This window comes from Balaenoptera borealis (assembly GCF_965194805.1).
Source record: "Balaenoptera borealis genome assembly, chromosome: 1".
In the NCBI taxonomy this organism is placed as follows: domain Eukaryota; kingdom Metazoa; phylum Chordata; class Mammalia; order Artiodactyla; family Balaenopteridae; genus Balaenoptera; species Balaenoptera borealis.
The window spans coordinates 34,881,883-34,993,319 of record NC_138860.1 but is presented as its reverse complement, the minus strand read 5'-3'; the positions used below and the strand labels follow the sequence as shown (position 1 = coordinate 34,993,319).

The window sequence follows — 111,437 nt, the reverse complement described above, 5'->3', positions numbered from 1 at the left end:
TAATTTTGGTGATTCCACTGATGAGTTAGTTAAATGCTGATATGTTTACATTTAAAACTGGCATTTGTACAATATAAAGTTGAATGGTAAAATTATGTTAACAATTTAAAGTTCAAGCTTTACTTAGAATGACATTAAGTAGTAAGTGAAAAAAAACAAGTCAAGGGACTAGAAGAAAGGAAAAAGTTTTCTATTTTAGCACCTCTGACAACACTTTTTTTTCCTGATTTTTGAATAAGGGGTCCCACTTTTTCATTTTGCATTGGGCCTCACGAGTTATCTATGTGGCCCTGTTCCCAGGGGCCTTCTTTCCCTGTCCTCCAGTTTATGTGCTTGCCCCAGTGTTGTGTATTGGTTTGATATGATTTCAAATCCAGGTGTTTATGACCTAAGTGAAGTTGTTTTAATCTACTTGTTTATGACTAAGACAAAAAATGTTGTTTTTAGAAGTAAAGTTGTTTTGATATGAGAATGAAGTAAGCTGTGTCAGGATGTCATCATCTCATCTGTTGTTGATAAGCAGTCAGTAGCTTAATGGCTGAAGGATCCGGAAGGGGGCTTTTCCATAGAACATGTGGAGAAGGAACTATGGCCAGGGAACATTTAGACTATGAGTAACGAGATTTTTGTCTGGGCAGAGCTACTCTTTATTAACCTAGTTCTCCAAAGACCTTGGGGCATTGGCCCCTGCTTTGGTAAAGGCAACTTCTTTATTGGCAGTGGTGACCAACTGCTGGGAGACCAGCCAGCCTGCCAACACAACCACCATCGTTCCCTAGCAACGTGCTTTAGCAACCAGGGACTTTTATTTTTGCGCTGGCGTCGGATGTCAACTCTTCCAAGAAATCAAAACTCATAGAAAACGTATTCCCTCAACTAAATTTGGACTTTATTTTTTTCATCTCCCCTTGCCTGGAGCAATCTATCATTGGTTTGGAGTATGTTGTTTCTTTCTTTCTTTTTTTTTTAATTAATTAATTTATTTATTTTTGGCTGTGTTGGGTCTTTGTTTCTGTGTGAGGGCTTTCTCTAGTTGCGGCAAGCGGCAAGCGGGGGCCACTCTTCATCGCGGTGCGCAGGCCTCTCACCATCGCGGCCTCTCTTGTTGCGGAGCACAGGCTCCAGACGCGCAGGCTCAGTAGTTGTGGCTCACGGGCCTAGTTGCTCTGCGGCATGTGGGATCTTCCCAGACCAGGGCTTGAACCCGTGTCCCCTGCATTGGCAGGCAGACTCTCAACCACTGCGCCACCAGGGAAGCCCAGTATGTTGTTTCTTTACTGGCTTATTAAGAGACACTCTCCTGTATGCTATTGGCTTGTGAAATCATTGTAATTCCCACAGTGAACCTGTATTAAATAAAATATTTAACAAGAACAATCTCTGAGCATAATTTGCCACGCCCAAAGTACTGAGTCTCTTTACCTCAAGAAACACATCCTTTACCTCCTTTACCTCAAGAAACACATCCTTTACATCCTTTACCTCTTTACCTTAAGAAACACATCCTTTCTCACAAAGAGAGCTCTGGCTCCCTCAGTCCTTCACTCTCCCCAGCACTCTATGCCCCAAGCCTAGGTTTTGCAGGCTTCAGTGTCAGCTGGACAGACAATAAATGACCATCCCTACCTATGCTAGTAGATTCCTATAGAGAAAGACAGGCCCAGTCCAAAGGTCAAACAGATAAAGACTCTTCCATCTATGTTTCCTTTTTCTATTATATCAGTACAAGATACAGACCTCTGGCTGGTTCCTTTAATTAGTCAATCTATTAAAGTAATAAAATCTAAAACCATGTAAGTTTCAAATGAGACATGGGGAAAAGGTTTATAATCTCAGAGTGGCAAAGGTCTTTCTAAACATGAACCCAAACTTAGAAAGCTATAAAGAGAAAGATTGATAAATTTGACTACTGTATTAGTTTTCTGAGGCCATAAACTTAGTGGCTTAAAACAACATAAATTTATTATCTTACAGTTCTGGAAGTCAGATGTCTGAAATGAGTCTCACAGGACTAAAATCAAGGTATCAGCAGAACTATATTCCTTCAGGAGGCTCCTTGCCTTTTTCAGCTTCTAGAGACTGACTGCATTCCGTGGCTCATGGCCTTTTTCCTTCATCTTCAGAGCACACACTCCAACCCTGTTTCTGTTGTTGTATCTCCTTTTTTTTGGCGGTGCCACGCAGCTTGTGGGATCTTAGTTCCCCGACCAGACATTGAATCCAGGCCCAGGCAGTGAAAGTGCCTAACCACTGGACCACTGGGAAATTCCCTACACCTCCTTTTCTGATTCTCACCTCTCTTGTCTCTTGTCTCCCTCTTATAAGGACCCTTGTGATTACATTGGGCCCACTCAGATAATCCAGGATAATTTCCCCATCTGAAAATTATTAACTTAGTCACATCACATAGTCCTTTTTACCACGTGGGGTAACATATTCACAAATGCCAAGGATTGATACATGACCATCTTTGGGAGGGACATTATTTTGTCTACCACAACTACATAACAGATTAACATATCTGATGATAGATGAAGCTGATAGCATCTGAAACTCTGTTATAAGATTCAGAAAAGTAAAATGATATATGCACACATAGGCATACACACACATCTGGGTTTTAAAAGAAAAACTGAGAGTAGGAAGATGGCTGCTAGGCCTGGCACATTTGCTGGTTTCTTGATAAACTGATTTAGATTATGTACCAGATAGGGTATTAATTTAGTGGAGGTGCTTCCTTTCCTGGAAGTCACAGCAAACATCAAAGCAGAAAGCAACCACGTAGAGCCACCAATGCCCTGGGAGATACCAGGCAGACACATCAGGGGAGGTCTCCAGTTGGCTAAATTTATTTAAAAATCCCTGAGTAGCTTACACTTAGATGCTTAGAATCTCTGACAAAAAGCTTGGGTTTGTCACAGGTGTGCTGGCTAACCCTGATTCCCTATAAGAGGTATGTGTTCTTGATAATCTCAGATCAAGACATAAGTCTCTAAGTGTGTTCTAATTTTGCAGAATCTCTCACACAAAAAATACGTATTCATCTGCTGCTGAGTGGAGTGCTCTGAAAATGCCAGTTATGTCAAATTGGTTGATAGTGTTGTTCAGGTCATACATATCCTTATTGATTTTCCTTCTACTGGTTCTATCAACTACTCAGAGAAGAGTGTTGAAATCTTCAAATGTAATTGTGGATTTCTCTATCTATCCTTTCAGTTCTACCCATTTTGTCTTCATGTATTTTGAAGCTCTATTGTTAGTTGCATGCATGTTTAGGATTGTTATGTCTTCTTTTTTTTAAATTTATTTTTATTTATTTATTTTTGGCTGCTGTGGGTCTTCATTACTGCGCACAGGCTTTCTCTAGTTGCAGCGAGTGGGGGCTACTCTTCGTTGTGGTGCACAGGCTTCTCATTGCAGTGGCTTCTCTTGTTGCAGAGCACAGGCTCTAGGTGTGAGGGCTTCAGTAGTTGTGGTGCGTGTGCTTAGTAGTTGTGGCTCGAGGGTTCTAGAGTGCAGGCTCAGTAGTTGTGGTGCACAGGCTTAGTTGCTCCGCGGCATGTGGGATCTTCCTGGAGCAGGGCTCGAACCCATGTCCCCTGCATTGGCAGGTGGATTCTTAACCACCGCGCCACCAGGGAAGCCCCTGTTATGTCTTCTTAGTGAATTGACTCTTGTCATTATTTAATGTCCCTCTTTATTGCTGGTAATATTCCTTGTTCTGAAGTCTACTTTATCTGACATTAATATAGCCACTACCTACCCCCCTTCCTTCCTTCCTTCCTTCTACCCTTCCTTCGTTCTTTCTTTCCTTTCTTTCACTTAAAAAATGTTTAACCCTTTTTATTTTGAAGTAATTTTAGACTTACAGGAAAATTCCAAAAATAATACAGAGATTTCCCACATATCCTTCATCCAACATTCCCTAATATTAACATCTTGCATAACTGTGATATGACGATAAAAACTGAGAAGTTAACCTTGATACAATATTACTGACTAAGCTGTACACTTTATTTGACTTTTATTAGCTTTTGGCCAATGTCCTTTTTCTGTTCCAAGATCCATTCCAGGATCCCACAGAACATTTAATTGTATATCTTCTTAGGCTTCTCCAGTCTGTGGAAGTTCATCATTCTTGCCTTGTCTTTCATGATTTTGACACTTTAAATGAACAGTACCTGTCAGTTATTTTGCAAAATATTCCTTGATTTGTGTTTGATGTTTTCTCATCATTAGATTGAGGTTTTACATCTTTCAGCATGATGTGCCCTTCTCAGTACATTATATCTGCAGGTACATGATGTCAATATGTCTTATTACTGGTGATGTCTAACTTGATCACTTGATTTAGGTGGTGTCTGCAAGATTTCTCCACTGAAAATTGACTGTTTTCGGCTTTGTAATAAATAAATATCTGGGGGAAGATACACTGAAACTATTCTCATACCTAATTTCTCCTCAATTTTTCTCCCATTAATTTTAGCATCTATTGGTGAATCTTGTCAGTGACAATTAATACAGTCATCTCATAATGATAATTTTCTATTTCCTTCATTCCCTCTACAATTATTAACTGGCATTTATCTGTAAGGGAGAGCCATTCCTTTTCTCCTACCAGCTTTCTTTTCGATTAGTGTTTGCAGATTATATCCCTTTCTGTACTTTTACTTTCAACCTAACTGTGTCTTTATATTTAAAGTGGGTTACAGTTGACCCTTGAACAATGTGTGTTTGAACTGCATGAGTCCACTTATATGCAGATAATTTTCAATAGTAAATACATGGTCTGTGGTTGGTTGAATCCATGGATACTCAGGGCCAACTCTAAGTTATATAAGGATCAACCTCCTCATTGTTCAAAAGTCAACTGTATTTGTATGTAGCCTATGTTGTGGTAATTTTAAGAAATCACTTATTGAAATGAAATATAATAATATAAAATTAACACTTTTAAAGTGAACAATTCAGTGATATTTAGTACAATTTACAATTTACAATGTTGTGCAACTGTGATGTGGTCTTTTTAAAATACAGTCTGACAATCTCTGCCTTTTAATTGTTATATTTAGACAATTTACATGTAATATAATTATTAATATGATTGGATTTAGGGTTACCATTTTATTATTTGTTTTCTGCTTTTCCTTTCTATTTCTTTTTCTGTTTTTGTCCCCCACTGCTCTGCTTTCTTTTTGATTATTTGAATATTTTTTATTATTTTACTTTATCTATTGGCCTTTTGGCTATATTGTTTTGGATTTTTATTCTAGGGGTTGCTCTAGAAAATTCAGTATATATATCTAACTTTTCACAGTTACTCAGAGTAAATATTTTACTACCTCAAATAATATGTAGAAGCTTTTAACCATATAGGCCTCTTTACCCTTTCTCCTTTATACTATAGCTGTCATATGTATTATAGGAACATTTGAAAACTCCAACAGACAATGATATAGTTTTTGCTTTCACTCAGTCATATATATTAAAGAAACATGAGAGACAAAAAATAGACTTTTTTATTTACCTAGCTATTAACCACTCCTGTTGGTCTTTCTGTCTTCTTAAATTTCCAAGTTTCCCTCTAGCATTGTTTCCCTTAAGCTTCAAGAACTTCCTTTCTTCCTGTTCTTTTAGAATAAGTCCGTTGATGACAAATTTTCTTAGTTTTCTTTCATTTGAAAATGTCTTTTTTTTTTTTTGGCTGTGCCGCACAGCTTGAAGGATCTTAGTTCCCTGATCAGGGGTTGAACCTGGGCCATGGCAGTGAAACCACCAAGTCCTAACCACTGGACCATCAGGGAATTCCCAAAAATGTGTTTATTTAGCCTTCATTACTGAAGAATATTTTTGTTGAATGTAGGACTCTGGGTTGACAGATATTTTAGTACTTTAAAGATTTTGTTCCACTGTTTTCTAGCCTCCACAGTTTCTGTAACAGAGATGAACAAACCTGACTCCATATTGTATCTATTCAATATGCTCTAACCTTTGTGCTCTGTTGCCTGTGCTTAGTCATGCTGGCTTTGCACCTTTTGCAAAAGAATGTTGCCTCTAGTCTGAAATATACAGGATAGTCCATTCTCAAGGCTCTGACCTTTAAAGGTGTAACACTTTTCCTTTAAAAAGTTGCAGAACAGGGCTTCCCTGGTGGCGCAGTGGTTGGGAGTCTGCCTGCCGATGCAGGGGACACGGGTTCGAGCCCTGGTCTGGGAGGATCCCACATGCCGCGGAGCAACTAAGCCCGTGAGCCACAGCTACTGAGCCTGCGCGTCTGGAGCTTGTGCTCCTCAACAAGAGAGGCCGCGACAGTGAGAGGCCCGCGCACCGCGATGAGGAGTGGCCCCCACTTGCCGCAACTAGAGAGAGCCCTTGCACAGAAACGAAGACCCAACACAGCCATAAATAAATAAATAAAATTTAAAAATAATAATAATAATAATTTAAAAAAAAAAAAAAAGTTGCAGAACAGAGAATAACATTTGTCTTGTTGGAGGTTTATAGGAACATTTTGACCAGACCTACGTGGACAGCTGCAAGAACAAGGGTTCCAGCACCAAGAAGTTTGCAGCAACCAACTTCACTCCCTCCCCTTTTAGTATAAAAGAAGCCTGAATTCTAACTCAGGTAAGATGGTTCTTTGGGACACTAGTCCACCATATTCTTTGTCTGCTGGCTTACTGAATTAAATTGTTATTCTTTGCCCCAACACATCATCTCTTGATTTACTGGCGTGTTGTGCAACAAGCAGTACAAGGTTGGACTCAGTAACATTTCTGATGAGATATCTGCTGTAATTCAAATAGTTGTTCATCTCTGTGTCCGCTATATTTCATTTTTCTCTAGCTGCTTTGAAGAATTTTCTTTATATTTTGTTTTTAGCAGTTTAATTATGATGTGTCTTCATGTGTGCGGTTAGGGGTTTTGGGGTTTTGTTTTTTTTGTTGTTGTTGTTGTTTTAGTTTTTCCTGTTTGGGGTTCACCGAGCTTCTTGAATCTGCAAATTTATATCTTTCATTAAATTTGGGAAGTTTTAACCTATTATTTCTTCTAACATATTTCTGCATCAATCTGTCTTTCCTCTTCTTTGGAACTCCAATGTCATAAATGTTACAATTTTTTTTATTTTTTTTATTCCACAGAAACCTGAGATACTGTTCATTTTTCATCCCAACTGTTTTTCTCTTTGTTCTCCAGATTGAATACATTCTATTGATCTATTTTCAGGTTCCTTGATTCTCTCTTTTATAATCTCCATTCTGCTGTTAGCCCATCAAATGAATTTTAAATTTCATGTGCTATATTTTTTCAGTTTAAAAAATTTTCTGTTTGGTTCTTTTTTACAGTTTTTATTTCTCTTCCAAGAACTTCTATTTTTCTATTCACTTCAGGTATGTTTACCTTTAGCTCATGAAGCATGGTTACCATAGCTGCTTTAAAGTCTGTGTGATAATTCCAACATCTGGGTCATCTTGTGGTTGACATTTGTTAATTGTCCCTTGAGAACTGGTCACACTTACCTTTTCTTTTTATGTAAAGTAATTTTAGATTATATGCTAGACATTTTTAATATTATGCTGTATAAGGTCTGGGTCCAGTTAAAATCCTCTTAAGAATGTTGATTTTTTTTCATTATAGCAGACAGTCAACCTAGTTAGGGTCAGACTGCTAGTTCTGCTTCACCTTCTGTGGGCAGTAGTTTCAATCTCAGTTCAGTTCTCAAAGCCTTTGCTGTACTGATTTCAGTCTGTCCCATGCAAGCACAGTTCAACATCAGCCCATGACATGTATAGGTTCATACACAGAATTAAGTGATCCCTTCTCCAGTTCTCTCCTCCTCATGAGTCCTCTCACACTCTCAGGCCCTCAGGGCCACCTTTTCCAGTTCCTCTGAACAGATAGGATTTTAACTGGAATTTTAATTGCCTACATTACCATCAAAGTACAGCTTTGGGCCCCATTTCCACAACTAGGGCCCCATTTCAAAGAAAAGGTAAGAGAGGAAAAAAATGAGGATCACATACACATACTCTCTTCAGTCCTCTTTTCCTGTTTCTTCTTTTTAGAAAGATGGGGTTTCTACTACAAGTTTAGCCTCTTCTGCCACCACCACACAGTTTTATAACTGGTACCTGCCCTCCGGTCAAAGCTATGAGAAAAAGGAGGAAATTTTTTAAAAAACAAAAAATTCACATCTGTATGCCTCATTTCTCTAAGTTTTGACTTCTCTTGACAATTTATCTTCTTTTGTTTACTTTCCAGATTCTCATGTAGTTGCTTTTCATGTTGTGTCCAGAGTTATTAGCTGAATCCATAGGAGACGGAGGATGTAGTGGTCTTATTCCATCTTGGAAAGAACCAGAAGCTTCACCTTTATTATTTTTTATGTTTGAGTTATTTGATAAAAAAAAAATGTTCTGGCTTATTCAGCCTGATACAGAGTTCATTCTGCAGTCTCTTGTATCTTCTGTCAGATATAGTTTCTCCCAGGATTAAAGCAGGTTTGATAATATTCGTTGAAATGTGATGGTTGGGATGTTACATAAAAAGGTTGAGAACCACTGAGCTGACAAGCTATAGTTCATCTTCAGTTAGTTACAGCCACTCTGTTAGCCAAAGGTCAGCATAAACACATTCAGCTGGCCACCTCACTAGAGTTTGGGCCAGTGTTGATTTTTTTTAATGCTATTCTCAACAGGCTTAGCCTCTTAATTAATTAGAGAATTAAAATTTTTTGTTTGGTTCTTTTTTATATATCTTAAGCCCTATTAGGTTGTATTGTCTGTGTGCCCAGGGATACCAAGCAGTTCTTAAAACAAATAAACAAAAATAATTAATTAATTAACCCTTAATCGACTCCCAGAAGCCCATGTAAGGAAGAGAGCCTGTTTTATGCCTTTGCACAGTTACTCTTTGCACAGTTAGCCTGTGTTCAGGTCTGGATGATGGGGGAAGAGAAGACTCTTCATGTATCAGTCAGTCCATCAAATTCAATCAGCAGGCCCTATCAACACTGAATAAGTCATCTGATGCTCACTGTCTCACATGACACTTTGGCAATACATGGATGGGTCTGAGGGCTTAGAAAACCAACTGCTGGTAGATCTGTCCTGCAGTCTTGGGGTATGTCTGAGCAGTCCCAAGCCCTCTTCACCATCACACTTCCTGAAGCACTGTAGTAGGCACTTTCACAAATATTATCTTGTTTCATAGGCAAAGACTTATCTGGATGCCAATTTGTGGGGCTTTGGATGGCCCTGGGCTACCTCACAGTTGAAAAATCTGCTTGAGCTAATATGCAAGTTGACAGCCAACACTTGGGGCAAATTTTTTACCATTCTTTTTACCAAAAATCCTTGATCTCTTAATTGTGGGAAAAGGCTCCACCTTCGATGCAAAGTTCTTCAGGAAACCTTTGCCTTTGGCAGAGTCTATATTCTCAACAGTTATACTAGTCTTAGAGGATATCAGGGATGACTCCTGGGTTTGGGGCCTAAGCAAATAGATGATGAGTAGATGGTATGTCATTTGCTGTGGTGGGGAAGACTGAGGAGAAACAAGTTTTGGAGTGGGGAATTAAGAGCTCTGCTTTGAATATATTATGTTTGTTTGATATATTTTAGAGAGCTGAGTAGAGATGTGAAGTAGGTAATTAGATGAAAGTTTGGAGTTTAGGGAGGCACAAGCCCGTAGACAGTATTTAAAGCCATGGAAGGGGAAGTGGTCCCCTAGGGAGAGAATCAAGATAGAGGAAAGAAGGAGATGCAAGTCCCAGTTTTGGAGCTCCATCATTTGAAAGTTGGAGAAAAGAGCCAGGAAAAGAGACTGATTGCCTGATGCTATAGGAGGAAGACTATGAGAGTATGTTGTCATAGAAGCCATGTGAAGAGAGTGTTCCCAAGAAGGAGTGGTCATCCATGGCCAACGATGCTGAGAGGTTAAGTGAGAAGGGGCATGGAGATGTTCTTTGGATTTGCCAACATAGAGCTCATAGTGACTTCAGTTTCTCTGTCAGTAAAATGGGTTGTTCTGAGGATTATAGATTATAGAAAGTCTATATCTAAGATGTCATTAGCCTGAGTTCAAATGATTTTACTTTTTTTTAATTGAGGTATAGTTGATGTACAATATTATATAAGTTTCAGGTGTACAACATAGTGATTCACAATTTTTAAATGTTATATTCCATTTATAGTTATTATAAAGTATTGGCTATATTCCCTGTGTTGTACTATTTATCCTTGTAGCTTATTTATTTTATACATAGTAGTTGGTACCTCTTAGTCCCCTTCCCCTATCTTGCTCCTCCCCCTTTCCCTCTCCCCACTAGTTTGTTCTCAACATCTGTGAGTCTGTTTCTTTTTTGTTATAATCACTAGTTTCTTTTATTTTTTTGATTCCACATATAAGTGATATCACACACCATGGACAAAGAATGTCGCCTGCCATTTCAGTAAACAAAGGATGTTGCAGCCATAAAGCCATCGGCTACTGCAGCAGCCCCTGATGGTGCAACCTGAGGGGAATTCAGGATGGAGAAAAACAGGATACTGGCCCTAGATAGTTAAAATGCATATCAAAAGAATAATTTCAATGAGCCCAGACTCTTGCATCTTCCTATACATAGAAAGGTACTAAAATCATTGCTTGAGATGTCAGTAATCTTTTGATGTTTGAATACATGGGGGTTTTTTTTCCAGCAAAAACTCCTATATATACTGGCTCCTCTCTTTCCTCCTTGGAACAGTCCCTCAGAGCTATCTGAGAGGCTGTATTCCAGGTTTAAGTCCTCAGTAGGTCTGCCAAATAAAACATAATTCTCAACTTTTAGGTTGTGCAATTTTTTTTTCAGTTAACACAGTGTTTGTCTTTCTCAGTCTAAATGATTTTACTTTTGCAGTGATGTTCTATCAGTGATTCTCAAACTTTAATATTTATTTGAATCACCTGGAGGGCTTGTTAAAATACAGTTTTTCTGATTCAGTAGGTCTGAGAATTGTACTCCTAACAACACTCCAGGTATTGCTGAGTCTCTACCTGTTTGACAAATAAGAAGCTACAGCCTTTTCCAGGGGTTACTTTCTGCTCCTGCTTTTGAGAATGCCCATGACGCCTATATGTCCATAAATAGGCCTGGTTACTGCTTGTTACTGCAGCCCATTGGTGAAAAGGAGACTAAAATACACTTTGAGCTGGGCCCAATTTCTGGTCCCTAACCACCCCTCATAGACACCACTCTGACCAAGTCATTCATGCCCTCTGGCCTCTGCCCCAGCGTGGGCAGCCAGGCACCTGCTGCCACTGCTAATAATGGAACCACAGATCCACCACTCAGTAGAGCTAGAAATCCATCAACGGCACTGCTATCAGTTTCTTGGCTTAAACCCCAGAAATCCTGAAGGAATAAAACCCTAGTCTACTGACTCCTAAAGGCCTTAGTTTAGACCTCTCTAGGTTTCCACAGACAGCACAACTTTAGTGAAATGGGAGGGAACATACTCCATTTCAACTAAACCCAAGGCAAAACTGCCTGGCTCTGCAAGTGGTAAGCTCATTCAATTCACATTCATACACTCCTCCAGAGTCACCACCACTCAGTACACTGTCAAAGGGACTCCCCTTTAGACCTTTGAATTGAATTTAGGTCACTGGCCCAAGTCCATTTTACCCTGTAGGGATTTTCCTGTTAGGAATCTGATTGTCCTTTCCTGAAAACTTACTTTGCCTGGGCCTTCCCCATTAATCAGTCATGCTGTTTTTGTTAGTTTGTTTGTTTAAGTTTATTTATTTATTTATTTTTTGGCTGCCTTGGGTCTTTGTTGCTGCACACGGGCTTTCTCTAGTTGCGGCGAGCGGCGGCTACTCTTCGTTGCAGTGCGCGGGCTTCTCATTGCAGTGGCTTCACTTGTTGTGGAGCACGGGCTCTAGGCATGCGGGCTTCAGTAGCTGCAGCACATGGGCTCAGTAGTTGTGGTGCATGGGCATAGTTTCTCCGCGGCACGTGGGATCTTCCCGAACCAGGGATCGAACCTGTGTCACCTGCATTGGCAGGCAGGTTCTTAACCACTGCACCACAAGGGAAGCCCCATCAGTCATGGTTTTGTAACCTTAAATCTCAGTGGGGTCAGAGTTCCTGTTCCCTCTGTTTCGTGGGATGGATTAGTTTCTAAATAAATTCATGGCTGCAGAAAGATACAAGGGATTCCACCAGAATGCACCAACCACAGCAATCAAACCCCAAAAGCAAATAGATGCACTGGGGGAGGGGCATTGTTAAACTCTCAGCAAAAGCTCAAGGTCCACCCAGGCCTGTAAAACACTTAGCATGTACATGGTACAGATGTTCAACAAATGGTAGCTATTACTATTATTGCCTGTTTCTGCCTATAAACTCTCCTTCTCCCCAAACCAGTTTCCTCTTAGGCTTTCCCTACCCATCCCAGGATCACAGCTCTAATCTTAGTCCTCATCTCTTTATACCCAAATTGCTCCCAACATCTGACTATCTAATCTCTCCCCCTCCAGCCTCTCTCTCTCCCAGTCCATTTTGTCATGTCATTCCCTTGCACAAGCAACAGTGGTTCCTTATTTGTAATTATCCAAATTCCTCTCCCTGGCCATTAAACCCTATTCCCCTATGTATGCAATCTTAGCATTTACTCCCCCAAATTCATTCAAACACATATTGAATGCCTTGAGGCACTGGGGCTATGAAGATGAGCAAGATGTTGCTGTTCTCAATGAGTTTACAGTGTGTGGGAAGAAACAAATTAGCAATAAGCCAATTCCTAAACCATGTGACAAAGCACAGGCTGCTGGAACTCAGAGGTAACCAGTTAGTAGGTTGACTGAGGGTGGAAAAAAGGAATTTGGGGGCAGAATAAACTACATGTGTAAAAGTACGGGGGCTTGAGAAGTAGGACACATTCAGGTTACTGCAGGTTATTCAACAAGACAAAGCAAAGAACTGGAGGAGAGTGGACTAGCAAGTTTTCGGGATGAATAGGTAGGCAGGAGTAAGATTTTTAATAATAATAGATATTAATAGAAGCTTAGAATTTATGCTAAAGGCAATGAACAGGATTGGAAGGATTTTCAATAGGGGAGTAATGTTTAATTTTAACATACAGGTTTGGAATTGTTCTGATTCAAAAATAAGTCCAAATTAAGGGGCATATTATGTGTTTTGAAGAGCTTATCAGTACAATACAGAGAGATCACGTGTTTGTGAACATGGAAGAGAGGGTAAGAGGAGTGACCACTATATCTTCAGTAACACCATGTATACCAATGTAGAAAACCATATTTAGCCAGCCTATCAGGGAATACAAAACTAAAACCATTACTAGTATAACCTTCCTTCATTTTGCATAAAACTGTGTATCTGCAAAGAATGAGTGATAAAGAAGCTTGGAGAAGCAAGATAGCTTCCAGTCAGTATAGGACAATCCAAGTGAATTGTGCCTCTTTTCATGAAATGGATTATATTACCTATTAAAATTATATGCATTTAAAAAATTTTGCGTAGAGTAATACATAAACATGGTATAAAATTCAAACACTATAAGCCAGTGAAAGTAAGCTTCCTCCCATGCTACATAGGAGATTTCCCCTGTCTCCTTGTCCCTCCCTAGAAGCAACTACTGTTTAAGTCTATTAAAAAATCTTTCAGAGATGTTCTGTGATATACAAGTGGTATATCATAGAATATGCTCTTTTGCATGTTCATGCACATTAATACACAGAGGTACGTAGTACAAAGCACATCATTCTTCTTCATGACAGCATAGAAATTCATTGTATGTCTGTACTATTTTTGTACTTAGCCATTATACTATTTATAGGCATTTAGGTTATATCATATCCATGTACATATGTTCACTTTTGCTCACGTGTATGTACAAGAATAGGATAAACTTTTAGATGTAGAATTTCTGGGTCAAAGTATAGAGAAGTCATTTTTTAAAAACTAGTTTTTATATAATAAAAGTAACACATATATAGTAAAATAATATTTGAATCAGTACAAAAAAATATAATAAAAGTCTCCATTCCACCTCAGACATCCAGCTCCTCTCTCTTCAATTAACCACCATTAATAGATTCTTCCAGAAACTTTTCTGTGCATAAGTAAGTGTGTGTGTGTGTGTGTGTGTGTGGTGTGTGTGTGTGTGTGTGTTGTTTACATTATACTTGTATTTTAGAAAGAGAAATTCTGTGGTAGGGAGAAATTCTGTTTGGAAGGGAGACTAAAGAGAGGGCTAGATGGACAGGCAGCAAAAGCAGAGAGGAGGCTGGGGCAGCAATCTGGAAAGTGAGCAACAAGTGATAAAGGCCTAAACTAAGCAGAAGAAATGGGAATGGAAAAGAAAAAGGAATATTCAAGAGATATTTAGGAGGTAAAGTCAATAGGATTTCCTAAGTATTTGGATATGGAAGGTGAGAAAAGAGAGAAGTACTCATTGATTCCCAGATTTCCTTTTTTTTTTTTTTTTTGAATATTTATTTATCTGGCTGCACTGGATCTTAGTTGTGGCACGTGGGATCTTCGTTGCCGCATGCGGGATCTTTTTTTTTTAGTTGCGGCATGTGAACACTTACTTGAGGCATGTGGGATCTTGTTCCCTGACCAGGGATTGAACCCGGCCCCCCTGCATTGGGAGCGCAGAGCCTTAGCCACTGGACCACCAGGGAAGTCCCCATTCCCAGATTTCTGACCTCAGTAACTGGGTGGGTGGTGAGTGGCACCATCCACTAAGACAAAGGCTTCAGGAGGAAGTATAGATGTTGGGGACAAGATGATGATTTCAGTTTTTGTTTGGAGTTTAAAGTGCCTCTGAAACATCCGATCAAAGATTCCTAAAGCCAGTTGGAGAGAGATCTGGGTCAGAGATACAGATCTGAGAGTCACCACATATAATTAATTCATAGTCGAAACCAAGGAAATGGATGAAATAACCCACGGAGAGAATGCAGAGTGAGAAAAGATGAGGGCTGAGGACTGAATCACAGCTAAGTGAGAGATGATAGAGAAGGGGAAACCTACAAAGGAACTAGAGAACAGGCAGCCAGAGAATTTGGAAGGAGACCGAGATAGAATTTTGTCCTTTAAACCATGGGAGGAGGAGTTTAAAGAAAGAAAATGGTGAGTGAGGCCAAATGATTGCATAATGATTTGGAGTTGGACAGACCTGGGTGTAAATCCTAGTTTTGCCACTTACCGACAATGACACCTTGGACGCATCACCAGAACTTTATAAGCATTTGCAAAAAGAGATTAATAATATTACTTATCTAATAGAGTTATTGTCAGGATTAAATTGGATAATGTATATAAAGCTATTAGCACAATGTCTGGCACATAATAAACTATCAATAAATGCTGATTAATAAGAAAAATAAGCACAGAAAAGGATCCATTCAATTTAAAACTAATGACCCTACTACAGTAATTTCAGAGAAGCCACACAGATATAAATCCAAATGAAATATATGGAAGAGTGTATGAGAGGTGAAGAAAGAGCCAAGGAATTAGGCAATGAAGATAAAATGAGAAAGTAGATGTGCCAGAGGGAAACAAGGAATTGAGCATAATGTTCGCTTACACCCCCACCCCAGCCTTTTTAACAAATGGAATGGGGAGTCATGTATGTTACTAGCCTTTGGGGAACAACTTAGAGAGGGACAAGTTAAAATACAAGAGATAACTTGGATTGGGAGAATTCATGTTGTTAGAATGGCCATACTACCCAAAGCAATCTACAGATTGAATGTGATCCCTATCAAATTACCCATGACATTTTTCACAGAACTAAAACAAATAATCCTAAAATTTATATGAAACCATAAAAGACCCAGAATTGCCATAGCAATCCTGAAGAAGAAGAAAGAAGCTGGAGGCATACCCCTCCCAGACTTCAGACAAAGAAGTCATCAAAAGTCATCAAAACAGCATGAAGGCACAAAAACAGACACTGGATCAATGGAACAGAATAGAGAGCCCAGAAAGAAACCCACATACTCACATTCAATTAATCTTTAACAAAGGAGGCAAGAATATACAATAGAGAAAAGACAGTCTCTTCAGCAAGTGGTGTTGGGAGAGTTGGACAGCCGCATGCAAATCAATGAAGTAAGAACACACCCTCATACCATACACAAAAATAAACCCAAATGGCTTAAATTTTTTTTTTTTTTTTTTTAGCTTAAATATAAGACATGCTACCATAAAACTCCTAGAAGAGAACATAGGCAAAACATTCTCTGACATAAATCATACCAAAGTTTTCATAGGCCAATCTCCCAAGGCAACACAAATAAAAGCAAAAATAAACAAATGGTACCTAATCAAACTTACAAGCTTTTGCACAGCAAGGGAAACCATAAACAAAATGAAAAGACAACCTATGGACTGGGAGAAAATACTTGCAAATGGTGCAACCAACAAGGGCTTTATTTCCCAAATATACAAACAGCTCATACAACTCAATAACAAAAAAACAAACAACTCAATCGAAAAATGGGCAGAAGACCTAAACAGACATTTCTCCAAAGAAGACATACAGATGAACAACAGGCATATTGGAAGATGCTCAACATCTCTAATTATTGGAGAAATGCAAATCAAAACTGCAGTGAGTACCACCTCACACTGGTCAGAATGGCCATCATTAAAAAGTCCACAAAAACAAATGCTGGAGAGGGTGTGGAGAAAAGGGAATTCTTCTACACTGTTGGTGGGAATTACGTTGCAGCCACTATGGAAAATAGTATGGAGGTTCCTTAAAAAACTAAATATAGAGTTGCCATATCATCCAGCAATCCCACTCCTGGGCATATATCTGGGGAAAACTATAATTTGAAAAGATACATGGACCCCAATGGTCATAGCAGCACTATTTACAATAGCCAAAACATGGAAGCAACCTAAATGTTCATTGATGGATGGATAAAAAAGATGTAGTGTACATATACACAATGGAATACTACCCAACCATAAAAAAGAATGAAATAATGCCATTTGCAACAACATGGATGGAACTAGAGATTATCATACTGAGTGAAGTAAGTCAGAAAGAGAAAAACAAATACCGTATGATATCACTTATATGTGGAATCTAAAATATGACACAAATGAACTTACTTATGAAACCGAAACAGACTCACAGACATAGAAAACAAACTTATGGCTACCAAAGGGGAAAGGCAGGGGGAGGGATAAATTAGGAGTTTGGGATTAGAAGACACACACTACTATGTATAAAAATAAACAAGGTCCTAGTGTATAGCACAGGGAACTATATTCAGTATGCTATAATAAACCGTAATGGAAAAGAATATGAAAAAGAATATGTATATATATATGTATAACTGAATCACTTTGCTGTACACCAGAAAGTAACACAACATTGTAAATCAACTATACTTCAATAAAAAAAAATTTTTTTTTAAATACAAGAACCCTCTTAAGTGCTCATAGTGTCCCCCTCATACCCTAAAAGCAAAGACTCAAATGGGTCAAGATCACTCTTAGTGGAGCTGTCAGTAGAGAAGCTGCTGCATGTCTCTGGATGTACCCTACTCTGCAAGTGGGAGATTCAAAACTCTTCATGCAGAGCTCTTTGCAGCTGAACCAGGGTTGAGGTGACACACACGTGCCAGCTTAGAAAGAACTCCAGATAGTTTTAAGTGAGAAGAACAAGTCTCAGAATGGTATGTACAGTGTAGTGCCATTTTTTAGAAAACAATGACAATGGGGACTTCCCTGATGGTCCAGTGGGTAGGACTCCACGCTCCCAATGCAGGGGGCCCGAGTTTGATCCCCGGTGGGGGAACTAGATCCCGCACACGTGCTGCAACTAAGATTCTGCATGCTGCAGCTAAGGAGTCCACTAAGACCCGGCACAGCCTAAATAAATAAATAAATAAATAAATAAATAAATAAATATTTGAAAATAAAACAATGACAATAAAAGCTATGTCTTACCTTAAAAAAAAAATAATACAAGAGACAAGAGGGGATCATGGGTAGGATCAATAAGGGACCACTCCTCGATTCTCCCATTGACTCTTTACTGTCATCACTCCTGCTGAACATCACCACTAGTTTAGCCTTTATGAAACACAAGTTTGCAAATATCACATCCTCTACCTTTCTGTCCCTGTTCCAAAGTCTTCAAAGGAATTCCTAATGTCCAAGGAATATTTTTCAAATGCCTTTCCAACATTCAAGGGCCTCCATCATCTTTCTCCAACCTACTTTTACAATGTTCTCTCTTCCTATAATCTGTAGATTCTTACCCAGCTGAACTTCTCTCCTAGCTCCTCAGGGATCTCCCTAACATAGTCTTCACTTACCTCTCACTCTGTACTGCTTTAAGGTCAGCTTAGGTCTCACTCCCTCCAGGAAGTATTTCCTGGAACACTGCACTTTTCAATGACCACCTCTTCCTTTCTAGAACTAAAGTAGGGTTGCAGGCCAGGCCATGAAGTGATTTTTTTGTTTGTTTCATTTGAATCAGCTTAATCATAAATTTTCACATAAAAATCTGAATTTCTGGCTTCCATTGAAAAATCAGGCATTCCCTCCTGGCAAGTCTGGGCTGGAGTTGAATGTAACAGTGGGACCTTTAGCTAGGGCATGCATTCTCAAGTTTTATTCTTTTTTTAAAAAATAATTTTAAAAATATTTATTTATTTATTTACTTACTTGGCTGCGTCAGGTCTTATTTGTGGCATGCAGGATCTTCATTGCTGCATGCGGGATCTTTTCATTACAGTGCACGGGCTCTTCGTTGCAGCACACGTGCTTCTCTAGTTGTGGCGCATAGGCTTCTCTCTAGTTGTGGCGCACAGGCTCCAGAGTTCACGAGCTCAGTAGTTGTAGCACGTGGGCTTAGTTGCCCCACGGCGTGTGGGATCTTAGGTCCCTGACCAGGGATCGAACCCACATGCCTTGCATTGGAAGGTGGATTCTTAACCACTGGACCACCAGGGAAGTCCCTCGAGTTTTATTCTTACACCTGGCTCATCATTCTCATATACACACGTGCCTGGCTCTCATAAGCATTTGAGTTTGTAATCCCAGGTCTAAACTGTAGCTGGACACTTGATGTACAATACATGGCAGTTATTTATCTTTACGTTTATCATGTCTTCTGGAAAAGTTCCACATGGGCAATTCCACATATTATGCCTATTTGGGATTCCTCACAATGCCTAGCACAGCAACCTAAACATAGAAGAATACTTAGTATAAGATAAATGGGAATGAGAACCTAATCTGCTTTTTCTTAACTAACCCATCACCCAACAGAACTACAGTTACCCCACTCCAAAATTAAATACCAAGGAAAAAATTCTATATAAGGAAATAAGAAAAGCACTGGGAGTGAAGAGGGGAAGGCAGTCCTAGGAAGGTTGATTTCAGTGACACCAGCTCTGGTCTTGCAGCTAGAGCAAGAAGTTTTAAATTTATCCATTGCAGTTAAAAGGTATTTGTGACTCCTGTGCAAGGCTCCTTGCTAGGAGACTCTGTTGGTTCCTATTTCCTTACTCATGTCAGACATTTGAGACCCAAAGGCAGGAAGAAAAAGAGGAAGGTTGATGGATAGTGGTGATGGACACTGGGTCAGAGAAGGGACTAGCTACTCATGTGGTAGTTCCCCTCCCATTCTGTTCTCTAATGTGGGAAGTACAAAAAGAGGGCTACTGCCAACTTGGAGCCCACAGAGTTGGCTAGAGCTTCAGAGGAGGGACAGGCCAGGATTTGAATCCAGATCATATGGCTCCACAGTCCACATACTATACCAAGAGAGGAGGATTTAGCATAAAGCTTAAGAAGTTTAACCTTCAGGCCCCTTACTTGCACAAGCCCCCTTCAAGGCTCTGGGCAAGGCCTTAGCAATATGCTCATGTGGTTATTATAACATTCCATAAGTAAGATATTTTCATAGCAATGACTAAGATCCTTGTTTCTTTTCACTCAGACTCTCTCTCCAATACCTTCCCCTTGTTGGACATTTTTGGGATCCTGCTAAGAGGAAGTTGAGTTGGGATACAAATATTTTGGGTTTTATTTATGTGTACAGTTACTTTCACTTAGAGTTAAGTTATTGCCAGACATCTAGGTGTAGAAATGGCTTTCAACAATACCCCTATTACCTGCTATGTAGACTCATCCGGCATTATGACCCAAAGTTGTAGGGCCAGAGGTCATATCTTGATATAAGTGGCATGTACATTGTGGAGGAGAGACAAGGTTTGAAATTTATGTAACCAGAAACTAATGTTTGGAAAAATCCTGAGCAGCCCCGTGGAGAGGTCCACATGGTAAGAAACTGAGGTCTATATGAGAGAGCTTGGAAATGGATCCTCTAGCCCCAGTCAAGCCTTCAGATGACTTGTAGAGATGGCCAACAACTTGATTGCCATCTCATGAGAGAACCTGAGCGAGAACCACCCACCTAAACTGCTCCTGAATTCCTGACCCACAGAAACTGTGAGGTGATAAATGTTCATTGTTTTAAGCTAGTAAATTTAGGGATAATTTATTATGTAGCAATAGATAACTAATATATCTAGCAAAAATGATTGCTCTCTCCTGGTCAAGAATATATTAAATAATTCAATATTAATTCTACGAAGTCTTAGTGCTTACATATGTAAGAAACTTGATGGAAGTTTCCCTAAATTTGACAACAAATCTATAATTTTCACCAATTTTGCCAATAAGCTGTGAAATAAGAGACTTTTCTAAATTATCATTGATAAAACTATTTTTTATTAAAAATTCCAGAGGGAAGACTGATGTATTTTTTATTCTCTTTATAGAAATATTACAAGATTGTCATATGAAGAGGCAATCAAAAACTATGCAGCTAAATATATAGAAAAGTCTTGTAGAGGATTATAGAGTTTATTGGTAAAAAAAGTATGACTTTTTTGAGTTTGTAATATATATAGTACAAGATTTTTTTTTATGTGTAATTTATTGTGATTTCCTTTCCTAGTCTAAATAAATATTCACTTTTGAATCAATTTTTTCTCAATAATTTTGCATTATATTTCTAGAGGGCTCTACAAAACCTTTGCTCTCACATTGCACATCGTAAAATGTTTTGTCAATTATTTACTGAAGAGGTCTAAAGATTGTTTGAAATTCATTTAGAATCAAGGTGGGGTGTGAGTAGGGAAAACCTGGCATTGTGCCCTTGGTCTAGATAATTTATCCCCTTTTAACAAACAAGGGGCAACCCCACATCCACCCCTGAGAATTCTGTTTGTATATATGGGGTGAGGTGGGGGAATCCCCATGTGGGTTCTCACCTGGACTTCAGAGGATTTCCTAACTAGTTCTCCCTCTTTTTAATAGTCAGAGGCTTTTAACTTCTGCACTCTTCAGTGTCCCTATTATTCCATTATTTTTCTTTTCCCCCTTGGGAGAGACTAATGGAGACGGAAACTGGATTATTTCCATCAAAAAGGAACTGGTGAAATTTACTGCAAAACAGCCTTACCATGGTATGAGAGCTGTTAAAAAGAATATGGTAGGCCTCTAAGCACTGATGACCATTAAAAGATATTCAAGATAAACGGTATAGTGGAAGAAAAAAAGCAAGTTGCAAAACAATATGCATAGTTTTAGCCTGTTCTTATCCTGAAATTACTGTATTTCATTCATTCTGAGATGAACATCCTATCAAATTTTAATATCTCTGATCAATGGCCTGTCAGAGTTTAAGTGGCAGTTTTTTCTCTTAGAGGCCTATAAAATAAGATGCACGTTATAATCCATGATACCTTAGATTTGATGAAATATAACTATTGCTAAAGAACAAATCTTGAACCGAGTAAATTTAAAGATGAAATTGGCTTTATTCAACGTTTCATGAACCAGGCAGCATCCATCCCATCTAACAAATAGAAGGAGGGAGTTGTATAAAATGCAAGGTTTTTACAGGCAGAAAGTGGGTGGGACAAGGAAGTTAAAAGTGGATTATTTGGGGGAAATTTACCTTTTCTTAGAGGAAGGTAGGGGGGAATCTTAATCAGACAGATTGCCTCACTAGTGCTGACCAGGCTGATTGGTTTAAAATTTCACTCCTGGGAGAGGCCGAAACTAGTTTGGTTACGTCTTAGGTCTTGGATGGGGCTTGAAAGTCCTAGGCTCGAAAACATTTCAGCTGTTTGGAAAGCCTTCTGTTAAACTGAAAAACCCTAGGTGTTGTGGCACAGACAGAAACTGGTTACCAAGAACCTGCTTGTAGGGCTGGTTGACATGGCAATCAGAGTATTGTCATGTAATGCAGGGATTGGTGCTAGGATTCTAATGCTGTGGCTTCTCACTTTGAAAGGAGATAACAGCTCAAGTGTGAAGAGACTCACCCGTCTGACCTGATTCATATCCAGTCCTGGATTGGCTGGGACTCTCTCACTAAGCTGGTAGCTGGAGAAACAAGCCCAAGAGGAAATAAAAGGTGCCTGGAATCCCATCAGCTTTACCATCAAGTGTATCCTTTCTTAGTAGCAGAAATGTATCCTTTATCCAAGTTCAGTAAAATGTTGCCACCTAAGCAAGTTCTGTTGAGCCTATAACCCAGGGGGGATCTTGGGCTCCTGCTGTATCAGTGCAATATATTTAAGTATATTTGCATACAAAAAAGTTATAAAGAATACATGCTAAATTAATGAGAGATTATTTCTCAGGAATGAGGTTAACGCAGATTTAAACTTTCTACCTTTACATTTCTCTATTATTACCTTTAAAAAACTCATATGCATTACTTTATAATCGGGGGGAAAAAGGAAAGACATTCAAATGGGAAGATACAGGCCAATATCAATAATGAAGTGGGTAGGCAAGTGATCTTTTTCCTTTTCACGTCTCAATCCTCGTCAACTTTTTAATGAGCATGAATTGTTTTTCCAAAACGAAAATTTGTTTTAAGAAATAAAAGAAACTCCCCTCAAACCCATTTCACGTCTTCAAATAAAAATAAATGCACAAATCCTTCAACATTGCAAGAAAAAAGTAGTTTATTTCTAAATCAAATTAACACAGGATTTGGACGATTTATTCATTAAGCAAACACTCTGGTAAGAATAAACTGAGCGCCTACTGCCTGGTAGAGACAATTCTCGCGATTTCCTCGCTTATTACGTCAATTTGATTAAAAAAATTTTTTTAAATCAAAGACGGTTTCAAAACACTCGTTACTTTCTAAAACGCGTGCCTTAAAACGGAAGGGACGCCACCGGTTTATCGCCTCCCCTCTCACGTGACCCTCTCTCACCCGGGGAAGCCATCTTAAGCAGCGCGTCATAAAGGAAACTACGTCTCCCAGAATCCTTGCGCTTTGCGTCGTGCTGGCACTTTTAGTGGCCGGGTCTTAGAGCTGAGCCTGTAGCCGGGCGCCATCTTTGACTCTGGCAGTTTTGGATTTCTGCTGGTGTTGCTGCTGAGAGGACGGCGGGCGGTAGCGGCTAAGAAAGAAGAAAGACGTGGCAGCAAGCGGGAGTCGGGGATAGTGTCGACGGTTCGGTAAAGTTTCTGTTTTCTGGTAACTAGACCCGTTTTTTGCTTCCCGGGTGGCTTGGGGCCGGGGAGGTGGGGGAGAGGGCGAGGGGAGTGGCCACGGCCTCCCCTCGCCCCTGGGTCGCGGCCTAGCCCGGGAAGTCAGAGCGGGTCCTTCGGCACCGCTGTAACGACCCCCTCCCCCACCTCCCGGCCGCTGCCGTCGCCGGGGCGGGCTGGAAGCCCCAGGCTCCCGCTCTTATCCACCCCACCCCGACCCCACTTCACCCCCACGGCGCCTGCTCCTTTTCCCAACGAACCTTCTTCCCCTCCCCCACATCCGGTGTTGGTGAAACTGTAGGAGCCCGGAGCAGCCCCAGGAAGCCGACTTGTTTCCCTACTCCCAGAGGAGAACTGACACTAGATTGCTTTCTTCGGGGGCAACAGTTTCCGTAGTTTAGCGGACCCCCGCTGCCTAAGTCAAATTGAGTGCCAGGAGCTGATTTTACCTACTCTCATTCCTCTCCAGGGTCCCACTACTTGGGAGATTTTCTCAAACTCCACACACAGAAAGCCACCGACCTTATTCCGGTATCCTACACCCCTTCCTTACCTTAATTACACTTCCCACTCCCAGCCCTCAGCATCGGAGTCAAGAGCAACAGGGACACTTCCGTTCTCCTTGTAGGACTGATGAAACCGTAATGAAGAACACCCCCTAAACTCCCATAATCGGTGCGGATTCCTATGGGGAAGGCCCATATTCTTGACATCTTCCAGGCCTTGGTTCTGGACCTTGAGGAGGCTGAACTAGTGATAGCGATGCTTTTTAGGGTCAATGTATGTAGGTATTGGGAGAAGGGGAGGGATCAACCGAGAAGGCATGGAAGTGGTTTAAAGCTAATATTTCAGTTTTTGCTGCTCATATAGAGTCCAACCTAGGAGTTACTCATTTACAGGCTGTAAAGCTTCTCCAGACTAAAAATGTCTGAAAACCAAGCATGGATTAACTCTCCATACGAACAGTAAATTGAAAATTCAGCTTGTGAGTAAAATTTTAAAATTTTACTCCCAAAGCATTTTTTTAGGTACCCACATTTTTTAAAAATTGTGTTACTTTTACTTAGAGTTGAAAGGCCTCAACTAGCATTTGCTGTTAATGACCAGTATGTGGAGTCTGATTTAGCTTTCCAGAATTGACATTTTGGGTTGTATTGCCAAATCACAGTTCTAAACGATGAATGTTGAATGATGCACTATGTTTTTGTTTAAGTGAAATTTACTGAGAATAATTAACCTCAGAATTAAGGGAAATTGATGTTGCTATCATGAGGCAGCATAAAAAATACATATTTTAAAAACTGAAGACATTTCAAGCAGGTATAGTTCTTGAAGCAGAAAGAACATGAACCTGGGATTTGGAAGACCTGGTTTCTAGCTGCTACTGATCAACTCTATTACTCCGGGAAAGTAGACCTCAGTTCTTTTTTCTATAACATGAGTAAATTGGACTGTTTGAATTCAGAACTCAGAAAGTTGGAAGGGATCTTAAAGCCCTCTGTGAAAGAGTTTGGGAATGTTCTCCATTGCTGTCATTTTTCCTCCAAAAATAACCTGGTTTGGAAGTCATTGGTCCAATGGGAATTTGACTCCCCATAGAAATTGGAGAAAAAGTAATGCAAGTAGAGAGGAACACCTGTATATCTGTTTGAGGAGTAAACCCACTAACAGATTCTGGTACGAATTTCAGAGACATAAAAAGAATGAGTGTATGTACCTTAAGTGTACCAGTTTCCTCACTCTCTCCTGGCAGAAGATGTAGCACTTTTAGTGGTGCTGGGATTCTGGGATGTGTTCCTATTACGTCTAATACAGATGAAGAAGATGTGGTAGAGGGAAAGATGGTGGCAGAAGGACTGGATAAAGAGGCAAAATTGCCCGCGAAAAAGAAAAGAAAGAAGGGTTTGCGAATTAAGGGGAAAAGGCGACGAAAGAAACTGATCCTTGCGAAAAAGTTTAGTAAGGATTTGGTATCTGGGAGGCCAGTTGCAGATGCCCCTGCTTTGTTAGCTTCCAATGCCCCTGAGCAGGATGAAGAAAGTCTTTTTGAGAGCAATATAGAAAAACAGATCTATTTACCTAGTACTAGAGCCAAGACCTCCATTGTGTGGCACTTCTTTCATGTTGACCCCCAGTACACCTGGCGGGCTATTTGTAACCTCTGTGAAAAAAGTGTTAGCAGGGGTAAACCAGGTAGCCATCTCGGGACATCTACTCTTCAGCGACATCTGCAGGCAAGGCATTCACCTCACTGGACCAGGGCCAACAAATTTGGAGTTACTAGTGGGGAGGAGGATTTTACTTTGGATGTACCTTTATCTCCCTCTTCCGCTGGAAGCAGTGGAAGCTTTGAATATATCCCTGCTGATCCATTGGATAATAATGGAATGGGAAAGAAACGTGATAAATCAGTATCTGATGCCCTAAGGGCAGAAAGAGGGAGATTTCTCATCAAAAGTAACATTGTCAAGCATGCCTTAATTCCTGGAACAAGAGCCAAGACATCTGCAGTTTGGAATTTTTTCTATACTGATCCTCAGCACATCTCAAGAGCTGTCTGTAATATATGTAAAAGAAGTGTGAGCCGGGGTAGGCCGGGTTCTCACTTAGGAACTTCGACACTTCAACGACACCTGCAGGCCACACATCCCATCCATTGGGCAGTTGCCAACAAAGACAGTGGTGCAGTTGGAAATGGATTAGATGAAGCTGAGACTGAGAGAAATGATCTCTTGAGTGATACTTTGCCTGGAGAGAAGTCTACAGGCAGCCAGGATGTAACAGCTGAGGACCTTAGTGACTCTGATTCAGATGAACCTCCTGTATTAGAGGTTGAAAATAGAAGATCTGAGAGTCCTATTCCTGTTGCAGAGCAAGACACTCTAATGCATGCACAGGAACAAGAAACAACATATTGTGAAAATTCAACCTCAAGTCAAATAAGTCAGGCAATTATTCAAATGATTGTGGAAGATATGCATCCTTACAACTATTTCTCAACTCCAGCCTTTCAGAGGTTCATGCAGATTGTGGCCCCTGACTACAGGTTACCATCTGAAACTTACTTTTTCACTAAGGCTGTGCCTCAATTATATGATTGGGTCAGAGAAAAAATTTTCTTAACTTTGGAGAATGTTCAAAGCCAAAAGATCCACCTGACTGTGGACATATGGACCCATGACCCATCCACTGACTATTTCATTGTGACTGTACACTGGGTCTCTTTGCAGACTACAACTTCTTCCAGTAATGGCAGGATCCCCAATTTTAGAAAGTGGGCAGTTCTCTGTGTAACAGGTTTGGCCAAAGACTGTTTGATAACCAACATTTTACAAGAATTAAATGACCAGATTGGTCTGTGGCTTTCTCCTAATTTCCTCATCCCTAGCTTCATCGTTTCTGACAATTCTTCTAATGTAGTACATGCAATCAAAGATGGTGGTTTTACCCACGTGCCATGCTTCCTGCATTGTTTAAATACAGTCATTCAAGACTTTTTCTGTGAGCACAAAAGCATTGAGAACATGTTAGTGGCTGCTAGGAAAACTTGTCATCATTTTAGTCATTCAGTCAAGGCCCGTCAGATACTACAAGAGTTCCAAAATGATCACCAACTTCCATGGAAAAATTTGAAGCAGGATGAAGCTGGCCATTGGATTTCTACCTTTTATATGTTAAAATGGCTCTTGGAGCATTGTTACTCAGTTCACCATAGTCTTGGTAGAGCCAGTGGAGTTGTGCTCACCTCCCTTCAGTGGACTCTAATGACGTATGTTTGTGATATTCTTAAACCATTTGAGGAGGCCACCCAGAAAGTGAGTGTGAAGACTACAGGATTGAATCAGGTGCTACCCCTAATCCATCATCTACTCCTTTCCCTGCAGAAGCTCAGAGAAGATTTTCAAGTTAGAGGTATTACTCAGGCCCTCAATCTGGTAGACAGTTTATCTCTGAAACTTGAAACTGATACCCTATTAAGTGCCATGCTCAAATCCAAGCCCTGTATCTTGGCTGCTTTGTTAGACCCTTGCTTTAAAAAGAGTTTGGAAGACTTTTTCCCTCAAGGTGCTGATTTGGAAACTTACAAGCAGATCCTTGCAGAAGAAGTTTGTAACTATATGGAATCTTCATCAGAGGTCTGCCGTATTGCAACTTCAGAAGCTTCTGGTTCCTCAACCATAGTAGGAGCTGATTCATTTACCTCATCTATAAGAGAAGGCACCTCCAGTTCAGGGTCTGTTGATAGTTCAGTTGCAGATAATGTTGCCATTGGAGGCAAAAGCTTCATGTTTCCTTCTGCTATGGCAGTAGTGGATGAATACTTCAATGAGAAGTATTCAGAGACCTCAGGAGTTGATGACCCTTTGATTTACTGGCAGAAGAAGGTGAGCATATGGCCAGCTTTGACCCAAGTTGCCATTCAGTATCTGAGCTGCCCCATGTGTAGTTGGCAATCTGAATGTATCTTTACTGCAAATAGCCACTTTCATCCAAAGCAGATCATGAGCCTGGACTTTGACAATATAGAACAGCTGATGTTTCTGAAAATGAACTTGAAAAATGTTAACTATGATTATTCTTCATTGGTTCTGAGCTGGGATCCTGAGAATGAAGTTATTCAAAGCAGTGAAAAAGAAATATTATCTTAATTTCTTTTTCTTTTCTCCATTTAAAATGGGCAACTTATTGCTATGTTACTGTGTCCTAATTGCTATAATTGTTACATACAGTTATACTAATTATTCTTTATGCACAATCTGGGGAAACCTGAAAACACAGAAAGGGCTGAAAATTCCTCAGAGGTAATATAATGTTGACAAAGTGAAGATTAACTTTAAAGATTTCATAGTAGTAACTCAGTGTAGCTGTCACTTGAAATTTTGTTTATACCAATTGAGAGAAAAAAAGACTTTTTTAGTTAAAAAAATATAGTGCAGCATTGAAAGGCCTTAGGCTATTTCTGGCTGGCAGATTGAGCTAGTAATTGGTTTTAAGTAAAAATTTCTCTCAACTTGGGAAGTTTGATTGCTCTGAAACCAATGAAATAGAGAAAAAGCATACTAAACTGGCATCTCTCCTCATCACCACCATTTTTCTATTTCTTTAAAAACCGTGATTCATACTTACAGCTTGGCAAAAACAAAGTTCACAAAATTGTTTTATATTTGGGAATTTCTAATTGCCTCCTCATACTGGTCAGCGTTATAATTTCAACTTACTAAGTGTGATAGAGTTGCCCTTTATAGGTAAGATTGGGTCTTTATAGAAAGGAAACATTAGAAAACAATTAGGAAGAAATTACTTTTAGTCTTTGAATTGCCCTTTTTAACTTTTATTGTAAAAACAAAGATTAGCTACTTTTATATAATTTATGGGTAAATGACAATAAAAAGTTTACAGAATTGAAAAAGATTGAATGGAAATTGGAATGAAAGCCCCATGAGTATACTGTGACAAACCAGTATCCCTTTCCCACAGAATGTTTCTCTGAATTTAAGTGATCTTAAATGTCTTTTAAAAATTATACTGAATGATCCATAATAGTGTATTCTTAACTTTGAGATTATTTTGGCCTTAATTCTTATTTAAAAATAAGCAGTCAATATTTTCATGTGTTAGGAATCATTGCCTCACTGGTAAAATGAGAGAATTGATCTCAGTTGATCTTGTCCCTTTCCACTCTGGAAGTATGTTTTTGTGATTGAGTGGGAGGCCATAAATGATGACTTTTAGTAAAAGTCTATTAAAAGTTTCAGACTGAATAACTAATGTAAGATCCCAATTTTTCCTTTTTTTCATTTTAGATTTGGGGATATTCCCTGCCCAAAAATTTCCTGGAAAATTGACTAGTATTAAGTGTGAGTAAAAGGTGTCCACTTTTTTTTAAGTTTTGATTTTAGTTTTGTCTTGGGTAGTATTTGGCAAGATTTAGCCTAGAAATTATGTAGTATTTATTACGTGAGAATCAAAATTGCTTTGTTACTGGGCTGGTTCAAAATTTAGAACTCATTTCTATGTATCAAAATTGTTTTTTGTTTTTGTTTTTTGTTTTTTTGAAATTCTTAAATGGTAAATGTACCATTGTGAAATGAAATTTCAACTCCAAAAGTTTACCCTTTTACTAACTGGAGTAAATGGATAATTACAAAGTCTTTAGTTGAAGTCATCTAGTAAAGAATTTGGAACTAGGCTGCATAAGCAAGCCTTTGCAGGGCCACCATTGAATGTCATGCCAGTGACACTGGTGTTGCCATAACAGAAGGAAAACATCTTCCCTTATTAGATAGAAACTTTCTGTAATTTTGACAGTGCCAGTTCAGGATGACTATAATGCTGCTCTGCCTTCTACAGCTTGCTGCACCACTCTGTAGTTACTCTATAACTATACATTTCTATCTTTTTTGGTTAAACACTCCCTGAAGGTGATAAAAGATGATGTGATGATATACATACATCCACATTGTACACATCGATATATGTGTAAGGATTTCCCTTCATCTTTATTTTGTGGGCTGGGCAAAATTTAGTGTAACATATTAATATACGTCATGATACTTTGGTAGAAGAGGAAGTTCACTATTTTTATAATGAACCCAAATTTAAAGCCTTTTGTAGTGTATTTTAAAAGGGAAAACTTACCCAAATGTTTTATTTCTACACATTTGTGTGTGTGTGTGTGTGTGTGTGTGTGTGTATAAGCCAGTTAGTATATATGTATATGTATGTTATACATAAAACACTTTATATTTTTACATACAAGTATGTTTTTATTATACAGATAATAAAGATGGGGGAAGGTTTCTGTTTTTTTCTTAATAGGTGAAGAAATCTTGAAGACCAGAAATTGGATCTTATTGAATTTTGGTGTTCTTTTTCTTTTTTTTTTTTCTTTTTTCTTTTTAAATTAATTGTTCGGCTATGGAAGATGGATTTTTTTTTTTTTTTTAATCTTTGAATCTCAAGTTCATCTTTATATGAACTCTTTTTTGTTGTTTTTTTGTTGAGGAGATAACTAACCTTAGCTGTCTCCAGTTTGACAAAGGTTATTTGAATGGACTTAAATCTCTCAGTAGTTGGGAGATGTTTTAAAAACACACCCTGTGTTTGAATTGTGGCTGAGAGGTTTCCTTGGCAATGTGAGGAGGAAAATTCTTTCTGCCTCATTATTATTAATTCATGGATTGAGTGTTGGTTCGACCTACAGGCGTAATAGATTGGAACTCAGTGAAGACACAGACATTCCTGCTGAGAGCAACCAGCTAATGTAAGTGTGGAAATGTGTTCTTTTTTTCCCCTGATTAAAGGAGTGAACATTTTTGTAATTTAAGGCATAATTTTCCTGGATCAGTAAGAAAATCAAAGATATTGTCGGGGCTTCCCTGGTGGCGCAGTGGTTGAGAATCTGCCTGCCAATGCAGGGGACACGGGTTCGAGCCCTGGTCTGGGAAGATCCCACATGCCGCGGAGCAACTGGGCCCGTGAGCCACAACTACTGAGCCTGAGCGTCTGGAGCCTGCTCCGCAACAAGAGAGGCCGCCATAGTGAGACGCCCACGCACCGCAATGAAGAGTGGCCCCCGCTCGCCACAACTAGAGAAGGCGCTCGCACAGAAACGAAGACCCAACACAGCGAAAAATAAATAAATTTATAAAAAAAAAAAAAAAAAGATATTGTCAACACGTTTTTTTCTTGTAATTGTTTACAAGTTTTTAGTTTTTTTGATGGAAATATCCCTACCCCCTCTTTTTTTGATAATATATGCACATTATAAAAAAGGTAAAAACAATATAAACAAGGTGGGCTCTTCCTGTAATTCCACCTCAGAGAAAAGCACTGTTAATAGTTTATTGTGGCATAGTTCAGTGTCCATACACATAGCTTTGCCTCACCTTTTTTTAATGACTACATAGTGTTCCTTTATATGGATGGATGTGCCATAATATAATGTATCCCTGATTGATAGACATTTGGGTTTTTGCCATTAAAAACAGAAAAGCCCTGCATCCAAAAACAGCTCTGTACACACATACATGTGAGCTATTTCTTTGAACCACTTCTTAGATGCAAATTTGTAGAATTGTTAAAATTCCCTAAAGAGATTATACCAATTTACTGAATTAATGAAGTCTTTTTGATTTTTAAAAGTTCTTAACACATCCCTTTGAGTGAAGATATTAATCTTTGGTCGTGTTGCTGATAGACCTTTTGCTATATGAATGTTTTTCATTTTATGTAGTGAAACCCATCAGTTTTATTATGGTTTGTAACTGGTATCATGTTAAGGGCAGGTGTTTTTCATCCTGAGCTTATAAAATAAAATAGAATGCATTTTTTTTTCCAGTACTTGGGTGGTTATATATTTTATATTAAAAATGTAATCTAAGGATTGTAATTATATGACATTGTCTCTCTTCCTCCCATTAAGCATTGTCAAATATTGCTTGCTTTTTTGTTCAGCTTAGTTACGAATTTAGAATCTTTCTTATGTAGTGCTTTTAGTGAGCTAAAGCCTCTTTGCCATGCTTGCATTTATTCCCTTGGAACCTTTTCGTATGAAGTAGTAATTGTTTTTTTCAAATGGGTAGCTAATTTTTTTGGTTAATTTCAAATGCCACCTTTTCCAGAAACTGCTTAGATTCTGTTAATCTTGTACTCATTCATTTGCCAATACTACATTCAAATGTTATTTTTCACATCTATGATAATATCAGGAAGCACAAGACCTCTCATTCTTTTTAAGATTTTCTTTATTTTTCTCAGTTACTCTAGGGTATTATGATTGTTGCTGGCACATAGGAAATCTATTGATCTTTTAAATATCTTATTTTAAATTTCTTTAGTTGATTGTTAGATTTTATAGTTTGCAAGCATATAATGTGCAGATACTAAACTTTTTGCCTCATCCTTTCTAATCCTTATACCTTTTTTTCCTTGTTGCATGTACTGGACTCTGGAACAGTGTTGAATGATGGTGCAGACAGCGAGACTTTTTTTTTTTTGCCTTTTTTTTTTTTGCCTTGAGTGATTTACCTCTAGTGTTTTACCATGTCTGGTGTGTTGATAGTTTCTGATGAATTAGTACATTCATGCTAAGGAGGTTCCTTGTAATTTACAAAGAGTTTTTATTGGGAGTAGATGTTGTGTTGTAGCTTTCTTTTTTTTAAGCCATTTTAACTTTAAAAAATTTATAATTTTCAATCTTTTTTTTCACTGTTTTTCTGTTTTTGAAATCTTAAGATACCATAGAGTTTCTGTTTTTAGCCCCCCTTTATCCTATTAATGTAATGAATTTCCCAGTATTAAACCATTCTTTGTCCTGGAATAAACCTTCTTTGATCATGTTCTTTTTTTTTTTAATTTATTTATTTTTGGCTGCATTGGGTCTTTGTTGCCATGTGTGGGCTTCTCATTGCGGTGGCTTCTCTTGCTGTGGAGCATAGGCTCTAGGCGAGCGGGCTTCAGTAGTTGTGGCTCATGGGCTCTAGAGCGCAGGCTCAGTAGTTGTAGCGCATGGGCTTAGTTGCTCCGCGGCATGTGGGATCTTCCCGGACCAGGGCTTGAACCTGTGTCCCCTGCATTGGCAGGTGGATTCTTAACCACTGCGCCACCAGGGAAGCCCCTTTGATCATGTTTTGTTACTCTTTCTATATACTGTGGTTCACTTTGCTTTATTTAGGATTTATCAGCTATGTCATAAATCAGATACCCCAAGTAGTTGTTTTAAAAAGCAATGAACTAGTGCCTTTTCATTGTTTTGTTCTTTTTCTACTATTATTTAGTTATTTTTTCTAAGTTTTTTTTTTTCTGAAGTTAGACTACTTCCTTCAGTAATTTTTAAAAGAATTACAGTGGCCGTAACTACTGCTAACATTTTGGTCTATGTTCTTCTAGACTTCTTCCTGCTACTCATCTTCACCAGCATTTGGTGGTATGTTTTTGGATTTTAGCTGAAGGAATTTGCAATTCCCTGTGATGTTGAGTATCTTTTCATATGCTTGTTTGTCATCTGTATGTTTTCTTTGGTGAGGTATCTGTTTCGATCTTTTGTCCACTTCTTCCAGGAGTGTTCATTGAAAAGACTATCCTTTCTCCACTGAAATTGCCTTGCTCCTTTGTCAAAGTTTAGTTGGCTATATTTGTAATCTGTGTTAGTTTCCTAGGACTTCCATAACAAAGTACCACAAACTGGGTGTCTTAAAGCAACAGAAATTTATTATCTCACAGTTATGGAGTCCAGAAGTCTGAAAAGGTGTTGGCAGGGTCATGCTGTCTCTGAAACCTGTAGGGAAATGATCCTTCCTTGCTTCTAGCTTCTGGTGTTTGCTGGCAGTCCGTGTCATTCCTTGGCTTATAGATGCATCGGTTTTTGAACATTTAGGTTTCTAGGTGGTTTTTCATTGTTAGAAGAAGATGGTGATGAACTTTCTTATGCACTATTATTTTGCATATTTGTTGAATATTAATCTCAGGATAAATTCTAGAAGTGGAATCGGAAGTCATAGGGTATGTACATTTTGAAGGTATGTTTAGTAACATAACTCTTCTAACCTTGGTTGCTGACTTAAAGGCTGGTTTTTGTCATGGCCTGCTGTTCTTGGATTAGGAATTGTTAGTGGGAAATATGAAGGAATTTGATTCAGCTGATTTCAAATTGTAGATCAATGTTTCTGTTGTTGTTGTTGTTGTTTCTGGCCGCATCTCTCAGCATGTGGAACTTCCCTGACCAGGGATCGACTGCACGCCCCGTGCAGTGGAAGCACAGAGTCTTAACCGCTGGACCACCAGGGAAGTCCCTAGATCAGTGTTTCTGAAACCCGATCTTCTGATGTAGGAGTTTGTAGAAACCCCTTCCAAATTCTGGCCTGTGCTCTTGTCATGTATTTTTACTTCTCTAGAAGCTTTCTTTCTTGAACCCTTTAGTGCGGGGGGCCAGGGTATGGCAGGGACTGAGGCGGGAGGGAATATTGGTCATTTTGCATAAGCACTATTTTATGGGTCAAGCCCTGAGAACTTCTTTTGCTCCTTGTTTGCAATTGGTGTGCAGCTCTTTGTCCATCTTAATTATTAGCTAGCTCTACAGATTTTTCAGGGGTAATTGTTTCCCCAATTTTTCTAGTGAGTTTTTCCACATACTTATAAACTTTTGAAATAACAAAAATGCTTGTGAAAATATTGGAACTTCTGTTAGATGAAAAAAAATCTGGTTTGTCAGAAATGTAGATTTAGCAAATTATCTTGTGTAAAATAATCCAAGTCCTATTAATAATCTAAACTACAGGTCATTTATTGAGTGTGCAGTGCTTACCTAATTTATGCTGAAGCACCATAGAGTGTGCAAAAGAAAGAAGCATGGCTATTCTTAACAAAACTTTTACATTGTAGATGAGAATGTACAGCATTCACATCAGAATAAAATGTGAATCAGTTTTCATAAAGCTTTGTTATAGGCAATACAGACATATTAATACAATTAAAAGTTGGTTTTAACAATGTGTGATCTCGTTGGTCAAGGTGATTTGGAGGAGAAAGTTGGAAAAATTTACCTGAAATACTTTTGTTCATTGTCTTCTCATTTTAGGATTACATTTAAAAGACAATTTCTGTGATTGAGTTGTCTTTTGGAAGATTAAACCCATTTCAAGAGGACTTGGAGCTGGTCCTCGCCTTGAGGAAGCAGTGGCTTGTTTTCAAGAAGCCACTTCTCATCTGAGGATCTACTCAGCATGCCTAATCAAGGAGAAGACTGCTATTTTTTTTTCTATTCTACATGTACTAAAGTAAGAATTGGCATCTCTAAATCATTTCTTTCTATGATTTCCCTAATAAAATTGGATAAGATTTTCCCAATATACCAAGTCGTCTTTATGTTTTGCTCAGCTATTTATTATCTGCTGTCAGTTTTTTAGTAAAGGGTAGCATGCCTAAGGGAATTCATTCTTCATCATTTTTTTCTCTTCATTTTATGTTCTCCATATTCTCCAAAAATAAAAAGGTTCATAGCATTTAAACATCATTCAGTGTTCTTCTAGCTGTAATTAATCTGTTCAGGGTGCTTTTGGAATTAGGAGCACTTTTACTGTGGCTGGCCAACTTTGCTTTTATTTACTTTGTGTTAAATGAATGGGTAGGTTGTATTGTACTTGTAGAAATTGTCATGGGTTGAATTTGACTTCTTGATTCAGATTTCCTGCTGAATACTAAAGCCACTCTTCTGAATAAGCTTTTGCAGCTTTATTGCTTTTTCTTTGTCAGAGATTCCTGTTTTTCAGCTTGATTCTTCTATAGCTCCATTTAGATCTGTCTGCTATTTTCTGTTGTTCCTTTATGACTAATTCTATACTTGTATATTTTTTTCAAATATTTTTCTTCAATCACATTGGTGCTATGTTTAAAATTGTCAGTTTTGAGCAAAGCTTTGATTTTATATAGCAAGTTGCACAATAGCATTTTGTTTCAGATATTTTTTTTCAAAAATTTTTCTTAAATCATATTGGTGCTATGTTTAAAATTGTCAGTTTTGAGCAAAGCTTTGATTTTATATAGCAAGTTGCACAACAGTAGCATTTTGTTTCAGATATTAACATTGTATGAAATACATAGTGAAGTATGGAGTTATACTTAAATTCTAATCTATTAACTTACTTTATAATTTTCCATTAAAAGCTAGTTACACAAGTCAGGATGTATGAAATGGTTTTGAAGATTAACAGTAAAATATATTTTTAAAGAGTACCTAATACTCCCACTTGTCTTTTTCAGCCCCATCTCTCAGCTTGTGTCATTCATGTTGTCAGATCAGATATAGGATGCTGTCAAGAAATAGGTTTTAGGAAATTAAAAATTTGTTGACCTCAGATTGTTCGTCATCTCATCTCAGTTGTTTTCTACTTTACCTGTCTCTCCTTACTCATTTGTGTTTGTCTAGATACCAAGAAATGTACAGTGAACATTTTGCCTGGTGTCTAGTTTGGTACCACAGTTCTTTTCTGTATTATTCTCTTTGTTTACAGGGTGACAGCTGTCCTTTCCGTCACTGTGAAGCTGCATTAGGCAATGAAACTGTTTGCACATTATGGCAGGAAGGGCGCTGTTTTCGACAGGTGTGCAGGTTTCGGCACATGGAGATTGATGTAAGTTTTCAGTTTGTATTATAGTAAGTAGTCTTGTGTCCTGATGGGCCAATAAAAAAATATGGGGGTAAAAAACAGCATTTCATATAACATGTGGGTTAAATTTTTTTAATGACCTAGTGAAATTGCTCTCATTAAAATGTTCACTTAATATCTAGATGTTATATGGTATGAATTGGTATCGTATTTCTTAAAGGTAGTTTGGTAATCTGTCCAAAGTGTAAAAGTTATATATGTATATTTGGGGAATATTTGTATGTTTATTTTAAAGCAATCTGAACTTAGAGAAAAGTTGCAAGTACAGTATTATAAAACTTTCTTCTAAGCCATTTAGGGGTAAATTACTGACATTTCCTATCACTTCCAAATACTTTCATGACTGTTTCCTACAAACAAGAAAGATACTCTCTTACATAACTGTGATACAACCATCAAAATTAGAAAATTAACATATATGTATTATTTTCATTGAATCCTCAGATCCCATTCAAGTTTTGCCATTGTACTAGTGATGTCCTTTATTGCAGTAGGAGTGAGTCCAGAATCAAGTGTTGCATATAGTTGCCATAACTCTTCAGTCTCCTTCTGTCTAGAACAGTTAGTCTTTTCTTGCCTTTCATTGGCCTTGACATTTTTGGTAGTTTTAGGACAGTTATTCTGTAGAGTGTTCCTCAATTTGGGTTTATCTGATATTTTCTCATTACTAAATTCAGATCATGTATATTTGGCAGGAATATCACAGAGGTGTTATTCTTCTCATTGCTTACCATTGGGTGGCATACAATTTTAATTATCCCATTACTGGTGTTGTTAACTTTGATCACTTCATTAAGGTGGTATCCACCAGATTGCTTCACTATAAAGTTTTCCTTTTTGTATTTAGTAAGTATTTTGTGGAGAGGAACTTGGAGACCTTGTAATTATCCCATTCCTCATCAAATTCTCAAGGTTTTTTTTCTAGCTTTTTATGTGTGAACTCATGGTTTCCTGTTTTATTCAGTGTGTTATATGTCACTACTATCATTTTTTATCCTCAGGTTGACTCAGTCTGGGCCAGTAAGAGACCTTAAAGCTGGTTTTTGTGTCTTTTTGATGTTTCCATCATTCCTTGAACACGTCTTCACTTTGTGGCCTAACAAGATTATCCAGGTTCATCTGGTACTTTTCCTCCTCCAGTTGTGGAATCAGCCATTTCTGCAAGGAGCCTTGGTTCCTTCTAGTGTAACTGCTCCTGGAGTGTCACTGCTTCCAGGCATGCAGTGGACAGAACAGAGGAATATATAAATGGATATACATACATTTATATCGTTGTTTATTACTTTATGTATTGAAAATCATGAGTTCACATAGATGCTTCCAATTTACCAACACTACAGGGCTTTGTCTAGTCTTCTTATTCATACTTGTAACTCTCTTCTCCAAAACTTGATTTCCATTGTTCTTAATCTTATTGATCAGTCCCCTAGTTATGTAAACTAGACAGTGTATCACAGCCTATTTCTTCCTCTCAGGCTCTGATGTCACATGAGGCTGCTCCTGCACAGGACGTCTTTCTCACCTTGTTTCGATTCTGACATCCTGTACCAGGGCAGGCCTCCCACCTTGCTCCACTGTGAGGACTCCTTCCTCACCCTGCTCCGGACCTCTCTTCCCCACCATGGATACCTTTTTCACATCCTTGGGCTTTGATACTCTGTGTTGGGCAGCCCTCCCATGTGAGATGCTTGTTTTCCTCACCCTGCTCATTCTCTGACTGTACCAGGACCCACTCAGAAGAGCCTGCCTTCCTCACCCCACTTGATCTTTGATGCCCATTCTAGGCTGACACTCCATGAGTATACCCTCCTCACCCTACATTAGGATCCCTTCTGCATAAAAGCCTTGCTCACCCTTCTCAGGCGCCAACCTTGTGCCAGGCCATCCTCCTACACAAGTGCCTTACTAACCCTGACACCCTATGCCGGTTCCACCTTGTCACGTGGATACCTTCCTCATCTCAGTCAACCTCCAACACCTTGCTCTGGGCCACTTGCCCTTCCCTCTCCCAACATGAATGCCTTCCTCTCTCAGCTTCACCTAATGACTTTGGACTGAATTGTTTGAGAGGGGGTGGGGAAAGAAGAAAGAGACTAAATATGCAATTTGTATGCCTGTGGTTATATAAATAACTACTCCATTCTGGTTTCAGATTTATGGTCTCTCAACTACATGCTATGCTGTCTTCCAAATAGGGAATTCACTAAATACATTCAGAAAAAGGAATACTCTGGAACTTTCGAAAAATCATGTTGTACCATTGTGAGCAGAGTGTAAACTGGCACAACTCCTAGGAAAGGTGTGTCAGTCTCTAAGAACATCTGCATTTGGAGATTTTCTAAAAAACTCATGGGACTTGGCATATGGTTTATTCATGGCTAAGATTTATTACAGTGATATAGTAAGGATACACTGATCATAAAAGAAAAAAACACAGAGTCTGGAGGAATCCATGTGTGGGTTTCTTTTATTATCTTTCCCTCCCATAAGGGGTCACAAAGAACATACACTTCCCCCAGTGGTAAAAATGCAGCAACATGTGTGGGGTGTTTTTGCCCAGGGAAGCCCATTAGATCAGCATCCAAATTTTTTTATTGGGGCTGGTCACATAGGCACCCTCTACCTAACACATACCAAAACTCTATTCTCCTAGAAGGATGTCAGGTGTTCAGCATAAGCCATATTGTTTGCATGAACAGTCTAGGCACAGTGACCAGTTAACTGACCAGGAGCATTCTAAGAGCCAATTTCCCACATGCCAGAAAAGGGCCAGCCTTACAAGCAGGCTATCTGAGGACTTCAGGCTTAGGGCTGCTCTGTTAACTCTTTTTTGCACAGAGGCTTGTTTGGCTGCATCTTTCAAAACTACTAACTGCCTGTACCTTTGTCTCATCTGTACTTATGTGCAAAATGAGATCTATGCCGAATTACTCATTGTAACATAATTTGTAATATGTAAAGTGTATGAAGCAACCGAACCTTCATTTAAAATAAATTTTATTACATTCATACAGTGGAGTGCTGGGCAGCTGTTACCAGAAAATTTTAAAGGGATACTACTTATTTATTTATATGAAAAGATCAGGCTATAGTGTCACTGAAAAAGCAAAGGACAGAATAAAGTGTGTAATATACTACCATTTGTGTTAAAAAAAGATAAGGAAAAGAATTTATATTTATTTTTCACTCGTATATGCATTTTAAATATCTCTGGAAGTATAAAGGAGAAACCTAACAACAATGACTATAGGAGAGGGGAGACAGGATTGGTAAGGAGTCGTTTTACTGTATACCCCCCTTTCTAGATGCATCGACTTTCATTATTCATGGGTTCCATATTTGCAAATTTGTATATATGCTAAAATTTATTTATAACCCCAAAATCAGTACAGATGTCCTCTTCATGATCTATTTAGTGCCATGTTTGTTTGCATTTTTGTGCTTTTTGTTTGTGATTTTGCTGTTTTAAATGGCCCCCAAGTGTAGTGCTGAAGTGCTGTATGTAATGTCCCTAAGTGCAAGAAAGCTCTTACGTGCCTTGTGTAGAAAACACGAGTGTTCGATAAGCTTCATTCAGGTGTGAGTTACAGCGCTATTGACCTTGAGTTCAGTGTTAATGAATCAATGATATTTATTTATTTATTAAAATTTTATTTATTTTTGGCTGCATTGGGTCTTCGTTGCTGTGCACAGGCTTTCTCTAGTTGCAGCGAGTGGGGGCTACTCTTCATTGCGGAGTGTGGGCTTCTCATTGTGGTGGCTTCTCGTTGTGGAGCACTGGCTCTAGGCACACAGGCTTCAGTAGTTGCGGCACACAGGCCCTGGAGTGTGCGGGCTTCAGTAGTTGTGGTGTGCGGGCTCTAGGGCATGCGGGCTTCAGTAGTTGTGGCACATGGGCTTAGTTGCTCCGCAGCATGTGGGATCTTCCCAGACCAGGGATTGAACCTGTGTCCCCTACATTGGCAGGTGGATTCTTAACCATTGCGCCACCAGGGAAGTCCCCAATGATATTTATTAAATAAGGTGTCTTTAAACACAGACACACATAAAACAAGATTATGTATTGATCACTTGATGAAAATGTGACCAGGAGCTTTCAGGAACCCAACTCTGTTTCCTTGAGCAAACTGGTTCAGTATTTGCTAATTAAATAATGTGAGCATTAACTGTATATCTTTGGACCATGTGCTATGTTACTATTAAAAAGTTAAAGGAGTAATCATATAGGAGAATGTTACTATGGAGGATGTGTTGCTAAGTGAAAATGTACAGAATTATATGGAACAACTTTCTTTTAAGTGTGAATCAATACATTCTACAGGTTTTTGTTTTTGTTTTTTAAGAAAAAGAATTCTGTACCAAAATAAGTGACTCTCACTGGGTAATGGCCTAACAGGCATTCATTTTATTTTCCAAGTCATCTTCATTGCTTATGTATTACTTTTTATTTTGAAACAAAATTCAGTAAAAGTATTAAACAGATCAAATACATGTCATGTGACTCCTGTATAAAGAGGATGCTCTCACAGTAGTCATCCAGTAATTTGAAGATTGCTTTCAGGAAAGAAGTAAAAACTTAAGCAAACACAAATCCAGGAGCAAGGAAGATTGGCATTAGATTCTGCCTCAAGGAGTAATAGAATAATTGTTGTTAATTCTAAAAAACAATGGTATCTATTATACCTACCTTTTAAGTGTAACGGGAGACTAATAAATACTATCCAGTGTTTTCAGAGGCAAAGTTATTTGCTATACTTTTTTAAAATATGCGGCAGTAAGTGCAGGACATAAATTTTTTACATAGTTTTTACCCAGTCACCTTTCAGAGATGTTGAGCTAATTTATATTTTCATTATCAGTATGTGGGACTCCATGATTCTTCCATATCCCTACCAACACAGTGTATTATCAAATTATCAATCTCCCAATATAGTAGATATTGGGATCTTCACCCTTTTTGATACATTTAAGGATCTTTTTGTAATGGTCATTGTTCCTCTGTTTCTTTCCTCCATATTTAAACATTTCTGAAGTAGTGCTTCTGTTCTTTCCCGGAAATTTAATCCTTAGGCTGCTTATTATGAGAGATCCAACATAATCAGGTTATTAATCAGAATTTAGTTGCTTTTCAGAAGCGCTTATCACATCTTTTTTTTTCTTTTTCTTTATTGAACTATTTGTTAAAGTATATATAGAAATGTGTACATATCATAATCTTACAAGTTGAAGAATTTTCACAAAGTGAATATACTTACTAGACCAGCACCCTGATCAAGAAATAGAACATTTCTAACACTCTGTCTTCCCCCTTTATCTCTTCATTGTCACTCACCACACCCCCAAAACTAATCACCGTCTTGACTACTCTGCAGTAGAGGAGTTTGCCTGTTTTGGTCTTTACATAAATGGAATCATACAGTATGTGCTCTTTTGTGTCTGGCTTCTTTCGTTCTACACCTATGGTGTTAAGTTTATTCCCTCTCATTACTGGATAGCATTGTATTTTATTAATATACTACAATGTATTTATCCATTCTAGTGTTGATGTACATTTGGTTTGTTTCCATTTTGGAGCTGTTACAAATAGTGTTCTTTGAATATTCTTTATATACATCTAATGTGTATATTAGAACTTATGTATGTATTTCTCTTGGACATATATCCTGTTATCCAGCAAATCATTCTAGATTTACCGGTATTCTTGTTTTTCTTGTTCCCCTTTATAAGAGCGAGGTAGCTTGGGAAGGAAAAATACCATCGTAGTGTGTTACATGAACCTTTAGAAGTCACGAATGGGAAGAATTTTTCCAAGTCTTGAACTCTCAGCTTCAAATAATAACTGCAGTTTATTGAGTCTTTTCTGTGTGCTAAGTGCTTCATGTGCATTATTTCATTTAATTCTCATGAGAAACTAATTAATAGCTACTGTTACTCCCATTTTATAGCTGAGGAAAGTGAGACTAAGAGGTATTAAATTATTTGACATCACACGGTCAATAAGTAACATAATAGAGATTCTGACTTTTTGATTCCATAATCTTACCTACTATATTACCGTGCTTTTCTAAATTAAATGTAGACATTTAGGAGTTCAAGGATGAGGGCAAGGAGGAAAGAATAGCAGACTACTTCCCTGCTCCTTTCATCTCTCTGTCATGCTAGAATATGTTACTTTCAGCAACCCTTCTTCCTCATACTCAAAATCATTTCACATGCCTCAGATTTTTTAACCTTGTATGAACTTTGTCCAGAAAACATGACCAAATTAATACAGGTCACACTGTTTTTTATTTGAAAACAATGTGTTTTTCCTCTTACAGAAAAAACGCAGTGAGATTCCTTGTTATTGGGAAAATCAGCCAGTGGGATGTCAGAAACTAAACTGTGCTTTTCATCACAACAGAGGACGTTTTGTTGATGGCCTTTTCCTACCTCCAAGCAAAAGTGAGATTCGTTTCAATTTTAAAAGAATAGTTACTATATAATGAATACCTACATGCACAATGTACAGAGTACTTTATAAACATTGCCTTCTTTTAGTCTTGTGAGAGAGCAGTATTATTTTCACTTCACAGGTGAGGGAACTGAACTTTATTAAGGTTAAATGACTTGTACACAGTCATAAGCCAATAAAATAGCAGTCACAATTAAAACTTTGTTGCCAAAATCCATGCTGCTTCACAAGTGTTTCTTGCCAAGATAGTTTAGATTACTATAGCTTATTACCTCATTTCCCATTTTCTTACCATATCTATAGAGATTTTCAAAAGAAACTTGATTCTCCAGGCCAGAGGTGTTGGCAAGTCTGGTCTTCCACCTGTTTTATAAAATAAAGATTTATTGAAATGAAGCCCTGCCCATTTGTTTATATATTTTCTGTGGCCAGATTTTGTGCTACTGCTTCAGAGTTGAGTAGTTGAGACAAGATCTACAAGGCCTAAAATATTTACTATATACCTCTTTACAGAAAAACATTTGCTAACCCTGCCCCTGCTCTAGGGTGTAATCTAAAATGAAACTTACACTCTGCCAAAAGCTAGTATTTATTTCTAAAGTCCTTTTAAAGTGATTTCCTAGTGGAGTGATCAGCCATTTAAAAGCCACATCTGCTATGTGATTAAAATTTAATGGATATATATTTTTATCTCTATTTAAGGGGAAAAAAGGCTCACTCCTTTCTGGTTTAATTCAGAAGTATTGCCCGCTATCTCTTTAAAAAGCTGCTTGATCAAAAAGCCTAGGATTTCAGTATTAAAATTTAATGTCTAGAATTTGTAAATAGTTACTGTGCATCTAGCTTCCTCTTTATTCTCTGTTTTGAGCACCCACTTTGAGTGTGTTTACGTGCAGTGAATAGTTATTAGCTGAAAGCCACATTTTCCCTCCCTGGGAGTTTAAAACCTAATTGGGAAAATGGGGAAATTAAAAATTAGATTAAAATTTTAATTAAAAGACATAAATTAAAAGGACATAATGCTCAAAGAAAATCACCAAACTTAGGTGGTTGGAGATTTTTTTTTTTTTTTAAACATCTTTATTGGAGTATAATTGCTTTACAACAGTGTGTTAGTTTCTGCTTTATAACAAAGTGAATCAGCTATACATATGCATATATACCCATATCTCCTCCCTCTTTCGTCTCCCTCCCACCCTCCATATCCCACCCCTCTAGGTGGTCACAAAGCACCAAGCTGATCTCCCTGTGCTATGCAGCTGCTTCCCACTAGCTATCTGTTTTACATTTGGTAGTGTATATATGTCAGTGTTACTCTCTCACTTCGTCCCAGCTTACCCTTCCCCCTCCCCATGTCCTCAAGTCCATTCTTTACGTCTATGTGTTTATTCCTGTCCTGCCCCTAGGTTCATCAGAACCATTTTTTTTTTTAGATTCCATATATATGTGTTAGCATACGGTATTTGTTTTTCTCTTTCTGACTTACTTCACTCTGTATGACAGACTCTAGGTCCATCCACCTCACTACCAATAACTCAATTTCGTTCCTTTTTATGGTTGAGTAATATTCCATTGTATATATGTACCACATCTTCTTTATCCATTCATCTGTCGATGGACACTTAGATTGCTTCCATGTCCTGGCTATTGTAAATAGAGCTGCAATGACCATTGTGGTACATGACTCTTTTTGAATTATGGTTTTCTCAGGGTATTTGCCCAGTAGTGGGATTGCTGGGATATATGGTAGCTACATTTTTAGTTTTTTAAAGAACCTCCATACTGTTCTGTTGGAGATTTTTGATGAATTGGGACTGTATCTTCTATTTTTAATTTATGACTAACTTTGTATGTCTAGCTGTGTTGCCCACTGTGCCTGAGTCACCAGAAGAGGAAGTGAAGGCTGGCCAGCTCACAGTTCAGCAGAACAAATTATCTGTCCAGTCTAATCCCTCTCCTCAACTGCGAAGTGTTATGAAAGTGGAAAGTTCAGAAAATGTTCCTAGCCCTACACATCCACCAGTGGTAATCAATGCTGCAGATGATGATGAAGATGATGATGGTAAGCTTTAGCTCTTTCTTTAAGGCAAGTAAATGATCAGGGTAACTTAGTGAATTAGAATCAGACTTGAAGCTCTAGACCTGTTTTTAATTGGAAATTTGCCTTAAATTTTGATAATATAGATCAGTTTTCTGAGGAAGGTGATGAAACCAAAACACCTACCCTGCAACCGACTCCTGAAGTTCATAATGGATTACGAGTGGCTTCTGCCCGGAAACCTGGGGTCAATTTAAAACAAGGTAAGAAGAGGCTATATTGATGCTGGTTCCTGCTCATAAATCTTACAGCACTGTTGAGTGAGCCCAGACTATTTTAAATACCTTTGAAATTTAGTTCATGATTACCACCACCTCCACCTTCCTTGCGCCCATTATACACACACACACACAATTTTTCTTATTCATTGAACAAACATTTGAATGCCAGCTGTGTACAAATAAAATGCAAAGGTGAAATGGTGCTGGTTCCTCATGTGGTTGCTATTTGCATTCCTAGGTGAATGTTTGAATTTTGGGATAAAAACTCTTGAAGAAATTAAATCAAAGAAAATGAAGGAAAAATCAAAGAAGCAAGGTGGTGAGTTATCAGGAGTTTTGACATGGAGGATTTTTTTTTTTTTTTAATAAATAAATTAGGGGCTTCCCTGGTGGCGCAATGGTTAAGAGTCCGCCTGCCAATGCAGGGGACACGGGTTCGTGCCCCGGTCCAGGAAGATCCCACATGCCACGGAGCGGCTAGGCCCGTGAGCCACAACTGCTGAGCCTGCGCGTCTGGAGCCTGTGCTCCGCGACAGGAGAGGCCCGCACACCGCGATGAAGAGTGGCCCCCGCTCGCCGCAACTGGAGAAAGCCCTCGCACAGAAACGAAGACCCACCACAGCCTAAATAAATAAATAAATTTAAATTAATTAATTTATTTATTTATTGATTGATTGATTGATTTGGTTCCCCCGGGTGTCAGTTGCAGCAGGCAGGTTCCTTAGTTGCGGCATGCATGTGGGATCTAGTTCCCTGACCAGGGATGGAACCCAGGCCCCCTGCGTTGGGAGCATGGAGTCTTAACCACTGGACCACCAGGGAAATCCTGACACGGAGTATTGAATGTTGCTAGAGACGAATAGAAAGGACACTTCTGCAGCAATGAAGACCCAACACAGCCAAAAAAAAAAGATACTTCTGATAATAAGGACACTTGACACCAACCAAAATGAGCAAATAGATTTTGATTTTTGTGGCTTCTTTGAAGTAAAACACAGTCTTATTTAAATCACAGTTGCTTTTTTAACCCATTGCAGCTGTTTCAGTCTCTAACTGTTCAGAGTTAGGCATGTACAATGAAGAACCTGAAAGAACTTGTTTATTTTGAGAAATATAACTCTAAAGAATAGCATATAAGCTTTTTTTTTTTGAACGCATTGCATGGCTTGTGGGATCTTAATTCCCCAACCAGGTATTGAACCCGTGCCCCCTGGAGTGGAAGCATGGAGTCCTGACCACTGGACCGCCAGGGAATTCCCTAAACTATTATTTAAAAGAGGAAAAAGTTTATTTTGTAGTAGGTGAATTCTTCCTCAAGAGCTGCTAGGATTTTCTTCTGGTGCTTGCCTTAGCCTGGTCAATCTGTATTTCCAACCCTAAAAATTATATAGTGTGAAATGTATTTAGAGAGAATCAAATGGTTGGTTCTAAGTGCCTTCTTGCTAAAGATTGTTCCGTAGCAACTTTGGAGTTGTGTTTTGCAGATGATTGAATATAGATGGAAAATATTGAATTGACACACTTAATAGCTGATGTGCTTCTGAGGTTAAGTTTAGAATAATGTTAGCCTTCCTAGTAAATAAAAGTACATTGAGTGCCTGAGTCACTCAAAACAGTTTTATATTTTACTTTCACATTGTGCCAAAGGCAGATAAAAAATAAGATTATCTCCCCTTTCCCTACTCCATTTCACTGTAGGCAAACAGGAACAGAAAAACTGATTGACTTGTAGTCCAGTGGTCTGTGTTGGATTTACCTGGTCTCAAAAACATAATTTCTTGACTTCTGATAGCTTTATTTTCCATAAATTATTTACTGTTCTTTGACTCTCTATATTTAGAAGGTTCTTCGGGAGTTTCCAGTCTTTTACTTCAACCACAGCCCATTCCAGGTCCTGAAAAAGAGAATGTCCGGACTGTGGTGAGGACAGTAACTCTGTCCAACAAACAAGGTGAGGTATAGGTAGGTCTTAAGAGGTGTCAGCCTACTACTTTTAAATGACTGGGAGAGCAAAATGCTTGGGTTGGGTATACTGGTGGATTTGCAGGGAGACTTCAGTATGTTGATTGGATAGAACGATGAAACATTAGTGCATTTGACCCTACTGTTTAAAAAGATGAAATTCTTAATCATGCAGCTCTCACATTATGTATTGTATTTGATTTTTACATATACTGTTTATTTTATCCAACAAATTTATTGACTGTCCATTGTAAGTAAAGAACTGTAATAAACCTTTTAAGTTAAAGAAAAATGTAAAAGTCTTTTCCCTTAATAGTTTTAAATCTGGTAAGGAATATGACACAAGTAATTGTAGTATGCAGATACATTAAAATGTGCCATTCAGACAACAAAGAATCAGAGGAAAGAGATCTCACTTCTTGCTGGGGTGATCAAGGAACGTTATATAGGAGTAAAGTATGATTTCATTTAACATATGGAAGTGCACAAGCAAAGGTATAGTTGGGTTTTATAATCCATTGGTTAGACACAGCTTGTCTTTGTGTACTTGGCTACTATTAATTAGGACTGTGCTATTGCTTCTCTTTGGGCTGTGCATTTGGTTATTTAAATTATTATTTAATAGGTTGATTTTTTTTTTCTTTTAATGTGGGTAGTTTTCCTTAAGACTGAGATCTGATTTCCAAGAGACTGTAATATCAGAGCATACTTTGTACCCATTAGTATTACTGAATATGGAAAAATTGGCTAATGGTAGAGAAATTCTGTTTTTGCCATTTTAGGAGAAGAACCTTTGGTAAGATTGAGTCTAACCGAGAGACTGGGGAGACGAAAATTTTCAGGAGGTGAGATAAGTTTTGAGCATATCCTTTGTTTTCTGCTTGTTTGTGCATTACATATCTCCTCCAAAATTCTCTTTATACAAATGCTCTGTCAATATTGATATTAACTCCCTTGTATTTCTGGCTGAAAGCATGTATAAAATCTCTTCATGTTTTTGACATGTGCGAAGTTATACAAATTTATAGTGTTTTAATTAGATTATGGCCAACTTTTTGGAAGGTACTTGGTTTAAAAAAGAGTAAAGAATATCTCTGTTTCTATGGATAAATTGAAATTTGAGTTTTTAGAGGGAAAACAAAGTGTCCAGGGAATATAAATTCAGTCCTTGAATTTATTAGTGCTATTTTATACTTAGGGAAGTATTTTACCATGTAACTGAATTATTGTATACTGACCCTAGTGTATCTGTCTCAAAATAATTATTTTGAAAATCTTATCTGACTTCAGAGGTTCCTTCATACTCCTTTAAAATGTGCTTATGAATATGAAATCTTATCTGTTTTGTGTTTTGTTTTATACCATTCTCGCTGCCTGAGAAATTTAGGTAAAAAATTACGGAAATAATCTATTTTAATATCAGCATATGTGTAATAAACTTTGTGATTTGGGGTTGTATATTTAAATTACAAATAAGAGGAGAGAGAAAAGTACATTCTGTGTAGGGTCTTTAAAGTTCTTATGGGACCCTGCTAAAGTTCTACCTTCAGTCAAGTGATCCAAAGAATAGTTTTTAAAAACTTGTGACATTTAAACAGCTTGTATTGACCAATGTAATGCAGTAAACCAGGAGTCAGGAAACGTGGTTCAGGTCCTGGCTCTGTCACTAATTGGTGACTTGGGTAAGATACAGCATCTTTCATAACCTTAGATTTCTTATCTGGAATTGAAGAAAGGGGCTCTTTGGCCTTTGGAGTTTTCATGTCCCTGGAAAATTTTAAATTTTATGGTTCTTTTGCTGTCCTCCTAATCATCCCAGTTGTATTTAATCACAGATCAACCTAGAATTCAACAGTTGACCAGTTAAAGATTTTTTTTGTGCATGAAGATTTTTTTTTCACATATTCCTAATCCTGAATTTCAGCTTTAATCAGGGTTTATAATCCTCCATTTATAGTTTTAGTTATTTGGTAAATGTTAATTTGTGCATTCTAATTTTTTTGTCTCCTTCCTTACCTCTTTTTTCTGGGACATTTTTATTCCTTCTCTAACATTGAGTTATAAGGAAACTAGTGAATGAACACATCATATAAATGCAGAAAACTTACAGAATTATTCCACATTGTCTGTTTTTGCTTGTATTTCTTGACCTTGCTAAAGATTGACTTGAAATCTTAAACTGAGTTCCCTGTCTCTGTTTGTAGTTGGTGACAGTGATCCTCCATTAAAGCGTAGCCTTGCACAAAGGCTAGGGAAGAAAGTTGAAGCTCCAGAGACTAACACTGACAGAACACCAAAGAAAGGTACTTTTGTTCTAATATACTCTGTGTGTGTAATCCTGACGCTTGTCTCTTGTAATGTTAACAGGTATGGTTTGTCATTCTTTTTGTTTAGGTTAATAAGATTATTATCTTCTTGTGTCTGTTTTATTATTCGTTCAACAAACATTTGAATGTTTACTCTGCTGGATTCTAGGTAGACACCATTGAATAAAAATAAACACCATCACAGACCTCAGGAGCTTGTAGTATAATGGCAGATAGGAATCCTTCCACATATTATAAATTCTGTGACAGAAAGTACACAGTGTTATGGGAGCACATAGGAAGGGCACCTAATCTCACCATCTGTCAGGGAAAGGTTCCCAGAGGAAATGATATTGAAGCTTAGACCTGAAACATGATTTAGCCAGGTAAAGTTGAAGGCCCAGAGGCAGAGAGTATAATACACAGAAGGCACAGAGCTCAAGGGACTCACTGTGTCTGAATCAGAATTGGAATGAAGAGCATGGTAACTGGAGAGGAAGAAGGGATTGGTCATATAGAGCAGGAGTCCCCAACCCCCGGGCCACGGACAGGTAGCGGTCCGTGGCCTGTTAGGAACCGGGCCGCACAGCAGGAGGTGAGCAGCAGGTGAGCAAGCGAAGCTTCATCTGTATTTACAGCCACTCCCCATAGCTTGCATTACCCCCTGAGCTCTGCCTCCTGTCAGCATTATGGTGAGTTGTATAATTATTTAATTATATGTTACAATGTAATAATAATAGAAATAAATGCACAATAAATGTAATGTGCTTGAATCATCCCAAAACCACCCCCTCCCCACCCTGGGTCCGTGGAAAAATTGTCTTCCATGAAACCGGTCCCTGGTGCCAAAAAGTTTGGGGACCGCTGATAATAGAACCTTTTAAGCCATATTAGAGAGTTTGGGCTTATCCTAAGATAGTAGCAAACAATGGGAAGATTATAAACAAGGATCAGAGATCCTCATATTGGCATTTTGGAACCATCATCTAAAATATGGAGAAAGGGTATAAGAGTGCTGTCCAGGAATGAGTTAGCAGGCTGTTAAAATAATCCAGGCAAGAGGAGTTAATGGCATAGATTTAGTGTTCTAGAAGTTGGTATGAAGAGATGCAGACTAATTTGAGAGCTATTTGGAAGTTAGAATGATTTTATAGTTGAAGTTTTATTTATAGAAGGAAGTAAAGGGTTGGATTTTTTTCCCCTTGTCTCACTTGCAGTGAAACAGTGGTATTAATTACTTTTTTAAAAAAAAAAAAAGGTGTTTTTTCCTTGTGTTTAGTTTTAACTTCTGCCGAAGATAAGATACTTCTTTCCACTTCTCCCCTAGCCCAAGAGGCTTTGATGAGTAGACGTTCTTGTTTGGGGGCTTTCTTATATTCTGAAAGCTGTGAACAGAAATTACTTTTTTTCTTTGCAGTCAAATTTCCTTCCCTTTTGCCTATCAATCGTATTGAAGACTCTCATAACTGAAGAGCATATTTCAGATGGATCTAGGGGGAAAAAAACCTTTTGATGCCAATAAGATTTTAGAATGATAAGATTTTAGAATGTTGCACAGTAACAAAATTATTTCCTTCAATTCAGTAATTTTTGCTTTTCAGATGTAAAAGAGAGGACTTTTTCTTTGTGCTTTCCAAAGTGCTCTAGAGAATCCATTACTGGTATAGATCTATCTGTACTGTGAAGAAGAAAAGTTTTAAGACCTGAATAGATTTTTGAAAAGCATTTTCATTAGAAAACAAGTATAAGCCTAATTTGTGACCTTTGAAAAAGATTTTTGACCTATAAAAAGTCTCTGTTCAACTTTTTTTTTTAAAGACAGTGTTCGTTTATTGATTGATTGATTGCTGTGGGCTCTAGGCGCGTGGGCTTCAGTAGTTGTAGCTCATGGGCTCTAGAGCGCAGGCTCAGTAGTTGTGGTGCACAGGCTTAGTTGCTCTGCAGCATGTGGGATCTTCCCGGAGCAGGGCTTGAACCCGTGTCTCCTGCATTGGCAGGCGGATTCTTTTTTTTTTTAATTTTTTTTTTTTTATTAAACATCTTTATTGAAGTATAATTGCTTTACAATGGTGTGTTAGTTTCTGCTTTATAACAAAGTGAATCAGTTATACATATGTTCCCATATCTCTTCCCTCTTGCATCTCCCTCCCTCCCACCCTCCCTATCCCACCCCTCTAGGTGGTCACAAAGCACCGAGCTGATCTCCCTGTGCTATGCGGCTGCTTCCCACTAGCTATCTATTTTACATTTGGTAGTGTATATATGTCCATGACACTCTCTCACCCTGTCACATCTCACCCCACCCCCTCCCCATATCCTCAAGTCCATTCTCTAGTAGGTCTGTGTCTTTATTCCCGTCTTGCCACTAGGTTCTTCATGACCTTTTTTTTTTTTTTCCTTAGATTCCATATATATGTGTTAGCATACTGTATTTGTTTTTCTCTTTCTGACTTACTTCACTCTGTATGACAGACTCTAACTCCATCCACCTCATTACAAATGCCTCCATTTCATTTCTTTTCTATGGCTGAGTAATACTCCATTGTATATATGTGCCACGTCTTCTTTATCCATTCATCCGATGATGGACACTTAGGTTGCTTCCATGTCCTGGCTATTGTAAATAGAGCTGCAATGAACTTAACCACTGCACCACCAGGGAAGTCCCCAACTTTTTTTTTTTTTTTTTTTCCAAACAGTTCAAGTTTCCAAGTCTCTGAAGGAGCGATTAGGCATGTCAGCTGGTCTAAACAATGAGGAGGCAGCAGGTAGGTAAACTCTAATGCCAGCTCCTGATATTTTTTTCCTTGCTGTTAGAATCTTTGCTTTTTCTCCAGTTTACCTTTTGAGTTATGTTGGGGCTTATGTTTTCTGTTTTTGGTGGGTTTGCTTTTTAAGTAATAGTTTTCTCACTGGAATGAGTTCTCTTTTTGTAGTTAAAGGTGGCAAAATGATTGTTTATGATAGCATTAATAACCAGAAATTAGAAATAATCTAAAAATCTAACAAAAAGGAATTAAGATAGTTATGTACTAAAATAATTGCTGTCATGAAAAGTCATGTTCTGAACAATAATGATATGGGAAACTTATCCCCTTGTATTGAACGAAGAAAGGTTATGAAAGTATACACAGTGCTTTTGTCTTAGGGCAACATACGAATCTTTTTTGGGGGGGGTGGGGAATGAAGTTTATTTTCTTATTATAGAAACATATTCCTTAGGCAAAATGTCCACATATGAGATGATTTCCAGTTTTATAAAAATATATGCCTAGAAAAAAAGATACACCGAAATATTAACATTGGTTTTATCTGGGTGTTGAACTTTTAAGTAATTTTAATTTTCTTCATCATATTCCTCCTGTACTCTAATTTTTAGACTTTTAAAATTGTGAGATATAACTACCTAAGTGTATATACCTATGTACAATTTTAAAGAATAATAAAATGAACATTTTGTGTATTCAACCATCCAGCTTTTTTATTAAAATATTGCTGGATTCAGTAATGCATTTAAATTTTTATATCTATATGTATGAACGGTGTTAGCCTGTGCTTTTCCTTTTTCATCCTATCCTTATCTTTAGATAAGGATAAGTATCATAAAAAGGGAATCTGATGTCAAACATTCTTTTGTAAACAACCTGAATTTACTCTTCAGAAACTTTGAGGATTTCCTCTTATTTCTTCCTGCTAGGCTGGGACTTCACTATGATAGATCTAAACATGGATCTTTTTGTTCATTATGCTCAGTGTTTAGTGGGCCGTTTGAATCTAAGGACTTAACTTTTTTAGTTGTAGAAAATATTCCTCTAATTTCTTTGAGTATGTCCTCCCCACCCTTCTTTTTGTTTTCTCTTTATGGAATTGTTATTAGATGTTGGAACTTTTGGACATATGCTCCATGTGTCTTAACCTTGCCTTCATACTTTCCATTCCTTTGTTTTTTTGCCTCACTTTCTATGACTTTTGCTTGGTTATATTTTCTAGATTAGGAATTGACAAACTTTTTCTATGAAGGATCGGATGGTAAATATTTTAGGCTTTGAGGTTCACAATCTCTTGTTGCAACTACTCAACTCTGCCACTGTAGTGTGAAAGCAGCCATTTGCAATATGTAAATGAATGAGTGTGGCTGTGTTCCAGTAAAGCTTTATTTATAAAATTTAGACCATGGCCAGATTTGGCCCATGGACTATAGTTTGCTGACCCTGTTCTAGATGGCTGATATTCTACTAGCCTTGTCTTTTTTTTTTTTTTTTTTTAATTAGGTTGGATTTATTTTGTCACTTGGCTTTTTGTTTTCCAAGAACTTTTTTTAGTTCTCTGATTTCTCCTTTTGTACAGCCTGATTTCAGGCAGTTCTGGGGCTTCTTTCTTTTTTTAAAAGTAATTTATTTTTTATTTTTAAAAATGTATTTTGTTGAAGTATATAGTTGGTTTACAGTGTTGCATTAGTTTCTACTGTATAGCAGAGTGATTCATTTATACATATATACACATTCTTTTTTGTATTTTTTCCATTATGGTTTATCACAGGATAGTGAATATAGTTCCCTGTGCTATAAGTAGGACTTTGTTGTTTATCCATCCTATATGTAATAGTTTGCATCTCCTAATCCCAAACTCCTAATCCATCCCTCCTCCACCCCACCCGCCCTTGGCAACCACAAGTCTACTCTCTATGTCTGTGAGTCTATTTCAGTTTCATAGATAAGTTCATTTGTGTCATATTTTAGATTCCACATGTAAGTGATAGTATATGGTATTTGTCTTTCTCTTTCTGCTTACTTCACTTAGTATGATAATCTCTAGTTCTATCCATGTTGCTGGAAATGGCATTATTTCATTTTTTATGGCTGAGTAGTATTCCATTGTATATATGTACCACATCTTCTTTATCCATTCATCTGTCAGTGGACATTTAGGTTGCTTCCATGTCTTGGCTATTGTAAGTAGTGCTGCAGTGAATATCAGGGTGCATGTATCTTTTTGAATTATATTTTTCTCTGGATATACGCCCAGGAGTGGGATTGCACGATCATATGGAAATTCTATTTTTAGTTTTTTGAGGAACCTCCATACTGTTTTCCATAGTGCTACACCAGTTTACATTCCCACCAGCAGTGTAGGAGAGTCCCTTTTTCTCCACACCCTCTCCAGCATTTGTTGTTTGTAGGCTTTTTGATGATGGCCATTCTGACCAGTGTGCCTCATTGTAGTTTTGATTTGCATTTCTCTAATAACTAGTGATGTTGAGCATCTTTTCATGTGCCTGTTGGCCATCTGTATGTCTTTGGGAAAATGTCTATGTAGGTTTTCTGCCCATTTTTTGATTGCGTTTTTTTTTTTTAATTGTTGAGTTGTATGAGCTGTCTCTGTATTTTGGAAATTAAGCCCTTGTTGGGCTCATCATTGGCAGATATTTTTCTCCCTGTCTCTGTAGGTTGTCTTTTCTTTTTGTTTATGGTTTCCTTTGCTGTATGAAAGCTTGTAAGTTTGATTAGGTCCCATTTGGTTGTTTTGTTTTTGTTTTTGTTTGCTTTAATTTCTATTGCCTTGGGAGACTGACTTAAGAAAACATTGGTACGATTTATGTCAGAGAATGTTTTGCCTATGTTCTCTTCTACGTTTTATGGTGTCATGTCTTATATTTAAGTCTTTAAGCCATTTTGAGTTTATTTTTGTACATGGTGGTGTGACGGTGTGTTCTAACTTCATTGATTTTACATGCTGCTGTCCAGCTTTTCCAACACCACTTGCTGAAGAGACTGTGTTTTCTCCATTGTATATTCTTGCTTCCTTTGTCTGAGATTAATTGACCGTAGGCATGTGGGTTTATTTCTGGGCTCTCTATTCTGTTTCATTGATTGGGGTTTCTAATTTGAATCTTTTTTTTTTAATGGGTTTGTATGTTATTTTGTCTTCCTCATTGCTTCTCTTCATTTTGGTTCATTTTTAATGTTGCTTTTTCATAGTTGTAAGTACTGGGCCTAGGTTTCTTACAACCTAGAATCACTGGGCCTGTGATCCTAAAGGTCTTTTTCCCAAGTGGTCCTCTCTCCTGGCTGGGAGATCTGTTTGCCTAAGTAGAGAGGGTGCACTAAATGGTAGCTTGTGTCAGTTGTAGGCTGCAAGGCTGAGGGCTCATATGATTACTACAGTAAGAAAGCCTTTCTTTACTTTCAGAGTGCAACTAGTTTCATTTTCTAGCTTTGCTTTTTACTTTTCTCCCTCACCTCTCCTTTTTCTTCTTGGCATTTGTGAAAGCCTGAAATTTTCATGCTCTACTTCTTTTCAGCCCCGACATCCTCGTAATGTGCTCCCTTCCCTGACAGATTCTCCTCTTTTTAGGGAGCAGTTCTCAGGAGAAGGTCTTGATTGATCCAGCTGTTCTGTTGTAAACCATCCTTAATTTCTACCACTGTTAATTTTCATACTAGTTTGGCAGTTTTCTTTGCCTGTTTTTTGAAGAACAGATCTCACTCCTATGGTTTTATCTATTCTTTTTCTGTTTCTCTAATTTCAGACATCTTTCTGTCTCAAATTCCTCAAATTTATGTTCTGCCAGTAGCATCCTTGTTTTCCATTGCTATTGTGGATTTATTCTTTTAATGTCTTCTCTATTGTTTTGATGAAATTTTGTAGTGTAGGGAAACAGGGTCTCTGTGTCACCATTCACATTCTTTTTTTTTTTTTAATACATGTATTATTTATTTATTTTTGGCTGCGTTGGGTCTCTGTTGCTGCACGCAGGCTTTCTCTACTTTGCGACAAGTGGGAGCTACTCTTCGTTATGTGGGCTTCTCGTTGTGGTGGCTTCTCTTGTTGTGGAGCGTGGGCTCTAGGCACGCAGGCTTCAGTAGTTGTGGCACGAGGGCTCAGTAGTTGTGGTGCACCGGCTTAGTTGCTCCGTGGCATGTGGGATCTTCCTGGACTAGGGATTGATCTCGTGTCTCCTGCATTGGCAGGCGGATTCTTAACCACTGACCATTCACATACTTTCTTAAAGTGGTGGTTTTGAGATCAGACTACCATCTTGAAATGGAAGAATTTTTATTTAAAAAACCTAAGAAAATCAGTGAGTGCTTCCTCTGTAACAGGTACTGTACTAAAATAATTAAACATAGTCACTGTTCTCATGAAGTATCTAGTATGGTTGGAATTACAAGGAGTTACCATACTGTGTAATCAGTGCTGTGATCAGAGAAACAAACTAGACTGGAGGGCGTCAGGTTCCAACCTGAACTCACTTTAAACTAACTAAGCAGCAGGAGAAATGAGACCAGTAGGGAATATTCCATATAGACGGGACGGCATAGTCAAAGATTCAGAAGGTGAGACAGAAGTGATACGTTTAAGGTTGTAAAAGGGTATTTTTTGTTTTGATCTTTCTTTAAAAGGTGTTGGTGATTAAATATGTGTGTGTATATAATCTCCAAATTGTTCTTATTTTTCTCACATCGCTTCATTGTTTCTTTCTTTAGGCCCTTCAGTAATGAGGACAGGCATATGTGCCAAGTGTGAAGTTTTCTCTTTAGTTTAAACAAATATAGAATGATTAATGTATCATTAAATGTAGCTCTTCAGTGGCATGCCAGTGTCTGGGCCTTTCTCATTTTTCTTCTGTCTTGTCATGTGTTTTACTTCCTTTTCCTCCTTTCAGTGTCACTTAAATATTACTCTGAAAAGCTTCCCTTAACCAATCTGTATAAAAAGGTTGGTGTTCTTGCTGTATGCTCCTACATAGCATTATACAATTGACCCTTGAACAACATGGGTTTGAGCTGCGTGGGTCCATTTATACGTGGATTTGTTTTCAATAAGTATGTACTACAGTACTACACGTTCCATGGTTGGTTGGTTGAATCTGCAGATGCAGAACCATGGATACTGTAAAGTTACATATGCGGGTTTTCAACTGCATAGGGGTTGGTGCCCCAATACCCCATCCCAAACCCTGTATTGTTTAAGGGTCAACTTTACCTCCTTTATGAAAGCTGTTATCATTACCATACTTTGTCGTTGTTTAATTATTGGTCCGTTAGACTGCGAACTATCAATACATGTGGGCAGAGTTTGCATTTTGCTTGCCATTATATTTCTAGCATAGTGTCTAGCATGTGTTTATATCTGTGCATGAATGGAAGAATTTATTTTTATTGGTAAGATTTATAATGACAAGCTTCTCTAACTAGTAAATGGCTTTCAGGATCCTCAAGAATAAGCTTCTGAATAGCAATCCAAATCACTAATTTTTGCCTCCTAAGAGTTTTCCTTGAGGGCCACTATCTAAAATTGAGGTTGAAACTAATGTGCTTTTGACCATTTTAATTGCTTGCGTAAGTGATACCACTCTATTGGACTCTATCCTGATCCAAGAATAGAGAGATCATAAGTCATTAAGAGATGAAACCCAAGTACAGTGATTTGTTTTTCCCCCATGAAAGCAGAGAGAGTTACTAAAGTTGGTGAGATCCACGTGAAGACATTAGAAGAAATTCTTCTCGAGAGAGCCAGTCAAAAACGTGGAGAATTGCAAACTAAACTCAAGACAGAAGGACCTTCAAAAGTTGATGATTCTACAACAGGAACAAGAACCTCCTCCACTATCCGAATCAAAACGTTCTCTGAGGTCTTGGCCGAAAAGAAACACCGGCAGCAGGAAGCAGAGAGACAAAAAAGCAGAAAGGATGTAACCTGCATCAAGCTAAAGACCGATAATGAAATTAAAAAAACAGTGGTTTTGCCACCTGTAGTAGTCAGCAGAGGACAATCAGAGGAACCTGCAGGTAGAGCGAAGTCTATGCAGGAAGTGCATATCAAGACGCTGGAGGAAATTAAACTGGAGAAGGCTCTGAGGATGCAGCAGAGTTCTGAGAGCAGCACCAGCTCCCAGCCTCAGCCTGAGGCCACCCCAGGGGCAAGACGGCTTCTCCAGATCACTAAAAAAACAGGTAACAAAAGAACTTGGTCTGTAGTACCACTTCCCCAGATAATATTTCAAAGGGCAGTATTCCACAGGATATTCATAGGAATTCTGTGAGAACTTTTCTTTACTCAGATAACTTTGAAAACCACTGGATTAAAAGAAGTTAAGCTGGGCACTGAAAGAAGTTAAGCTGGCAATCCAGTGGTTAGGACTCTGTGCTTCCACTGCAGGGGGTATGGGTTCGATCCCTGGTTGGGGAACTAAGATCCCACAGGCTGTGAGGCGTGCCAACACCCACCTCCACCCCACCTCCCAAAAAAGTGGTTAAGCTCTTTCTTTACAGCAACTGTATATAGACCTTGATATTTTAATGTGCATTTTGAATCTGTTTGAGGACTAAATAGATTTTGTCCACAATTTTTATTTGTCCTATCTTATCATTACTTTTATTAAGAAAAGTTTTGTTTAACTTCATCTGTTATGAGGTTGCAGCATGAATAAAATTACTAACGATGTGTTTAATGTGAATCTAGGTATAAAAGAAGAGAGGAAACTTAAAGAAGAAAGTGTTGTTGCTTCTCAGAGCAGTGTTACTAGAACAGAGGCTAAAGAGGTGAGTTTATTTATCATTTTATAATTTTGTCCATGGCAAGCAAAGGCTAGATGAATGGTATATGTGCTTTTTAGTTTTAGTTTATAAGTTTTCTATTTAACACTTCACTGATACATCCAGGTAAACAGTCTTTCACTATGCTTATAATTTTCTATAAGAGTTTTCTGTACTTCTGTGTATATCGGTGTTTTCTGCCCTTTTAAAGGTGTTTTTAATTGGCCATTCATATTTTTTAAACTAAGTTCTTCCCTTGCCTTTGAGAGTAATGCTACTCATTTATAAAACTCGGGAATTTTTATTTTTTAAAAAGAATGAGGAACCCTATAATTCCACAGTCCAGATGTAACCAGCCTTAGTTTTTTTCATGCATTTCTTTCAGGCCTTTTCTTTGTATATGTATGTACGTGAACTTGTTTAATGTTTAACTCATATTTAGAACATAGGCGAGAACTCTACAGTGTATCATTTTGCAGCCTGCTTTAACTTTACCATATTAATAATTCTTTAAGACGATTGCTTTTACCGGCCACGTAGTGTTCTATTACACAAATATAGTCTGTTTCTGGACTGGATTTTGTTTTACCCAGTTAAGATAATGAACGTCTTTGTACATACATCTTTGTGCAAGTGTCTGATTAGGAACCATTTGTGTTAGACTTACGGTCATGATAGTCTAGCTTATAGAATTTGGGTTTTTATTGTTCCACACATCTTTAATCTTTTTATCTTGATCCTTCTATTTAATATCATACAAAAGGCAAAAGCTCTTGTGTTCTAGATCATGTGAAACTTTGCTTGACTTAGATGTTAGCTTGGTAACTTATAAACAATAATTATCAGGCAGGTTGTTGGAGGTACTAGATTTTAATTCTGTCGTTTAAATTTATCCATAGACTTCAGATGAGACCACAGCAGTTGACATCACTAAAATTCAAGTCAAGAGATGTGAGGCAGTGAGAGAAAAGCATGTGCAGAAACTGTCGGATAAGGGAACCTCACAGAAGGAAAAATCAGTTTTGACACTCCTTCGGGGAGATTTAGACACTTGCAATACCCAGTTAGCAGAGAAACCAGTGCTCACTACCGTGCCAGACATCACACGGCTCCTGACTAAACGGCCTCCTTCAAAATTACCCCAGAAGACAGAGGTAGAAACCTCAGGGATTGGGGACTTGAAACTGAATGTGAAAGGTGCAACACAGACCTTGGAAAAAAGGGGTAAAGGTGAATGTTTTTTCTAGTGTATTTTGCTTTAGAATTTCAAAATTACCAAGTTTCAGTGACTGCCTGGCAATAATTGGGTTGAATTTCATTTGCCTTTGTATACTGGTCACACAGGTGGGTAGTAATATTTCTGAAAATTCTATTTAAGAAGACAGAAAGACTAGATGAGTTCCTTTTTCGCAACTTAAAATTGCTGTTTATAAAGCTTCGTCTAAAACTTTCCATGGTGCCTTTTCCCTCTGGTTTTGAAGGAGAAAAACACCAGGGAAGCAAAGAGCAGTAGCAAGTTCAAGAGGCACTGAAAGGAATTGTTTGAGAGAGAGAGAGAGAGAGAGTGTGTGTGTGTATACATATATATACACACACACACGTAGATACATGTATGTATATATACACGTGTGTGTGTATATATTACGGCCAAGTGTAGTGCAGATTGCTGGTGGATCATTTTCAGTCTGGTTTTCTTTTTTGGTTGGTTGGTTCGTTTTTTACTTATTTGTGCTGTTTCTATTGCTGAGAAGGAATTTTGATATTCTGAATTATTCTCCATGTAAAAAGGGGATTATTCTAGCTTTTAATCAGATATTTTCTGTCTTGTAGCTAAACCTAAACCTAAAGTGAATGTGAAACCATCTGTGGTTAAGGCTGTCTCATCACCCAGACGGGCCCCAAAACGCAAGGCAGTGGAGGTCCACTCTGCTGTCATTGCAGCTGTGAAACCACTCACCTCCAGCAGTGTCCTGCAGAAAAGCCCAGCGAAAAAAGCAGCTGTGGTAAGAAGTAAATCCAACTCAGTGGTGCTTTAGTCTGTGTGGTAGGAAAGTGGGCAAGATTAAATTCTCTGTTAGCTCTCTCTGTATTATGTGTAATTGTTTCTGTCAGTTCCTAAGCATTTTAGTTGTTTAGGTTGTTACTGCATATTATGTTTACAGCTTAAACATTTGCAGTGACAGGGTAAGGGTTTTTTTTTAACCTAATTAAGATATTTTGCTTAGTTATACCCTCAATCTTTGGATTTATTCTTGGATTCCCAGGCTTAAAGAATGGTTCTAAGAAGGCAGCAAAGAAAATGAATCTGCTCAAATTTAAAAGCCTGACTCTCCTACTGAATTACCTTACTCTCACTTTTGTAGGCTGTTGTCCCACTTCTCTCTGAAGACAAATCAGTCACTGTGCCTGAGACAGAAAAACCTAGAGACAGGTAATACCTTGCAATTCTTTTTAACCAAAATTTAGGCCGCTATTATTGTTTATGCTCTCTAGAGAATAACACTGCTAAATAATTTGAAAAAGTTACAGATTAGCCACATCTAAATAAATCTGCTAAACTTCAAATTAATTGCAGGAAAACATGATATTCAGGGTTGCTGTTCTTTTTGGTGCTGTTGTTTATATTTTGCCTGTATTATTGAAAACAGTTTTTAAACACCTGTCTGGATTCTCCTTTAAAGGATGAAAATGCTTTATCCCAAATCAGTAAAACAATTCTTTGTTTATGTGTGTCTTCAGAAACCACTCTTTGCTAAATAAAATTCTTTGTGTACCTGAGACTGGGTGGTCCAGCCAACCATTGATGAAGGGCAATTATCTAATAATCCTTTGGGGTTTTTTTTCTTACAGTTTTGTGCTGCCTCCAACCCAGTCCTCTTCAGATCCTTCCCCACCAGAAGTATCTGGCCCTTCCTCATCCCAGGTGGCCGCAAAAACTCGCCGACTCAGCTCTGCCTCAACAGGAAAGCCCCTACTCTCTATGGAGGATGATTTTGAGAAATTAATATGGGAGATTTCAGGAGGCAAATTAGAAGCTGAGATTGACCTAGATCCTGGGAAGGATGAAGATGACCTTCTGCTTGAGCTATCAGAAATGATTGATAGCTGAAGGTGGTAGTAGAACATTTAAAACAAAAAGACTCACCAAAAACTGGACTTAGTTTAATCTATTATAACATTTATCCAAAATGATCATTTCTTTAGTCTAGAATTTTCCCCAAATAAGAAGTATACCTCTGAATTATCCATGTGTGTTCTGGATTCCTTGGAGTCAGATTTTTAAAGTCCCTTGATAGTCATTTTGTCCATTTGATGCCATTGTTTAGCATCTTTGAGAAAAAAGTTCTGTCTTACCCCTCTCTCCACAAAAAGACTGAGTGGAAGACCTAAGTGAAAGGGTACAAGAAACCTTAGTGACTCCTTGAGGTGTTTGTCAGTTTTGGCTTTTTTCCCCTTTGTTGTATTATTTCTTTTATGTATTGTCCTAATGTACCTATTGTTACCTGCATTTGAAAAGGATGAAGACAGCTGCTACCATTAAGGACCAAATTTCATGCCACCACTAAACAAAAAAATCCACTCAGTCTGTGTTAAATTGTACATCTTTTTAAAGGTATTTGGAGAATTCAACTAAGCTTTTAGAGACAGCTGAGCAGCTCAGGAAACCTGTAATCTGGACATAACTTTTTGGATGTGATTTTCATGCTTCTACTGCTCTGTAAGCCTCTGAAGAGCAATAGCTGATTTATTATTACTGTAATTTTTAAGGCTTTAAAGTGCCTCAGGGGTCCTCTGAAACTAATTTTCTATTTCTGGGATTCCTTGGACTCTTAATAAGAGATGGTGACATAATGATTACAGGAATTTATTTTTTAGTAAGAAAGTTGTCCCTTCTCTTCTTCAGTACTTGCCACCTTACTAGCATTGAATTATCACAGGGATAAAAATTGGTTAACTTTTAATTTCTAATTCTCCTAGCAAACTCCTCTTGCCCAGTATTTATTTGGTGCCCTTTAAACACCTGAGGGGGGCGGAAATGAACTCATTCAAGCTGCCATTATTTATCTATGGACTGTAGCAGTATGCTGAACTGTACTGTAGCAGGGATTATCGAGATGCTCTGGGGGTGTATTGTATACCTTCCAGTTTTCTTCATTTCCGAATTGAATTTTCTTTTCTTGATGTTGGTCTCCTTCATATCACCTCAAGGTTTAGACTGTGAAGGAACAAGTATGATGGGGATAATAGTCCTGAAAGGAGACATACTGTACATAATCAGAAGGAAGAGGAAAGGACCTGCCCATTTTGATATTTTGCTATAGGTGGCCAGTTTTGTTTCTCATAGGGAAATCTGACCCACCTGTCATGTTGGCTCCTAAGGAACTGCTGTTGTAAGCGGCTCATCAAGAGTTGAAGTTCATGTAGCGTTTTTGGGAATGTGGAAAAGGAAGAAAGCCACAGGACTGCCCATTCAGTCTTGGGAATATCTGGATGATTCTACACAAGCAAAACTGACTTGAAATTTATATATAGACACTTCTCTACCAATCCATCTTCAGCTGACTGAATGTTATCTAATAGCCCTTCTCCAAAGCAAGGGTGGAATGTTCTGGTTTCACCACAGATTTTCTACTCATTTCATTTTTGGAATCGGCTTGTAGATTCCAGGTCCCTTTTGTATATAACCTTTATTCTTTTGCTTTTATAAAAATAATTTTGTTTCATATTTAAAGCCCTGTATTAGTCAATGATTCATGTTCAGCATTATTTGAACCATGTGCCATTACAGAAAGAGAAATACTTTATTTGTGTTTTAAATAAAACTGGTGTAGGAAAGTCTTGATGTTATGAGTTAAGTAGTCGTACATCACTTCAGCCTGGGATCTGCCTCAATAGAGGGCCAGTTTCACAGATACTATTTGTCTTTAGAAACCTTTTACAAAGACATACTGCCAGACTTCTCACAAGTATGCTCAGTTTTAGTTGCATTTGCTTTAGGTAAGAATAAATACTATTATATGTGAGGATTTTTTTCTGACACTGATACTTAGCCATTAGCGTTGTAACTCAAGTAATGTCAGTAAGTTTTTTAAAGGAGAGAGGGTTTAGAAGTGATCTGAAATGGTTCCAACAATTTAGAATTTTCAAGCATGAAGGCATATAAAATTTTTACTTCAGGAAAGTCCAGTTTTTTGTTATGGGAATACATATAAATTTTTAACTTACCAGAGAATATAGATTTTCCCAAATAGTCTAAAAGTAGTCCCCAAAAAGTTGAGTCAACTTTTCACAGAAAGCAGAACAGATTGTGTATTCAATTTTGAGTGATGATGGTTTTCAATTTTAACAGGAAAAGGGCCCAAATGTTGTAGAATTTGGTCATAGCATAGCCAGAACTTTCAAGATAATTTGCAGCTCATGTATTTGTCTCAATAAATGATCCTTAAAGTTCTGGCCTTAACCTCAAGTTCCAGTGGATCCTCTCACATACGACCAGAACATAGTTTGTTTTCATCTCAACCAATCTTTGGTCGATGTTTAATTATTACAGTTTCAGAAATAAAGCTTGTTCTCTATATTGATCAAAGTTCTATGATCCTTTTCTAAAATTGTGGCTTCATTTTGCCAGAATATTTCTGCAGTTTTTTAAAATAATTTGCTTTGAATTTGTCAGGAACCAACAGGAACTGTGTAGTCTCCAGTTGCTATGTAGCACCACTTTAAAGTAGCTAACATACATTGAGTACTTATTATGTGCCTCTTAATTCACATACCCGTTTTGACACTAAATCCTACACTGCCTTGGAAGATTACTGCTTTTTATCTCCACTGTAGTGTCACAATCAGTGTGTTCAGATGTAACAGTAAGAAAGTATATTTTTATGTGCAGTTGGGTTTGATTCGTTGAACCTTTCAAGAACTCTTTTTTTCTTAAATCTGGTCTTTGAAAGCTGCTCAGTAAGTCTGTGGAAGTTTCCACAACCTACACATCTAACTGCATTAATAATTCATCCTCCAAACTCTAATTTATATGAATTGCAAAATGTTAGAGGAATCAACACAAAATACTTGACCATTTTGTTAACATTGTACAGTAAAATTGACAGTATAAACAATGGCCATAAATAAGAATAGCAATTAAAATTTTATATTTTAAAAAATAGGAGTCATAAAATTTACTGAGTGGGCCTATTAGTAAAGTGTGGTTGGATTTAATTGGGTAAGTGTTGCAGAGTCTGAGTCAATCGTGACGAGCAACAGTGGATTATAACTTGGTAATGCCTGTTCCTGGGTTTTTTGGTCTTTAGGATTCTGTGACTGATTTGTGTTCAGATAGGAGTAAAGCAATAGCCTACTGAGTTAAGGGTGTAAACACCCAATATTCAGACTGAAGAATGCAGAGGAGGAAAAATGATTAAGTAAAAGACTACTGTGGGACTTCCCTGGCGATTCAGTGGTTAAGATTCCGCGCTTCCACTGTATGGGGCGTGGGTTCGATCCCTGGCTGGGGAACTAAGATCCTGCATGGCGTGGCCAAAAGAAAAAAAAAAAAGACTACTGTTTGTTGAATAGACAAATGACTGAAATAGGACATTGGATGGATCAAGAACACTCAAAGGAGGAGGGGAAATTTCAAGGGGAAGGAGAAGCTAAATAAGAAGGAACCCTTCCCTGGTTAGGTGTACTTGATTAGTGAGATCACTTATTTAGGTTGAGAGGTCAAGGAAGGTAGTCAAGTTTAGAAAAGCTGTGAGGAAATGTGAAATACGTTGGCATAACTGCCGCAAAGTGTTTTGGACTGCCTTCCCTTGAAGAGGCTCAAATTAGAACATTGTGAATTCTAACCATCATTAAACACTGCTGGCCACTAGGGATAGATTAAGTATAAGGTAAACCCCTGCCTTTGAAATACTTTTAAGGAAAAAGTAACAGGAGTGAAATGGGTACAAGTAATAAATGGATGATGCTGTCTATAGAGGGGGTGAGTGAGAAATCAATGAGTTCAAGACTGTTCAGGGAAGTTTTCCTTGAGGTGTTAGATCTGGAGTTTTGTGTAGCTTAGCAAAGGAGATGATTTGAGCTGCAAACAAAGCCAAATTGAGCAGGTAAGGTTTGTTTTTAGTGACCTCTGACAATCCCGTTGGCATTCTCAGAGTCTGTCTTGTCTCATTCTTGCTCAGTTTGCTGTCAGCTGTTCTTGGTTAAGGAATAAACTGGTCTTTTACAAAGAAAGAAGGATCTATTTTAAATGTGAATCTGAGTCACTCTGTTTCATGAAATCCTCCTGTGCCTTCCCCTTCCCTCCAAAATTAAATTCAAGTCCCTTAGCGTAGCATGTAAGGCCCTGTTGTACCAGCCTCTTCCATCACTCACCCTTCATGCTCTACACTAGCAAAATTACTGACAGTCGACTTCCCTTATACACCAATCTGTCTCTAGCTGTTTGCCTTTGTTAATGCTGTCCTCTATTTAAAGGTCTCTTTTCTCCTCTTTTCATTGGCTAATTCCTACACACTCCATGACTTCCAGGTTACCTCTCCCACTACCCTGTTCTCCCTCTCCCCAAACTGGGCTCTGGTGCCTGTCTACTAGACATATACTCTTTGTTTACCCTCATTGTTTTGAAATTGTTTACCTCTCCATCAGCAGAGTATAAACTCCTTGAGATAGAGATTCTTACTAACCTATGTATTCTCAGCACCTAGTACAAGTCTGGCACGTAGAAGGTATATTTGTTAGGGCAGAAACAACATACCACAGCCTGGGTGGCTTAAACAACATAAACGTATTTTCTCACAGTTGTGGGTGCTAGAATTCCAAGATCATGGTGTTGGCTAGTTTGGGTTCTCCTGAGGCCTTTCTCTTTGGTTTGCAGATGTTCCCCTTCTCACTGTGTCCTCACATGACGCATGGCCTTCCCTCTGCATGTACATGTCTGCATTTTAATCTCTCGGTAGAAGGACACTAGTCACCTTGGATTAGGGCCCACCCATATGACCTCATTCAACCTTAATTTCCTCTTTAAGGGCCTATTTCCAAATAGTCACATTCTAGAGGTACTGGGGGTTTAGAGCTTCAACACATGAATTTTGGGGGGCACACTTCGGAAAATAACAAAGCATTCAATAAATACTTGCTGCCCATTTCAAGGGCTGTTGATCTTTGTTAGGCTGCCCCTGTCTCTTCCCAACCCCATTCTTTGTCATGCTTCATTCAGCAAGTTTTGAGGCTCCTGGTTGATACGCAAGAAACTTTAAGCTGAGAGGAAGGATGTTCTTCAATATTCAGAAGGCCTGGAGGTGACTCTTCTCAGGATATGTCCCTTTGGACCAATGATTCTCAGGGTATGTCTCTGTGTACCAGTGATTTGCAGATACCTTGGGAATGTCATGAAAATCTCAAATTTTACAAGAACATTATGATTAGTTAGAACAAAAAAAGGGAAACAAATGTCATAGTACTTTCCACTATCTAATAAATTCATTGAATTGGTGATATTCATTCACAAGTTTCAAAATTCAAAATGTGTATAAGGGCATACAGTAAAAATCCTCCCTCCTACTCCTGCCCCAGCTACCCACTTCTCCTCCAAAACCAATGTTCTCAGTTTCTCAGGTTTTCTACAGATATTTTAGGCACATATAAGCAAATATACTTCTATATAATATTATATATAAAACATGATATCCTGCACCTTGCTTTTATTATATTTTTTATGAACAGTTTTAAATTATGAATTACAAATTCATGACAAATCCTGTTTCACCTATACCCATACCAGCTATCCATCCCCTGTTCTGGCCCCCAGGACTGGGGCTAGGGTGAGGCAAGCAAGGTACCTGGGCATAATTTAAGGAAGTGCTCACTCTCAGGGTTGTACTTGTACATGCAAGTGTGACTCCTTAAATTTTACTCCTTAGGCTTGCTCCATCTGAGATCCAGCTCTGCCGGCTCCACTAAATTATTGTGAAGTTAATCTCAAATGTATTCATAGCTTACTTTTTCTATTACTGTATATTGGATATCTTTTCATAACAGGACACAAAGAACTGCAATTTTTATTATAGTTGCATAGTGTTACACTATATGAACATGCAATAATTGAGCTAGTTCCTATTGATTGACATTTAGGTTGTTTCCCATCTTGGTATTTTAAACAATGCTGCAATGATTATATTATTTCACACTTGTAAGTTTGTAGGATTAAGTGTCTAGAATTGGAGCTTAATAAGGTATATTACCACCAGTTTTTGATCTTTGCCAACCTAGTGAGGGAAAATGATTTCTCAGTGTAGTTTAGTTTGCATTTCTTTTATAATGAGTGAAGTTTGACCTCTTTTCATACCTTTGAAGACCATTTGTATTTCCTTTGCTATAAAACTGATTGTTCATATCCATTGCCAATTTCTATTTTGGGTCTTTGTGTCAGATTAGAAATGGCTGCAAATTCTTTAATACACCTCCAATAAAGAGGTGGGCTCTATTTTTCCAGCCCTTGAATCTGGCCTGGGGTGTGAACATTATGCTAGTTCCAGGCCTGGCCTTAAAGGGTACTGTTAGCTTCAGCTTTGGCTTCTTAGAGCCTTGGGCCCCCATATAATAAAGCATATTCCTCTGCCAGAGAGACCATGTGGTGAGGCCCTGAGGCTATATAGACATGGAGACTGACTCAGGTGGGGCTAGCCTTCTAAATACACATGCCAAGGCCTTGGACACATCTGAAGCAGAAAAATCACCCAGCTGATCCCTGCCCAAACTCTCGACCCACAAAGGTCACAAATTAAAAAAAAAAAAGAAAAAAGTTTGCTGTTTTAAGCCATTAAGTTTTGGAATATTTCTTACACAGCATTTTTTTTTTTCGAGTTCTTTATATATTAGTAAAATTACCCACTTTTCCAATGTGGTGCAAACATACTTTTCCCAGATCTTCTCATTTTGCTTATTATGGTGGCTTTTTAGTGATGCAAAACTTTATAATTTTTATATAATTGAATGTATTACTTTTCTTTTAAAAACCAGCTAGAGCATACAATTGAATAAAAGACAATTTTTCAGACCAAGAGAGATGAAATATCTATGATTAAACTGGATGAACTAGAAAGAAGAAACTAAAAACTACAGAAAATTTAAAACTTCTCAAAGACTCAAAGGAAAGTTTGAACAAATAGAAAGCCATCATGTACTTAGATTTTTAAAAATTAATTCTAAGTTGTTCTAGATTTAATGTAATCACAGTAAAAATACCAAAAGGATTTTTTAAAATTAGATAAGCTTATTCTAAAGCTTTAAAGGAAAACCAGAATAACTAGGAAAATTCTATGTACTTCTAGTCCTACCAAATAAGAAAATATTATAAAGCTACAATACTTATAACAATGATACTAGTCTATAAATAGACACTAAAATCAACTGAACAAAATATAAACGCTATACATAAAAACACATACCTAGGGGACTTCCCTGGTGGCGCAGTGGTTAAGCATCCGCCTGCCAATGCAGGGGACATGGGTTCGAGCCCTGGTCCGGGAAGATCCCACATGCGGCTGAGCAACTAAGCCTGTGCGCCACAACTACCAAGCCTGCACTCTAGAGCCCTCGAGCCACAACTACTGAGGCCCACGCACCTAGAGCCTGTGCTCTGCAACAAGAGAAGCCACTGCAGTGAGAAGCCCGTGCACCGCAACAAAGAGTAGCTCCCGCTCGCCACAACTAGAGAAAGCCCGCATGCAGCAATGAAGACCCAACACAGCCAAAAATAAATTTAAAATAAATAAATAAATAAATACATTAAACAAACAAAAAAAAACACATACCTACACACACACATACACTTGGTATATCATAAAAGTGGCATTTAAAATTGAGGAACAAAGGATTATTTTTTTGTAATAGTGATGGACAACTGGGTAGCCACCTAGAAATTTTTTAAGTTATATCAGTTCTAGGATATACTGGGATAAATTCTAGATGGATCAAAGATTTAAATGGAAAAGGGCAAAATCATTAAGAAAAAACTAGTAAATCTCTTCTCATGAGTTGTATAATCAGTCAAATGATTGGTTATAGAGATCAATCCTTAAAAGTTTAGAAATCATGACTTCAGAAACAGGAAAATGCAAAAACAAGTAGCTAAGCATCTCTACATCTGAGATGGGATAGGTATACTGGTATGTTGTAGTCACACTGTCTTCAAATTCAGCAAATCTCAACTTTACTCCACGCACATCATGACCCTCTATTTGGTTTGGGGGGTGGTTAAAAAGAAATAATTATTCTGTGTGTTTCCTAGCTCTCTCTTTTTTTATTTTTATTTATTTGGTTGCACTGGGTCTTAGTTGTGGCAGGCAGGCTCCTGAGTTGTGGCTCTCCAGTTCCTTATTTGCAGCATGTGAACTCTTAGTTGCAGCATGCATGTGGGATCTAGTTCCCTGACCAGGGTTTGAACCCGGGCCCCCTGCATTGGGAGCATGGAGTCTTATCCACTGTGCCACAAGGGAAGTCCCATCTAGCTGTTTTTAAAAAATCACTTTCATATCCTTTGATCTCACATTTTTATGAGGTTGCCATTAATATTATCCTCATTAAACAGAAGGCCTTGAAACTGAGCAGGACCCTGTGAGGCCTTCCAGGGGACAGACCCCCTTGTATCTCCTGCCTCTTGTTTATAGAAAAGCTTTAACCTCCTAGGACTTCCCTGAGTTTATAAGAGTAAATTTAATCAGAGAAGTGAGAAAATGCAGAAACAAAGGAAAACAGTCAAGCAAGACAAAATAATGATAGTTTAGCCATAAAACAAAGTCAAGGACTATTGGGCTTCCCTGGTGGCGCAGTGGTTGAGAATCTGCCTGCTAATGCAGGGGACACGGGTTCGAGCCCTGGTCTGGGAAGATCCCACATGCCGCGGAGCAACTAGGCCCGTGAGCCACAACTACTGAGCCTGCGCGTCTGGAGCCTGTGCTCCGCAACAAGAGAGGCCGCGATAGTGAAAGGCCCGTGCACCGCGATGAAGAGTGGCCCCCACTCGCCGCAACTAGAGGAAGCCCTTGCACAGAAACGAAGACCCAACACAGCCAAAAAATAAAAAAATAAATAAACAATAATTTAAAAGGTGCTAATAATTTAAAAAAAAAAAAAAAAAACAAAGTCAAGGACTATAGATAATATCCTGAGCCATATCCTTCAGTTGTTTTTCAGTTACCAAAACAACTAAGAAGCTAACTGCATCTTGACCATGAACACCTAGCCTCCAGACCACCTGGAGCCTGAGGATTGATAATGCTAACCCCTGTGACCTCATGTGGTTACCTCAACACCCAGAGAATTGTGCATGAGCTGATCGTGTACCTGCAAGCCTCTCCCTTACATTGTCTTTAAAAATCCTTTCCTAAAAGCCACTGGGGAGTTCGGGTCTTTTGAGCATGAGCTGCCTGTTCCCCTCGCTTGGCCTCACAATAAACGCTGTACTTTCCTTCATCACAAGCCAGCGTCAACAGCTTGGCTTTACTGCTCCTCCACTGAGTGGACCTAAGTTTGGTTTGGTAACAACCTCAGTTAAACAAGTTAGGATTTTGCTACTTGCCCTAAGTGGTGTCCCCTTTGACGGGCCCCTTCAACTCTGAGCTTCAGTTTCCTTGTCTATAAAATGGGTATTCCAATTAAATGAAATTTCTGCCAGCCCACAACATAACCTAACAAATTCCAACTCCTCCCCTTCCAGCTGTGTTACCCAGGAAAAGATAAGGTCAAACATTGAGACCTTAATGTGTACACATGTATACTACTACTTCATTGAATCTTTAACCCCATGAGGAAGGAACTTTCTTTTTTGGTTGCGCCAGGTCTTAGCTGCGGCCGGCAGGCTCCTTAGTTGCGGCATGTGGACTCTTAGTTGCGGCATGCATGTGGGATCTAGTTCCCTGACCAGGGATCAAAGCCGCACCCCCTGCATTGGGAGCCTGGAGTCTTAAACCCCTGCGCCACCAGGGAAGTCCCCGAAGGAACATTTTAATCTCCACTTTGGTAACAACTAAGCCAAGACATGGCAAGGCTGAATAACTTTTTTTTTTAATAAATTTTTGTATTTATTTTAATTTTGGCTGTGTTGGGTCTTCATTGCGGTATGCTGGCTTTCTCTGGTTGCGGCGAGAGGGGGCTGCTCTCCATTGCGGTGCACGGGCTTCTCACTGCGGTGGCTTCTCTTGTTGCAGAGCCGGGGCTCTAGGCTCGCGGGCTTCAGTAGTTGCAGCACGCAGACTCAGTAGTTGTGGCTCACAGGCTCTAGAGCGCAGGCTCAGTAGTTGTGGCGCACGGGCTTAGTTGCTCCGCGGCACGTGGGATCTTCCCGGGCCAGGGCTTGTACCCGTGTCCCCTGCATTGGCAGGAGGATTCTCAAACACTACGCCACCAGTGAAGTCCAAGGCTGAATAACTTATTCTTGGTCACACACTATAACAGTGCCAGATTTGAGGCCAGAAATCAGACTTCAGGGTTTTCACGCTACATAGATCTTCTGTTGCCACCTTACAATAACTCCTCACAAAGTTGATGAGAGTTGAATCGGTTACTGGAGCAAACCAGAGCATCTGACTTTTGAATTCGGATTGTCTGTGGCCGAAAGTGTCAGCTGTGGGAGCCCTGAGTTTGGGCTTCTTTGGGGCCCTACCCTGTCCAACACAACGCTGCTATCAAGCCTAAATTCCAGGGAAATAGGCCTTAGAAAAAGCACTAAACCAACCTATTTCACAGACAGAGGTACGCAATGGGACGATCTGGCTCTTAAAGCCGACTCAGAAAATGAAGTCGCGATGGCCAAGCGCTGTGCACCGCCTCCCGCCAGCCGCCGCACAACCGAAGCCGCTAGGCTCCTCCTCCAGCCTCCCTTTAGGTGGCGCTGTAGGACCAACCCACGTTCCAAAATGCAGTCGCCGCAGTTGCTACAAAGCACCGAGACAAGCGGAGCCCGTGGCTAGAGAGGTATTTCCCAGAAGCCTCCCAGGTCGCCCCGCGAGCACCATGCACTTCCGCTTCCGGCTCTTTATTCCGGAAGTTGCTTTTTGAGGTAGTGTGCGGGATAGCGTGGTCTTTGTGAGCTTCCACCATGGCGTACCGGGGCCAGGGCCAGAAGGTGCAGAAGGTGATGGTACAGCCAATCGTATCCTGCTCGGGATGTGAGAAGGAGGAGGTTCGGGCCAGGAAATGGGGGGGGCGAAGGAGCAGACGGAGCAGGCCAGAGGGAGCGGAGTCCGGCCCCTCATCCCATGAGCCCCTGGGGCGGCCGAGACTGGGAGAAAGCGCGGGTAGTTGAAGAAGCAGTTACGGGTGGGAGGTGGGCTTGGCGGACCCCTGCGGTGGGAAATGCAGGAATGGCGGGGGTGACCCGTTGGAAGATAACCTTAGTTAAGTACTCAGTGAAAGCGGGAGTTATCGGTCTCGTGCCCGAGGACGATGTCGGCGCCGAAGAAACTCAAGGAGAATGAGAGTGGGAGGGGATTCGTTTACAGTGTTTAGGGACCCCCAAATGGGTGCCTAGTTGGGCACTTTGCATAGGCACAGACGTCGCGTTCAGAAAAGTGAGATGGGGGTAGGATTGACCAGTTCCAGGAAGCAGAGTCTATGCTATACGTGTATTTTTTCCTTAACTACTGCTGCAGAATCTCATCTTCAGATACTTGCAAAATGTAAGTTGTTTGTTGTTAACTGTTTCATAATTACTTTTTAAGTTAAAGGTGAATTTATTTGGCTGTTTGTTTCATCCTGTCTGATCATTGTTCTAGAGTTAAAAGTAGATGAAACTGGAGATTGCGAGGGTTAATTACAAGACCAAAATTACTAATTTCAAAAAGTAATTATTGGATGACATGACAGTGGTAATTGGGTACTTCTGTTGCAGTGGGTATGGCCAGAACATTGGAACCTTTCCCCCTTCCCTTTAGGATGAGACACTGGAAGAAAAATTCAGTCGGCTTTAAACTAGGTCATAAAGTGGTGTGTTTAGCACTTTGCGGGGTGGGGGACACACTTATATATATAGGAAAGACACAAAAAAGGAAGACAGGAGGGATAGGTTCAGAGGATTTAGTGGCAGCCTTCTTTCCTTTGAGGGGATTTTTAGCAACTCAAAATTTGACTTGACAAGGCGGAGTATTTATCTCTGAAAGAAAATGTGGCTCCTGTTGTTCTGACAAACTTTAGTGTGTGACAACACAATTGAAAAACAGATTAATTTCAAGCTTTTGTAATTTTTAATCACAGGAATTGAGGGTCCCCCTCCTGATTATTAGGTGTGAGACATAGAGAACGAGTACCTAGAGAAAGCTGTCTTGGAGCTGGATTTTGCTATAGCAGATAAGAAAGAAGCCCTTTTAAATGCTATCCTGTCACAAATTTTCACTCTAAATGTATAGAGACTAGAAGCAGTGGAAATATGATTGAGTCCTAAGTTCACAGGAAAATTACTAACTTAGTTCCAATATAACATTTATTGAGAATGTTTCTTGATAAGTAATTAGTCTTGGCTTTTATTTGTTAAAGTATTTTTAGGAGCCATGTTTGTCTGTTGTTTGACCAAAGTGGTTGGATTTTATTTACTTATTTCTTAACATTTCTATTTTTGTTGATTATTTCAGAGATCTCGGATTCAGGTGTGGCTTTATGAGCAAGTGAATATGCGGATAGAGGGCTGTATCATTGTGAGTACCCAAGATATTTTATCTCAGAGCAGTTTGTTCATAGAAAAAGATTTACCAAAAGATAGCCAGCAGAGTGATATACAAAAAGTCAAAGACCCAACCCACGGAAAGTTCTTCAGGACCCACTATCCTTGTCTCATTGTTCTGCTTGATAGGGATTAGGTAATTCATAAAAGAGAGGGAAAATTACTAGAAAATTATTTAAACAACAGTATTAGTCTTTAAAGGAGGGGTCAAAAAAAATAAAATGGGGCGGGGGAGATGGGATTAATGGAGTATTAGTTCTGGGTTAGGTGATACCTGAATAGAACTGGGTGGGGTTAGTTAAATAAGATGTCCACGATGGCAGAATAGCCTAAATAGTGTTGTTAAAAAGGAAGATATGGATGGAAGTGTTATGCTACAACTCTGGTATTTCTTTTAGACAGTGTAGATTCCATCAATAATCTCCCCTTCCCTGTTTACTAGTTGGAAAACAAGCACGGTGGTTGGTGGTGATAGTGTCTTGTGGGGAACATGGGAAGAGTTAATTTATATATGTACATGCACTATATTGAGCACGTTATAAAAGATAAGGGAAATGGCTGTTTGGCATAGTTAATGAAATCTTAAGTCCCAAAGGTTCCAGAAGTAATTTGAAGTACATTCCATCTTCCTTTATTTAAAAAGAGGCTTAGGGAGTTTCCTGGTGGCCTAGTGGGTAGGGTTCCGGGCTTTCACTGCCGTGGCCCGGGTTCAATCCCTGGTCGGGGAATTGAGATCCTGCAAGCCGTGCGGCGTGGCCAAAAAAAAAAAAGGCTTAGGACGGGGAGGTGGTGTTTCAGCTAAAAGATCAGTGGAGAGGTGAGTTTCTGAAGTTAGCATCTCTACATATAGCCATTTTCATTTAGAATGGTTTGGATATGATCTTACGTGAAGATGACAGTCAATTGGCTTATTTTTCTAGGGTTTTGATGAGTATATGAACCTCGTATTAGATGATGCAGAAGAGATTCATTCTAAAACAAAGTCAAGAAAACAACTGGGTAAGACTATAGATGGCCTTAAAGAATTGTAGAAATTTTTATTCACTTGTAGAATTGAATTGCAACTCATTTCATGTTTAAATTTAGTTTGCATTTGAGAAGTTATTATTTGGGAGAGAAATATACTCTTGAAATCATCCTTTGCCACTTATTCTTTACCCCACTCCATTTTTGCTTTTGTCTCTCCACTCAGAGAGCTCTCACAAAGGTTACCAAAGACTAATGGTGTTAAATCTAATGTTCCTCATTTTATTGAGCTCTAAGCAGCATTTGGCTCTGTGATACTATAGTCAGGTTTTCGCTTTTCATTACTAGTTGTTCCTTTTTCAGACTTTTATATATTCATTCTTTAGGACCCAGCCATTAACTGTTGGAGTTGCTCAAGTCTTGGTTCTAGGTCCTCCTGTCATTCAGTATTATTTTCCTAGGCACTCAAGACTGCACCTTAAATTGCATTTATATGTTGACTTCCAAATTTGCATTTGTAGTTCTAGACTTCTCTGAGCCTACTCAACATTTCTACCTGGATGTCTCAAAGGCTCCTCAAAGTTAGCATATCAGAAATCAAACTCAGTTCCAACCCCTCACACACTATTTAGAGCTATTTTAGTGTTCTCTGCCATACTGAATGGTACCAGTTCTATTCAGTTTGCTAATAAATTTCTCTGCAACTACCTCAGCCCCCTCCAGTTTGCTCTGCAGGCTCCTGTCATCTTTTATTTAAAACACTAATCTGAACTTGTCATCTCTTTGCTAGAAATCCTTCAATGGCTTCTTATTGCTCGTAGGATAAGGACATCTTTAATGTATCCTTCAAGGTCCTTCATGATCTGGCCTTATCTCCCTCTGCTCATTTTGTATCACTTTGCACTTCATTTTCTGAGCTTCACCCACACTTCTTTCAATTCTTGGAATCTGCACATTTGTCCCATCATATAAATCTTTGTATATGCTGTCACCTGTTTCTTGGGACTCAGATCAAATGTCACCTCCTGCCAGGGTTTGGTTTTGTTTTGCTTGGGGTGGGGATTGATGAAGGGTGTGCTGTGCTGAGTTTGTAGTAAAATATTCATTACTGGGATTATTAATGTCTCTGCCACTGGACCACATGCTGCATTAGTGCTTGAGTCCTGTCTTTTTTGTTCCCTAATATGCTCAGTGCCTAACTCAGTGCATGCCACATAGTAGAAATTTTAAAATATTTGAACAGTGAAGGCAATTTCTTAACCCACGTTCTTTAGGATTCATGGCTTCATCAAGACCTACTGAATCATTTCTGTTAAAACTCTATTAACTTGAGGTTTATTTAGGCATTTTGTCTTTAATTGTTTAATGCCCCACTTCAGAGCTCACTGGTATTTTTATCAGTGGTGGGTTTCAGGTGCCTCTTTCTTCCAGTCCTTGAGGATTCTCTTGAGCCTATACTAGCTATGTGGAAAGTAGATTCTAAGGAGTGGTATAATGTTTTGCTTTGCTTTTTCCTGCTTAGGCTATTTTTGTGAAAGCCTGGATTTTTCAAATTTAAACATGTCTTGCCAGGAAGGCCAAGCTAACCTTACTGATGTTATTTATAAATTATTTGCAAAGTGTTGATTTCCCATGGTAATATCCACCCTGTAGAACAGATTAATATTACCTGTTGTAGAAGCCTGGGAAAGTGAAACAATTTAATTGCTATTGGTGTTGATTAGCATTTCTCAAACCATTTTACTGAACACCAGTGTTCCTGAAGATATTTATAGATATTTCTCAGGAAAAAAGTATTCTCTGCTCAAATAAGTTTAGAAAATGTTAGGTAAAACTTAAACAAGTTTGTGTATCTCAGGATGAAATCTATTGTATTAAGAACTGTAAGAAAGGGGTTATAGTAAATATGCTGCATTTCCTAAAAAAACTAATTTCTCAACTTCTACAAACTCAGAGCATTAGGAAATGTTGGGGTAGTTGACTTAGTCTATAGAAACTACTTTTCGTAAAATAACATTTCTCAACCTTCATTAGGTTATTGTTGGAAAAGTGCATATGTTCTAATATGCACAACCTTTCAATATATGAATATTGGAAAATGTCACATACCTTCACAAGAGAGAAAGCATTTTCAAAATCACTCAAGAATGATCTGAAATTCTGAGGCTAAAAGCTGGTTACAAAGTTGTCTGAGTGGCTATTAATAGCTTTTTTTTTTTTTTTTTAATTTTGTGTTGCAGGTCGGATCATGCTAAAAGGAGATAACATTACTCTGCTCCAAAGTGTCTCCAACTAGAAATGATCAATGAAGTGAGAAATTGTTGAGAAGGCAATACAGTTTTTTTAGGTGTGCTTTGTTAGAAGTGTAGTTCTAAAGCATTTATTCATATTGTTTTGCTCACCTTTATGTTATTACCAGATGACAATAAATGCTGTGGGATTGTTTTTATTAAAATTTTTACATTGTTTTCTTTTATCCAGGTGTAGAGAGTTTTTACACAATGGCACCATTAGCTGTTAGTATTTATTTTAAGGTTTTCTGAAGATGGCACTTGTCCTGGGCATTTGCTTTTCACAGAACTGGGATCTGTAGATTCTTAAGGCAAAGAGTAGGAATTCTACCTGACATGTAATCTTCTGATACTGGGTGGTGGAGAAGGGGAGTGTTCACAAAAGTAAAGATCATGGTGCCAATATATGTCTTCATCATCAGTTCTAATTCTGAATGCTGGGACACAAGGGTTTCTAACCACAATAGGTTGGGGACATTATAGTAGCTCAGTATTTGCTTAGCACTCTCTTAGAGTTATTGTGTAAGGCCTTTGTGAATTCTTTTATCACTAAGGTCAGAATGTGAGAAGTATTTGGATATAGGCAAAGAATGAAAGTTTGTTAAAAAGGAGCTCTGTTATGAGTTAACTGGAGGGAGACTTTGTGAGATTGGTAACCTGAAAAAGACCCACAGGCAACACTGGTAAGTTGTTCTTAGGCAGAACAATAGTATGTTAGTTGGGGAAACACCTCTTCTATTCTTATCTCCAAGAATTTTGGTTCTTCCTCCAGTAATTGCTTATTTCCTAATTGAATTATGTGGTCAGTTCTCTCTTGCCCCAATATCTCAGGGTTGTTCTAGTTAGAATTCTGTTAAATGGTTATAGAGCATCTGCTATTAGTTGAATATATACAGTGAAACAGACTGACAAACATAGCTTCAATACCACATGCTAAGTGTTATTTAAGTTGAATCTTGAAAGATGAATAAGGCCTACCTTAAATTCTGGTAATGGGCAGTATTATTAAGGGTAAGTAAGGAAGAAGCAAAATGTCCAGTTCCTGCTTTTCCAAGTGCCTATGAGGGAGATACAGAACTTTTCTTTAAACTGAGTAAAACAATCACTTCATGAGACAGAGGAGATTTGTTGGTGAGTGTAGAAATCAGTCCAGCTTAGAACTTGGCATTCTAGCTGTTCCACTCCATTTGAACTTGTGCCTTTTTGGTCATATTTTGAAATAAAGGGCTGCTTTAGCTCTTTTAACATATTTGAGTTTGAAATTCAGTTGAACCTGCTACAGCATGCAAAGAAAACATTGGGCAGCAGAGGGAGTTGCAGTTCTGAGACTGCTTCAGCCTTTCTGGTGAAAAGCTTTTTGAGAGCAGAGCAAAGACCTCCCTGCAGCTTTCATGGCACCAAAATAGCTGGGAAGCAGGATAAAAACTGGAGCAGTATAATCCCTAAGAAAACCTGCTGGCTGCTTTTTCCATTTCCCTGTATGGCCTTTCTGACCTGGCTGCCCTATGTAAGCAAAGCTGTGCCTGCTGTGGCTTATCCTGAATGGATCAAGACATGGAAAGGTCTATTTTTGACAGAACAAGTGGTGATAGTGAGAAATAAGGTACAGTGAACTCTTAAAATTGAGCTCTGTATTTAGAAATCTCTGCTTGCTTTCCTGCTGTACTGGAAGCCTGTGGTGTTTACTTTTTGAGTTGTACTTTTCCACAATCTGGAGATCTTTTCTTCCAACCAGAATTTGTATTACAGAAGGAGTTGCTGTCTGCTTCATTAAGGTTATTAAAACATGCTGCTGGGAAGCTGCTCTTGTTGGCAGCCCTTGGTATGTGAGGGGTTATTTTTCTGGAATGGCTGTTGGTTTCTGAAGGGGTCTTGCTAACCACCCATGAACTCTCTTGTAACCTTCTTGAAGTGAGGGGTGGGAGGAGAATCAGGCTCCGAAAAGTAAGTGCTGATTCGGGCCTGGTGTTCTGTTAGTAGTAGGGAGAAAGAAGGATAAGAATAGTTTGAAAATGCTAGAATTTTGTATATGCAGGCACCAAATATTATTGTATCACATTTGTCAATTTCAAGATTAGAGAGTGGATCTCTGTCTAATTTGGATTAAGGCATTATTAGCCAGGAAGTGTCACGGGCATTTCCTGGGGAAAACCTAATAGCACCATCTCATGTTAACTGGATGACACAGGATCTTTTCCCTAATTAATTATTCCTATTAGAACTGATCATAACCACATACTTGCGGCATGCTTTTTTGAGGGGATGCTTGGTAAAACTTAAGGTGGCATGAGAACTTAAGTCTGTTACTACTTAGAATTTAATTTTAATTTAAAAATTATATCCAGTGGAATTTTTAAATATTAAAAAGCATTAGCTTAATACACGTTTATGATCAAATGTAAACTATACAGAAATATACAGAGCAGAAAACAAAAGTCCCTCCTTTTCCCATCAGTGTTCTCCATAAATAACCACTGTTAACAGGTGCTTTCTGAGGTTTGATTCTCATTTTGGTATTTAAAATTTCTTTTAGGTAAAATTTTTAATTTTGGTAAAATACACATAATATTTACTATCTTAACCATCTTATTTATTTATTTTATTTTTTTGGCCGTGCTTCGCGGCTTGCGGGATCTCAGTTCCCCAACCAGGGAACCTCTGCCCCCTGAAATGGAAGCGTGGAGTCCTAAACACTGGACCGCCAGGGAAGTCCCTATCTTCACCATTTTAAAGTGTACAGCTCAGTAGTGTTAAGTATATTCACATGGTTATGCAACCAATCTTTAGAACTTTTTTATCTTGCAAAAAACAAACTGTACCTATTAAGCAACAACTTAACCATCCCTCCCCTCAGCCCCTGGATTTGATTTTTTGTTTCTGAGTTTGATTAGGTACCTCATATAAGTGGAATCATACAATATTTGTCTTTTTGTGACTGACTTATTTCACTTAGCATAATGTCCTCAAGTTTCATCCATGTAGTAGAATGTGTCAGGATTTCCTTCCTTTCTAAGGCTGAATAATATTGCATGTATATATACCACATTTTGTTTATACATTTAACTGTCGATAGACATTTGGGTTGCTTCCACTTTTTGACTTCTGTAAATAATGCTGCTGTGAATCTTCGAGACCCTGCTTTCAGTTCTTTTGAGTATATTCTCTGTAGATTTTTGAGTAACCATCATACTGTTTTCCACAGCGGTTTTACCATTTTACTTTCTCATCAACAGTGCACAAAGGTTGCAGTTTCTTCACATTCTTGGCAAAACAACTTTTTTTTTTTTTTAAGAGAAGTCTGTGACTTTATTGGCCGAGCAGGCTACTTGAAGGGGGTGAAGCCAGAGGAGTGACCCCGATGCCAGCCTGGCTGTGTAGGTGATTGAGAACTCAGGCTTGATTCCACCTGGTTGAAGGTCTTGACCTTGTAGACGCCCACCATGCTGTCCACCATCTCAGGCAGGATGATGATGTCCTGCAGGTGCGTCTTTACCACCTCAGGCGTCTCCTTGGGCAGTGCCTCCTTCTTGGCCTTGCACTGGCGCTTTAGCAGGGTGTGCTGCTTCCTTGGCAGTCCTGGTTCAGCAGTAGCTGGGTGCTGTACAGCTGTACCAGCTGCTCGTAGGACATGTCCTACAAGGTCCACGCTGCTGTAGGTGAAATTGCAAAAGGTCTGCTGCTTCTGCTCCATTTCTGCCATCTTGTCGATTCTTCAGAGAGGTAAAACTTCTGTTTTTGATAGCAGTCATCCTAATGGTTGTGAGGTTGTAGTTTTGATTTGTATTTCCATAATGATTAGTGATGTTGAGCATCTTTTCATATGTTTATTGGTCATTAGCTTGTCTTCTTTGGAGAAATGTCTATTCAAGTCCTCTGCCTATTTTTAAACAGTTTATTTTTTTGTTAATTTGAAGGAGTTCTTTACATATTCTGGCTTAAATAAATGATTTGCAAATATTTTCTCCCATTCTGTGGGTTGCCTTTTCATTCTGTTCGTTGTCTTTTGATACACAGAATTTTTAAATTTTGATGTAATCCAGTTTATCTGTGTTTGCTTTTGTTGCCTTTTTTTTTTTTTGGCCTTGCCGCAACTTGTGGGATCTTAGTTCCCCAACCAGGGATGGAACCCAGGCCCTTGGCAGTGAAAGTGCAGAGTCCTAACCACTGGACCGCCAGGAATCCCCAGCTGCTTTTTTAGTGTCATAGGTATTTTTATTTATTTATGCACACATACTCTTTGCAGTTCCGCTGTTATCAACAAAACTTGCACGTAGTTCCATGTTAAACAGCTATGATGTATTCCATTATATGAGTCTCTCAATTTAAGTAATCACACCCTATTGATGGGTATTTTAGGCTGTTTCTCATTTTTTACCATTAATGAACGTCTTCATGCCTGTTTTTGTCCACTTAACATTTTCTGAGATGAATTCTTAGAAGTGGAATTGCTAGATCAAAGGATATACACATTAAAAAAAAAATTCTATAGGTACTTCTAAATTGCCTTCCAAAGTACATGTGAGAAAATTGTCTTCCTCATACTAGGCAACCGTTAGGCAGCAGCTTTAATGAAAATCACAGGCTTATTGTGAGGATACTATGAAATAATAATTGCCAACATCCTAAGGATGCCAGAATACAAAAATGGAAAAAATTTGGCCTTTGATGACTTTTGAACCACTGAATTAACTCTGGAACTTCCCTACCACCTAACTTTTTATGTGAGAGAAGAAGATTCCTGATTGGATTTTCTGTTACTTACAACTAAAGCATTGTAACTGAGAACAGTGTCAGAATGGGGCCACTTGTCTTCAGTACCTCTTAAGCTTGGGATGGGATTAGTTGTTTAGGGAAGATTTGTTAAATGCCATAGTTAAGAAAGTTGGCAATTGAAGTGATAATCTTGGACTGTATGAGGGAATACAAATGAAGTGATGTGACTGATTTTATTCAATAAAACAGTAAACTTCCTTAGTTAAGAAAATAATTCCTGAGAAAGATGATCTTGGATCATCATTCTATGTCCATAGAAATTGCTGTCTCTGGAGTATTAACAGATTAGCCTCATCCCCAGGGCCATCTGAGTTTGCGATGTTTTGCAGGGCTGGGAAATTGCAGAGAGGAACTAGGGAGAATAAACAAATGAGTGCCTCCTTTTGATGGGCTGTTACTAAACCAGAGATGGTAGGAGTAGAGTGGGAAAGGGAGGATTTTCCCCAGAAAAGCATCTTTCTTTAGATCCTACACTTGATAAGGTACTCAGTTTGGGAAGTTGTTTCTTGTTTTTCACCAGTGTCAGTTTTTATTTGGATGTAAGATGTTAGACATAGTGAAGAATATAAAATTTAGTCCCTGGGCTTTCCTGGTGGCACAGTGGTTAGGAATCCGCCTGCCAATGCAGGCGACATGGGTTCCAGCCCTGGTCCAGGAAGATCCCACATGCCACAGAGCAGCTAAGCCTGTGCGCCACAACTACTGAGCCTGTGCTCTAGAGCCCATGAGCCACAACTACTGAAGCCCGCGCGCCTAGAGCCCGTGCTCCATAACGAGAGAAGCCACCACAGTGAGAAGCCTGCGCACTGCAACGAAGAGTAGCCCCTGCTTGCAACAACGAAGACCCAACTCGGCCATAACTAAATAAATAAATAAATTTACTAAAAAAAAAAAAAAAAGTTTAGTCCTTGTCTTTGGGGAATTGGGAAAGCAGCGAGGTACAGAAGGAAAGATGACCTTGGTAGTCCGCATACTCGGGTTTAAACGGCAACTTTAGAATTATCCAAACCTCTTAACCTCAGTTTCATAGGGCTGGTGGAATAATTTCATGAGATAATACATATAAAGTACCTATCAGGCCTCGGGAATGCTCAAAAAGTATTATTTGTCTCATTACAAATGAGGATAGATCTGTCGTTTAAAAGATTTATTTAGGAATGTGTGGGGAAAAGGTAAACTTGTTCCACATAGAATGAGATAGATCACAACTTCGGGAATCTGTTTTGTTCTTCATGGTTCAGTTTACTGAGGCATAATTTACAGATACTGAAAGTCATACTTCACACATGTGCACTTTGATGTCATTTGACAAATGTATAGTCATGTAACCTGTGCCACAGTCAAAACATAATACTGATATTTCCATGAACCACAGTGGTTGCCTCAGGCTCTTCACAGTCAATCCACTTCACTCACCCTAGCTCCTTGGCAACTACTGATCTGATTTCTGACTTTACAGTTTTGCCTTTTCCAGAATGTCATATAAATGGAATCATACAATGTATAGCCTTTTGTGTCTGGCTTCCTTCATATAATGCTTTTGAGATTCATACATGTTTCATTATCAGTGGTTTTTCCCTTTTTATTGCTAAGTATTCCATTGTGTGGATATACCACAATTTGTTCATCCATTACCTAGTTAATGGACATTTGGGTTGTTTCCAGTTTTTGGCAAGGGAGTGGTGTGACAGTCAAATGATAAGTGTATGTTTAACAAGAGACTGTCAGACTTTTGAAAGTGGCTATACCATTTTGCATTCCCATTAACAATGTATGTGAGTTCCAGTTGCTCTGCATCCTCACCGGCAATTGGTATTGTCAGATTTTATTTTCTCCATTCTAATAGGTGTATAATGGTATCTCATTGTTTTAATTTGCATTTTCCTAATATTGAATAATTTTGAGTACTACAGTCATTCTTTGGTATCCTTGGGGGATTGGTTTCTGGGTGGCTGCCCCCCATCTCCTCCCACAGGATACCAAAATCTGCAGATGCTTAAGTCCCTCATATAAAGTGGCGTAGTATTTGCATATAACCTATGCACATCCTCCCCATATACTTTGTCATCTCTAGATTACTTATAATACCTAATACAATGTAAATAGTTGTAAATACAATGTCAATGCTATGCAAATAGTTTCTGGTGTGGGAGCAAATTCAAGTTTTGCATTTTGGAACTTAACGTAATTTTATTTTTCTGAAAATTTGTTCTGCAGATATGGAACCCTCAGATGCAGAGGAGGGCCTACTGTCTTTTCATGTGCTTATTTGCCATCTGTATCTGTGATGAAGTGTCTCTTCAAAGCTTTTGCTGTTTTAAAAATTGGGCTGTTTTCCTCTTTTAGTGTTGGAGAGTTCTTTACATATTCTGCACAAAAAATTCCTTATCAGAGAGGGGTTTTACAAATATTTCTTCCCAGTCTGTGGCTATCTTTTCATTTCTCTGCAATGTCTTAAAGAGCACAAATTTTTCATTTTTTCAATTTTCAAGGTTTTCATTTATCCAAAAAATTTTTTTATGGTTTATGCTTTTTGTGTCATAAGGATTCTCTGCCAAACCAATGGTGACAAAGATTTTTCTGATTTTTCTTAGGTGATTTTTAGATTTTTTCTTAGGTGCACCTTTAGATCTATGATGCATTTTGTGTTAATTTTATAATACAGTGTGAGGTATAGATTGAGTTCATTTTTTGGCAGATGGATGACCAATATTCCAGGACCATTTGTTCAAAAGACTGTCATTTTCCATTGATTTACTTTAGCGCCTTTGTTGAAAATCATTTGACTGTATGTGTGGGTCACTTTTTCGGGGCTCTTGTTCCATTGCTCTGTAGGTCTGTATTTTAACCAATACCGCATTGACTTCACTATTATACCTTTATAATAAGCTTTGAAATCAGGTGGTGGGAATCAGCCAGCTTTGTTCTTTTAAAGTAGTTTGTTCCAGGGCCTTAGCTTTTCCATATAGATTTCAGAATCAGCTTGTCAGTTTCTACAAAAAATCTTCTGGGATTTTGGTTGAGATTACTTGATGATGTAAATAGTTTTGGGGAGAATTGACGTCTTAATATCATCTTCCATTGATGAACATGATATCTCTCCATTTATTTAGGTTTTCTTTTATTTCTCTCATCAGTGTTGTGCAGTTTTCAGCATAAAATTCTTGCACACATTTTGTTAGATTTATCCTTTCCTAAATATTTCATGGGTTTTTTTGTTTTTTGTTTTTTTAAATAAATTTATTTATTTATTTATTTATTTTTCGCTGTGTTGGGTCTTCGCTTCTGTGCAAGGGCTTTCTCCAGTTGCGGCGAGCGGGGGCCACTCTTCATCGTGGTGCGCGGGCCTCTCACTATCGTGGCCTCTCCCATTGTGGAGCACAGGCTCCAGATGCGCAGGCTCAGTAGTTGTGGCTCACGGGCCTAGCCTCTCCACGGCATGTGGGATCTTCCCGGACCAGGGCACGAACCCGTGTCCCCTGCATTGGCAGGCGGATTCCTAACCACTGCACCACCAGGGAAGCCCTATTTCATGTTTTCTGATGCTATTATAAAGTACAACTGAGTTTTATAAATTGACCTTGTATCCTGTGACCCTGCTAAACTCAATTATTAATACTAGTCTCTTTTTTGTGGATTGCTTGAGATTTTCTATATACATGATCATTTTGCCTGCAAATAAAAATGCAAGAAATAAAAATTCAAAGAAAAAGTTTTATTCCTTCCTTTCCAGACTAAGTGTTTTATTTCTTTTTCTTGCCTTTTTTCAATGGCTAGGGCCATTCTAGTATGAGTGGTAGGAGAAGACATCTTTGTCTTGTTCCTGATCTTAGCGAGAAAGTATACCATTAGTGAAAAAACATGCTATCAAGTATGATACAGTTGTAGGTTTTTGGTACATGTTCCTTTAGTTGGTTAAGTTCCCTCCAAATCTAATTTGCTTAGCGTTTTTTATCATGAATATGTGTTGAATTTCGTCACCATTTTTCTCTGCACCTATTGGGATGATCACATGGTTTTTCTGTTATTGTCTGATAAGGCAAATTGCATTAACTGGTTTTCTCTTTTATTAAAAAATTTATTTATTTATTTTCGGCTGTGTCAGGTCTTATTTGTGGCACGCGGGATCTTTCGTTGCCGTGCTCAGGCTCTTTGTTGCGGTGCACAGGCTTCTCTCTAGTTGTGATGCCCAGGCTCAGTAGTTGCAGCGTGTGGGCTTAGTTGCCCCACTGCATGTGGGATCTTAGTTCCCCGGCCAGGGATTGAACCTGAGTCCCCTGCACTGGAAGGCGGATTCTTAACCACTGGACCACCAGGGAAGTTCCTGCATTAACTGGTTTTCAATGTTGAACTAACCTTGCATTTCCGAGATAAACACCACTTAGTCATGGTGTATTATCTATTTAATATATTGTTAAATTCAATTTGCTTATGTGTTTAAGGTTTTTTGTATCTATGCTTACAAGGGATGTTGACCTGTAGTTTTTTGTGGTGTTTTTATCTGGTTTTAGCATGAGGGTAATAGTTTCAAAAAGTTGGGAAGTGTTTCCTCATCTTTTATTTTCTGGAAGAGTTGTATGGGATTCATATCATTACATCCTTAAATGTTTGGTATATTTTTACCTATGAAGCCACCTGACCTGGAAGGTTTCTGTAGCTTTGCCCCCAATTTGGAAATCTTTATCATGTGACCTATCCTAAGGAATTTACAAACTTGCTTAGGGCACTGTTACACATATAATCAACAGAGAAAATAGTACAAGGCACTATATAAATACTAAAGATTAACTGGCGTAATAAAAAAGAACAAAATAATGCCATTTGCAGTGACATGGATGGACCTAGAGATTGTCATATTGAGTGAAGTAAGTCAAAGACAATATGACAATGACAGCATGACAGTGATATCCTATATCATATGATACTGCTTATATGTGGCATCTAAAAAAATTCTACAAATGAACCTATTTACAAAACAAACTGAGTCACAGATGTAGAAAACAAACTTATGGTTACCAAGGGGGAAAGGGGAGGGAGGGATAAATTTGGAGATTGGGATTGACATATACACACTACTATGTATAAAATAGATAACTAATAAGAACCTACTGTATAGCGTAGGGAACTCTATTCAATACTCTGTAACGACCTATATGGAAATAGAATCTAAAAAAGAGTGGATATATGTACTGATATATGTATAACTGACATACTTTGCTGTACAGCAGAAACTAACACAGCATTGTAAATCAACTATACTCCAATAAAAAAAAGAAAAAAAAAAGATTAACTGGCATAAATGCGGAGGGTGGTCTGGGGCACACCATGAAAAAGAAAGACATCATCTGTATAATGAAAGTTGAAGTCCTTAGCCTGACTTTCAATGCTTTCTACAGTCTATCTATCTCTCAGGACTTCAGCCTTATCCCCCAGGACTCCTAGGACTCCTCTGTATTCAAAACCAATAACTTATTGTCCCCTAAGTTCACCTATCTCTACAGCTTGTTTTTATGATAGAAGGTTTTTACTACTAATTCAATTACTTTAATAGATCTAGGACTATTCAGGTTATCTACATTTATTGAGTGAGTTTTGAGAGGAAACTTTTTATAAAGGAATTTGTCCATTTTATGTAAACTATCAAACTGGCATAAAGTTGTTCATAATATTTCTTATTTTAATGCCTGTATGATCAGTAGAGATACCTTTTCTTTAATTCCTAATATTGGTATGATCAGTAGAGATACCTTTTCTTTAATTCCTAATATTGGTAATTTGTGTCGAAGTTTTTTCCTTGGTCAGAAATTTATCATTTTCATTGAACTTCTTAAAGAAACAGGTTTTCATTTCATTAATTTTTCTGTAATGTTTTACTATTTTCAATTTCATCAATTTCTGCTTTTTATTATTTTCTTTTGTCTGCTTGCTTTTGGGTTTAATTTGATATTTTCTAGTTTTTTAAGGTGGAAGTTTAGGTTATTGATATAAAAATATTGGTTACATTTTTAATATAAGCATTTCATCATGTCTCAGAAATTTTGATATATTGCATTTTTATTTTTATTAAGCTCAAAATCTTTTCAGTTTCCTTTTTAAATTCCTCTTTGATACATGAGTTATTTAGAAGTGTGTTGTTCACTTTCCAAATATTTGGGGATTTTCCAGTTATTTTTCTGTTATTGATTTCTAGTGTAATTCTGTGTGTACAGATAATATACTTTATATGATTTTAGTTATTTTAGGTTTGTTAAGTTTGTTTGATAGCCCACATGATCTGTCTTGGTGACTATTCCACATGCACTTATAAAATATGTGTGTTCTAGGGACTTCCCTGGTGGTCCAGTGGTTAAGACTCCACACTCCCAATGCAGAGGGCATGGGTTCAATCCCTGGTCGGGGAACTAAGATCCTGCATGCCTCATGGCACGGCCAAAAAAAATAAAATAAAAAATTTAAAAATCAAAAAACCCCCAAAAAACTTAAAAATAAATCTGCCATCTAGTGGGAGACAGAGCTTCATAAGTCTTTTGCATTTCTGTGTGTCTTGCAAGCAAGGTACTGATTGCCCTTTGTTTCTGACTGTCTTTTTCAAGGATGTTTATTTAGCAAACAGCCTTGGAAGATAGTATCTTTCTAGAGCAAGGAGCAGGCATGCTTACTGCCCACATAAAAAATTTAGTTCTCCAAGTTCAGGGTTTTTCTGCTACAACAAAGCACTATATGTCAGTGTCATGTGGCCCTAGTTGCATTGCTCTGTGCTAATTGAGATTTGGGGAACTGGTAGAAAAAACAAAAACTGATACTCTGGGTATTTCCATTGTTAGGAATAATAAGCTGCCCTTCTGTAACTCAAATGTCTCATGTCTTCTGCCAGCATCCATGAAACTGTGACAGGCCAACCTGTTAGCTTGCAAGTAGGGTAAAATTTCAGATACTTCACAGTTCTTGAATCCATCTTTCTTGTTTTTTATTAGTCCCATTTCTTCTTTTTATCTATTTTTCTGTCTTTTGGATTGTTTTTATTATGATTCCATTTTATTTGTCTATTGGCTTGTTAGCTATATACCTCATTTAAAAAGTTTTTTACATGATTCCCCTAAGGATTACAATATACATATTTGACTTATTATAGTTTACCTTCAATAGTATTTTACTGCTTCATGTATGGTGTTAGAACCTTATTCCTCACATTGTTCGTACTCTTTTGTCATACTTTTAGACGTGTTATAAATTCCTCAGTACGTTGTTGCTATCTTTGCTTTTGATAGTTAGTAACAAGATTCACAAATACCTACCTGAATATCTGGTTGGGAAGTCCCATCTTTTCTGTCTTATCAGTTTTTAACTTTTGGATTGGAAATAATTTTTCAGGTCATTTTTTTTTTAAGAGACGTGAGGGTTTTTTTTTTTTTTTTTTTTACCAGGTGGATCTTTTCCTGGCTTCAGCTTGAGATCTTTTCATACGTAACCTTCCCACCTCCTCTTAGAGGAAACCTGAGTGCTGAATCCATTTCTGTATAGGCTCCCTTTTAAAGTGTTGGCTAGTGTTGAGTGTCAAGGAGTTAGCAGCAGGAAAGGCTGGAGGGAAGGTCAATAAGGGCATTTCCTTTTCTCCTTTTCTTAATTTCCTTCAGACAGCTAAAGAAAAGAAAAGGTACTTTCTGCTACAGTCTTTATACCTTGTTTCAACTCTAGAGGGTTCCTTTTTCTATAGATTACATTGTTAAAAACAGTTTGATACGGCATTCAAGGATTTTTAAATTATTACCCATAATCATGGTTCCTTGTAATAACTGTTTCCTGCTGTCCTTCAGGCTTTGTGCATAACATTCCACTGAGTTGACAAATCATAATCTATGAAACATTTTTTTATGTAGTTTCAGCTTTTTCATTACTATAAATTATGCCACAGTGAACATCCTTTTGCATCTCTTTTGCACTTCATGAGGTATATTTCCATGAGTGGGTTTGTGTATTTGAAAACTACCAGCATTTATATAGGTAAATATATATATTTACCTATATAAATATATTTATATATATATTTATTATATATTACAAAAGTAGGTCAGAAAGAGGAAGAAACCTGGAAAATACATACCCTGGGGTTTGGGGATCTTATAACTTTCCCTAGAGAAAAGAAGGTGAAGAAATTGTATAGACTTGTTGAAGACAGGCTATTGCAAGGAAATTTTCAAAAATTTGGCTGTGGATCTCTACTGTTCTTTTTCCAGAGGTTAGTATTTGAGGTTTCAATACCTCTTGATTGGTTTTAAAAAAATTTTTTTATTGTGTAAAATACATATAAATTTTCTATATTAACCATTTTTTAAGTGTACAGGTCAGTATTTAATATCACCATCCATCTTCATAGCTCTTCTTTTCATCTTGTTAAACTAAAACCCTATGCTCATAATTCCCACAATCCTCTCATCTCCCCCACCCTGCCACCAACCCCTGGCAATCACAATTCTACTTTTTGTCTCTATGATTTAAGTACCTCATTTAAGTGGAATCATACAGTATTTGTCTTTTTATAACTGGCTATTTCACTTAGCATAATGTCCTCAAGGTTTATCCATGTTGTAGTATATGTTAAAATTTCTTTCCTTAAAGGCTAAAGAACATTCCATTGTGTATATATATATCTCACATTTTGCTTATCCATTCAGCCATCAACAGACACTTGGGTTGCTTCCGTGTTTTAGCTATTGTAAATAAAGTTCTGAACATGGGTGTACATATATCTCTTGGAGACCCTGATTTCAATTCTTTTGAGTATATATCCTCAGAAGTGGAATTGCTGGGGCATATGGTAAATCTGTCTTTGATTTTTTGAGGAACCACCATATTGTTTTTCACAGCAACCCTACCATTTTACATTCTCACCAACAGCATGCAACAATTGCAGATTCTCCACATCCTCGCCAACATCTGTTGTTTTGTTTTTTTGATAGTAGCCATCCTAATGGGTGTGAGGTGGTATCTTATTGTGGTTTTATTTTTTTTCTTTTTAAAATGTTTATTGTGGAAAATACATTTAACATGATATCTACCCTTTAACAAAATTGTAAGTGTACAATACTTTTTCCTTCTTTTTATCCTGGATGTATGTTAAATTTTATAGAGTGCTTTCTTTCATTAATGATTATATGAATTTTCTATCTTACAATACTGCAATAATTTACATTAATTGACATTGTGGTTTTGATTTACATTTCCCTAATGATTATTGATGCTTAGCATCTTTTCATTTGCTTATTTGTCATTTGTGTATCTTTGGAGAAATATCTATTCAAGTGTTTGCCCATTTTTTAATCAAATTGCTTTTTGAGTTTTAGGGATTCTCTATATATTCTAGATATTAATCCCTTATCACATATATGATTGGCAAATATTTTCTCCCATTCTGTGGGTTGCCTTTTTACTCTGGATGGTGTCTTTCAGTGCAGAGAATGTTTAAATTTTCACGAAGTCCAGTTTGCCTATTTTTTTCTTTTGTTGCCTGTGTCTTTCATGTCATATCCAGGAAATTATTGCCAAATTCAGTGTTGTGTAGCTTTAATTCTGTGTTTTTTCCTGAGTTTTATGGTTTTAGGTCCTACATTTAAGTCTTTGATTCATTGTATATGGTATTGGATAGGGTTTAGCTTCATTTTCTTTTGCATGTGAATATCCAGTTTTCCCAGCACTACTTTTTGAAGACTGTCCTTTCTCTATTGCATGGTTGTGGCACCCTCATCAAAAATAATTTCACCATGTGAAGATTTATTTCTGGGCTCTCTCTATTCTATTGGTCTATATATCTGTCTTTATTCCAGTACCACACTATTTGGAGCTTTGCAGTAAGTTTTGAAATCAGGAAGTGAGTCTTTCATCTTTGTTGTTCCTTTTCAAGATTGTTTTGGTTATTATTCAGAGTCCCTGGTTTTAGGATGGGTTTTGGGTTTTTTTTCTATTCCTGAAAAAAATATCAGGATTTTGATAAGAAATACATTACATTTGTTAGGAATCTATAGATCACTTTGGGTAGTCTTGACATCTGTGGGGTAGTACTGACAATACTAAGTCTTCCAATAAATGAGCATGGGATATTTCCATTTTTTAATGTCTTCTTTAATTTCTCTCAGCAATGATTTGTAGTTTTCATTGTACAAGTGTTTCAACTCCTTAGATAAGTTCATTCCTAAGTGTTTTATACTTTTTGATGTTATTGTAAATGGAATTGTTTTTGTAATTTCCTTTTCAGATTGTTTATTTTTGGTGATTATTAGTGATAGAAATATAACTGATTTTTGTATGTTGACTTTATATTCTGTTACTTTGCTGAATTAACATTTTAGTGTCACAATTTTTTGTAGACTAGGGTTTTCTCTATCAAAGATCGTATCTGTAAACGATGATAATTTTACTTCTTCTTTTCCATATTAGATGCCTTTTATTTCTCTTTCTTGTCTAATTGCTCTAGTTAGAACTACCAGTACTAAGTTGAATAAAAGTGAGGAAGGTTGACATCCTTGCCTTATACCTGATCTTAGAGGAAAGGCTTTCACATTTTTTTAAATTGAGGTATATTGGCTTACAATATTATATAAGTTTCAGGTGCACAGCACAGTGATTCACAATTTTTAAAGGTTATACTCCATTTATAGTTATTAAAAAATATTGGCCGTATTCCTTGTGCTGTACAATATATATTGTAACTTATTTATTTGATACATAATAGCTTGTACCTCTTAATCCCCTACCTCTATCCTGTCCCTCCCCTCTTCCCTCTCACCACTGGTAACTAGTTTGTTCTCTGTATCTGTGAGTCTGTTTCTTTTTTGTTATATTCACTAGTCGGCTTTACATTTTAGATTCTACATGTAAGTAACATACAGTATTTATCTTTCTGTGTCTGACTTATTTCACTTAGCATAATTCTCTCCAAGTCCATCCATGTTGCATATGGCAAAATTTTATTATTTTTTATGGCTGAACTGTATTCCTTTGTCTGTGTGTGTGTGTGTGTGTGTGTGTGTGTGTATTGCATCTTCTTTATCTATTCATCTGTTAATAGACACTTATTTTGCTTCTATATCTTGGCTATTGCAAATAATACTGCTATGAACATTGGGGTGCATATATCTTCGAATTAGTGTTTTCGTTTTCTTCAGATGTATACCCTGGAGTGGAATTGCTGGATCATATGGTAGTTCTATTTTTAGTTTCCTTTTTAATTAATTAGTTTAAAAATTTTTATTGAAGTATAGTTGATTTACAATGTTGTGTTAACTTCTGGTGTACAACCAAGTGATTCAGTTATTCATATATATTATTTTCCATTATGGTTTATTACAGGATATTGAATGTAGTTCCCTGTGCTATACTGTAGAACCTTGTTGTTTATCTATTTTATATATAGTAGTTTGTAACTGCTAATCCCAGACTCCTAATTTATCCCTCCCCCACCCTCTTTCCCCTTTGGTAACCATAAATTTGTTTTATATGTCTGTGAGTTATTTCTAGTTTTTTTGAGGAACCTCCATAACTGTTTTCCACAGTGGCTGCACCAATTTATATTCCCACCAACATTGTACAAGGATTCCCTTTTCTCCACATCCTTGCCAACCCTTATTATTTATGGTCTTTTTGATGATAGCCATTCTAACAGGTGTGAGGTGATATTGTTAATACCTCATTGTGGTTTTTTTTTTTGTTTTAAGTTATTTATTTATGGCTGTGTTGGGTCTTCGTTTCTGTGCGAGGGCTTTCCCTAGTTGTGGCAAGTGGGGGCCACTCTTCATCGCGGTGCGTGGGCCTCTCACTATTTCGGCCTCTCTTGTTGCGGAGCACAGGCTCCAGACGTGCAGGCTCAGTAATTGTGGCTCACGGGCCCAACTGCTCCGTGGCATGTGGGATCCTCCCAGACCAGGGCTCGAACCCGTGTCCCCTGCATTGGCAGGCAGATTGTCAACCACTGTGCCACCAGGGAAACCCCTAATAATTTTTAAAAAAATATATTAGTCTCTTAAATCATGTAGAATAAAAGTGGAGATAGAGACTGTTTTTAAAATAATTCTAGCTTTCATAATTACTTGTGTACATTTACCTTTGTTGAGATCTTTATTTCTTCATTTTTTTTTTTATTGGAGTATAGTTGCTTTACAGTGTTGTGTTAGTTTCTGCTGTACAGCAAAGTGAATCAGCCACACATATATGTATATCCCCTCTTCCTTGGATTTCCTTCCCATTTAGGTCACAGAGCATTGAGTAGAATTCCCCATGCTATACAGTGTGTTCTCATTAGTCCTTCATACTGTTTTGAGTTACTGTCTAGTGTCCTTTCATTTCACCCTTGAGCATTTCTTGCAGGGCAGGCTTAGTGGTAATAAACTTTTTCAGCTTGTTTATCTGAGAATGTCTTAATTTCTCCCTCAGTCTTGAAGGATACTTTTGTGAGATACAGGATTATCAGTTGAAAGTTTTTTTCTTTTAGCACTTTGAATGTATCAGCTGCACTGCTTTCTGGCTTCCAGAGTTTCTGATAAGAAATCCGATTGTCTTATTGAGGATCTCTTGTATGTGACAAGTCACTTTTCTCTTGCTGCTTTCAAGATTCTTTATCTTTGGTTTTCGAACATTTTATTATAAGTGGGTCTCTTTGAGTTCATCTTACTTGGAGTTTGTTGAGCTTCTTGGATGTTTATTTTCATGTCTTTCATCAAATTTGGTAAGTTTTCAGCCATCTTTTCTTCAAATATTCTCTCTGCCCCTTTCTCTCTTCTCCTTCTGGGATTCCCACAGTGTATATGTTGGTCCACTTGATGGTGTGCCACAGGTCCCTTAGCTCTGTTTACTTTTCTTCCATCTTTTTTCTTTATGTTCTTCAGACTCAGTAATTCCTATTGTCCTATCTTCTTCAGGTTTCCCTATTCTTTCTTCTGGCAGCTCAATTCTGCCTTTGAATCCCTCTACTGAATTTTTCTTTTCAGTTATACATTTTTTTGCCTGTGTTGGGTCTTCGTTGCTGCGCATGGGCTTTCTCTAGTTGTGGCGAGCAAGGGCTACTCTTTGTTGCAGTGTGTGCAGGCTTCACTGAGGTGGCTTCCCTTGTTGCAGAGCATGGGCTCCAGGCATGTGGGCTTCAGTAGTTGCGGCACGGGCTCTAGAGTGCAGGCTCAGTAGTTGTGGCACATGGGCTTAGTTGCTCCGTGGCACGTGGGATCTTCCCAGACCAGGGGTCGAACCCGTGTCCCCTACATTGGCAGGAGGATTCTTAACCACTGCGCCACCAGGGAAGTCCCTCAGTTATACTTTTTAGCTCCAGAATTTTTTTAGTTTCTTTTTAGATTTCCTATATCATTTTCTTGACTTTCTCCACATCTTCCTTAGTTTTTGAGCATTGTTAAGATGATATGTTAGACTTTGTCTAGCAGATCTGCAATCAGGTCTTTCTCAGGGACAGTTTCTATTGGTTTAGTTTTTTCCTTTGAATGGGCAATATTTTCCTGTTTCTTTGTGTGTCTTGTGATTTTTTTGCTGAAAACTGGACATTTGAATCTAATAATGTTATCTCTGGAAATCAGATTCTCCCCCTTATCTGAGGTTTTTTGTTATTATTATTATTATTTTATTGTTATGGGTTGTCTCTGTACCAAGGATCAGCTGGAGGTTTAAACTTAGGTCTTCTCAGTTCTTTTTTGAGCCTGAGCACTTTCTAATTTTCCCCATATATGTAGTTGGTTTTGAATGTCATAGTCTTTTAATGTCTGGCTGCCAACATGGGAAAAAAGAGAAAAATGAAAGGGAGGGAGAAAAGGGCACTGGCACGTTAAATCCCCTGTAAGTTCACTTCAGTTGTAGGGGAAGTGGCTTGCAACAATGGGTGGAGGTGCAACAACAATGGCACCTCCTCTTTGCACCTCTGTGATCAGAAGCAGCCATCACCAATTAGAATCCAACTTTCCAGTATTTGGAGAACAAGGTCCTTTTTACCCATCCCGGATGTGTGCAAGCTGCTCCAGGAACATATGCACAGCTGCCTGCCATGTGGATGGGGATGGGGAATAGTACTGTGCTAAGAGCTGAAACTGACCACAATCAACCATAGTTTACATTCCATATAGAAAACACACATGAAACTAATATAATTTTTTTAACATCTTTATTGGAGTATAATTGCTTTACAATGTTGTGTTAGTTTCTGCTGTTTAACAAAGTGAATCAGCTATATGCATACGTATATCCCCATATCCCCTCCCTCTTGCGTCTCCCTCCCACCCTCCTTATCCCACCCCTCTAGATGGTCACAAAGCACCAAGCTGATTTCCCTGTGCTATGCAGCTGCTTCCCACTAGCTATCTATTTTACATTTGGTAGTGTATATATGTCAGTGTTACTCTCTCACTTCGTCCCAGCTTACCCTTCCCCCTCCCCGTGTCCTCAAGTCCATTCTCTACGTCTATGTGTTTATTCCTGTCCTGCCCCTAGGTTCATCAGAACCAATTTTTTTTTTTAGATTCCATATATATGTGTTAGCATATGGTATTTGTTTTTCTCTTTCTGACTTACTTCACTCTGTATGACAGACTCTAGGTCCATCCACCTCACTACCAATAACTCAATTTTGTTTCTTTTTATGGCTGAGTAATATTCCATTGTATATATGTGCCACATCTTCTTTATCCATTCTTCTGTCAATGGACACTTAGGTTGCATCCATGTCCTGGCTATTGTAAATAGTGCTGCAGTGAACACTGTGGTACATGACTCTTTTTGGCTTTCTCAGGGTATATGCCCAGTAGTGGGATAGCTGGATCATATGGTAATTCTATTTTTAGTTTTTTAAGGAACCTCCATACTCTTCTCCTTAGTGGCTGTATCAATTTACATTCCCACCAACAGTGCAAGAGCGTTCTCTTTTCTCCACACCCTCTCCAGCAATTATTGTTTGTCGATTTTTTGATGAGGGCCATTCTGACCAGTGTGAGGTGATACCTCATTGTGGTTTTGATTTGCATTTCTGTAATGATTAGTGATGTTGAGCATCTATTCATGTGTTTGTTGGCAATCTGTATATCCTCTTTGGAGAAATATGTATTTAGGTCTTCTGCCCATTTTTGGATTGGGTTGTTTGTTTTTTTGATATTGAGCTGCATGAGCTGCTTGTATATTTTGGAGATTAATCCTTTGTCAGTTGCTTCATTTGCAAATATTTTCTCCCATTCTGAGGGTTGTCTTTTCATCTTTTTTTATGGTTTTGTTTGCTGTGCAAAAGCTTTTAAGTTTCCTTAGGTCCCATTTGTTTATTTTTGTTTTTATTTCCATTTCTCAAGGAGGTGGGTCAAAAAGGATCTTGCTGTGATTTATGTCATAGGGTGTTCTGCCTGTGTTTTCCTCTAACAGTTTTATATTGTCTGGCCTTACATTTAGGTCTTTAATCCGTTTTGAGTTTATTTGTGTGTATGGTGTTAGGAAGTGTTCTAATTTCATTCTCTTACATGTAGCTGTCCAGTTTTCCCAGAATCACTGATTGAACAGGCTGTCTTTTCTCCATTTTATACTCTTGCCTCGTTTATCAAAGATAAAGTGACCATATGTGCATGGGTTTATCTCTGGGCTTTCTATCCTGTTCCATTAATCAATATTTCTGTTTTTGTGCCAGTACCATACTGTCTTGATTACTGTAGCTTTGTAGTATAGTCTGAAGTCCAGGAGCCTGATTCCTCCAGCTCTGTCTTTCTTTCTCAAGATAGCTTTGGCTATTTGGGGTCTTTTGTGTTTCCATACAAATTGTGAAATTTTTGTTCTACTTCTGTGAAAAATGCCATTGGTAGTTTGATAGGGATTGCATTGAATCTGTAGATTGCTTTGGGTAGTATAGTCATTTTCACAATATTGATTCTTCCAATCCAAGAACATGGTATATCTCTCCATCTGTTTGTAACATTTTAAATTTCTTTCATCAGTGCCTTATAGTTTTCTGCATACAGGTCTTTTGTCTCCTTAGGTAGGTTTATTCCTAGGTATTTTATTCTTTTTGTTGCAATGGTAAATGGGAGTGTTTCCTTAATTTCTCTTTCAGATTTCTCTTACAGCAATGCAAGAGATTTCTGTGCACTAATTTTGTATCCTGCTACTCTACCAAATTCATTCATTAGCTCTAGTAGTTATCTGGTAGCATCTTTAGGATTCTCTATGTATAGTATCATGTCATCTGCAAACAGTGACAGTTTTACTTCTTTTCTGATTTGGATTCCTTTTATTTCTTTTTCTTCTCTGATTGCTGTGGCTAAGACTTCCAAAACTATGTTGAATAATAGTGATGAGAGTGGACAACCTTGTCTTGTTCCTGATCTTAGTGGAAATGGTTTCAGTTTTTCAACATTGAGAACAATGTTGGCTGTGGGTTTGTCATATATGGCCTTTATTATGTTGAGGTAAGTTCCCTCTATGCCTGCTTTCTAGAGGGTTTTTATCATAAATGGGTGTTGAATTTTGTCAAAAGCTTTTTCTGCATCTATTGAGATGATCATATGGTTTTTCTCCTTCAATTTGTTAATATGGTGTATCACATTGATTGATTTGCATATATTGAAGAAACCTTGCATTCCTGGGATAAACCCCACTTGATCATGGTGTATGATCCTTTTAATGTGCTGTTGGATTCTGTTTGCTAATATTTTGTTGAGGATTTTTGCATCTATGTTCATCAATGATATTGACCTGTAGTTTTCTTTTTTTGTGACCTCCTTGTCTGGTTTTGGTATCAGGGTGATGGTGGCCTTGTAGAATGAGTTTGGGAGTGTTCCTCCCTCTGCTATATTTTGGAAGCATTTGTGAAGGATAGGTGTTAGCTCTTCTCTAAATGTTTGATAGAATTCACCTGTGAAGCCATCTGGTCCTAGGCTTTTGTTTGTTGGAAGATTTTTAATCACAGTCTCAATTTCAGTGCTTGTGATTTGTCTGTTTATATTTTCTATTTCTTCCTGGTTCAGTCTCAGAAGGTTGTGCTTTTCTAAGAATATGTCCATTTCTTCCAGGTTGTCCATTTTATTGGCATAGAGTTGCTTGTAGTAATCTCTCATGATCCTTTGTATTTCTGCAGTGTCAGTTGTTACTTCTCCTTTTTCATTTCTAATTCTGTTGATTCGAGTCTTCTCCCTTTTTTTCTTGATGAGTCTGGCTAATGGTTTATCAATTTTGTTTATCTTCTCAGAGAGCTAGCTTTTAGTTTTATTGATCTTTGCTTTCAAAGCAAAATGAAAGTTTTCATTTCATTTCTTTTTCATTTATTTCTGATCTGATCTGATCTTCATGATTTCTTTCCTTCTGCTAACTTTGGGGGTTTTTTTGTTATTGTTCTTCTTCTTTCTCTACTTGCTTTAGGTGTAAGGTTAGGTTGTTTATTTGAGGTTTTTCTTGTTTCTTGAGGTAGGCTTGTGTTGCTATAAACTTCCCTCTTAGAACTGCTTTTGCTGCATCCCATAGGTTTTGGGTCGTCGTGTTTTCATTGTCATTTGTTTCTAGGTATTTTTTGATTTCCTCTTTGATTTCTTTAGTGATCTCTTGGTTACTTAGTAGCATATTGTTTAGCCTCCATGTGTTTGTATTTTTTTACAGTTTTTTCCTGTAATTGATATCTAGTCTCATAGCATTGTGGTCAGAAAAGATGCTTGATACGATTTCAATTTTCTTAAATTTACCAAGGCTTGATTTGTGACCCAAGATATGGTCTATCCTGGAGAATGTTCCATGAGCACTTGAGAAGAAAGTGTATTCTGTTGTTTTTGGATGGAATGTCCTATAAATATCAGTTAAGTCCATCTTGTTTAATATGTCATTTAAAGCTTGTGTTTCCTTATTTATTTTCATTTTGGATGATCTGTCCATTGGTGAAAGTGGGGTATTAAAGTCCCCTACTATTATGTGTTACTGTCGATTTCTCTTTTTATGGCTGTTAGCGTTTGCCTTATGTATTGAAGTGCTCCTATATTGGGTGCATAAATGTTTACAGTTGTTATATCTTCTTCTTGGATTGATCCCTTGATCATTACATAGTGTCCTTCTTTGTCTCTTGTAATAGTCTTTATTTTAAAGTCTATTTTTTCTGATATGAGAATTGTTACTCCAGCTTTCTTTTGATTTCCATTTTCATGGAATATCTTTTTCCATCCCCTCACTTTCAGTGTGTATGTGTCCCTAAGTCTGAAGTGGGTCTCTTGTAGACAGCATATATACGGGTCTTGTTTTTCTATCCATTCAGCCAGTCTATGTCTTTTGGTGGGAGCATTCAATCCATTTACATTTAAGGTAATTTCGATATGTATGTTCCTATTACCATTTTATTAATTGTTTTTGGTTTGTTTTTGTAGGTCTTTACCTTCTCTTGTGTTTCCTGCCTAGAGAAGTACCTTTAGCATTTGTTGTAAAGTGGGTTTGGTGGTGCTGAATTCTCTTTACTTTTGCTTATCTGTAAAGGTTTTAATTTCTCCATTGAATCTGAATGAGATCCTTGCTGGTTAGAGTAATCTTGGTTGTAGGTTCTTCCCTTTCATCACTTTAAATATGTCCTGCCACTCCCTTCTGGCTTGCAGAGTTTCTGCTGAAAGATCTGCTCTTAGCCTTATGGGAATTCCCTTGTATTTTGTTTGTTGCTTTTCCCTTGATGCTTTTAATATTTTTTCTTTGTATTTAATTTTTGATAGTTTGATTAATACATGTCTCGGTGTGTTTCTCTTTGGGTTTATCCTGTATGGTACTCTCTGCACTTCCTGGACTTGACTATTTCCTTCCCATGTTAGGGAAGTTTTTGACTATAATCTCTTCAAATATTTTCTCAGACCCTTTCTTTTTCTCCTCTTCTTCTGGGAGCACTATAATTCAAATGTTGGTGCATTTAATGTTGTCCCAGAGGTCTCTGAGACTGTCCTCAATTCTTTGCATTCTTTTTTCTTTATTTTGCTCCCTGGCAGTTATTTCCACCAGTTTATCTTCCAGCTCACTTATCCATTCTTCTGCCTCAGTTATTCTGCTATTGATTCCTTCTAGAGTATTTTTTACATCAGTAATTGTGTTGTTCATCACTGTTTGTTTGCTCTTTAGTTCTTCTAGATCCTTGTTAAATGTTTCTTACATTTTCTCCATTCTGTTTCCAAGACTTTTGATCATCTTTCCTATCTTTACTCTGAATTCTTTTTCAGGTAGGTTGCTTATTTCATCTTCATTTATTTGGTGTTGTAGATTTTCCCCTTGCTCCTTCATCTGTAACATATTTTTTTTGTCATTTCCTTTCTTTTTTTTTTTTTTGTTTTGATAGGTTGTGCTGTATTCCTGTCTTACTGGTTGTTTGGCCTGAGAAGTCCAGCACTAGAGTTTGCAGGCAGCTGGACAGAGCCAGGTCTTGGTGCTGAGATGATGACCTCTGGGAGGCCTCACTCCAATTAATATTCCCTGAGGTCTGAGGTTCTCTGTTAGTCCAGTGGTCTGGACTCAGAGCTCCCACCACAGGAGCTCAGGCCCAACCTCTGGCCTGGGAACCAAGATCTCGCAAGCTTCATGGCAAGGTAAAAAAAAAAAAAAAAAAGAAAGGAAAAAGAAAAAAAAAGGAGCAGTACAATATCAAAGAATAAAAAACAAAATAAAATTTGAAAGACAAAAAATATATTAGGAAAAATAAAACTATAATGGAAACAACTGCAACAAGGTAAAATAAAACCACAACAGAAAAAGGAAAAAGGGGTGGTGGTGGAACAAGCGAAAAGGAGAGAACAATAACAAAGTATAAAGAATAAAATAAAATTAGAAAAATAACACATTTTTAAGGAAAATTTAAAATATAAAAGAATGAACAACAATGAATCAACAGGGTAAAACAGAACCCCAATCTAAAAGAGGAAAAAAGAAAAAAAAAATAAAATAAAAGCCTTGGCTATGGGGGTGGAGTTTAGGCAAGGGTGGAACTTTGGCAGGGGCAGTGGGGGTGGGGGCAGGACCTAGGTGGGTGGGGGCGTGAAGTTTGAGCGTGGGGTGGGGCCTAGTCTCAGGACCCATGTAGCTGGAAAAGGCCCTGGGGGCAGGGCCTAGGTGGGGCGACATTAAAGCGTGGGGCAGGGCCTCTGCTTAGGACCTGCACAGAAGGAGAGAGGCAGCACGTGGAAAGGAGGGCGTCTGGAGTGTGGAGTTCTGGAGTTTGGAGGTAGGGCCCTGAGTGAAGGTGTGTGTGTAGGGTTTAGGTCCAGTGTGTTGGAGGGGATCTCAGAGGGGGTCTCCGAGTGTAGAGGTAGGGCCCTGGGTGTGGGTGTAGTGGCAGGGCTTGGGTTCTGCACAGCAGGAGGGAGGCTCTGAGGGCAGGGGAATAGGCCCAGGAGCCCAACAGGCTCCCCGATGCCTAAGTGGACAGGGAAAACACTGACTGCTTCCCTTCCGTTCCTTCATGCCCCTCCCCCACCATCTCCCCCAGGGTCTCCCCCCGTTGCTGCTGGACCCCTAACCTTGTGTGGGTCCAGCTGGGTGTAGGAACTCTTCCCCACCCCCATCCACCCCACAGGGGTGCCAGTCCCAGAGGTCCCACCTTTACTTTTGCTCCCCCTTCCCTCCCTCCCACTTCCTCAGGACCTGCATGGCTCTAGGGGCCCTCGGTGGGCAGAGGATCAGGCCCAGGATCTCAGCAGGTTCCTGGGGACCCAAGTGGGCAGGGGAAATCTGGCCATGCTCCCTTTTGATCCTCTGCTCTCCCAGTGGTTTCTCAATTTTCCCCTTTGGGCGTGGGATCCCTTCCCTTCCCCCAGCTACCCCTCAGGGGCACCAGTCCCTTCCCACCTCCACTTCTCTTCCCCCTTCACTCCCCCCATGCCCCACATCCTACCCGGTCGCTGGGGGTTCTTCCTGTCCCCTTAGGTGTCTGTGGTCCCCCACCGGTGCCTGGTAGGTGCCCTAGTTGTGCGGAGACATGAATTCTGAGACCTCCTAGTATGCTATATTGACTCCTCCCCCTAATATAATTTTATATGTCCATTATATCAAAAACAATAAGGATATACAAAATTTGAACCACACTATCAACCAATTTAATGTAATTGACATTTATATAGTACTCAGTAGCAGCAGAAAACAGTTTTTCCAAGTAAGGGACTTTTTTCAAGATTGGTCATATTCTGGGTAACAAGTATCAGTACATTTAAAAGGATTAAAATCATACAAAATCTTTTTTTGGCAACAAAATTAAATTAGAAATTGATAATAGAACAATCTCTGAGAAATCTCCAAGTATTTGGGAACTAAACACACTTTACATCCCCCATGAAACAAAGAAACAAAAAGGGAAACTAGGATTTTGAACTGAATGAAAACTGAAAACATGACATATGAGAATTTGAAAGATACAATTAAGGCAGAACTTAGATGAAAATTTATAGTGTAAATGCTTGTACTTGAAAAGAAGACCTCAAATCAATGACCTGAACTTCCACCTTAAACTAGAAAATAAGGGTAAATAAAACTCAAAGTACGGAGAAGAAAGGAAGTAATAAAGATGAGAATGGAAATCAATGAAATCGCTAAACCTCTAGCTAGACTGATCAGGAAGAAAAAGAGATGACAAAATTTAAGAATATCAGGAATGAGAGAGGTGACATAACTACAGATATTACATATATTCAATATTAAAAAGACAGTAAGAGAATATTATGAACAATAAATTTGACAATTAGATAAAATGGATAAATACCTTAAAAGAGAAATCTACTAAAGCTTACCCAAGAAGAAATAGGACTGATGTTAACTTGAATTATTGTTGTGATCATTTTGCAGTATATACAAGTATCAAATCATTATGCTGTATACCTGAAACTAATAATGTTAGAGGTCAATTATATATCAGGTAACAAGTAAAAAAGTTTAACTTCATTAACTATATAACTATTAAGGAATTTGGATTTGTAGGGTTCTTGGTTTTTTTTTTTTTTTGGCCACCCCACGTGTCTTGCAGGATCTTAGTTCTCCAACCAGGGATTGAACCTGGGCCCCGGCAGTGAAAGCACTGAGTCCTAACCACTGGACCACCAGGGAATTCCCTGGATTTGTAATTTAAACCCCATAAAGCAGAAGGCTTAGAAGGATGGCTTTATTAGTGAATTCCACCATACATTTAAGGAAGGGAAAACAACCCAATTCCTCACAAAGTCTTCCAGAAAATTGAAAAGAACAAAACACTCCCTTACTCTAGGAAGCCAATTAGTGTAATTCTCCACACTAACAGACTTTGAAAGAAAAAATGCCATTTTCTCAACATTTGCACAGAAAAACATTGTTAAAATACAACATCCATTCCTGATAAAGTCTTAGCAAATTAGGAATAGTCATTTATGAAAACCTTCATCAAACATCATGTTTAATGTTGAAAGATTAAATGCTTTCCTTGTATAATCAGAAAGAAAGCAATGATGTCTGCTCTCACCTCTCCTGTACAGCATTATACTGAATGTTCTAACCAGTGCAATGAGGCAAGAAAAAAAAAATAGCAAGCTGAGATAGAGTAATAAGAAATGGGTTTACCCTCCTGCCTGTAACAACTGAAAAACTGTACCAAATATATGAAACAATGGTTTTCAAGACATTGGATGTCAGACAGCTAAGTTCAGGGATGACTGATTAATGAGAAACAAACAAATATACCCTGTAATTGGCCCATCTTACTGTCTGAAAATAGTTGCCAGGATGCAGAGAGGGAGAACCCAAATATAGCCCAGTCATCTTCCTGCATTAAATAGAGGGAATTGGGTTACTGGTAGGCCAAGGAAGCTAGAGCTCTTAGGGCAAAAATGTCAAACAGGAGAGAATTGTATAGGGAATACTCTGGCGTTGCACCTTTCCAGTTTTCAGCTGAGCACATACATCTAAAGAATAAGAAAAAAATTAAAAACTTGGAAATAAGTGAAAGATAGCACAGCCTGTCTTTAATGTCGTAATGCAACATTGTTTAACAGGCCAATGCAAGGATTATTGACTTTTTAGAGACTATACCTGTGTTTGACTTTACTATTTACCATCTGTAGAGCCCAAATTCTGTGAAGTTACATGTTAACTTGTAGATTTCTGTCCAGTAGAAAAGATAACCCCAAAGTGGGAGTTTGTCCTGAAACTCTTACCAGTTTTGCATCTAACCTAACAATCTTAATCTAGGATTCATCTTTTAAAATAATGCATCTATAAATACACAGTCCCGCCAATATTCTTGGAACAAGCTTTACCATTTTTGTGGTTCCAACATTAATGAGTTAGTAAAATGTTGACATGTTTTCATAGTATTTCTATGAAAGCCACATTTTAAACTTTTTCAGTATTTTACTTTGATATGATTCTACCGAGATGCCCAAGTGGATACTTCTACCAGAGCCAATTAAAGAGTTCTAGAAGCACATCTCATGGGATATTTAAGCCCATGCATGCCTTCCTCCCCTGCCCCACCTCCCCAAGTGAATCCTAATGAGACAAGCTGGGACCTGGGACCATTTGTTGCAGTGCTTGCACCTGGACAAATGTTTCCTCCAGCAACACAATACAAAGAAATATAAGGGACTAAATAACTGCATACATGCACATTTGGGACAAATTAGGAACAACAAGATACAAAAAGACCAAAAACCCAACCACCACTTCTGAGGTGTTGGGAGCAAAAGCAGTGTACTGCACATGATCCTTGCACACACCACCACCAAAGGGGTGGGCAGACCACCCAAGCCACCCTCTGGCCTAACACTGGATCTGCCCCTACCCTCATCCCATTTAAGGGATCAGCTCTCACCTCCCCCTGCCCCAGGGAGCAAGCAAGGGAACCTGTTACTTGTTTTTTCTCCCTCCTGCTGCAGCACAAGTCCCAGTAAAGCCTTGCCTGAATTTCACTTCTTGCCTCTTGTCAATTTCTATTGATTAAAGAGTCTAAGAACTCAGGTTAGTAACACACTTTGTTGTGACTCCACCGGGATGCTGCCCTCTCCCCAGGAGAGAATCTGGGGACCTCCAGGACCACCAAATGCAGCTTCCCCATGGGTGACAAGCGGCCACCTGCACCTCTTGTTTCAATCTCACTACATTGAGTAAGTCTGCCTTCCTGGCTCCTGAGGGCCTCAGTATCCTCATTCAGGCAACGCTTTCCCCTTCCCCTTTACCGCTTTCCCTTTACCCCTTTCCTCTCCAGATATCTCTCTACGTCTCCTTTCCTGTTCTCTCCTCTCTCTGTCCTCTCCTTTTTTCCTGTCCTATCCTTCTGAGACAGTGGACGTTGGGCAGCTACAGCATCACTCCTCTCAGCTTGTGAGACCATGCTCCCTCTGGTCGGCAATGGCTCACCTTGACAAGTGACAAACAGATATGGGAGGCTTGCCTTGTACCGTGTAGATCTTGGTCCAGTGGGCTCTCCCTGACAGGAGATTTCTGAGAGTGTTAGAGGTTCAACCCTCACATCGTGTAGTGGCTGGAAGTCCGATCATCCCAATATTTTCACCTTTATTTTCCTGCTGCAAGTAGAGTCCTGTTGGAAACAGGCTTAAGTGGCAGATTTCTGTGTAAACCCGTGGCTTCCAGTCCCATCCCACAGACTGGTGGACGCATGGGTGGAAATCCCACCTGTGGCTTAGAGTCCCACAGACAACGTACAACTGGCTGGTTTCCAGGCTTGATCACCCTGGTGGCAGGGGACAGAGTGTTCCCTCCTTCACTGGTCCTTTCTGGAAGTGGGCAGACTGATGCCTGAATAGACACCTGCAGGGCAGGTTGAAATGGCAATCTCTCTCTTTCTCTTTCCCTTCTTCAGTCTTTTCTGTCCCTCCTCCCATTACCTCTCCCTTGGTCCTCATACCCACACTCCCGTCCCCTTTCATCCTGGAGACTCCCTGTTGGGTCACCTTTTTCATGACCCCCCAGTACTTCTCTGTTTTGTGTTCCTAATTCCAGCTGGCAGAAGGGAAGAGCTGGTCTGGACAAAGTCCTCCAGAGGCCACCTTGTAGTAAGACCATCTCTTTGTTTCTTTCTTTTTTTTTTTTTCTTTAAGTTTTTGTCGGTATATGTTGAGTCTCAGTGAATTTAAAAGTATCTTTGTTTTATGAAGTTTTGTCTGTCCAACCACTCCTGCAAGTCTCTGCCACAATTCTGGGCATGGGTCAAACACTTAACCCTTGAAATGCAAACACAGGCCACATTGCCTGAGACTCCAGCCTTGGGTTATACTTAGCAGGACTTTAAAGAACAGAAGAAAAAAAAAAAAGAGAAACTTGCATTTCTCTCTCCTGCCTTTGAAATGTAACTGTTCTGCCTGGGCTCTCAGGAACTATCTGATCCATCTGTAGTCCCCAGACTTAGGATAAAAAAGAAAGCTTTTTAAACTCAATCAGGAAAACTATGAGACAGACTGGTTCTGTCTGTCTTTATGTAAAAATTAACTTGTAGATGAGCTGTATTTAATTGGCTTAAAGGAAATTAAGTGCTTATATAAATTCTCAGAAGTATGAAAGAAACTTCCCAGAATACATTTCAGGTTCATGTGACCTGGGAAATATTCAATATTGAATTAATATCTGGTGTTAAATCTAACTTAAGCTTGTGGGTTTAATTAATAGTGACCTGTCTTTAGAGTCATTAACATTAAGTATAATACTTTTATTGTACCTAAGTTTACTGAAAGTCAGTAAGTGCATATTGTTTTTGTTATAAAGTTTGTCAACAAGGAAAATAACCTGATATGATAAAACTTTTAAATAAATGTAATGGAGATAAGAGTTTCTTGGTAAACTCTATAGAAATAATTGTTTTGGAAATGTCCATCTAAAATAGTCTCTGCAAATTTTGGTAACTTGAAACTAAATTAAGTTAAATGATAGGAATTCGTTGAATATCCAGGCCATTTCAAATAAGATAAAATATTGGAACATTAATTGCTAAACAGGTCTACATTTACCTACTTTTGCCTTCTTCCAAGAGGGAAACTAAAGATGTCTGGGTTTATTAGACACCTGTCTTATACCACATTGAGGAAAAAAATTATGCTTTGAGAAGATGCATGTTTCTAGAAGTTATGGGATATTCCAGTCAAGAAATGCTGGTATGACAAACAGTTTACAGTTACTTGCTTCTTGGTTTTTGCTAGAGATTAAGGTTTTAAGGTTAAGAATTGTCAAATTAGTACTAAATCTTCTTAGGTTGTATTGTATGGGTAAATGTTATTAATATTCTAGAATTTCTAATTCTAGAAATTATATGGAATTTTTTTTTTTTCTGTGCTGTGTGTCATGCAGGATCTTAGTTCCCCAACCAGGGATTGAACCCATGCCCCCCTGCAGTGGAACTCTAACCAGTGGACCGCCAGGGAATTCCCATGGAATTCTTAAAAATCTGGTATGTCCTGATAAAACGTTATCAGTCATAATTCTTATTATTATAACCAAGTTTTTGTCAATTGCATTGTGATCAGGTGTTTAACTGTGCCTTTTAAGTCTTTCATCATTCATAGACAGTTAAGCTGATGCTTTGCAAAATGCTTCATCTTCAAGAAGATTCACAGAAAGGGCTTTTTGACAAGTCTAAGTTTCTGGTAACTTTCATGTCACACTGCTGACTTAGATAAAACTGATGGCTTCATAAAACTGTTAATTACATGGGATTGAGTATACTGATGGATATGGTTATAATTTTTCAGTTTTGTCTGAGATATTAGTGGATTTTATTCTGTATTTTCCATATATAGGGAAACCCTTCCCCTCAAGCTAATTATGATTTACAGCAGTTTGGTAAATTACACCCCTAAGTATAATTGAAACATTTATCTCTTCTCTCTACCCAAGCCCTCCAGAAATTGGAAACTCAGAGGTTCCCAGCAACTTTATCAGATAAATAACCTCCTAACAAGTGCAAGAATCTCAAGGTATTTTTGAGAGACCTCAAAATGGGAGGAATTTATCCAAATCTATAAGGGAAAAGTTGGCATGGCTTTCCTAGCCGTAAGAGGCCTTTTAAAAGTATAGTCTGAGACTCCTTATGAAAAGTTCCAGAGCAGCCAATTTAAAAGAACCTATATAATCAAGTATACTTACATAAGTAAACACGCCAAGTTTATTGAAATCAGACTTAATTTACAGTCAAATAAATCGTAATTTGGCTATATTTGGTAAAAACACAGATAATTTTAGACAGAAAAATATTATGTTTCAATGGATATCAAATTCCGGTTCTGGTAATTGAGGTCTGTAATTACTGTCTAAGACTCACCTCCCAGATACTTCCTTGTTGTCATGCTACATAATTGTAAAGGTTAACTGAATTATTAAGAAGACACTCTAAGCTTGTTTCTGAAGCTTATTGCTGCAATCTGTCTTTAGATGAAGATCAAATGCCTCATGACCTGTGACCAGGCTCTATCAAAAACTGAGAGTTATTATGTTAACTGTACAGTTGCCCCAATACATAGGAATAAATTCTTTAGTAAAATTGTCATAAAATATAACTACTCATGACATCGAGCGCTGCTTGCAACTAAAGCACATGTACAATGTTTGTATGACAGTTCAGTATCATTGATAAAACGTAGAGCCTTTGTGATGTTTCCCCCATCAATATACCTCTGAGCTTGCTCATGATATCTGATTAGTTTTCTCCCAATGTGGATAACTAGGCAAATGTATAAACAAAACGTAGGTCTACCACTAAGGGACAAATATTTTGACCTTTTAAAGGATTTACAAACAAAAAGGGGAAAATGATTTTCAAATATTGAGGTATGTGAAACCCTGGCCATGGGACCCTATCATCAATGAAATTTTCAAAAACTGGTTGGGCTAGATTAGTCCATGGTTGGTCCCTTACTCTCAATTGTGGCCTTTGTGATCTTAATCCTGGTTTTTGGTCCTTATCTGTTTAACCTTTTGGTCAGGTTTATGTGTTCTAAGCTCCAACAGTTTCAAGTAAGACTCAAGATGGCTCAAGGACTTCAACCCATTCTAGCAGAAGGTAGCCCTGGTCCCTACAAGTCCTTGGAACAATCAACAAGGGACTTCTACACCTCTAGAATAAACTAGGGTCTGCAGGTCTGTGGCCCCTGTCCAGCAGGAAGAAGTTTCAGAAGAAGAGACCTTCAGCCCCTTAACCCTTAAGAATAAGGGGTGTAAAATCCCTCAGAGGGGAATGAGACAGGTTGGGACCTGGGACCTGGGACCCTTTGCTGCAGCAGTGCTTGCACCTGGACAAATGTCTCCTCCAGCAACAGAATACAAAGAAACTATAAGGGACTAAAAATAACTGCATACATGGGCAGTTAGGGCAACTTATGAGCAACAAAATAATTTTAAAAGAGACCAAAACCCAACCACCACTTCTGAGGTGTCAGGAGAAAAAGCAGG

At 38.3% G+C, this 111,437-nt stretch overlaps 3 protein-coding genes, 1 long non-coding RNA gene and 1 pseudogene across 29 annotated transcripts; 3 read left to right on the top strand and 2 right to left on the bottom strand.

Moving 5' to 3' along the window:
* Nucleotides 1-943: 943 nt before the first annotated feature.
* LOC309609935 lies at nt 944-6,396 on the bottom strand. Its single transcript, XR_014233664.1, has 2 exons — nt 1,483-6,396; nt 944-1,443 (listed from the first exon to the last, which is right to left on the bottom strand). It is a non-coding gene; the product is annotated as an uncharacterized lncRNA (long non-coding RNA).
* A 16,906-nt stretch (nt 6,397-23,302) lies between these two features.
* Nucleotides 23,303-64,164, top strand: LOC309609872 (zinc finger BED domain-containing protein 6). Of its 22 annotated transcripts, none has more exons than XM_082351952.1 (19): nt 23,406-23,542; nt 29,380-29,433; nt 30,780-30,839; nt 35,154-35,352; nt 36,586-36,705; nt 43,062-43,185; nt 45,054-45,257; nt 45,380-45,496; nt 45,753-45,833; nt 47,355-47,465; nt 48,259-48,321; nt 49,681-49,779; nt 52,482-52,550; nt 58,233-58,739; nt 59,248-59,327; nt 60,221-60,551; nt 61,152-61,324; nt 61,685-61,752; nt 62,172-64,164. In XM_082351952.1, exons 4-19 carry the CDS (start codon nt 35,299-35,301, stop codon nt 62,428-62,430), a joined length of 2,460 nt encoding a protein of 819 aa, XP_082208078.1. In that variant the 5' UTR covers nt 23,406-23,542; nt 29,380-29,433; nt 30,780-30,839; nt 35,154-35,298; the 3' UTR covers nt 62,431-64,164. The 22 variants fall into 22 exon arrangements, 15 of the variants coding, with proteins under 15 accessions (XP_082208082.1, XP_082208078.1, XP_082208080.1 ...); XM_082351954.1 differs by having other exon boundaries at nt 29,380-29,444; XM_082351950.1 differs by having other exon boundaries at nt 23,475-23,561.
* On the top strand, nt 29,897-30,340 carry LOC309609934 (uncharacterized protein; the record flags this gene model as incomplete). The annotated part of the gene is made up of 1 exon (XM_082352111.1): nt 29,897-30,340. The coding sequence occupies one exon, from the start codon at nt 29,897-29,899 to the stop codon at nt 29,993-29,995; it is 99 nt and encodes a 32-aa protein (XP_082208237.1). The 3' UTR covers nt 29,996-30,340.
* A 9,154-nt stretch (nt 64,165-73,318) lies between the features above and the next one.
* SNRPE (small nuclear ribonucleoprotein polypeptide E) lies at nt 73,319-81,641 on the top strand. 4 transcript variants are annotated; one of them, XM_082397106.1, is made up of 6 exons: nt 73,319-73,473; nt 73,973-73,999; nt 74,948-75,010; nt 75,957-76,035; nt 78,243-78,976; nt 81,527-81,641. In XM_082397106.1, the coding sequence occupies exons 1-5, from the start codon at nt 73,420-73,422 to the stop codon at nt 78,296-78,298; spliced, it is 279 nt and encodes a 92-aa protein (XP_082253232.1). In that variant the 5' UTR covers nt 73,319-73,419; the 3' UTR covers nt 78,299-78,976; nt 81,527-81,641. The 4 variants fall into 4 exon arrangements, with proteins under 4 accessions (XP_082253232.1, XP_082253231.1, XP_082253233.1 ...); XM_082397105.1 differs by having other exon boundaries at nt 73,339-73,503; XM_082397107.1 differs by having other exon boundaries at nt 73,343-73,455.
* On the bottom strand, nt 81,525-103,032 carry LOC309631081 (small ribosomal subunit protein uS19 pseudogene; annotated as a pseudogene). The gene has a single exon. The product of its transcript is annotated as a small ribosomal subunit protein uS19 pseudogene (transcript).
* Between the last annotated feature and the right edge of the window lie 8,405 nt (nt 103,033-111,437).

Excerpts from the sequence above, each read along its gene's own strand:
- SNRPE (XM_082397105.1), top strand. The coding sequence starts at position 73,420 with ATGGCGTACCGGGGCCAGGGCCAGAAGGTGCAGAAGGTGATGGTACAG. Across the intron at positions 74,000-74,947 it reads TCTTCAGATACTTGCAAAAT|AGATCTCGGATTCAGGTGTG; the intron begins GTAAGTTGTTTG and ends TGATTATTTCAG. Across the intron at positions 76,036-78,242 it reads AAAGTCAAGAAAACAACTGG|GTCGGATCATGCTAAAAGGA; the intron begins GTAAGACTATAG and ends TTTGTGTTGCAG.
- LOC309609872 (XM_082351959.1), top strand. The coding sequence starts at position 25,279 with ATGAGTGTATGTACCTTAAGTGTACCAGTTTCCTCACTCTCTCCTGGC.